Source organism: Cottoperca gobio, chromosome 17 (assembly GCF_900634415.1).
Source record: "Cottoperca gobio chromosome 17, fCotGob3.1, whole genome shotgun sequence".
NCBI classification, from domain to species: domain Eukaryota; kingdom Metazoa; phylum Chordata; class Actinopteri; order Perciformes; family Bovichtidae; genus Cottoperca; species Cottoperca gobio.
The window spans coordinates 15,911,665-16,055,843 of NC_041371.1; the positions used below are offsets into that span (position 1 = coordinate 15,911,665).

A 144,179-nucleotide genomic window follows, 5' to 3' on the forward strand; every position below is an offset into this window, starting at 1 on the left:
CAGTAATCTTGGCAAGTTTCGTAAGCTTCAACATGAGTTTGATGAAGCTGAAGAGAGAGCTGACATCGCTGAGTCACAGGTCAACAAGCTACGTGCCAAGAGTCGTGATGTGGGGTCGAAGGTCGGTTATTGATTATCAGTTATTTTTTTATCCTTTTTTGTGTTACATGTGCCCATTTTGGGCTAATTGGGGTTACATTAAAAACAAAATGAATTCTGCAGCAATCTGGATGATGCATCATGATTAAACTTTATAATCATACATAGTATAAATTACTAGAGATGCATTGATTGCATTTTGTTTGGCCGATTCTGAATCCGATTTTGGCCGTTTCCAATTTTCTTTCTTTCTATGACATATAATTGACAGCTGAGTATTCAAAAAACATTTCTGTAACTTTTCTTTAATCGAAAATTCAATTGTATGATTATAATAAAATATTGAATACTTAATAACTTTTACATTTTCTCCAAAACTGCATCAGGTTAAAGGACCTTCTCTCAAAAAAACAAATCTCTAAGTAAATAAGTGTTTCAGGTGATTGAAATGTGCTGTATATTCCACAATTACATATCAGTAACAGAGAAGAATCAGAGAAAATATTATTCATTACTATGTATGTAGGTCTATTATAGTCAACTATTTATTAGTCTGACTGATAGAATATAGACTCTGCATATAAGCCAAAAACAGAATTCTCCTCCCCTTCCACTATCTGTTACCATTTTTTAAATTCCTGTTTCTAAAGAAACAACAAAAAGCTCCAAGCTAGCAACAGCCATCGTCAGTCGGAGTTGATTTGGCACGCACAACTGACATTGACTTGACCAATGTATCGATCCATTCCAGTTCACACAAGCTTCTGTGATATCAGTTTAATAATGTTCTGCAAGAGCCACATGCAGCTATTAAATCATCTGCGTGTTTTAGAGTGCAGTGAGCTCGTCCAGATCTAAATGATAGGCAAGCTTCACATGATCAAGATTTCGGTCACCGGCTGACTGATCATATCTCCATAATTGAAAGTACATTCTAATATTTTTGTCCCATCAAAAGAATGGGATTGCAGAAAAGACAAAACAAAATAAGGCACTGTTTATGAGCCAGTGATGATATTACTAATAGAATATATTAATGCCACCAAATAAATAGTGTACAGTGTGCACAAAACCTTCTCACTAATATGTAGGACAGTGAATCTACAACATTTAAAAGTTTTGATTGCACCATTGCTTAACAAAATCACGATAATGCGTTTTAAAAATAACCCTTTAAATCACATTGTTTAACTGTTTTTTTTCTTATTTCAGAAAGGACACGATGAGGAGTGAAGCTCATGGAAATAATTCCTGTTTCTGAGGCACCCGTGTCTGAATAAAAGTGTCTCCCTAAGCATGTCAGTTTTTCAGTAGAATAAATAAAATTAATCTGCATCTCAAACTGTGCTTTGGCCTTTTTTTTGTAACCTGGCTTTATATCAGTACATTGGAATACAATCTTAGGATACTGCTGACACCACAGCCTAAGTTAACTGCAGGTTTGCAACATATCTACAAAAACATTTAGTTACGGCTGATGTTTCTAATAACTATTACATCATTAAAATGCATTTCCATATTTAAAATGGTATCTATGTCACAATTATAACCTGTACATATAATGCACTATTGTAGCTTAAAACACATCACTGCACAACATCTCCAATCTCAATCTTTGTCTGTGCAAATGATACATTAACATTTGGATTTGAGTTGTTATATGTATGTAGTGACATATTCAGGCAAATCAAGTAGATTGTTTATATATCATACAAACTGTGCATTAGATCCTGGTTATATCTTCTAAATACAAGTTAATTTCAAGGGAACAAACTGGATTATTTTGTTAATGGTTGCAGGATTTCCTCAAGGCAGCTTCAGAATTTTCATTAGTTGGATGCATTTTATGAACAGTTTTATGTCCAATAAAGCGAATAAATCTAATTTACTATACCATAAATATGTATTGGAATCAATAGTTATTGCTGTATATTAAGGATACAGTGATTTGTTATGGATATATTATGTATCAATATGATGTCATTTTGTGTTGCACCTCTGAGCATACCCAGCAACACCGATTGGGGGGACTAGAGTCCTGCTAAACTTTTATTATCTTTACAAAGCGTGATTTCATTGGATGCTGAGCAGTGGATGGCCCTTTCCTACTAATTCATTTTACGGACACAAATAGCCTGCAGATCATAACTGCAGATCACAGTGAGAAGGGTTACAAGGTTTAAATCAATTCATAATAAACAGTATTTTGCTAAATAGGAGACGCTATGTCATCTGACTGTTCATTATTATAGACAGTAGTTACATCCACCACATAATTCATGTTACCAAATAGTATTATTATCATGTTGCAGTGACATTAACATAACAGATACCATTTACAATACGAAGCAGCAATTCTCTCATAGGCTCACCTGTTACACTGTAGACTGTCCTCTTGCAGAGGGTGTCTCAAGATGTGTGTAGTTACACAATAAAAGCCTATGATATTTTGGAAAAGAAAGGAAAAGAAAAGCAAATGTTAAGGAAATTGTGACCCAAGGCGCTTCTGCCCTCTTTCACGTAAATGCATCAAAATAAACATGAAAGACTATATTTAAGTAAGCTCACTAATATAAAATCGAATATCGAATAATATATTGGCAGTATAGCAGACCTATTTTAGAAGTTATCATTTACTACAATATCACCGCCTGTACACATAACAAGGGTCGCAATGAAAGGAAATCCTTTGTCCAAATTTTCCAAATCTTTCACAACAATATCACTCCAATTACACTTTTATTTCATGAAATTGTAATAGTTAATGTGTCTTAATTGCAGATTGTCATATAAAACATTTCACATAGTACATTATTTTTACAAAATTCATTCAAATATAATATAATGCAAACCCTACCTTTTTGCCATTTTTCTCTGTTATGTGCAATGTTCAGTCTTCATCAGCAGAAAAACTTTTTAATCTATAGGAGTCTTCCAGATCTGAGTGCAAATGCACCAACCACTAACTTCATTGTCCGAATGGAGAAGGTTAAGACAAGAGAAGGACACATGGAGGCAGGGTCCGATACTCAACACCTCCTCAAATGACCTTCAGTAAATAACAAGCAATCTAACAATAGCAACCTCATCTGAAACCACCGATGGCTCAGATTTCAAACTTAAGAGACAAGGTGCCTCACACCAAAGTGATTTCAATAGTCAGAGATACAAGGACTGTGGACAGCTGGGAATGGGACCGTTGACGAAGGACTGAGTGCTCCACTAACGCCTGGAATAGAAAGAGCTAAGTAAAGGACCTCAGAATTCGGGTATGAAGGGAAACACATTGTCAACAGTATTTCCACTGTATGGAGGACACTCTAAATAACTTCATTTTGTTGTTGTCAAGTTCAATGATGAGTTACTGGTATATCAGGGCCTGCCTAGTGTTTGACATCTATCATCATCATCAGGCCATTGAGTTACAAATAATATGTTAGTTCCAGTTTGGTTACCTATTGAAAATGTTTGCTAGAAGTACTAGAATTACTTGTCGAGTCAAGTCAACTGAATTACATAGCCCAATATACGAAATTTGCCTCAATTTGCGGCAGTGGCTCAGTCAGTAGGGGCTTGGACTGTGAGCCGTAGGGTTGCTGGTTCAAGTCAGTGTGACTGCTACTTGGAGAGGTCCCAGTTCACCTCCTGCCCTGCCGTGGTGCCCTTGAGCAAGGCACCAGACATCCCCCCTCACTCCCATTGCTCCCCGGGCGCTGTCCTATGAGCTGCCCACTGCTCCTAGTAGTAGACTCCTGGTACTAGGATGGGTTAAAAGCAGAGCACACATTTCACTGTGTGTGCTGTGTGTTCTGCATGTGTGACCATTAAAAAGAGGGTTTCAACCTCGACTTTCCATTTCACCTAGCTCACACAACCAACAAAGTCTGTCCTCCTATGCAGAGGCCTTAAACCTACCTGTCTCTAGGGCTCATGGTAATGTTCCTGAGCGCAGCTGTGCACATAGCAAAAGCTTGTTTTGTATTCAGAATATGCTTGCATTCATTATGTTCATTCCCAACGTTTAAGATTGGAAGCATACTGTGTTGGGTGTGAATTTCTTAACATGGTTCACTTCATAGTTGGTTGAGCTGGTTTGGGAATATACTGTGTATCGCTATAGAGGGATTTTCTGTAATTCAGTGGAGAAAATGTAATGGACGTATACTTACAGTATCAGGACTGTTAAACTTCAGGTGCACCTAGCTGTGGCAGAAGTGGGAATGGTAATTCTTCATGGTACTAAACTTGCTCCCTGTTCACCTTCCTTCCCAATTGCTGCAAGTAAATCACAAATACAATAGAAGATACAGTGTTTTACCCAACCTCACAGATGTGAATGAGCACAGATATCTACTATTATAATAATATTCTTAAGAGGATGTAATTGGAATATAATATACATTTTCCCTGGATAAAAACTGGACTTAAAGAATTACAGAATACAAAATCGTGTTGCCATGGAAGATGCATTAGCTCTCAAGTACAGTATGTCTAAACAAGTTTCATATAAAACCCATAATAATTATATTCATATTAAAGTTTTCTTAAGGTTTTAGTTTAGCTTCTTGTCTAGTTCTTGTCTAGACTGATTTGAGATGGCTGTACAGTGAATTATATACTATTTATCTCTATTGCTTCAACACCTGTTGCTGCTCACCTGTCACCATACTGTCACCACACTGTCCACGTCATCAATTACTGAAGGCAGGCAGCGGGAATTTCACAGGTTATCTTTGTGCTCAAGGATACACAGCCATGCCAGAAGGCAAGGACAAGGGTAGGAGCAAGGGTACCAACCCATTTTAAACATGGCGCTGTAATCCTGATAATAATTCTTCTCATTTTTTCCAGCAAAAGAAAATATTTATCCAGTAATTAGGTTAAATGTTAATGTATTTGTAATTTTTTTAAAGAAGAAAAGGTTATCCCCATATCTAAAATAAATAAAAATGCAAATACATTGAAAGTGGTAAGAAGAGTCATACCTTGTGGACAAGGCACTGACTTAAATTACGTACACTTTAACGCAACGCTAACTCTTTAACTACATAACGTTACGTGGACAAAAAACAAAATGTTGCACCTCAGAAAGTCTCACGTCCAAATGTTGTCTCCTGAATGTGCTGCCTACAGGCTATTACAATGTGAAATGATACAAACAGGTGGGCTGCCGCTGTGCATTTTAGCACATTTGTGGTTTAATAAAGAGTTTACCGTTAACGTTGTGTCTAATATTTTGCTAGCAAGCTAACGTTAGCTAACAACCAGCTGTGCTTGAATATTTAGAATTTAAGTTGCTTGCTTTACACCTTCACAGTGGTGGAAAGTAACTAAGTACATTTATTACAATTGAGTACAATTTTGAGGTACTTGTACTTCGGTCGCGGCATCAGCCCCACATGAACTCCCGTCCCTCCTGCCCATGGACCTCCCCTCCACCTGCCTGTTGCACACCTGCGTGTCATTACCTAATCAGTCATCGTGCCCATTCGCTAGCATCATGTCATTATAGGTCAGCCTTTGTTCTGGATGTATCAAATATTTTTGCATTGTCATAGGGTTAATTAACTAATCAATAGTAACCTATAATTGAATTATTTAATATATAAAGTACAGTAAGTAAGTATCTGAAATCTTCTCCCATCACTGCACAACCATAGACTGTATATATACACTTTATATTCAGTATGTGCTAAACCAAATGTAATATTCAACAGCTGGTACATCAGCAGAAACGCTCACAGCCAGTGGGCCACCTAAAATGCAGTACAAATGCTGTGGCTGGAAAGCACAGCAGTCCAAATAAAAGTATTCTGGCTCAAGCCAACAGGCATTGCTGGTGTGTATGACTAAAGTAAGTAGACCTACCTTCCTTTACTCTAGTGCAGAGGTCTTCAGCAGTAGGTCCGCGACCACCTAGGGGGGGTGGTAAAATGTTTGGTAGATTAGACAATTTGTAATTTTTTATTTAAAAAAAATATATAAAAAATCCACAAATTTAAATGTCTTTAAATATACATTAACATAAATCCAACATATATTAGCGTACGGATAAATGGAGGCAGAAGACGTTATCTTGCACACATTCAGTATTAATTGAATAGCATAGTATTGAATGCACAATAACAGGGTAGCTATGTTTATACATGACACTAGGCCCAGTTTAATATAAAACACAATTTTATACAACATGGTAGGGGGTCCCTGCTCCATCTCTCCATCAGTTTGGGGGTCCTTGGCCTGAAAAACATTGAAGACCCCTGCGCTAGTACTTAAGCAGTCCTATAACTTTGGGCCTTGTTACGGCCACGGCCAATGCCGTCTGCCTCATTAATCTTCGGGGGTATTCTGTGTATGCATGCCCCTTTGTTTCCCTATTATTTATGGTAATTAGGATGAGTCGTACCGGCCCCTGAGTGGCCGCAGCGCTGTTCACCTCCTCCCACCTAGCAAAGACGGGGATGTTGATTGGAGGGTTCTTGTTCTGGCTCTCCAATCCGAGGCGCACCGTGGGGACGAGGAGCTACAGCTGCCTGGCCAGCTCAACAGTCGAGGCTTGTGTTGTCAGCCACCCATGCACAGCGTTGTTTGGTTCTGAGACTCTAACATATTGTATATTGTATCTTGGACTTGTGATATTCAAAACCCTTAGAGCAGGGGTGGGCAATTAATTTTAGCAGAGGGCCTCATGAGAAACTGGGACTGTTGTGGAGGGCCGGACCAACAGGCTGATTTACTATTAAAAAAAGAAAATGCTTCAGGAACTCCGACAGATTGATTTCTGGAAATTGACTCGCGGGCCGCACAAAGTGAGGTATAAATGGTATGTCCAATCTGATCATTGTGTTATTAAATATCTGTATTCAGTCAACTAAATCAGCTCCTGAGCAAATACCAGGTGTAATAACTACAGCACAGCACACATTAATATTCATACTGCTCTCTCCTGACACGTCAAAACCTTTTCCAGGGTGAGCAGTAAAGATGAGTTAACCACCCACCAAAACCCAAGCAGCATGCACTATATCTTTTTTATATTTTCTCCTAAGCAGCAGGCAGAGAAAGTTTTACTGTGGAAAGTTCTAGAGAAAGACAACTTTGAAGGAAATACAAGCGATTTCCTTGACATCTTATACAACTGTTGCTTTTCTATATTGAGATTATAATAATAATAATATATTTTATTTGTAAAGCGCCTTTCAAAGCTAAAAGCAATCTCAAGGCGCTAAAATGCAGGAACAACAACAACAACAGACGTAAGATTTTACAGAAAGGCTTTTTTTGAAAAGAAAAAGATGTTCCGTGAAACAATGGTCGGGGAAACACTGCACTATATACAGATACAGTTTGGCTGAGCAGGGAGTCCATGGTGGTGCTGCTGCACTTGGATTTGCTACCAAAATACCCTGGTGTCTTCTGATGGTGGGCATCATCTGGGGTGGTCTCCAGAGTGTATATGGGATGCCCATATATCGATTACATGGCCGATCACTGTGTTCAATTTCATAGCAATCCATCCAATAGTTGTCACGACATTTGATTAAAACCCAAAAAACCTCATGGTGGCACTAGGGGTAAATTGATGGTAATCACCAAAGTCCCAACATGTATCATTATCGTGGTCCAAAATACACTCGTAGAAGAAACGACACAACTGTGACACTGCCGGATCTTTTGCTCATCTTTTTATTTCATGATTAATATTCACATCACTGGTTAACAATGAATCACAATGAACATCTCTTTCATACCAAATATTCAGAATTGAAGGGAGAGATGAGCTCTATCTAATAGGACAGATGCCTCTAACAACCAGCAGTTTGTTTGTTGTCTTCTGCATGCTCTTGCTATGGTGTTGTGCCCTACAGAATAATAAAGCACACACTACAGTGGATCCACGCCACAGTACTGAAAAGTAAATTTCTTTTGCCGGTTCCCCTCTCAATTTGTAATGACAGATTTGAACATGTAGCTAACAAGTACAGCAGGTAAAACACAAAAATAATCCTATTTTCAAAGCCTATCTAATACAATAAAATCAATACAATATTTATAGTGATGGTACGGTTCTAGTTTTGTGCTCTCCTTGATAAACAGTTTGAATATTGGTTTTACTTCACTACGTGGTAAAGGACACAAGAAGACAAAGCTACTTTTCAGTGCTGTGACGCTGACAAGCCTCTGTAGGTGGGAGACACAGCTATGGGCTCCAGGTGCATATCTACCAACACTCCCTTTTATTCTCAATAACCTTTATCCCCAGTTACATTTTTAAGCAATTAGCCGTCTCTCTTAGAAGTACAGCTACAGTTCAAACTTACTGTATGTTTGAGCTCAGCATTGATTGATTTATCCTATGATTTTAAGGGCAGATTTTTCCAAAATGTTCTTTCAATTGGTCCAAAACATCTCTTAATTCAATCTTGTGTTGGTAGGTATGTCGAGGTGTCTATATAGGAGCTGTCTAATACAGAACATTACATTCTACCACATGCCAAAAGACTAAGTCTGGTTAGTCTAACGGGAGGGGGGTGGCGGTAGGCGAGAGAAGGGGCTGAGCAGTGTGTGCCAGGTGTTACAGTAGTGCATTTCAAACCAATGTGGAAACCAATCGTTTCTTTTTGTTTTAATAAACGAATGACAATCAATTCTAAAGTGTGTTATTTGTGTTATTTAGTTTTCTGTGATTCCATTTTCTGTCTGTAATGCTGGTTAAGTCGTAATCTCAGACCATACCCAAACACGACACACACTGCCTCCCTTCCTGCCCGTCAATTTGAATCTGGCAAATAGTGTTTCCATATGTGATCCATCTTCCAAAACAGAACAGAGACAAACCTCATACATGTATTCATAATCTTGCATCTTTAATACATTTTAAAAACATTCTTGAAACTTCAGCAGCCCTTTTCTTGGCGGAAAAAAAGGCAGACTCTGAAAAAGGAAAAAGTACACTTTTCCTTTCTTATGCTTTCGATCTTATAATAACACCATTATTAACCTTAACGGTAACAGCTTCATGAACGTGAAAGCTCATCTGTCAACATCCACAACACCCTGTTAAGAAGTACGATTTTTTAAACTTTTTTTTTGTTAGATTTTTTATTTATTTTAGTTACTTCTGGAGTGATAAAAACATGGTGGTAACTATATACAAGGGACAGTGTGAGATACTAGTGGAAAGGGGGTGTTCAAGCGCTATAACTGGGGAATCAAACAGTCGTGAACGGACATCAGAGTGAATCTGGTTATTACCTTTTGTCCAAGCTGCAAAGTTGCAACGTTAACTGTATTCCACAAATCACTATACTGGTTATTACTGAGTACTAAAAGCATGACTCTCGTCTTAAATCTGATCATATCCTCTATGATTATATTAACCCTTAACTTAAAGGGATAAGGTGACCCTTTGGTCTTCTTACCGAATATTTGAAGGGTAGCCTGGAACCATAATACTCTCTTTCACAGGGCTTGCATACTGTGTGTAAAGTATAGCTTGACCCATACTAGATTTTTGAGTCAGATACTATATTATATATATATATATATATATATATATATATATATAATATTGATTTTTTATTATTTATGATAACGTATCGATTTGACTGATATTCACTTTTGAACATAAAGACTTAACATAAACAACAGTTTTTCCTAAGTATCCATTACATTTGGTTATTAAAGAGCTGTGACCAAGAGTTGCACTGAGCAGAACATTTTAGATTTGAAATATACACTTTCTGCTGGATAAACTATGCAACACCTGTCACTGCTTCTAAATGACCTCAAACGCAACTTTGTAATTTATGTACAGCTATGCGTTGTTACTTATCAGCCAACAAATACGCTGATAACAAACGACAGACTTGCTTTAAGCTAACACTGGCCGAAATCGACCAGATTCTAATGTAAAGTCACAATAAATCTTCTTACACAACAAGATTCACTGTTGTCTATGCGTCACCCTGGTGGTTTGGGCCTAGCGGTTTGGATGTTGACAATGCCGAGGGTACTTTGTTACATGTCATAACTTATCTAATTTCCTCTCAGTTCTCTCCTGTCTGTGTATCTAATAAAGACACACATGCCCTTCCAAGGAAAAGGAATAATACAATTTCCAAATTCCACTTTTTGGAGAATTGATAGATAAAGTGTGAAACATTAACTAATCTAAATTGAACATTTAAAATTAATATTTTAAGATGACTTCTCCTTAATCCCACATAAGTACAAACATTTACAAAATGTTTTTTTTTTACTTTATGGCCTGTAGATTTATAACTTGTAAAACAGAATTACAATCTTTAACATTATCTACTATCATTAGTAGCTGGCTGGTGAATATCAATCACTTTCTGGCTAAACAAAACAAGCAACGCTTCAAGTCTTGCATGCAAAGTGCAGCATTTTGACCAAACTGTACGTCTGTTTCACAGGTCGCGGGATAAATCTCACAGGTTTGGATCCTTCCCATATTCCCTGTTTTAGGATAATGATAATCACTTACAATTACTTAACATGCTATATGCTAAAGGTGTGAAGTTCATTCATGATAAAACGTTTAGCCAGAGGTAGCTGTGATGGTAGTCCTCTCAAAACATATTAAATAAGGCTCCTCAAAGCTCAGTATTGTCCTTTAAGTGACTATAAACTGACACCTACCCACTGGGGAAATGTGCTTTTGTAGCTTGGTCTGAAAGTAATAACCAGTGAATGTTGACAGGAACAACATGAGGGCAGACTGGAGAGTAGAGTGTAAAACCATCATAGCCAATAGCACAACACCGATGACCAAAGTTCCACTAAAATCCACTAAGCTGACCAAGATAAAGGGGTCCCGATGTTTCATTCAACATACACCACATCAGGTCATCCCGGGAACATGCTCTTACACTGAGCTTCCAACACACATTAAGACTACAACTTGTTCCTCTGTTATATGCACACACCACTATCTACACCAATCAAAGTGCTTTCATCCCTTTGTTCTTCTGTTCCCGAAGAAAGATTCACATTATCGCGTTCACATATGATCCACACATATGTCATGTTTTACTTTTAGGCAACTTATGGGAATGATTTGGAGGGAACATTACAATATTAAATATGCTTGAATGGTGTTTTTAATTGTATTGTTGACTATTTAATCACTTGTTCTTTGATTATCATAACTTTATCTAACTACCAAGACTGTTTTGCTGCCAAACGCACACACGTACAGTACACAGCTGACAATGTTTTACCAATATACAGTAAAGCAACTTTAATCACTTCAGTGCATCAAGAAATGAGCAAGACTGTGTTGAAAGACTTTTGAGTTTTCAGGGGAGCTGCATATAATTAATATGATTCTGATAGTATTTATTGTCCAGGTACAGTAATATAGTATGTCCATCAAAACTAGTTTGAAGGAGAACAGTAAGTAACTCAAGTGAAGCTTCTCTAACGAGGATGTGAGGTTTCTCAGTCAGCCTTTTTTAAGTCTCAGAGCCAGACTATCAGTGTTCTAGAGGCCAAGCAGCGCTCTCTACAGGATGGATGCAGTAGTAACACTTCACACATCTGACAACTACGGCAACACCCGACAAACACGTCACTAATCCTTCATAGTTTTAGCGGAGACCATCTCAGCCTCTGATGCACAATGCATAGAATTACAGTGAGTAGATAGGGATAACTTTAAGATAACTGTTTCTACTCATTTTTCTGGTGTGACAAATTTCAAATCTACCATTGAAGATTTTCTTTTGAACTGAGTGTACTAGCATTTTAATGAAAACATTGCTTAAATTGTGGATCTCTATTTTAAAACTACAGATTTGTCCACTAGAAAGACAATTTCAAACACCACTGGATGGTCCCAACCACAGTATTTGCAGGCCGTTCTTGGTTCGAGCCTGCTTGAATACTGCTGCATTCATGGCATTTTGGAGCTGGGCAATTCATGATGTCCAGTGTAGTACAAATCATTTATAATAATTATTTTTTAAACATTTGAGGATTTTAATAATGTTTATATAACCAGTAGTGTCCTATACAAAACAAATACAAGAAAATGCTGAACAAAAAAGAAAAAAGAAAATGCATTTAAAAAGCTATTTACTTCCATCTATTTACATTACAGATGTTGAGTGAAATATATGCTGGAGAGGCAACTAGAAACTTGATTATCTCAATCATATGTGCAGCAGTCACCTCAAGTGGCTTGGTAGTAGCTCTCAGTAGGCTCAATCTACGAGACAGTCTCTTGTAAATTAATACAAAATTGCAAAGAAAATGCCAGCTTCAGGCTTGCCATGAATGTAACATTATTCCCTTTAATTGACACCTCCATGCTAACTCCTTTAACTACATGTTAACTTCAGTGGTCGATCTCTGTCTCTATGTGCGCGTAACAGGGGACGTTCCCAACTAAGATCACTGTATTGCTGTCAGAGAGTTGGAGTGAAACACAGGACGAGGAAGTAGACAAAAGGGGGCAGGGTGAGGTGAGCCTATGATGAAAATGTCAGACAATGACTATGATAGGAACAAAACACCGACACAAGCTCATCATTGTTTTAACAATATCAGCATAGACCACCAAAATACAATAAAGAGTTGGTTTCAATAACAGAGAAATGCTTCTATGAACAACATACCGTTTTTATTTCAGGGTGCCTATTTGTGTGTATTATACTGTTTGTGTATATGTGCTGATTTCTGTTTCTGTGTGTGTGTGTGTGTGTGTGTGTGTGTGTGTGTGTGTGTGTGTGTGTGTGTGTGTGTGTGTGTGTGTCTTTGTGAGTGCATGCACACTGACAAGCATGTGTGTGCTTGTCCTTGTGTGTGTGAGGAAAGCTAGCAGGTCTGCAAGAGAGGATTCTAAGACGCACCGGCTAGTGGAAGGACTTAAAAAGAGGGTGTGGCTCCATAGCCCCACCCTCTCTCCACTGGGTTAAACAACATGACCAGGAAGTACCACATGCGCAAGAGAAAGAAGGCATTGTCTGTCTGTCTGTCTGTCTGTCTGTCTGTCAGGTTGACTGCTAGGGTTGCTCACAGGAGAATCTATAAGTGTATGACTGGGACTGAAGGATACATGAGGTTTGCGATCAGACAGAGTGGGAACCAAAGAGTTATAGTGTAGGAGAACAGGGTCACACGAAGACTAGCAAAACTCTTTGTGGAAGCTAAGGGGGATCATAATAAAGATTATTGTGTTATAGTGAATTAAGGCCCAGTCACACAAGAAAGTGGCATGGTGAAATTCATCCGCATGTCTTGCCGAATTATGTAGTTTTAGCAACTTGGTGACGTAGGGACTAATCGTAGGGGCTAGTTCCCCCACTCTCTTTAGCAAACAACGTGAGCGAAATCACTGATCATGCTGATTCAATTGTAATACATTGATTTTGCGTTAGAATCTGGCCATTTCAAGTGCCGGCGTGACCAGGTCTTTACCCAGCAGCCTGTGACATTGTGGTTGACACGGTCTGCATTAAGACAAGTGCTACATGCTGTATACTGTGCATTAATGGAAGAGGTGCAGCTGCTAGTAGATTAATTCCAAGGTCACTTATCATAAAGGGTTAAATACTGATCTCGACTTTGGCTTCAAGATCAAATACCTGTGTTCAGTGCAAAATCTTTTTTGAGCCTAGGCTACCCAGAGAAGCCACAGAGCTCCCTTATCCCTTCACGCCTACATTTCTTAATGATTATCATGCTCTAATAACATCATTAAATGATGTTTCTCACTGTAGTAAAAGTCCTCTGCTTTGTTATAGCCTCTAGATTTCTGTACTCTTCTGTCAATGAATGCATCTTTTCTTGAAACATAACAAAGAAATTGTCTGACATCCTTAACACTTCTGCACTTACGTTCTGCACTGATTTTGAACTCTGTCTTTAGATCTACTTCTATTTCCAAACATCTCCAAATGTATCACATCTACTCTACATAAGCCCCGGTCCTCTGCACCGATCACTGCTAAAGGTAAGCATCATGATATCAATAGTCCAGAGATAAAGAAGCATTATTGTAATAAATTTGTGTGAGACAAACTCATGCAATGATGCCTAAGAGATGTAATGTGAGATAATGTTTTATGATAAGCTGTAGAATTACCTATAGTGGGAAAATGTCCAGTCCTGGATTTGGAAGTAATTGCTGGCTGGCTGGGAGGCTGGAAGGTGCAGATTTAAAGCAGACTTGCCAGAGTTTGCCCTGCTGCTGACTGGTAGAGGGCCCTCAGCTGGTTAGTGTGCTCTGGTGGGGCATATAGTAGCGTTAGCATAGGTACGCTAACAAAGGTGTGAAGATCAAAGTGGTTTTGAACTGTGAAGGCCTGCAGGAGGGACTTAGAAACTAAGTTCTGAGGCAGGTGTTTGCGCTATAAGGACTTGTGTTTAAAAAGTATAAAACTCATGGAAATATTCTAAAACTGCCTACGCTCAGCATACTTTCATACAGCATACAGCATTGACTACAATAGTTGGATTATTGCATTGAATTGCGTTAAATTTGGGGTTTGCGGTTGAAGTCCTCTAAATCACTGCCTACAAGGGAATTTTATCAGTCGAAAAGCCAGTGGAAACCAACAGACGGAAACACAGACAAACAGCAAGTGCTCTTCTCTGTGGTAGCAGGGCCAAAGGTCAACCATCGAGAGGTTAAAGGTCAGGGTTGGTAGCAGGAAGCTGGCAGGAGGACCCCAGAGAAACACTGAGAGGCGATCCGTCAGTTCGGTGCAGCGGTGGGCGAGATGAAGGGCGGGGCCAAAGGGAAGTGACTGCGCCGTGGTAGGTTGGTTGGTCGGTTGATTGGCAGGTCGGCGAGTGCCATGCGTGTCCCACCAAAATCTCAAGGTCACTGGGACTCAATCTGTTGAGCGGGGGAAAAACTGGATTAAGAAACAAGGTGTAACCAAATGAAAGAGTGAAGAAGAGTGAAGAAAGGTGGGAAGAAGGTGAGAAAAGGGATACTGAGACAGAGGTAACATTTCTAGGGTTTACATTTTTCCAGCCAGATGGCGTGTTATTTTACCAGCTAACAGGATGTTACTGTGGGGCAGGTGCATATGAATTATGGGCCAAATTATAAAACATTCCTGTTTTTTTTATTGTGTTAGCACTACAGCCATCCATCAATTAGACCGAGGTTGGCAGCCGCATCGGGTGGCAGAAGTCTGTCCCTGTGAACTCAGGGCGTCTGGAGGCCAGCTGCAGCGCCAGAGATGAATTTATCCACTAAGACTGGCTGATCTTTAGTCTGTAGGTCTCTTCATAATTTCATTTAGCAGTTAAGTGTCTGCTATTTTTACCACCTCACTCCATCAGACACGTATCAGAGAGGTGTATACACACACATACATGCACACACAATTTCTATTTATTGTCAAATGTCTCTGAAATTTGAAGTTTGCTAAAATACTTGTTGAGTACTGGAACTTGTTTGCGTGATGAAAATATAATAATCAAAAAAATAATAAGCACAATTAAGCTAACCTAGTGTTACTTGTCCAACTATCTTTTCCATGGTAAGCAAATCATCCAAAGATTATGTTAGAACAAACGGATTATGTTATTTTCCCCATTAACTATAATATAATACTCGGGCTAACTAGCTCTACCATACAATACGAGAACAATGCTGCTTCTTTGTGTCTTCTAAATGGAGCAGCAGCTGGTGAGCATGCTGACTTTCCTGACAGCAGGATATGTAGCTTTATTCTCAGTCTTTCGGCATCATACATCTAACAATTATGTGCATATTGAGCACATTTTACAGGCTTGTCATTTAAATAAAGTGAGCTGAAAACAATGTTGGAGACAGAGGTTTAGCATAAGCTAGCACTAGCTAGTAACAGCTGATCCGCCAGCAACATTTGTAATTTCAGCCGACCAAACCCACGATTGTCCGCTATATAAATGAGAAGCCTGCTTTGGTTTACTTCTGTCCGAAATCAAAGACCATTGAGAATTTAGAGGTGTAAATCTGCCACCGTTAACATACTAAACTGCGTCTGTGCAAAATGGTCATATGGCTACAATAATAGACGAGCGCTTCAATTAATTATATTATATTATTATTATTATTATTATTATTATTATTATTATTATTGTTGTTGTGTTCAAACCCACTTGTCTCAGTGATGCGTTTGTCTATGCTATGCTCCCTCAGGCCGTCTCCCCCAAAAGGAGTAGGTGCGGTCTCCTTCACCCCATTCTCCTTAGCAACACCTGCTGGTCCTGTTGCCTTAGCAACACTTGCTGGTCCTGTTATCGGAGCGCCACTTGGGGGAGAAGATGTCTTCTCCTGTAGCCAAATATAGACACACACACACACACACACACACACACACACACACACACACACACAACGCACACACACACACACACACACACACATACACACACATACACACACACACACACACACACACACACACACACACACAATGAACACTAAGGTTTAAGTACTATCTCATGCTATCACCATCTCGTGGTGTCAGCCACAATGAGTCAGCAGAACCAGACTCATATCATATCAAACTTTTAGCGAACATATCAAACTTTTATCCGTCTATTAACGGATATCATTTGTGATTTAAAGTTTGACCTTGTGTCCGTTGGTCTGTTCGTTGCCCGGCCCCATGTTGTCCATGGATCCAATCTTAGACTTAGTTTTAATGTTTTGCTTATGGGACTCAATCTTCACATCACCTCCACCTGAGGTAAAAAGAAAAAGGGAAAGGTTAGTATGAGACCACTAAAGAGTTGAATTAAAAATCAAAAATAAATAAAATAGAGGAGAATATAAGTATTACTGTAAATCCGACCTGGCTTATACTTGATGTTGTCCTTTGAGCCACATTTGGACGTCACCTTGCTCAAATCAACCTTCTTATTCAGGATCTGCACCTGGGGAGGAGAGATCATAATGTTGCCTCTTTATATTAACTCATAAAGACGCCACATCCAGCACAATGCAGCCATACTTCAGCGTCCACATCATCCAGTTTAGAAAATCACTGCCATCCATTATTATGCACTTGGTGCATTTATAGAAAGGATGACGTTCTGCACAGTATGTGGGAGAATGGATACAACACAGCCCATACTGGACTACCTACCCATGATTCATTCCCTACTTTGACTGGTTTTGTTGTTATAAATGTGCCTTGATTGTTTTGGTAGGCTGGTAAATGATGCTTCATTTATGCATAAAAATTAGGACAGGCTGTAATCTGAGGATGGGAGAAGGCAGTTATTAGACCGTCGCCACATCATGAGAGCGTGTGTTCTGTATCATAAGCAGTAATCTGACGACAGCTGGCACTGATGGATGTTAAGAGCCGGTGACCTGCGTGACAGTGTGATAAGATAAATCATATTTACATATTTGATGACAGGAAGACAAACAGTCGGCTGACTGTGACCCTCGGTGCTGTTAAAGTTTTATTAGCAAACAAGCCATGATCGGTTCTGATTCACATCAGAGCTCTCCCTCGTTAGAGGCTCGCTCGACTTGATTTTATAATACAACCAGAAATATTTGAATGCTTAACAGCTCATTTAAATACACACCCGTGATTTCAGTAAATTGAGTATCGGTGCAAATCAGCCAACTGCAAAACAACCATGAGATTTGAAATAGTACCCTTCATTTTACTTTTACATGTGTTGTACAACAATGTAAAAAGTTAAGATTTCTATAAACTTAACAGCTTTGTCATGGCTACGCTTTAAATTGGTGAAGTGACCCAGAGTCCATATTTCAGAGTCCTTAAGGAAATGAATTCTATGGATTTGTTATACGAGATCAAAGACTTCTTGAGTATTACAACTGAACAGTTGCTGATATTGTGATCCAGCCTGTGGCTTTATTTGATGTCACTTATTGGACATGAGCCATTTCCAGTATACCTTTTGTATTTTGTTTAATTGATCGGAGACAGCATAGTGGTGATTGTGAGGGCAGCCCAGAGATGGAATATGATAGTGCAGCAGGTGTTTGGAGCAAATGGGAAGAACATCTGGAAGGGTGGGCAGAAGGACTTATGGTCAGTTCACTTTGAGTGAAATCCAAAATGCAAACAGAGGGAGCCATTTGCATTGCATTCATTTAAAGTGACTTTGAAAATGATGTTTCTGGGTAAATACAGCCCATTCAGGTGTAAGATATATAATATGCATTCATCCATGGTGAACCAACTGTACATAATAAGAACAAAACAATCCTGATCAGATCTTTTTTTGCTGGGGTAAAAATTAGATTCTCAATCGATCACAATTTTGAGCAAGAGGCTAAATTAGCATTAAATGTGATATGTATCCACCCTATCCAGAGTCTCCTTCCAGCTCCAGCAGTACTTACATTGCCACCTCCAGGGACATGTTTGATATTGTCCTTGGAGCCACAGCGAGACGTGATATGGCTGAAGTCCAGCTTTTTGTGCACTATCTGAACCTAAAGACAAGCAGGCAGACACACAGACAAGCAGGAAAGTGAGGAGATAGAAGTGAAAAGAAAGAAAGAAAGGAAGGAAGAAAGGAAGAAAGAAAGAAAGGAAGAAAGAACAAAAGGAAGGAAGAAAGAAAGAAAGAAAGGAAGAAAGGAAGAAAGAAAGAAAGAACAAAAGGAAGGAAGAAAGAAAGAAAGAAAGGAAGAAAGGAAGAAAGAAAGAACGAAAGGAAGGAAGAAAGAAAGAAAGGAAGGAAGAAAGAAAGGAAGGAAGAAAGGAAGAAAGAACGAAGGAAGAAAGAAAGGAAGAATGAAAGAAAGAAAGAAAGAAAAGAAGGATGAAAGAAAGAACGAAAGAAAGAAAGGAAGAAAGAAAGGAAGAAAGAAAGGAAGAAAGAACGAACGAAAGGAAGAAAGAAAGAAAAGAAGGATGAAAGAAAGAAAGGTAGAAAGAAGAAAGGTAGAAAGAAAGAAAGAAAAGAAGGATGAAAGAAAGAACGAAAGAAAGAAAGGAAGAAAGAAAGAAAGGAAGGAAGAAAGAAAGGTACGACAGAGGCAGACAGACAAGAGCAGCAGAGAAGAGCAGATCAGCTGGCAGCTTGAGTTAACAGGAAACAGAGTAGCCTTGCTCTGTACGTATGGAAGGGGTTCTGTCATTCAAATCAAAAGATTCCTCCTACACATGAGTTCATGGATTATCTGCATTATGTAATATAACTTTATCAGCACATGTAACTATGTTTTTTTGGAACATTATGCAACAAAAATCAAAGAGGGTGCATCTAATTGGATAGATTCTTACAAGAAAGGTTTGAGAATTCCTACAAAAAGCAATGCTGAAGTATCAAAAGATGAGGATGCTGACTGAATAACAATAGAGCGCTTCCATAAACGGCATTAACCAAAACTGATCAAGCACAGAACAAACACTGGAAGGGGAGACAGAGCACATGCAACATAATATTACACAGGACAGTCAGTGGTTTTGTGTTAAGACATGCTGCAGAGAAGCAACTGCAAGCGACTTATACAGGAGGTTGGAAGACAGTTAGTGGACCACTCTACATAAAACCACCAGCTTGTTGTTCTGCCCTGCAGCCAGATTCACAAGTCTAAGATAAATGACTAAAGCACAAACTCTTAGTACATGTTGCAAGGTTGGTTTGGCCAGGATTTCTGGATTTCCTTAAAGCAATACTTGGAGATTTAGAGAGTTCGGCCCGTTGGTCAACCTAAATATTAAGTGATGGCCATGTGGTGCGTGTTGAATGCCATCTCTTTGTCTACAAGCGAGGTGAATCATTACGCAGCAAAGGTTATATCACGAAGACAACAAAAAGAGCCAGTAAAAAAAGGATAAACACAACACAACATAAATGAGTAAGAAAATAAAGTAATCTTGGGTTTCAAAGAGACCCCATAATACAACAAATAGAAAAAATGCAAATCAAGTGACCAGTAGGAGGAAAATGGCATGCAGTTCAGAGATCTGAAGCGTGAATCCGAAAGTTTAATACTTGTATCCCGATCCAAATCTCTCTCAATGCCAAGGCGAGTGTCATAATGTTAGTAGGTACAAGCTTGCAGTTCATCAGTTTTATTGAGAGACTGGGAATAAGTCAGACTAACAGAAGACAGAGGTTGACACCTACTTCCCCCTTTTACTCTCCTTTTACATTTGTTTGATGCAGAGCTCTTTTCAGCCAAAACTAGAGAGTAAACCACAAGATCTGGAAGCGTCAAGGTCTTTAAGAGGTTGAGAAGAAGTCTCAGCTATACTGCGAGATTGGATTCTATGGAGTTGAACCATTTTCAGGTAAAAACATGACAAACGCATCATCATTCATCTCACTTTTGAGATGATGCTAGTTGCAGGATTAAACCAAGGGACGTGGATGATATTAATCTAGTAATTAAGTATTTTAATGTTAATATTAACTGCTTGATGTATTGCTTCAATCCAGCAATCTCACATGTATGTGTCAGGACAGATAACTCCTTCCCATCGTGTTGCGATATCAGTTTTATTGCCTCTGTGGTTGTATTGCAAAATGCTCTGCAGCAGACTTCAGACGCCTTCTTACATTCTCTCCGTCTCTGTCTTAGTCTCTTTCTCCAGAATGAAAGCGGCATGATGACGCAGGTGGCACCAGCAAAGGATGACTCACTGAGCAGTTAGCACGTACACATGTGCTTAACGCAGGAGCGCACACACACAGACACACACATACGCATGCACACGCACACGCACACGCACAGAGAGCAGAAGTTTTCCTATTTCTATTTCAGTACACCTGTAGTAGCTGCTAGGTTATCGTTATTATGTCTCCTCAATGTCGTTGAGGAATGTTGCTAATGCAAAAAAAGGGACACAGCAGGGCTCTGAAAATGTTTCCCCATATTAAGAAAAGGAACAAAGTTAAACTAAACCAGGGTAAGGTGACCATATCTCATGGAGTGCTACAACAATGAAGGCTAGACACAGACATTTCACAGATGAGGACCTTCTCAGGATACCCTTTGTGCCCATGAGCACTCTTCCTCTGTCTACAACCATTGATATAATCATCATCCTAGCAATGTCCTACTGTATATAGTTGGTGCAGTGAGAAGTAAACAAAACCAGTAATTTGTATATACACTGGATTTGCAGCTTATTGTTATTTTATATTTATATTTGCACTCTTTCTGCAACTGCTGCACACAGTTCCCTCAGGATGAATAAGGTACAATATTATCTCATCATAGCTATCCCTTTTAAGTATTAATCTTGTAAAATGGGTCATTAGTGTCCTGTAGAAAGTGTTATGATATATCCATCATGATGATATTGATGAAGTTAGAAAATTGTTCAACAGTATATGAAGCTCAATGGATGTAAACTTCTTATGGACATTAAAATATATACGAGAAGAAATTGTGGAGTTTAGATTTAGTCAGTGAGAGAAAAGCTCTCCGCTGCAGAAAATTAGGCTAAACTGTAAAAACCCATCAGTTTGAGTTGATAGTACCATCATTTGTTTTTGAACAGCAATATATTGTTTTGTTCCCAATATATTTTTCACTTTTTGTTCCATGTTGGGTGACATGATTCCAGCCATAGTACCTAGCGCAGCAACAAGGTCATGATCCACCAACTTACGCAGTGAAAGAAGCGTGGTATTAGGAGCTCCCAGAACCCCTAACTACTCCTCATGACATGCTATAAAGTCCTGGTTCACTTTCATTTAAAAAGAACCTAGTATTAGTGTTAGTATTAGGACTATCCTGAGTTGTGGTGTGTTTGATATGCTTAGATGTTCAAGATAGACACTGATGCATGAAGGTGCATGTATTGTATGTTTTAATTTTACTGCCATGGTCAGCTACAAAACATATATTCCTACAGACTGGCTTCCATACAAAAGGGAACTTCTTCTGATTTTTTCACTTCCAAAAAACGAATCAAAGAATCCAACCAGAGGCTAATGTGAGATAATAGTAGCTACGTTTGGCTAGATGTTGTTGTGTAACTGACATTACTGGCACAGTTGGGTTACTTTGAATCTATAATTCCTGCTTCTCTTACCCAACATGTAACAGATTAACATTTAAATTATTATCACAAGGTAAAAAAAGAGTTAACACACAGTAACTTGCCCATGAATGTATAATAAGAGCTAAATACCAGACTCTAAGATGGCGCCCAATCATTACCATGAATATTGCTCACTGTGTTTCTATCATCCTGGTCTGCTTCAGCTTGCACATTATTATCTCTTTCCCTGCCCTGCTGGGTGTTCCCAAAGACTTAACCCTAACCCTACAAATATTGAACCTTGGTTTTAGAAATGTATAATACAAAGAGCAATAATTGACTTTGTTTACAGTTTGAGATGTCCCGTCGACAGTTTATCTCTTTGGCGGGCAACTGTGGTACTCCAAACAAAGATATATTGGCTGTCTACCGGTAAAATAATGTGTGTTGCAGTACCACAGTTGCCCACTGGGACAACTACCTGTCTACCTCTCAATCAGGTCACCTAATGAATCTTGTCTAGGAATCTATCTATCTAATCTGGGGAATATTGGGGAAAGGTAGGGGAATTCAAAATGCCAGTATTCTGGTATTACTACTTGTGGCCGCTATTAAGCAAACGTTATATCCGCAAAAATCTTGTTTTTAGAAAAGTCGTTTAGATATATTTGGACATATGATATGAACAGAGATGCTCGAGATGTTCCTTTCAGTCTGCTTTTATGAAAGCTGTTGTTCGATAACAATAGTCATAATGAGCGTGGACTGGTATGTACTTCGTTCTTCATGTAGCGTTAACAAGTATAAACAGCAAGAGTGTGACCTGGGTGGATGTAGAATCGGCGGTGTGTGTGGTGAATGCAGAGAAAAGGTGGGAGCATGTATTTGTGTGTGAGGGTGTCGATGGTAGGGACTCACTCTGGCCTTGGCGGTGGGAGTGGATGGGTCTGATGCCTTGTTGTTCTGGGAGGAGACCTGGGGAGACAACCAACAACTGGTCAATACAACCCGCGGCAAACCACACGCCACAACACAACAGAGGTAAATGAGCAGGTGGAGGGGTGGGGACACGATGGGTTAGCAGTTGGACCGATCAGATGAGTATGGGTTATTACAGCCAATCAAAAGTGAAGCATATGATTGTATCAAAAATAACATTACGGATCAAAAAGAAGCAAACCGGACTTTAGAGAGCTCAATAATGACTATCCTTATAAAAAGAGTTTTAAGCATGGAACTAAGCCAATCAACAATGATATGAATCGTGACCTTAACAAATTGGAAAAGGAAAAAAAGACGAAGGTACAAGACACAGGTGACTGGATGAACTACCCAGTCACCATAAAACCAGGGGTCTTCAACGTTTTTCGGGCCAAGGACCCCCAAACTGGTGTAGAGTGGTGCAGGGACCACCCACTGTATATATTGTACACTAGAGGCTGGAGGAGGTCTGTGCGACAATTTTCGCGACCCCCCTGCAGTACCTCCGCGGACCCCCTGGGGTCAGTAATATAAGATAACATTTCCAAACGAGCCGCCACCTTGGTTTGGTTTGAAATCCGGAAGCAGACCATGGAGCAGACACCGTGGACACGCCCTCACTAGCTGTTTCCATGGTAACAGCGAGCTCAACCAATCAGAGACGTTGCTGTTACACTTTATGATTGAGGTCATGACGTTGAACAAGGTTGATATCATACAGGACTTGTGGCCCCTACAGAAGCATACATCATTGTGGTAAGTATAAAATCTTCTACTCAGAATATGAATGGAATTTTCACTTTTGGAACCTCACTGTTAAGCTCTATAATCAAATACACTGTATGCATCAATTATAAAAGCTGTTACTAGTAGCACCAATTAGATTTATGGTGTCATTATGGGCCGATCAAACGGGAAGATAAAAAACAAACATGTGTACATATGTCTGCCAGTTAGAATAACTGTATCAGATGGATATCGGAAAATGAAGCAGATAGAGCACTTTTCAAAACATGACAATGAATTACAGCAGGTTAGTAGCAAAGAAATACGGCTTGTCAGTTAGTGCCAAGAGTCGATGAAAAATCAGCACAAAAAATAATAATTACACAACCAGAAAACAACAGAGAATCAAATTTCACATTATTGTTTTTGTTTAGACAAACAACACCAGTCAAATTCTTAAATACTGAGAATAGAAAGGTTGTTAGACCAATAAGCTGAGTGGAAAATATTAAAATACATATTAGACAAACCAATCACACTGATTGACCACTTGTTGTGATGCAGGGCAGCGATGTATCTGTGTGTATAAAGTGCCTTTACTCTGACAGACTGACAGAGTCGGAGTAAAACATCAGTACATCTGCCTGAAAGAGCGAATAGTGCCCAAAGATTACAGTTGGATGCTGACAACCACAGACTCTGCATCATCTCCCTGTCAACCGCTCTTTTGTTGTGTACAGGAAAATATCAGGTTAGGCCAATTTCACAGAGCTATTTGGAGAGACAGCAGCTTCTTCTCTACACTGATCTAACTTTAATTGGACCATGTGATCATGGCTTAATGATACAGGTTGAGGCAGGGAGGAATCACTGTGAATGTGAAGCAGGGTGATGCTAAAAAAAGGAGCATGCATGCTGTTTCCTGGATAAATAGGTGGAGGGGGCGTCTGTGCTGGGTCTGTATAATCTTAAATGGTTTGCAAAGTCTGTCTACCCAAGCAGCTACTGCTATATGTACTGCTATATGTACTGCTATATGTACTGCTATATGCCCGTTGAAGATGTATAATGGAATAGGACAGGGGTCACTAACAGGCGCACCACGGTCCGAGTCCGGAACCAGGCGCCGACCTATCCGGACCCGGACCTATAATCATAAATTATTAAGGGTTTCGCAATTTTGACGGGGCGCTTCTATTTTAACCGTCGCAGCTATTCTCGTTTTTAAGGCACTCGTTTTTAAGGCACTGGTTTAGCGGTTCAGGAAACTCACAGACCAATTACATGCTAGTTAAGCCATCCCACGTGATGCTACGCAGCCAATCAAATCTGTGCATTCCAGGCGGCAAACATTGCGACTCTGAATACAGACAGATGAGAGGCGAGAGACGAGAAACAGACGGAAAGATGAGTTAGCGATACAGGGAGAGAAGACAGAGAAAGGGAGAGAAACACTGACGAAGAGACGAGTGAGCGGCAGACAGGGAGAGAAAAGCATCTACTCATGGTGCTCTCCAAGAAGAGAGAAGTCAACAGAGCTTTCAACCCAGAATGGACAGACTCATTCATGTTCATCCTTCCTACTGGGAGCACAACATCTGTGTCTCATATGCTCAGAGACCGTGGTGCTCATTAACAGTGGTGATGTGAAACGCCACTATGAGACAAAGCACAACGTTTTTGACCAAACATACTCACTCAAGTCTGAACTGAGGGCACAGAAAATAAGCACTCAGCCCAATGTGATTTTGATTTGTGACTAAATAAAGCAAATAGGCCACCTGTCAGCATTATCAGCCACAGAGAACAGTTTAACTCAGGATGTGCTAGCCTGGGTTAAACTGTTCCATTAAGATGTGTTGAGACTGATTTATTCTAACATTGGTTGAGAGTTAAATCAAGATGTGAAACCGTTACAGAAAAAGGGAAACTCAAGCTGCTGCTACTTTATTTTATTTCTCTAAGATTAAGCACTTTATTCTAAGATGCACAATTTTTTTAAATTTTATTTATTTTCTCAATTTAATTTTTTAAATGCAGCCCGAGAAGAACACAAACATATCTACAGTATTATATATATCTGTATAGTTCAATGTTAAGTCACAATAAATATTGTCTAAATGTTTTTAAATTGCACTTTGTAATTTGACAGTCAGTTGTTGATGACGTGCAGACGTTGATCCAGCTACTAGGCTACTTCATTATATATCACACTAATTCATAACGCAAGTTAGACATTATGATGCTCCGGACCTTTGCTTGCGGATATTTTAGTTGAATACCCCTGGAATAGGATATAGATAAGAAAATGCACCTATTTTAAAAAATAAAATTTGTGTTAGCTAGCTAGCTAGCTAGCTTGTTATCTTATGGTGACTGGATTAATGGAGGATGAAAAGCTGATGCTAATAGATGTCTGCAAGGCTCGAATGTTAGACTACAGGAAGGATGCATTTTGCATTCACCTCAAAAAGAAAAAAAACGTCAAACATCCTCATGAAAACTAATGTCATGATTTGCATCAATGATGCTATCTGCTGCACAACACTGAAATACAATAACCTTCACCTTGTTTTCTCTGTTATGATTTGATTTCAATACGGAATGGAAAAATCATGCCGCAATAAAAACAATTCATTCAGTTTATAAAGACAAAGTAGCAGTGTAGTTGAATAACTGTCCTTTTAACATGTGGTTGTTGCATATACTGTATAATAGGGAAATACATAAACCAATGCATTTTGTATTTCACTTCTTCACTTTGATTTGTTTTAATTTAGACATTTTAAACCTTCCACAGATGTGTTTGTGGCCTATGGGCAGCTCTACCCCTCTCTGTGATCCTTCATTTATATGTGATTATAGCCAATCATGCAGTATAGCTGCTGTCATTAAACTGCATTTATGATTACTTTAGCAGATAATGTTATGATTATAAAATAGTCATTTGATTAATAGTGCAGAGGCAATAAAAAAAAAAAAGAAAACTAGCTAATATTCCTTAAACAAGTTGAGATTCAACCCAGTGTAAGCTTTTCAAGGAGTGATTCATTAGTATTTGTTCCAACAGCAAGTCTGGTCCCAGTGTAGAGGGTTAAACATGTTATTATTATGCTATTTTAATAACAAACCAAAGTGCCAAATCATTTGCTGATACACCATTTCAGAAATCTTGACAGATATATCCCTGTGCTGAATCATTCCTTTCTCGTACTGTCCTACCTTTCCTCCACCTGGCTGGTACTTGATGTTGTCGATGGATCCGATCTTGGAGCGGATGTTCTTCAGGTCAGGTGTTGGAGCGTTGATTGGGCGGGGGGTTCGAGGAGCACGGGGCACCGGCGGCTTCTTCTCCATTGGGGTCTGCTTGGGCACGGGGGGTTTGGTGAGGACACGGCGGCGGTGAGCGGCTTCACCGTTAGTGGAGGCAGCAGGAGTAGTGATGGGGGCCGGGCGAGGACGGGCTACAGAGTAAGGACAAAGGGGTAACATAAAAAAAGTATTGTTCATTTTTGTGAAAATTGAAAAGTAAAGACCAGCCAAAAGAACTTCTGTACCGCATGTAGAGTCAGTATTAACACCAAAGAAATGTAGACATAATGGAGTTTATATATACAACTATGTTTGCACACATAAACAAGTAAACTCGCAATGTCTAGTAAAGAGAAAAGAAGAGGAGCTTGTGGTCTTAGTATTCATCACTGAGGTACTGGTATTAATCAACACATATTGCTTTAATGTAATGTAACACATCAATGATCAATGATATGGTCATTTTGTATAACGGGCAGAAAGAAATTACTCATTGTTCCCTAAAGCCGGGCAGATAGTATACCGATTAAGCCCCATTTAACCGTGAATTAGTAGCATCTGGCTAATATAAGTATCAGGCCAAATTAAATTTGATATGCAGTTTGAGGGGGGACCCAACGCCTGATTAATCGCCTGAGCAATTAACACTGCTGTCTGCAGGTTGAGCAGTTCGATGATCAACATGGCTGCTGTCAAAAGATCTGTTACAAGCTGTAGCTTGTTGCACAAGGGAGGCTAACGTTGCCTTTCTCTCTTTTTCACCTTTTTTTCATCGTAATCGGTCAGCATTAGAGGAGCTTAAAGCAGCTTTTACTGTACCATGTATAGATTTCTATCAATAACTTTTGTTTTATTCTAGAGACAATTAGATTTCCATGAGAATAATATTGAAACAAATTAACTTTTCTTCCGTCTTTTTCTCTTATTTTGTTACCTGTAGTCTTGGGTTTCTTGGCCTCTCCCGTCTTGTTCTCAGTCTTCTCATTCTTGTTCGCTGTAAGCAGGAAATATAGCGCACACGCTTAAAAACACATGAGTGACACATAACACCGGTAGCCTTAATAACTCAAAACTCATGCCACACTGTAGTTTGTTGGTCTATGAATCAGGATGCAAAGTAGTTCTCAGGTAGCTGCACTGCTGGTGTTTGGACAAGTAGCTGGGTTCACCGTATGGGCACAAAGATCTGTTTTACAGTCTGACATACAGTGCAAGCATACTTTGTTGCCATGTGTAGATGTAAACAAAGCAGTGGATGGGTCGCACTATTCTGCCAAATGATAATCTCAGATTTTTAAAATCACATCTACAGTATGAAGCAGTGTGCAGCATGTATTTTACTGCTCTGTCATTGCTTTTGTAAACTTTACTAGTAATTTAACTAAACAATGTTTTCTTTTTAACAATGAATCAGGTTTTTGTAGCTTTTGAGGTCTTTCAGCTCATGGTTTTGGTTTAACAGCACATTAACTGCTTGGTTCATTCTTAGTGCTCTCATCAGCTCTGAGGCTGTTAGCTGTTTTTAGCAAAAGCTCTAAACTGGCAACGCTAGATATTAACTGGTGAAGAGACGAACATTAAGCAGTGAAAGAGCCAGATATTTAACACTTAATCCATAACAACTTTATAAGGTGATAACACATCATAGCTGTGGGGTCGTCAGCTTGTAGAGTTGTTGTGCCCCCATGTGGCTCAACAATTGATGCAACTATTCACCAAACACCGAAATGTTTCATTATTTGATTTTTCATATAAACGCTGTAGAAAACTTTGAACAGCTGGAACTTGTTGTCTCTTTTTCTATTGACACCCATCGCTGTGAACTGGCTGAATGAATCATATTCTCGGAGGGTGCTGAGCTGAAGTGAAACACAAGGCAGAACGCGTGTTTGACTAATATAGCTGTGACTGAGTCATAGCTTCCACTTTTGGAGAGGTGAGATGCTGTTTGTGATGCCAAATAAGAATACCAGTCTCGTGTCTTCAAAAGACAGCTCTTGAATGCAACAAAGTGTAACATATGGTAGGAATTCAGTGAGCTACTGTGCAGAGTTCAGGTCTTGTTTTAGATGTTGCACTTTCAACACTATAAACTAGCCAAAGCAGAGTGCAGATACTGTCTGTGACAACAGCTTTCATATCACACAATCATACACAGATGGCAGGCAGACACTGGAGATGTATTAGAGATGATGTTACTGTGTGTGTTTGCACTTACCAGGAGTTTTACTTGCAGTGGTCGCACGGGGTGTGGGCGTGGCCTTTGAGACAGGTGGCCGCTTCTCATTTTCTGGAGTCTGGAAATCACAACAGACGACAGATGAGGTGTGGGGGTGCTTTTTTTTTTTTGTAAGGATGACAGTTTATCTGTATGTCTTCATGTACTGTTGCCCCTGTGTGCATGAAGGCGACGTTATCCTGTTTTCCAGTTTTGTAAGAGGTCAATTGTGCAACCATGACATAAGCAGAGAATGAGAGCAAACAGAGGGAAGAAGGTGACATACAGGAGGGAGGACGTATTGAGATAGTCATTGCAGTGAAGACATCTGGAACAGTGGCCTGGTCACTGATCTCAAAGGTCTTACACGACTATGCAGGGTTAACAGCTTATAAAGCCACAGTAGGGAAGAGATTTATGAAAACATATTTACATCTTATGGGTCAAAAGTCTAAATCATTGGGAACTAAATGCCTTTCTCAGTATGCCACTTTCCAACTAATGTCCTTGGGAGATAATACGTCACGTCAAGTTCAACCAGGCGGCCACATCCGTTTCTGAAAAGTGAAGCCAATGCATAAGTGCCTTAGACTTGAATTCTTTCTAATGGCCTCCTCTGGTTGCAAAAGGAAGTCCGATTGTATAGAAATCTATGAGAAAATGAACTTGACTGAACCGTATTTTAATAAAATAACAGCATGTTGATAAGTAAAATACCAAAATGATGATTTGGTGACAGAGTAACAGTTGACCAGATGAAAATAAAAACTCATCAGATTGATTCGCATTCTCCAGTGTTGCCTTTGGTTGATTTGACTACTAGGCATTTCAACTAAGCTAAATGCGACTTTGAATTGTGATGATGTTTCACATGTCCACAAGAACACAAGTACAGACAAGAACGCAGACTGAGAAATGCCAATCTTCACTAAAAAGGAACATATTACATTCATCCAATTTGCACAGAAGAAATGTGTATTCTATCCATATGTATTACACTCACCTTGGCAGCCTTGGCGGAGCCAGTTGGCGGCCGCTTGGCAGCGGTGGGTGTGGTCGCCTTGGGTACAGGGCTTTTTTTATTGGCTGAGGCTGTGGTGGGGGAGGGGCGTTTGGCCACGGTGGCCTCGCCATTGGTGGAGAGGGTGGATGGGCGGGATTTGGCTGAGTTTGGTTTAGTTGAACCCGCGTCAGGCTGGTGATAATGGAATTACAAGAAGCCACAATACAGTAAAAAGGGAGAGGAGGGAGGGAAAAAAAGAAAAAGGATGACAGATAGAGATAGAGAGAGAAAAAGCAAAGATGAAATCAGTGATTGCAATGGCAGCGTGATATGGCAGAGAGCCAGCAACCATATGACAATCATAAAACAAAATCTAAAATAAAATGAGCAATTTACAGCCACTTTTGAGAGATAATGAGAAGTAAATTATCAAATAATTTACTCAAATCTGATGAAAGGAGCAGCAGTCCAAAAGTAGCATATGATACCGAACTCATGTCTCAGACGTTGGAGAATCAGCAAACACACAATACACATCCAAAGTGACTAAATGATGGACATAATATATCTAGCACTTCTGAACATGTACTTAAGGCACAGAAATGAATATGCACCTTCACCAAACAGAGGCTGCTGGACGCTTGGTGATCAGTGACAACACACAGGGCTGGCTGGTGAACTTCTGTATCTGGCAAGCTACCAGCTGGGAACATACTAGTGCCAGTGAGTCACAACAACTCTCTGAGCTTCAATCAGTGTATTTTCTCTGTACACAATTTTTACTATTTTCTGGCATGTTATAGAATAATCAAACTTATTTTTTGCAGATGGTTCCATTGGGAAAACTGTGGTTAATTGCAGCCCTAAATTAAAGTGGATGGTGCAACACATTAGCTATATTTTGGACACTCTGGCTTTACATTTCTTCTATATCAGGGGTGTCAAACATGCGGCCCTTGGGCCAAAACCGGCTCGCCAGAGGGTCCAATCCGGCCCGCGGGATGACTTTGCAAAGTGTAAAAATTAGTTGTTTTGATCATAAAGTAAAAGCCTTTGTAGATACACTGTGATCTGTAAGTTGTAACGCACATGTGTAAATGATCTTTTAGGAAGTTTTTCCTTGTGCGATGCGAGGGTCTAAGGACAGAGGGTGTCGTATCCTGTACAGTCTGTAAAGCCCATTGAGTCAAATGTGTCATTTGTGATATTGGGCTATATGAATACATTTGAAATGATAAACTAATACTATTGCTGAAATTGTACCTTTTTTTCTTAAGAAATTTCAGGTTGTTCATAATGTTTTGTAAAAAGATTAAGTTTGAACATTTTCAGAATGCACTTGTACTTTTTTGCACTAAAACGAAGGGAAACATGTGGAGTTGTCATATAGGTTATTATGCTATGATTTTACCCACTTGAGATCAAATTGTGTTGTATGTGGCCCCTGAACTAAAATGAGTTTGACACCCCTGTTTTAGATGGTTAGCTATCGGTCATTGGATTAGAAATTGCATGTTTGCAAAATTAAACTTAACATTAAAGAATTACAAAGATTTAATTCATACCCACTAGCAAATCCTAAGATTGCGGTGATTCCATTTAAAAAATGTAATTACTAGTTTGAACTGGACACGCACACACGCACACACGCACACACACACACACACACCGGTAGATCAGCAGAAGCAGTGCAGTGACTGAAGTGGAAGATGTCTGTGTTATTTCTGCTATCAGCTTGAGCATTGATGTGTGTCTGTTGTGTGTAAACAGGCAGGGGTTTGTGTGTCGTTGGACACACCGGCTGTGGCAGAGGTCAAAGCTGTGACCTTTGGGTGATAGGGCTGTTTCTGTAACCACTGGACACCCCTTTGAGTGTGTGAATCAGTATGCAGGAAATGGGTGTGGACAGCAGTACTCTGTGTCTGTGTGTCTGTGTGTCTGTGTGTGTGTGTGTGTGTGTGTTGTGACCCACCTTGTTCTTGTTGTCAGGGCTTGGCAGGGTCTTGCTGCCATTGCCTGTGGGAGACTTGGCTGTCCCTCCCTTCTCTTCCTTCTTCTCGGCCAGCCTCTTCTCCTCTTCCTTCTTCTCGTCTTTATTGGTCTTCTCAGGCTTGTCCCCCTTCTCTGCCTTCTCCTTGTTTTTCTCCGCGTTCATCTTCTCCATCTTTTCCTCTTCTTTGATGATCTTCTCAGACTTCTGGTTCTTTTCTGGGCCAGCGTCCTTCTTCTGCTGCTCTTCTTTCTCTTTCTTGTCAAAGGTATCTGTCTTTTCCTGCGTGTCCTTGTTGTCAGATTTCACTGTGAGAGAAAGAATATCATTGTCAGCATCAAACTTATTTAAACAAAAATCTGCGGGGAAAAACAGAGCAAAAATTATAACTTGATTCTAATAAATGTCTTCTAAGTCATCACCATACTTCAACATTTGTGACGGTATAAATGAACACAACTCTAGTTGTAAAACTCGTTAACAGCAGGATCTTTGGAAGGCGCTGGAGGCTGTTGTATGAGGAGAAAAAAGGCTCTGAATGCACAATGTGACTTGGTTAAGTAAACCACGTTTATGTAGGTGCAAAATAAGTTATTTTCAAGCAAATAAGCCAATAACTGAAAACAGATATTCTAACCCTCTATAAAAAAACACAAGTTTCACTTTGATTTCAAAAGTATGACGATACATCTGACTTTCTTCTCATCTGCAACAGCCAGGTGTTGTTAGTTTAGGTGCAAACTCTTTATGGCTCAGATTTGGGAAAGATATGTTCATGGTTAAAAGAAAACAGCTTTGCATGTTGGTAGGAGATGGGATGCCAACAGCTTTGTGGACCCAATCCATCCACCCTGACCTTCTCCATTAGAGTTATTTTTTGGTATTATAACAACATTACACTACTTCTGCCACAAAGGTCGTTTTTAGGCATTTTACCAAATTACATCTGTCGACGTTTTAAATCCTGTACATGCTGTTAAACATATAAAGTGACATACAACAGCATGTTTGATTACCTGACAAACAATGAAGCAGACACTTATGAGGCACTGCCTGACACTTCTGAAGACACAGTAGACATATCTCTGAAGTGTAAGAACGTTTTCACGGACAAAATCTATCACATCAAATAAACATTGCTAAATAGAACTGCATTAGAGTTATTTATAGATTTGAATGTCCATGTGGGCGACTTTATGTGGGTCGCACCAGCAGATGATTCTGGGTCTGGTTGGTAAACAAGTTGCCAAGCACAGTTATTCCATTGCTCTGCATTATGCAAGTGCCCGCAATGGTGACGCTGTATCTTTAAAATATCCAACACTGATAGGAGGTGAACTGACCGTTTTATAAGTTGTTGTTTATCCTTTCTCTTTCCTAGGCCGTCTGTAAATTCAGACTTTGAACTATACATTAACATATAGCTCAATACCTATTTATGTCTGGTGTCTTATTACAAGTCAACTTAATTCGGCTAAGCCTGAAAGGGCTTTACAATTTGTTAAACACACGATACCCTTTATCCTTAGACCCCCTATAACAACAGTGGTGCATACTCTCACGTGTGTGTATATAAAAAATAACTTTAGCCTAATGTGCCATTTTGTTTCACTACATTATTACATTGTGCTCATGTTAGCCTTTTTTCTGTTTGGAGGGCATTGTTATCTTGTCCTAGTCAATCAGTAGTGACTGACATCCCCACCATCCCATCCCCCCGCAGAGTCAAAGGACACCATTCCCTCATAACATTCTCAGTCTACACAGAAGCGACAGTGGTTACAGTTAATTTGATGTTTTTCACAAGAACTAATCAATTTAGTAGGATACTTGCACAGCTGAGTCTGTCTATTCTACTCTTCTTGTGGTTTTTGTAGGAGTTTTTCTGTCGCACAGAGAGATGACATACCTATTCCTAATCGTAAAATTACTTTTATTATCATGAGGAAAGCTGGGGTTTGGTCAATAACACACCTTCTGATGATTAAGTACATTGAATATCATACTTCTTAAAGGGGTACTCCAGTGATTTAATTGGTGAACTTGTGGAGAAAGATTAAAAAAGGAGCGGTCAAAAAGGTTGATGCAGCAGATGCTGAGCTATTAAGTCCCTAGTATGGGTCAAATATGCTGATTCTACTATTCCCCTAATGCATCTCAATAGCATATTTCCCTAAGACCCTCTCTGCATGTCCCAGTATTTCAAACCCCTCATTCCCAGTGTGCATACAGGCTTTCTGTTACAAATCTGTACACTTCAAGCCTAATCCATAACCATGATGACATAAAGCTCTTCCAGCACCAAAGAAAACATTATACAACTGTTTCCAAAGGGTCAGTAGTTCTCCTCATGATCAGTAAACTCAACTTCATGGGACGTATATGTGGAGTTCCCCTTTTAGATGCTTTCTGTATTCCCATGATGTGTATAGTAAGTCCATTATAGTTATGTTAAGTTATCATTTTATTTAACTTATGTATGCAACTGAGAATTATTATTATTATTATTTATTTATAAACTATATAAAAGTTTTCTTTTAATTTGATAAATAAAAACTGACTTAAAGTGCATGTCCTTGGATCTGTTTGCCAGGATTACGTAAACACCATACAGCGACATCTATTCTACTCAGACGAAGCACAAGGTCAACTAGGATGCAGCACAAATGTTGCAAACAGCTGATTCATGGGGTGAGCACAGCATGAGAGAATATAATTGAAAGCAAGAGCGAACGTATGAGAGGGAAACGTGAGCCAAGGGAGACAGACACAGAAGGAGTTTGGGGAGGTTGATGGGGTTAAGGACAGACAGCCGGCGGGGCTGAGGGATGGGGGACGGAAAGAGACAGGGGCTCTTTGTAGCCAACAAGACATCTCTTGCATAACAGTGACACCGGACAGGCCTATGTTGTGCCCTAATGTACCCTCATTACCCCCTGTGCTGACGTTTGCTGTGTTATATCTGCTCCACCTCCTCTGAAACGCCGCCAATTTGCTGCTGTTGCATTTTCTCCAGCAATCAAGCCGGCGACATTGAGTGTGTCCCTCTAGAACAGGGGTCGGCAACCTTTACTATCAAAGTCAGGTGCGGCTTATAGTCCGAAAATTACGGTAGTTATACTATACTTGTTGCATTTATGAAGTTACAGAATGACAATAAAGGAAACTGTTGAGATCGTATCGCTATTTTTACCTGTTTCAACAAAGGAAAACACCAAACTCTTTAGAAGAGAAGGAAAGAATACACTGGCATGTTTAGGCCGACTTTGAAAATAATTAAACACAGAACTATGCAGACGTATTTGAGTCCTCCACATATTTGTTGAATCAAATAAAAAATTAATTAATATAATGTGAAAATACACAAAACAATAAGAAACACAATATAAAAATGAAATGAATACAAAAAAGTATCCCACTTTGAAATAAAAAAAACATATAGTTGCAGCCTAATAGCTTAGAAGGAGTGAACGTGGAAAGAAATAGGCCAGTTTGTATATAATTATATCCGTTTCAGTGTGTTTTCATCCACATGGTGGTGGTGTTCATTTCTTTGGCTTTTAAACAATTCACAACAACCTCACAAATGCCCCCCCCCCCCCCCCCATATCACAATATCACCTTTGAAAGATTGTCCACGGTGCAACAAAAAATACATAAAAATAAATATTTAGTTCCATGTTTGCTTTTGTCTAAGCCACAGGGAGCCACTACAGAGGGGTTAAATAGCGTACAGAGTTAAAGAGCCACAAGATACATTTTGTTAAGTTACTTTAAACTGTGGTTGCAAACTAACTCAGCCCGGAGCCCAAAATCAGAAACAGGCTATGACTCTGAGAGAATTCTCTTAAGAAGGGCTCATGTGTGGTCATGCAAGCAATTGAAAAAGCTAAAGTATGTTAAGAGTCTCTCTCATTTGGGGTTTGGTTATCCTCCTGCATTCCTGTTCTCACTATTCGTCTAACACTAGTGTTTTGTCGTGCTTCATCAAGCTAGACTGAAGTTAGTTCTTGCCTTGCAATGTCCCGCTGATGTTAATGTGAACTCATCACTTGCTGCAGCTGCTTCACAAAGCCTCTCAGTGACACCGACTTGTTTCATGCATTTTAATGCGATTGATTCCAAGTTTCCTTGCTGTGTTTTGGTCCTGGTGTTTGACAGAGACAATATGCATCATTATTATCTGTTTCATTTTCAGGAAGGAATTCAAAAAAGGTCTGTAGTTTATAATGCTCAATACAACTGTAGTTCTCTGCCTTTTTCTGAAGAAAACTAAGGCGCTCTGTCCTTAATCTACTCTGGGTGGTGTGGCAATTACTACGTTATTTCTTCCACAGACAATGAAAATGCAGGTAATAAAAGAACACCACTGATTTAGCATAGCACTCCTTACATTGTAAGTACAGTGTATCTACATTGTCGGACTCACGAATGACAGTTTTAAAAAAACACATCAAAATTGGTGCAGGGATATTGTCAGACAGAGATATGGCAAGACAAAACAACCTGTTTGTTTTCTGGTTGCTCATGCTTCTTGCCCCGCCAGACTTTACTCTAGTGATGTTGTCATATTCCCAAATCTCAGCAAAAACACTGTTGCTATAATCGATAGAAACAATGGCTGCAATGTAAAAAAAAAAGATGTCCAATAAACTAAATCATCCTTAAACTTTGCAAGTATTTGAATTGCACATTGAGCATAGAAAGATGGTATATTAGTACCTTTCTGTCTGGGAAATCAAACTCAATGAAACCTTTGGAAACTGACCAACAATAGTGTTCAACAACATGGGACAAGGAAGAATGAAGGGCTGAAAGCACTCACAACAGATCTATATATACAGTAGGGGCTTTAATATTCGAATAGACTTTATCCATCTTTAGGCTTTATCGCTCATGCTACAGTAGTTTACATCACTGTATTGCTGCAGCCTGCGACACCAGCAATATGACTCATCCAATATGAAACTGCTGGCTGTGAACACAGAGGTCTTCTAATACCATGCAACAATACACAGCTGCCGGCAACCAGCTGTGTCTGTGTGTGTCTGTGTGTGTGTGTGTGTGTTTGTGAATGACAGAAATAGAGATAGAGTTGACTGCCGCGTAAATCAGAGCATGACTAACCTACACAGACATGGAACTGGTGCAAGGATATTTTACTGCAGGCGGCCTTCTACACACACACACACACACACACACACACACACACACACACACACACACACACTAATTTGAGTATTGACCGCTATAGCTCCTGCTTGCTAGCATGTTAGCTATCAAGCTACCACACTGACAAACATGACAATCAATAGATAGTCTGACAGACACAGTAATAATCCACATGACTTTGCACTGACTGTGTACACACAAACTGATTGTATGCTCAGTGACATTGCTATAGTGTATGAGAAAAAACATGTTTAGGTTTTATATAGCCGTCTTTATGCAATAATAATGAATGTTAGTATTATTAACAAGGAGTTTATGTTCTCGGCTCGGTTTGTCCGTCTGTTTGTCTGTCAACAGGATTACAGAAAACCTACTGGCCTGATTTTCCTGACACTGGGTGGAAGGGTGTAGCAACAGCTATTTGCACTGTAAACAGATACACCTGTTGCTATTCTGTCATATTTCTGTGTAGTGGCCTAAGGAGTTGCTCTGGTTTTAGAGCACACTTATCACAAGCAACCACGGTAGCCAAATCACAGAGGAGGGACATCTTGAGGATTATAAAGTCAGCTTTTTTGAACTGAATGCAAAACCTCACAGGGTACAATGGGTAATATATTGTCAGTAATTCAGCCCACATGCAGCTGGTGCACCTGTTTGCCTCCCCTCTCCTGCAACCACTCATTCATGATCTACAAGCTGAAAGTTAATGTTATAAATCCAGAGTTCATTTTTTAATCTTTTAATTTTTCCCTCTGGATTTGCGGTCTCCTCACCACTGTCCCCAAGCCCCCAGAGACAACATTACAGGAAGGATTTTTGATTGCCCATGACTGCAGGTAACGGAGCCCATCTGTTTAATGATTGGTTGTGAAATCACTGATTGTGTTCCCTGTTAGCTCAAGCTTCAAGACTCACACTTGCCTACATCCCCCTCCCCATACAGCTGTGTACTTCTTTGTGCATGTATGTGTATTGGTGTGCAGCTGTTATTGATTTTTCTATCTATTTGTGCTAAATGAACATGCTGTCTACTGTCATTGTGTCTGTGGGGGCGTGTGATTTTTAAATCTGTAAGATTCACGTCAGTGGAAGCTGTTCACCTACACACGTACCCATGCGCGTATGCTCACACGCACACAATGCTGGAAATAGCTGCTCTATATTTGAATGAGTACAGCAGAGTCAATGTCTAATCAATGTCCCAGCTTTTCTCTGCCAACTGCAGTCTGAAAAACAGGACACATGGCTAGATGGATGGGTATATTATTACATCGGCAGAGAAACATACACTGTAAAAGAAGGTAAAATGGATAGAAGATATCCGTATGAGGGGAATAGGGAGTGACTGCATATATGCATGGTTCCATTCTTATCAACTTTGTTGAAAGACATCCATAATCCAAACCAGCGTTCATTTTTTGTTGAAGTTTTAAGCCCTGGGTTGGTCCTCCCATAATCTTCTGCCAGCTCCCTTTACACATTTTCCCTGTATTTTTTCTTTTACATCACAAGTAACCACAATTTGAACAAATCTCCTTTGCATTTGAATTCATCAAAGGGTAATTTCATAGAATGCAATAGAATGTGAGGATATGATAATATATGTATGATATTCATAAAATGAAATAATCTAATATGGCGTGAAACCTGGCAGAATCTATTTTCTCATGTGGATTTACCTAATTAAAATCCCTATTATAGGAGGCGATGACAATTAAAAGAGGTTTAACCTTTGACATAATGGAAATGAAGAAGGCAGCAGTAGCTCAGTCTGTAGGCTCAGGAGGGTGGCCCTGTGCGGACCAAGTACGACGTGTAGACCGGTAGCTAGAGAGTCTACTTCACCTCCTAGGCACTTACAAGGTGCCCCTGAGAAGGGCACTAAACCCAAACTGCTTAGAGCGCCGACTATGTGGCAGCCCCCTCTGACAACAAAGTGTAAAAACTGAATTTAACCAATGATTGCTTTTTTTGCATATTGGGTGTGTATCTATTGTTGTTTTTAGCTTAGATGAGAGTAGAATGCACCTACAGAAGCCTATAAGTAAACAGGCCCATTTACACCCAGTGTTAGCTGCTATTACATGTACTGACATACATCCCTAATCAAATGAACTTTCATCAAATTTAAAGAACTTCAGATGGTGGATGTGACCTGAAGATATTGTAAAGATGCACCTCATATACCTTCATTACTGACCCCCATACAACACCCATACACTCCTTTTAACTCAGCTCATCAACTATCTTAAATTAGCATGGCATGTCAACCAGTTGATTTGCTATCAAACTGTGGCTGAAAAACTTCACAGAGAGTAGAAAACATGAAATAGATAAATAACTATAAATAGATGGTATTTTGACAGCAAGGCTTTCCCTGTAAGTGAAATGTAAAGCTTGTAAAATTGAGAGGAGGGAGAATCAATGCAACTCTGCCAAAGAGAAAGACAAAGAAGCTGAATGGATATCCACAGGTGGATAATGATGCTGGGCAGCAGTGGATGTTGTCTCATCATGACTTAAAGGATGCAGGTAAAGAATATTCAGTTCCACTAACTGCCACAGCATGTTGCATGCATAGTGCATGTGCTTTCTATTGAAGTGGCAACCAGCAGTGTGGCAGCCTCCTATTGATATTCTAAAATACACCTATTTCAGGCATAGCTTATGTTGGAAAAGAAGGCACAGCGAACATCCTATACTTAGCTAAATGCAACTGAGCTGTAATGCCATGGTTGTGCTCAAGTGAAGTGCAGCGGCAGGATAGACAAAGAAAGAGCTGCAGGAACTCATAAGCTGAGCTCTATAATCAAGACATTCACCTGATGCACACCCCCTTACAAAGATGAAGGCAGCGCAACATAACAGCTGGAAAAGTCCAATGGTCCAATCTGTTGGAGCTGTGACTTTTCTGTATCATCGTAACTCCGTATGAATTACAAAAATACAAGTCACTGCAGGTACTTTAAGTTTGTCGGTTTGGTCGGTTGCGTGCAAGAGCCTGGAATTTAAAGCTTGATTTACAGTTGCAAGTAACGGGGAACGGCATAGCAGCAGAGCCTAGGCACATCACTTGGCTAAACTGTGGCTAATGTACATCCTTCTCAAAAATACACTTCTGGGCTACGTTGGATACAGAGAAACCACTTTAAGAGACCGGAAGAACTTTGACTGGTTGGCTTAAGTTGCTCCTACAAGTTTCTGATGCTGGTGGAGATTGTTGATGGTGATGACAACATCTAGCAAGCTTAAGTAAAAGTCTATATCCTTCCCTTTTCGGGAGTCCATCCAACAGCCATTTTGACTGCAAACCCTCTGCTTCTCATGATCAATGCTCCATACCACATTAAATGGAAGAACATAAACCGGATCACTGTCATTCACGATAACATGGCAGGTAGCTTAATGTTTGATCGAGTAAATAATGTCAATGTTAGAGTTTTTATTTCTGCAACTTGGACTTACAAACCAGACCTTAATGAATCTCTGAACAAATCAAAGATCTGCAAGGTGGATTGGGAAACATTACCTGGAAATATCTAATTTCTCATATCCATCCCAACAGACAGTACGCACACAAGGAGAAACTCTTACCCTTTATGTCCAGTTTACTATCTTGGGTGCTGTTAATAGACATTCCTGCAGGCAGTGGAACAGGAAGTAAGAAATTGGTCTCGCAGCTCCCATGATGTCTCTTAGGAGGTGGGGATGATGGCAATACAGCTGACGTCATTAATGGGGGAGACATCATTGTCGCCATTGCAGCTGCAGCTTCTGTGCCATATGAGACAGTGAGCGAGCGTCTTACAGCCACGTGTGGGTAGGGAGACCTTGGTAGGCATGCTGTTCCCATCAGGGCAAAATTTGTTACGTTGGGTATCATCAATGGCGAGCCTCCCATACACTTTGGGTATGCGCCGGCCATGACCATGGGAACAGACAGATGTGAACAGTCAGACATTGCCCGTCTCACTGCAGTCCGCTGTGGCAGTTCCCTGCTTTGGCTAGGTTTTGTCTCTCTACCTACGATAGCACATGATCCCATTTTCCCAGCCTCAACGCAACTTAAATCCTGTGTTGACAGGCCAGTTACGCCTCTTGTAGGAGGATCACATGACCCCATCCTCCCTTTTTCAGTATGACTTAAACTTTCTCTTTCCAACGTACTCTCTCCTACACCACCTACCGCAACACCAATGTTGGCTGAGGGTGGAGGTAGGCCTGCACTAGGCCGTGCAGTGGCAGCATCTTTACTTCCTGTTAGGTCAACAGGAGCAGTACCAGTAGGTTGTGGATCAACACTTTGCTTTCCTAAAGATGGCTTGAGCATTTGAGTAGTTAGAACTGCAACTGAATTTTCTTTCAAACTTCCGAGTAGCCCTTTAGATGTAGAGGACGTATCAGATTTCCTCTCATCCTCTTTATTTCCAGGACTTGATATTGAACTTCCAGTGAAGCAAAGGTTCAATGTGTTTCCCTGCCCAAGCCCTGAGGCCTGTTTTGGAGGAGGAAGCAAGCCCTGGTCTTGGGTAGACACTTGAGATCCCTGGATGTAAAATCCATCTTTGCTGCCAGTATAGTTTTGTTGCAGAATATTTTGTCCAAAGTTAGAGTTTGGTGTGAGTTTATAGTCTAGCGCAGAATTCGGGAAGGATCTCCCAGGTGAGACAGAAGGGGAAGGTAATGAAGAGGAAGGAGAAGAGTGGGAAGACAGGGGGCTGCTGGGGCTTTGTCCTGTACTCCCTAATGATACCCCTTCCCCTCCCACCCTATGTTCGTCCTCCCTTGGCCTCTCCCCTCTGGACCCCTCATCCACTATCTTCAGCGCTGGCATCTTGAAGCTCTGCATTCCTGGTGCTTCGGCCACCATCCCAGACAACGTCCCCTCGGTCCTGCCCCGCCCTAATTTTGCCTCGTCTTCCATCAAAGTTATTTTAGACCCCCCTTGTGTAGCAGCCTGACCCCCCGGTGCCAGCTGGCCTTGGCAGTGCCAGTCACTGCGCCGGTCAGAGTCCAGGCTGGAGGGTGACAGTGGAGAGGAGGCCAGGACCACAGGGATGTTGGCACCAGGAGGTTTGTGTTGCTGCTGATGCTGCTGTTGATGCCCACTGGAAGGTTGTGCGTACCCGCTGCTACCACTAATAATGCCAGGCTGCTGCCAGGGCGAGCCAGACAGGAAGGACATTCTCCCGCTTTGTTGTCAGGTTTAATTGTCTTGCTCTTTTTCTGGATAGGTCTCTTGTCAATCTCTTCTTTTCTCTCCTCTTTACTCCTTCTTTGTCTTTGTTTGTATTTCTTGTTCTTCTTTCTCTCTGTCTTCAGTTTTTCCTCCCGTCTTTATCTCCAGTAAGTGTCCTTTTACTCTTGTCCAGGAGGCAGAAATGTCCTCAGTATCCAAAGTGCTATGAGCTTGGAAAGTAGAGGAAGCAATGCATCTTTTCTTTTCTTAAGGTGATGCCTCAGAGTTGTCTGCGTGTACTACTGTGCTAATGTGTGTGAAGTGCATGTGTGTACGTGTGTTTATAGGCAAGGCAAAAAAGAGTGTGTGAGAGTGAGAGTGTGTGCGTCTGGTCGTCTCGGCTTCTCTCTCAGCACTGCACGGTTCAGCTGTGAGGCTAAATTGCACCTTGCTCTCTCTCTCGCTCTGTATCTCTGTTTTCTTTCTCTCTCTCTGACATCACACAGTCACATGACAGCCCGGAATATTTCCTCATTCGCTGGAGCAAAATTTCAGCATCCAGCCCCTAGTGACAAACGTGCACAGGCATACACACATGATCACACACAAACGCAATTATAGTTACAAACATGCACGCAGACAGATCAATGGCTGTCACAGTTTCTCAGCTACCATATGACAGCCAGTGTTCACATGTTGACACAGACTGAGAGACACAAGCGAGATTAGCGAGACATCACTGAAGACTGTAATCATCCTGACTAGATGATGCTGATTTTGATTGGAGTCCTTGTATCAGCCCATCACTGGCTACAGAAATAAAGGAAACAAAAAAAATAAATATATATATATATATATACTGTATATAATTTAGCACATGTTGTGCTCTCCTCTTGATTAATTTGTGCCTTCCCTGAAATTATTTTGTGCGTTCCATATTTCAACTTTGCAAACTTCCTATTTCCCCCTGCTTACCATAAATACCTTCACTGGTTTAGTTGATAACAATGATTAATTTGATTAAATAAAGATATATTCCATTGGACAAATCTAACTTCATTGTAACATTTTCAAACGTGTCAAAGATGGGTGCAGAATGGAAACATTAACACTGACTGCTGGCTATGTAAGCTCTTGAACTGAGATAAACATCCTCCATCTGGGATTTGTTCATCTTTTAGTGAAAAACTGGGTGAAGCTTAGTCTGCTAAAAAGATACAGAGGCCTACAGTGCAAGGTGTTGATAAAGACAATGAGAACTAATGAATGCTCTCAAATTCAAATTTGAGCTATAGTTTATAATGAATTACATCGACTGAACTTTTTAAAACCAAATTTAAAACCAAATCTCAACTACATTAGCATGTTAGCTAACATGTAGCACAAAGTTAGTTTTTGCTAGCTCACTTTACATTTGTTCTCAGGACTAAAGGACCGAACCAGGTATAAAACCCAAGCGATCACTAGATTTCTAGTGAATTGTCAGGAGGCAAAGAAGATGGCAAAGAGATGAACTGTTTGATACCCAGCAGGCACCCATAACAATTTAATAAGCTAATAGCCAATAATACATTTGATGCGTTTAGTTTGTTTTAGAGACGTTCTGCCACATAGTAGTCAGAGATCACTCATTCAAAACCACTGCTCATCATTACCTTCATCAAGTTTATGTGGCTAAATTGTTAGCAAACTGTTGCTTATTTACATATGCAGTAGACACAGAGCAACTATATGTTTCTGCCCACCTGATGAATCCAAGTCCAAAAGTCCCTCTCTTTTAGCTCTATTTCTGGTCTCTACGGTCATTTGATACATTGCTCTTATTATGGAAATTGTAGCATGTTTTAATTATAGCTGCTCTAAAAAAAATTCTAAGAATATACCAAACATAGACAAACTGCAAAGAACTGGCATAAGTTGAAGCTCACCAGCAGGAGAAAGAACCATTTTAATTTTTGGTCATAGTGGGAAAAGCACAGGTGTAGCTATAACATTAATAATGGTTGCATCCCTGTTGCGTGTGCAAGTTCTAGGGCTCTTGTATTGTATGTGTTGTCTCATGGGCATGGCTACTGGGACAATCAAATAGAACGGTTTCATCATTAATTGTATCTATTGCCTGTTGTGTCCTTCCACAGAAGTACAGCCTTGAAAATGAGCACAGTCTAAAACTGGTTATTAAAGCACTGCTGCCATTTGTAAAACATCTGAATCAAAAGCTGGGGCAGAGCAATGCATGCAAGCTGCACCTGTTAGCTGTGAAATAAAGAAATATTAACATTGACTCTCTTTCTTATATCCTCTGGCCTTCAACTGACTATGTGCATTGCACACTGTTACACATGGTCTGCGATGGTATGAAGAGTCATCTGTTGCGATTCATTAGGTTTGATTACTCTGTATTATTGTCAAGGCATAAAGCAATGGCGCCCCCATTGTAATGATGCCCCTATATCACACGACTAATTAAATTAGGTCAAAGTCTAACCGCTTGCCTAGGCCCCCTAGTTCAATATATAGAACATGACTATAGAAAGCTATGGTGAGCTGAGTGTAGAGTTCTACCTCCTCCATCCTGAGAAGAAATGGAGCCTTAAAGAATGCTGCAATATCTCACTCCTCTCAGGATTTGCACTACAGCTTTGCAGGGAGGATTAAAACCTTTCTGACGGCAAAGAGTCTCTAGTCCGCCCAGCCTCATCTATCTCCACATTTTTGCCTAGCATTGACTTTCTAGACTTTACTGAGAAATTGTGTGTGGGAGCAAAATAATACTGATAGTTTTGTGTACTTTACCTCTACCTAAAAGTGTAGGCCTACGCAGTACAAGATACAATGTTTAGCTACATTTAACTGATGATATTTTCCAGGGTGACCTAATGATGTTATGTGCAGCACTCGTATCATCAACTCCATGCTCGATGCAGAGCTAAAATTGCTTAAAGCATTGAGCAACCTTTCTCAAAGACCAAGGTCATGTTGAAAATGGGATACTGCTCTCCAAATATGGTGCATATTTACGTATAGTGAAATAAAGGGTGAGTAACACTACCTGTCTCTATCTCAAACATGTATTTACAATCAAACATTATCTCTATTGTGTGTATTTTAGAAAAACAAATAAGAAATGGATTTGTGTGGAATTCATTTGTTTAAACTTAAAGCCAAATCACATACAGAAGTGAACCCAGTGTTTCCCAACGGAGCCCTGCTCCCCTCCTGAAATTCAAGGCTTGTTTTTTTTCTCGAGTAAAAATAATAATATATATTTTTATTCACAACTCACTTTTCAAACATTACCAATACAATGGAATAGTTGTTGTATCATGTTAGTACTTGTGTTAGAACATATGTCAATCATTTTGTAACAGGTTCCAATCTTGTGTTTTGAATTTATTTGTAATTAGATTATGCCTTATAAAATCTATACATAGTGTGCCCTCTCACAATTTATAGTCTACATGTCTCTCTAACACCTGCTTCTTTCTTATCGTCCTTCATCTGATCAGTAGATCTTGAGTCAGTTGCACTTTCTTTAGTTCCTTCATGTTTCTGTCTCCATTGTTCAAAAACAAAGAAAGAGGGAGCACAGATCTAGCACACTAACAGGTGAAAAGAGATGTGAAGTGTGCGTAAATGCTTTTTACAGAATTTGTGAGGTAGGTAAAACGATGCCTGTACGCAACTCTATAGTTGTGTTTCCATTCAATTTTGCATCAACTGGTTTGAAGTGATTAAACTAAGCTAAGTAAAGCGTAGTTTCCGTCAGAAGTTGGACACATTGCAGACAATGGAAACAGCTGATCATTCATGTGTGTGAAATGCTTGCTACGTCAGAACTTATTCGGCAGAAAAACACCTTAAGCAAGCTCAAATCTTGTTTGTGCAATTGAGGAAGTTTTTTTCTATTTTTTTAGTTTCCATCCAGCTTTTCTAATGCGATACCTAAAATGCGAATAAAAATATGTTTATGGAAAAATGTATGGTAGTACCGTGAGAGTGGTAGTAATCTGTTCTCAAAGTCAAAAGCATCGCAAGTTAATGACCCAAAATTGGTATCTTGGAGCCCTAACAATGTTAGAAGTGACGCTACAACAGAAAGTGTTCGGTGCTTCCTGAAGACAAAAGGTAGAAAGATAGCTAGTGTAGACAGCGGTGAATATATCTAAATTAATTTGGACACCTCTGGGACTCAACTGTCAGGGACCAGTTTACAGTCTCGACCCTGCCTTTGAAGTACAATTTTAAACAAATGCCTGATGACGAACCCTGACATCTATTTAAAGTTTTTCACTGCACATAACAGCTCACTGTCTCCCACCAATCCCAATTTACCACCAACACACCCCGGGGCCTGTGCCAAAATAACAAGAGCAGCTTGTCAAGCATGAGTGAAAATGAATGAGTGTTATTACATAATCCTCCATAAACAATTTGTCTACTGTAAGCACAGAGGGTGAGACAGCCAGATAGAGGAAGAGGAAGACATTAGGGTGTTGTTCAGTTTCAATTGACTCAGAAAGGGTGGGCATTATGCAAGAAATCCAGGCGATGCTTCTGTTAAAGTTTGTGTCGGGCTCTGTCTTTTGGTAACATTAAAACGGGTCTCAGGTTAAAGCAGAGAAACTTGTAGATTTGACAGCTGAGCTTTTGGCATTTCAAAGAAATTGACCCCTCTGTATTCAATTATCTCCTCCACAAACTGTATTCACTTCCATGTGATAATGATCAAATCAGATAGAAAGAATGTAGTCTAGAATTTGTAGTTTGTTCATTGTCTTTGTTGAACCGTCATGTCTGAAAGCCTGTGGTAGTGACTTGTAGCTGATACCAGTGCGTTGAGATATGTCATCATTTCTCTTTGCAGTTCACACTGCTGTGGAAATGTTTGCTCAGCTAGCACAAGTTTCAGTTCAGCAGAAAAAAAACTATGAAAATATCATTTTGAAATGATAAAAACAAAAAAATGTAAAATCCACTTTTCCGTCAGTATAATCTTAACACTCATCTTCCAAATAAAGTATGCAATGTTTCCCCTAGGTGTATTGCTTTGGGAGGACGGGGTGCGAGTGGCGAGGTTTTATTTTTAGTTCGCTCCTCTCCTTTCCTCCGCTCTGTCTCTGACTAGTTGTGTGCGCACGTGTGTGTGTGTGTGTGTGTGTCGGGAGCACAAAACAGAGCGGAGGAGAGAATGTGAATGCGCAAAGTAGAGACTACACACTGAAACGTGCACATACATAACATAAGTGTTTAGTTTATTTAATAGAAGAGCATCTGTTCAATGTGAAAAGTGAGTTGTGAATATAAAAAATATAAAAATCCAGAAAAAAATAAAACATCTTGAATTTCAGAGGGGGCGTTTGTATGGCAAAAAAGATTTTTCAGTGTGAAAACGGATGTAATAATATGTCTAATATTGCTTTTATTTCTTCCTCTTCATTGGTATTTTTTTCCATTATGTTTTGATTTTATCCCCTAATTTAACTCTATGTTTTTCTATTGTCAACTAATCCTATGTGCAAGTGCAAAAAAACAATGAATGTTTCCAACTAACAAGTATTGTGAGATCAAAACCGGATATATCTTGTGCCTCTGTCCGAAAAACAAATCACTGAGCCACACTGTTGTACTGTGTGATATGTTCCTTCATTACCATGAACACACACACACACACACACACACACACACACACACACACACACACACACACACACACACACACACACACACACAGTATATGCGTGCAAGCACAGTCAGAACCCAATAGTTCAACAGTACAATAGTTAATTTTGACTAAACCCCACATACACAGTCATGCTGCCCCAACTACTGACTGTAACACCAAATGTGGATTAATCTGCAGATGAAAATAGTCCCCAAAAAATTATCTATTTCTTCCTGCTTGAGTAATGTATGATAACAACTCTAGTGGCCACCTGTTTTAGGAAAATGTTGAGTTTTTTGTAAAAATGTGCATCTTCAGTAGGAACCAATGGGATTGGGTAAGAGTGCAACCGACAAGTGGATGGACCAACATATTGTTGTTTTTGTGTCCAATCAAGGAATTTGTTGATAATACAAATATATATAATATACATTTTTATATTACCATTTGTATTTGAGCTATTTTGTCATATTATATAAGATAGTTATATTTAAAATGTACTTTGGATAAGAAAATGTTTCCAAAATAGGCTGTAATATAGAAGTAGAAATGTTAGCCCTTTTCCTAATTCCCTTACTCCAGCTTTTTCCCTTTTCAGATGCAGTACTTCTTTTCATTAGTATGCTAATGATAGATGACTGTACTTTGCCTATGAAAGGATCACTATAGCTTTAAAAAGTCTGGTGTAGATCATATCTGAAAACTTTAATGATTATAAATGTGAGGTAGTTAAATATGGCTCAGGTGAAACTGTAGAAATCCATAAAACTAAAACTTTCGCAACCTTGCAACGAGACCACACAGACACTCTGGGATACAAATAGAGAAGGACAAATAAAGTTCAAAAGCAGGAGAGCAAAATAACATGTCATATATTTAGAAAAAGCGTCGATTGGTCAAATTAAATGTGAAACTCTTGTGGCTTTCTGCTCAGGCAAAAAGCGACAGAGGTCACTGTTAGTCTTCCTTTCGAAGGTCACAGATTGTTGAACATCAGCTGAAGATGGAGGAAACAGAGAGATAGGATGCTACAGCTGGTTGCCCATGGCGCTGGGCAGAGAGAGAGCGAGAGAGAGTGAGAGAGAAGGGTGGGGGAGAGGGGGAGGGGAGGAAGAGAAGGAGGGTTGGAGTATCTTGTCAGAGCGTTTCTATTTTTACTCTTCGACCTCACTGACTGTCACACCCAGTCCACCCCTTCTCGATCCCTCGATCCCTCACTCGCTGAGTCTCTTTGTTTCCACGGCAACCGCCTCCCATGTCACCCTGACAACGCGCACCCCCCCCCCCACCAAACCCACCAATCTCCATTGCAGTGATTATTACGGTGCCGCAGCGACACAGAGAGTCTGAGCAGGAGAGGGGAAGACGTGACGTGGATAAAGGAGACAGAAAGGGCAAAGAGATGGAGGGAGAGGAAAAAGAGAGGGATGGAGGGGGGGAGAAAAGGGCAAAGAGAGAGGGGAAGAACGAGTAAGATGGAGGAGGGCGGACAGAGGTGCTGAGAAAGGCAGAGGAATCCGGGAATAGATAAAGATGAGATATGATGAAGGGCAACAGATGAAGGAAGAAGGGGAGGAAAGGGGAAAGCAAGGTGGAAGTAGGGAAGTGGGGGCAAAGGGAGATTATAATGAAGTGAATACAGAGATGAAGGAGTCTAAAGCGGAATGGGAGTGGAGATAAAGATAGAGATTGGGGGGGGGGGAAAGGAGGGAGAAAAGGAGGACAAGTAGAAATAAATAATTTCTAAAAAAAACTTTCCACTAGCCCATTTATTACTTCCATCACTTTAATCTGGTCTGAAATTGGTTAAAAAGGCACACGTATAGTATCCAACTAGAGGAGTTAGGATTAAAGAAAAGGTGTAGTGACCTAATGTTGCTAAATTCACGAAAACATCAGTTATAAGAGCTACATAACTACTTCAAACTAAAAAAGAGAAGATTGGCAGCTTCTCCTAGCTTCTCTAATATGCTACGTGTCAATAATTCAGATTTGGCAGGAAAGCAGGAGGAATGCAGAAGAACTTTAAGGCATTCTGGGAACAGCAGATGGGAAGCAGCAAAAGACAAAATAATCACTATAAAAATACAGTAAAGAGGAAAGACAAGGAATAGGGCAAAAGATGTGATGAAGAAAATAAAATAGATAGATACAGGTGCCCTGTATGAGATCCTGCTGTGTGCAGTGCTCGAGTTGGGCTCACTCATGAAGAAAATTACGCTTTAAAAGAGATCGTAAAGCAGGATTCCATTAACCCAGCAGACACCGGCCTCATGCAGGGAGAAGATACCGTACAGAGCCATTACAAGCAGTACAATTAAATGAGCCCTCATCACGAATGCTCAGTCTAGTATCTAAGGAGAGAATAACGTGATGACAGACAGAACTGACTCGTGGGGTTTTTCATTATCCTGCTAAGGCTATGATGATGAATACTCCTATAGACCTGTTACAGATGTCATGCACCTTAAAGGAACACATCTCCTACAATCCTGTCATTATTTATTTATTCCTCTAAGACATTTTAAGACATCACCTTTTTTCACTATTTTCTGACATTTTATAGACCAAACGATTAAGCAATTAATAATGAATGAATGACAATGATCGTAAATGTCTGCCCTAATATTGATAATTGGAATGTTACAAAGATAACAATATACCAACAGAGAGCAATTTATTTGAACATAAACATATAACATTAACAAACAATGTTGTTTCTTGATGTTATATATGTTGTATTCTCTGTTACACACAGTTGTGACACTATTTCTAAGTGACCTCAAATCTAGTTTGGTTTCTCTGTATTGAAATGTCTTTGTACTTATCTGCCAACATATACTGATACCAATATATCTGCAATAAGCTAGTGTCTGTATGATTCATGCTGTATGTACAACATTCAGCAGAAGGGCAGCAACTAATGCTAATTTTTTATTATTGATGGTAACTCTTGATCATTTCTTCGATTTATGCAAAGTCAAGCTGACGTCTGAGAAATGTGTCAGAGAAATGTGATTTTTAATTTACCACACTACCATTTCCTCGCAGGAACAAGCTCAAGCAGAAATAAAGAATCTTTACATGAAACTCATCACTGTAACCAAATACTCGATTAGGATTTGGAGACATTCCTAATCCTGTCTCATGCTCCACAGTTACTTTCCTTAGCCACCAGATGCCATTTGTTTCTGCTCAGCTTTAGCTACAGTAGTTTGTGTTCAGAGCTGCAGTTCTCCCAGCAGACACCTGATGGAGCCAACGGTCAGGGCTGAGACTCAACAACACCCAAATGCTTTACAACCGACACACACTGCAACACAATTATTTCTGCAACGTTAGACAGCCGACCACAACACACGTTCGTCCCCAGTGATTATCTCAATTTGAAGTATCACTTTGATTCAATCTCACTGGGTCGCTCTCAAAGACAAAACCAGGTTATTGCGTCGTGTGTGTGTGTGTGTGTGTGTGTGTGTGTGTGTGTGTGTGTGTGTGTGTGTGTGTGTGTGTGTGTGTGTGTATTCCAGATTTCACTCACAGGAAAACTCCTTTGCTACTCCTTTGCTTTGATTACATGAATGTTTTCTCTCTCTCTCTCACACACATGTGCACAGTTTATCTGGCTGATTGCTGACCATGCAGCAGGACACCCACACACACCCACACACATCCACACTCACACCCACAGACACGGAAGCTTCTAAATATACATAGACACAGGCATGACAGCCCATTTTACAGGCCACACACGCCTGCATGGTAAAAAGTGAGGGTGCCCTTGCCTTATGTAAGGGTGAAATAACCCCAGACATCAATATTGTATGTGAGAGAAGATAGGGAGATGTGAAGGCAGAAAGCAAGTTTATAAATAGAGACACAGCCGGAAGAAAGAAATAGACGCAGGTAGAAAAGCAGAGGGGCCGAGCAGATGTATACCAGACATGACACCAAGGAAGCAGTCAGCTGTCAATACCTCTATTACAGTCCAGCCACTGATTCCCAGTCTCACTGGGCAACAAAAGCACTACATCTGCACTGTTGACTCCACATGTGTGCCTTATGATGCTTGAAGTCTCACTAACTGCTGGTTTATATGGTACAACATTTTAGCGCAAATGGCTGCCATCACTGTGCAGGAGTTATTATGTGGATTTTGCTATTGAACTAATAGATCAGACTAAGTGTATGGCTGCATATCCAAAAGCCAAAAGACAATGATTTCATTAGATATCAATAAATGTCTACGTTACAAGAGAATAAAATCTCTTTTTAAAAGTGGTGCAACACATCTGCTACAACTTCCATAGAAAATATTTTAATGTTTGTGGTTTATGTGCAATTAACACAGTTATTCAAACTTAATCAACAATGTTTGGGAATTGGGCTGCAGAAACGCTACAGCAATGAGCAGCAAGTTTAAAAGAGTATGAGTATTAGAAAGATCCACAAACTTAGTGATTCCAACTTCATGGGCTAATGAATATTAAAAGCTCAATGTGTGCTAGTACGGTTTGAAAAATAGCACACTGGACTGTGTTAATAAGCTCCATTTGTCAAATCCCGTGAAGTTTGGGTGACTGTGCTGTAGCAGCACCATCTGAGTCAAGTCCAGCACTGAGGGAGGACCGGCTATAGAGCAACATATTCACCCTGGGACAACTTAGTGCCTGACTGAATACACAGAGTAGACAGCCAGGGTGGTGCTGTCCTCTGCAACAGAAAAAGCATTTCAACAAACACAAAGACGCACAGACTGAAAGCTCTGAGGTGAATGAAGAGCCGCAGAGTTTCTCTCGGAGTTTCTCTTATTGCGACAGTTAAATATAAATCTATTTGTTAAAACTGCATTTGCCAATGCCTCACATATCCCTGAACTGAGAATAGTCCAACACCATTTCATGTGGTGTGAAGTATATCGTCATACTTTTCCAAACAAGGCCATCTGGTCGACACTGGAAGGCATGTTGTGTTGAAAACAGCTTACTAACATAATGGCAATGATATTAGTCTCATTTATTTGCAGCTTTCACTGGGTGTAAAGCGATAGTAATAAAATGACAATTCCTTAACCGTAACTGACTGATAGTGTCGGAAATGCTGACCCATAAAAACCATAACGAGAGACTGTGATGAAATATTCACATATTCCTTACATAGCTGCACCAGATGTGCATGGCATCTGGGATAGCTGCAGCAGTATAGCGCCATGCCCTTTTCCATTTATAAAATGGTTTTCACAACATTATGTATGCAAAACCAGCATTGGCAAAGTAGTCTCAAGATTTTCATCTAAGAAAAACAAACCAGGGGTCAAACCCGTTCATGGAAGATAAATGTTAACAGTTAGAAAAGTGTTATTTTTGCAACAAAAAAAAACTTGACCTCAATGGAACATAGACAAGTTTGACTGGTCAAAGCAGGAAAAGCACAAGTGTAAATAATGATATTAACAATGGCTCCATTCAATTAAGTGTCCCAGTAAGCCATGGGCTAGTGAGGACCATCAGGACCATGGAGCCACCATTAATAGAATTAATTCTAAATTTGCTTTTCCTGCTTTGACAAGTCAAAATGTCTTCCAAAAAATATAACTGAAAAACATTTGCCGTTTTATATAAATAATTCCCATTTGTTTAACTGTCATCACATTTGGAATGCAATTCCAGAGTCCTCAAATAGTGTCACAAAAGTTGGTGCAAAATCAACTTTAGAGGGTGACATACTTTTGATATGAATAATTGATGATAATATTTCAGCTCCAGGTCACTAATACATTATAGTGACCTTCAGTATGTCCTTATGCACAGCATAACTTGCTGACATCCCGGGTGGCCCCTAACGGGCGGCTTGTGAATGGAAGTTTATATATAATAAAATAAATATTACATTAGTATTACATGTGTTATAAAGAAGTTCAGAAATAGTAGTTTTGAAGAATTTTACAGTTTTTCTCACTTTCCCAGAGTCAGAAACTAATAAAGGCCTACAGTTTGACAAACCTGCAGTTTTGTCAAACAGCAATATTACAGTATCTTGGCTCAATTGTTCATTCTACGGGATCCACTAACATAATCATGAAGCTTTGTCCCAGGGGAGGCCCACAGTCTCGTACTTTATAAAACCCTAACTCTAAAGTGTAATTACATGGCCTTACAAGGGTTAGTTCCAAAACGACATCCTTGGGTTAATACAGCTTCGCTCCAAGTAACATCAGGTGCCACGACCCCAGTACACCGGCTGACAAGTCCAGGTCATTTTCTAATGCAAGCACATTTCACCTACTGAGACTTACATTTAGGATGTAGGTTGTACCAGAATAAGATAATATGATGATTTATGTTCTGCTATCAACTTAAATGAAGACACAAAATGCATTTCAACATTAAAGCCACATTAGACAGTTCCAAAAACTCAATTGACTCTATTATTTATATGCAAATCCTTCACTGCCTTATTTGTTGAAAACACACAGGAATGTGTAAATATATGAAATATCTATTCACCACACAATCACAGTACTATCACCGTGGGGTCAGGGATATCAATCCCCAACAAAGTTCAAATATGAGAATAAAATATGCAAACTGTAAAAAGAGAAAACTTGTCTTACCTGTTGTTTAAGGTCACATGATTGGCGGCATTATGAAACAGAAAAAAAGGAAGGGGTAGAGAAAGAAAAAGATCATGTTCAGCCAGTTCAGAATCAGCTTCAATGCATTAAAGACATCAAGTCAAACAATACCTCAGCGTTAGAACTTATAATACAATATGTAAATCATGAATGTGCTTCAAAACACCAGTTACAATTTCTGAAAGTTACAGGACGTTTTAAAGACTACAGGATATTTTAGAGATGCTACTATGTCAAAATAAAAGCCTACTATGGTGTTGAGTATTTGGGCGGGTTTTAGTGGTGAGAAAAGGCTGAGGAGAAGCATAGAGAGAGAATCACACTGGAAAATAAAGCTTCATTCAGAAGCCTGTGGGATGTCGACATTATTCAGGATTGAAACCCAGCATTATCAGGAGGAAGAAGCATTAGACTGACCCCAGTGTACAAGAGGTCAGGCAGGCCGAGAGGGCAGACATCAGACTGCTGGTTACTACATGGTTGCTACACTCATGGGGGAAGTTATGTCATACACATGATTCTTTTAGTCTGCAGTTCTGTCTGTTGTAATAACGACTGGGGGAAACCCTGATTTAAGGTGATTTAATTTGTTTGATTTAGGATAACATATCAGACAAGCACACTAATTGAGGACTATGTTTTAAACAGGCACAAAACACAGATTATTATTTTTTTTACTTATAAACTGCTCTGTATCTTAGCTTGAAGGTTTTGTTCTTAACCTTGAACATACACTCAGTGGCCACTACTTTAGGTACAATGATGATGTTGCAAAGGGCTGCATTATATTCAGAGATATTTCTAATCCTCTGCCCCTCTCATGTACACGTGTAAATGGGGAGGACAAACAATTAGAAACACAAGATAATCAAGTCAAGATAATGTAGTTCACTCCGAACACCACTTTTAACTTTGACCTCAATAATAAACATATAATTGAATTTACACATTTCCGTCAAGGTCACCACAAACTGATCAACATAAAGTCATGTCAGAGCTGTTGTGGCACAATATTGTACAGGCTCACCAAATAAAATGGCCACTGAGTGTAATAGTTTGACAAAACATATCTTAACTCAAAGCCCTCTAATAAGGGGGCTTTGAGTTAAGATATTTTTTTGCCACATCTTGCAGCCTTAACCTTTGCATAGGGTTTAGTTAGTTTCATGGAGTTTTCTTCACGTGGCTTATGCAAGGAACTACGGTCCCTGACAGGTGGTTGTATATTGGTGGGGGAAGATATCTTGCAAAGGGAAAATTGAGTTAAGAGATATATTTAAACTGTAACTATTATCTAAGGGGTTCAAATACAGCTAACTACTTAAGAATTCACATAACAGCTGACTGGAGTGTTTGGGAAATATTATCTTACTGTAATCTGGTCTTTAGTGGGTAGCATGTGTCAGATTTGCTGCCTAAATCTGAATGTCCTACAATCTCTTACAATGAGAATCAATCAAACTCTAACTGTGGTCACATACATTGTAACAGTTGCAAAAGAAACACAAAATATAGACACAATAAACCCGAAAAGCATCAAGATAATTGCAGGTTGCACCATGTTTTACATTATTGGTAAACCAATCCACTTTTCTTATTCACAGCCATGTCTACTTTTAAGTTATCTACTACTACACTCATTTTTCTCAATGCAGTTGATAAACTACAACAACTATAGCGTTGACTTTATAAAGCTAAAAGGCATTAGCAAACTAGCTTTGCCATGCAAGGACCCAGGTCATGTGTGTCTTTCTATAGACAGAGAGGAGACAGTGTAGGAGATTACACAGGCAGCTGACAATCAGATGAAACAGTAGACAAGTGGAGCAAGCAAAGATAGTAGAGCTATCAGAAGCAGGTCAGTTGATACAATTGTTATGATCATGGTAACAGATACACAGAGGCAGGCAGAGGGAAATCAAATCAGACAACTTATCGGTTTACCCTCGCAGTTTTGTTAATATAGGGCCCGAGCAGCAAAGTACATTTGTGTCCCATAGTCATGCCAACAGTCAACAGTTAGTAAGAGTGATATATCTGGACACAAATGTTTCTCTGGTACATTTTTGAGATTTCTTAGGGGTTTAGAATGGTGATAAAGAGCAGATTTGTGAGTATGAATATCTTAAAAACAGATTCAAACTTGAGCTGCTGTATATTTATGTCCTGGTTATTACAAATACATAGAGGAAAGGATCAAGCACCAAGCAGGCCTGGTGCTCAATCCACAAACAGAGAGCCATGCATACAGGAAGACAGACAGTAGCTACTTCCTGCTATCCAAGCCTACAATAATTGTTCAAATTTGCCCCATGTTATTCATAATCTTCCCTGTAGTTCACCAACCTTCCAGTGGGGGGAGCTGTGGCGACGAGGACTCCTGGTGCTCTGAGTGTGCAGGGAGAGAAGGAGGGGCTGCGGGGGTGATGGGTGGAGGGGGAGTGGCTGCTGCTGAGCTAAAGGGCGTGGCTACACTTTTAGGGGGAGTGTTTGATGATGGTGTGGGAGTGGCATCGTTCTTACAGGGGGAAGCTGGGGATCTAAGGGGTGTGGCTGAGGTGGTAGCGGACGCAGTAGCTGCGCTTCCCGTGGAGGCTGCTGCTGCTGTACTAACAACAGGAGTGGCTGCAATTGTGCTGGGTGTGGCTGTAGAGGACATGAGTGTGGCTGAGGGGACGAAAGGCTTGGCGTCAACGTTGAGGGCTGATCTGACTGCAATTGTTGGAGCAAGCGTGTCTGCGGCAGCTAACGGTGATGGGCTGGTGGACAGAGCGGAAGTATGAGGAAGGTCTGAAGTAATCTTGGAGGGGTTGAAAACAGAAGTGGCTTGTGAAGCAGGGATGCCGATATCTGATGGGATGGACTTATTCAGGGGAGCCGTAGCAAGGGAGGGGGTGTTGGTGATAGGGGTGGTGGTCTGTGAGTCAGGAGTGGAGCCTGGAGGGGTCTGCAGGACTGAATCCAGGAATGAGAAGGTCTGGGAGACTGGGCTCAAATTGTCCCCTGTCATCAATGCTAGACTAGCACTAACATCCCCAACTAAACTACTCTTGCTAGGAACACTAGTCGCTGCGCTTATGTTAGGTTCAGGTTTGCTAATCGGAACTTTCTCTTCGTTTGTCTTTTGACCATCTTTAGCAGATGAAGGGAAATCGTCTACACACATCGGCTCGTAAGAGCGTGGAGATGAATCAGTTACAAGGCTAACATTGGAAAGGTTGATGAAACTTGTGGGTAATTGTGAAGGGGCAGAGGCCAAAACAGGGCTGGGGTTGGAGTCGGCAGTAGCCCAGGTAGGAGCGACCGTAGCCAGCGCGGGAGAGACGGGCTGCTGGGGCACTCCCCACTGCTCAGGAAGTTTTGCCCGACTCTTATTCTTCTTGCCTTTCACTCTACCTCCTCCTCCACTCTCTCTGATTCCCCACTCCCAGTTCTCCTCCTCGTCCTCGTCCTCCTCTGCCTCCAGTCCGCCTTTATCCTGCATCCCATGCTTGAGTGATTGGCCAAAGTTATTCTCCTGGCCATCCAAGAAGTCGTAGACCTGGTCGTGGCCCTTCCTCTTCTTCTTCCGCCGCCTCTGCTGTTGCTTGTCAGCCTCCCCCCCCGGCCCCACTCTCTTAGGGCTGAGGGGTTCGGAGGCGGAGGAAGTGGGACTGCTGTCTTCCATTGAGCCGGTGGGAGAGAGGACGGGAGCTGCTGAGGGGGGAGGGTTTTATAAGAGGAGGAACCAATCACATACTGTGTCAGAGCCAAAAAGCCATCAGATTGTGGTTACCATAGGTGGTTTTCACTACTTTTTGTCTAAATTGTTTACTAAATTGTTTCATGGCAGTAAATGAGTGCAATGACAGATCTCATCGGAAGTGTAATGTCCATACCAGTTGAAGTGATATGTTGAAGGAGGGGAGCTTGTAGAATCACTAATAACTGAAGGTGTAATATTGTTTTTTGTAGATATGGGCTACCGCAAAATTAGCCGATTCTTCTTACACGGAGTCAGACAAACTTATGGATACAATTTGTTTTTCTTTTGCGTGTAGTTCGATGGTATGTTGAGGCTAAGGACGAGGGTGGGGATCAGGGTTCTTGAAATGTCTATAAACAGATATATGCATATAAAAGCAGAATCTGCAGGCAACGGGACAAGATTTTGGTATCGGTTAGAGGAACACAATGCTAAAATCGGTGGAGTACTCTTTTAAGGGAGCTACTTCGGCCCTGTAGAGGACCATTAATTGAGCGAATGTAGGGTAAAGTCTCACTCAAGCTACCATGGCCTTGCTTGCAGAGATAAACGGCTTCTATGAGTTTGCCTGACTCTGGGTAACATTCCGTCATGTCATGAATACAATAACGCAAAGGAAAGCTCTGTGCTTAAAATATACAAAAAACATGCCAATTACCTGACTACCTAGAGCCCTGATTGAGAAATGACTACAGTATATCACTCATCCTCAAGGATGAAGCAATGTGCAAGAAAAGTCACGCATTGTCTTCCCTGGGTGTTCCCAGCCATAGTAACCATAGTCTGACTGCTTTAAGGCTCATTTTGGCACAACCCTTTGAACATTTTCATAAAATACGATGCATGTGATGGTGCCTGCTTTTATAAATATATTCAACCTGTAATTTACTCACCTGTTACAGACTTTCTATGTTTCAGTAAAAGCTACATTGGATTGAATGTGCATAATCAATTTATATTAAGACAGATATTTACAGGTGCTGTTTTACAGCAACATAATGGTTTAGCACTGAGCATCGGGTGAGAAGAATAAGCTTTCATTTATCTGCTTGGTTGTGTCCCACTTCTCGAATTTACCAAATGTTTATAGTAGCTTTGTAGGAGCAAAGCTCACTGTGACTGGAGGCTATATATATATATATATTACTGTTTACAATGGGATTTTTATATATATATAAAAATTCCAATGAAAACAGTAAAATGAGAGGGAAAACAAGTCAAAAGGTCCATTGGGCTCGTCAGATCATGTTGTGTACATTTTCAATTCTGAAAATTCTAAAATCGACTCTGGATTGGTGTTTTAAGAGAGCATTTTTCAGTAAAACAATGAATATATTGTGTGACTTTCTTTGTGGAAAAACTTGATTCACCTCTTTTAAACATTACCATCATCATCATGACCCAGGGGGCAGAGGTGGTCTTGTGTAGGGAGCAGGCACACACAAAGAGCAAAACAAACACACTGAGGGCAATGGTGCTCTGAAGCAACTTAACAAGGTAAATGAATCAAGCACATTTCAAATAGAATTGAGCATGCATGATTAAAATAAATGCATGCATGTCTGGAGAATCCTGATAAAAAATGTATCATTGTCCCACATGCACATGCACATGGCACATTGAACATATGGAATGTGTTACAAAATCACAACACAATGACACACTTTGCACGTGCAAGCTTTAACAAATCGCTAAAGAAATTCAGCTTGCACTGAAATGATCCCTTCATTTGTCTGTTCCCACTATCGTTTCTTGTTTGGGGATGAAGTCTTCACAGTTGGGTATGGTTTTTATTTCTCAATTATTTCTGACAAGCACTTCATCAGCTCAGAGAGAATGAGAGAGAGAAAGAAGAGCAGGCAGATAGAAACAGACAGATAGAGAGATGGACTGTATAAATAAAACTCTGACCTATACACCCCTCTCAGTCTTTCTCATCATGTCCTCTTCCTGTCTGAATGATTATTCATCTATCTCAGTTTTCATCCTCCTATCTCCTCAATCTGTTTTACATCACTGGATATTAATGTGAATCCAGAAAAAAGGTGCATTCCCCTTTAAATCTGGCACATTTGCCTGTATTTCTAAATTGATTGATTTAATTTAATTGTAGCCATGTGGCCTCTAATGCTTGCCCAGCTATAAACAGCACGAGGACGAGATGAAGCTGGGGCATTACCATCTTTATTTAATGTGATGAAGTTATTAAATGAGAGTACATCTTAATCTGCAGTCTGGAAAACTGCCAAGAGAAACATTAATGTCGGAGCGTTGGCTGCCTCAAATAAATTGCCTATGAAAAAGTGCTGTGTGTGAGAGTTGATCTGAAATGTTGTGCTAAGAGGTTTCATGTCACTGAATCCCACTGGCTCTCGCACAGAGACAGGAGCAAGTGTGAAGAGGACTTTAAGTCCAAGCACAGAAATATAGTTGGAGAAGAGCGGAAGGCTGCTCGGTAAATATATCGTCAGTGTCCTGCAGAAGTCTTTTCCTCTACACTGTAAGTCTTAAGACATACAACGCACCGGGGTAACACAAAGTGGTGAATTAGGTGGGTGACATAATGGGTTATTAATAACATTTATTAAGATTTATAAAGCAGGTCACTGGTGGTACTTGTGTTTTTCATATTCCTACTGTCAAAGGAAAATCCCTGATTTTAGATACAACCCCATCAAACAGCAAAACATATTTTGAATCTTTTGGCCCAACAGAGCATTAACTAAGCCAATTGGACTACAAACTCCCTTTGTGAAACAAATACCTTTTTATAAAAGGTTTTGTGTTTTTGTTTTTTGCTTCATTAGATACCCAGTGATGTGAGACAGGAAGAAGAAGAAAGACACGACGTGCCAGGACTCCGAATGGTTCTCTCTGCCTGCCAACAGGAACAAACTACTCATACTCAACTACCCTCACAAAAGCTTAAGAGGAAGACATTTTAGAGAAATTACTGTTTCATTCATTTCTTAACACGAACCATTAAATGCCAAATGTCCTCATCGGTAATGTAGATGTCAGAAGACTTTACCTGAGATTGCTCATATAAAGCAACTGTTTCAATAGCAAATGACTTCAATATCAGTGGCATTAAATCACTGGGATGAGTAATAATAGGCCTTTTTTATTGGATGTGGATTCAACTCGACCGGATTTTTAGACGGATTTCTGTGCTTAAAGGTTGCATATTTTTAATATTTAAACAATAACAAAAAATCTGCAATAGTAAGATAAAATATTAGTTTTGCTTATCTAAAGCTTACATTTTATTCTTCATTGTTGTCACCCAAATTACGTAACAGGATTGGCACATTTACAGAATGACTGCAGGTATTTTGTGTGATGGAGCGGTTAGCTAAGCACAGACTTTTATAACAGCAGCAGCATCTAGTTACATCACTATCCTCTTCCCTGAAATTTGAATGGGTTTTCATTCTGAAAACTGAGCGAGATGTGTGGCAGGCATTACAGCAGCTGCTGTTGGGTAACAGACAATCTCTCCTCAATAGAAGACTTCTGTGTAGAGTTCCTGTAATGAACTAGGATATTGACTGTTACATAACAATATGTACTATATTTAGTACACCAACAAGACAGAAGGGAGAGAGATACAAAGTAAGAGCCAGAATAAGAGCATGCTGAATGATTAATATGTTCTACACTATCGCAACTCAGATGCTGAGTCATTTCAAAAGTTCAGTTGAGGGTCCTGTTGTTAAAATCATTTAATGCTGAGAGGAGAGATTGTAAAATTATGTTCAGATGATGAAATTATTAAAAGTATGTGCAGCACTGCATGCATGTCTCTATTACAGAATCTGAAATATGGACACAATTACACAGGAAGACTGCAAAGAGCATGGTGTGTGCTGCTTCATCTCTGTCGTTAAATCCTGTGGGATTTGTGTTTTTGTTGCTCGGCAACCACAAATTCAGTTAACGTTCAGCTGTTGTTCACTCAAGCATGATAAACATTAACAATTCATGATGAAAGGCAAATATATATATATCATTGGGGGCACTAAGTTGCCTATAGGTTTCTTATCAGACTGCAGTAAAGACAAAAAAAGATGGGTTGTCCCGTGTCTCAGGTGTTTGGTCGAGAAAGGCCATGAGTCGACCAGTGACGTCAAAGCAGAGCTGCAACTGTTCCACCTGCAGTGGAAACAACTGGGAGAGGCTGCCCTCTGCTGCTGAAAGCATGTCCTGTGTGATCACGCTCTTACTTTCCTATCACCACCCGCCCCTGCTGCCCTGCTACTGAAACCCAGGGCACATAACATGTGAGATTTTATTTAAGCAGATTTAAGATATGACCAGGATTTAGATTTTCTCAATTTCGTCCAAGGCTCTAACACCCTCCCTGACACATACATGAAAACACCTGCTCGGTATTTTAGTTCTGCGAGTGTCAGGTAAACCTTCTTCAGCTGAGATTTTGTCTAGAAAAGTTAATGAACCCCAGAAACACACTACATATACCGCAAGTTCCTCCTCTCTCCTCCTGACTCCACCCTCCCCTGCTACTACCAGCATACAGCAACACATGCAACCAACCCTCTTTCTGATACCTGCAGAGTGATCCATAGAGTGGATTCCTGGGCCCCCAGAGGAAAACAGATCACTGGTTTTAAAGGGGCTGCTTCCACTGGTGCTTTTGTTTTCCGCACCAAACATGCCCGAACTCTTCTGGGTGTCCATAGCTGACCCCATCCCAGTCTGGCCGAGAGCAGAGCCCATACTGGTCTGGAAGGGTGGCAGGCTGGATCCCATGGTCCCTCCCATCCCAGACTGAGAAAAGCCTGATGGAGGACAGAACACAGAAATATGTCACCATATGCTATACACACTATATACTGTACATACTGTACATACTGGTTGCTGCTTCTTTTTTATGTATATATTGAAAGTCAGTGATTCTCAATGTTTTTTCATGTCCCATGAAATATAGTTGTAGTTGTAGTACTTCTTAGTTATTGAAAGAACCACACAAGAGAAATGTATTAGAAAGATATGTATTAAATACATTTGCAGAATATCATAGTTATAGATTTGTTAGATTAGAACTAAATATATATACTATTATAGTTTTATATATATATATATAAAATTGTGCCACGGACCCCACTTTGAGAATCACTGCTGTAAGAATGTTGTGTTTATAGAATCTTTTTACCCCTAATGCTTTTTCAAGCACATCAACACGACAATAAAACACCCTTAAGTTTGTAGTTGGAGGTAAAAAGGACACAGAAGTTGAAAAAGCATAGTGGACCTAGCAATGAGTCAGGCATGCTGTTGTCCTTTGTCTTGTTCATGCTCCATTGATCTGTCCTCCCACCCATCATAGGACCTGAGCGAGAGAAAGCGAGAGAGAGAGAGAGAGAGAGAGAGAGAGAGAGAGAGAGAGAGGACATTGGCAAATCAGAGAGGACAGTGGGGACAAAGAGCCAGATGGAGAGAGAAAATTAGTGGGAGAAGTTAAAAAAAGAAAGAAGAAGAGGTGAATGATCGGGGGCAGAATGAAATGAACCAGTTGGATGAAACACAAAAACATATGCTAATGTGAGACTTTGGAAATATTCAAATGTGTGCAAGATGTACACAGCATAAGTCTCTCCATGTTTTGTCTCAGTAGGAAAATCACAGGTGTAAATAATAAAATGAGTGATGACTAAATTCCATTTAGCCGCTTCAGTTTCAGGTCCCTGATACACCGTCATGTCTTATTGGGACTGAATAGAACGGAGCCATAATGAATTGGTGACATCTGTGACTACTTTGACTATACTATGTATACTATGAGTTTTTGAATAAAGGTAGATGGTGACATGCGTCTTCTTCCTCTTCTTTAATGTCTAACAATATAGACACGACTGTGACAATGTTGTTGTATATATTGATGTAATAGTTGTAGATGGAAATAAGGCTGGGAAATATATACATTATTATATCATATCGATATATTGCTATAGACTATATATACCCACTTAGTCATTAAATCCCCATTACTGATGATTATTAATTCAAAAAGGTCCCTGTGAACATTTTAAGCTTGTGAATATACATTACTTTAATGTAATACAAAAATGTCCCAATTGTTATTTTCAAAATAAACTACAACTCCCATTGGCCTATGCAACAAAAAAACTATTCTGTGCAAACGTCTTCTATACTAAAGTGGGACAACCCGTGTGATATATAACCTCCCCCCTCACCAGACAGGTAGTCAGAGCTGAAGGCAGGCTGTCCTTGCGGGTCTTGGCGTCCCCCTGATGACATCATTGATGACATCATGCCTGGACCTAAAGGAGATACGGACCATAATCAGCATCAAACAAACAGAAACATCACTGACGTGCTCATTATTGTTCCAAATAAATTAAAGATTGAAACCCACACCTCGCATGAATGACCGATAAGTTTCCGAAACGTCTCTTTTAACATACTCCACGTGGTGAGGCTGAAAACTGCACCTGAATCTGTCACTCTGCTTCTGTCAGTTGTTTAACCATCAAACAGGTCTCGCTTCACAAAACCGGCCTCTCCAGCCCGTCTGTGTGTGTCTGTGTGTGTCTGTGTGTGTCTGTGTGTGTTTTGTACTCTCTTTGACATTGAGGCAAGCAGACACAACACGTCGCTGAAGGGACTATCACCATGGTTACGCAAGGAGAGGACGACAGTATCTGCGTCTCTCTAGGCAACGCCTGTTGTCAGTGGACGTGTCTTAAAGGATCGATGCACATGTGCCACCCAGCTGAGGCACACTCACACGCATGCACACACATACGCTATTGATAAATGTTTGATGTTACTGTTAGAGGTGAGGGAAGCAGGAGGAGGACGGGAGTGCTGCTGTTTAACACAACAAATCAAAAGGGTGATGCAACCCATTGACTAAGTAAAGATGTGTACTGCTGGCTCCATTAAATCCCATTAAGCAGTACAAATATAAAACTTGCTATTTATATAACTACAAAAGTATCTTATCAACTAAATAATTAAAATATTTACTGCATGTCTACTTACTTCAGCAGGGGCTACCACCTGATCAAATGAAGCTAACCACTGATGTCCACTATACATCCATATTCAGGTAAAACATGACTTCAGTAAAACTAAACCTCATGAGCTTTACAAATGTGCTTTTCAATAAAAAAAAAGCTTTTGTTATGTATTTCATGAGATGTGCGAGTGTTGGTTTCATTCTGTGCAGTCTGTACCAACAGTGGTGGAAGAAGCATTGACTCTACTTAAGGCTAGGGTGGGTAATGTATTTTAGAATACTTTGCTTGTTACTTTTGGATATGCATCTGTCCATGGTCCTTAAAAAACCAGTGTGAAATATAGACAGTAAGGCCTACAACAGAGACATATCAGGTATCACTAACTCCTGCAACATGATTGTTCAAGTTGTCACTGTTCTAAAGTAAAGCACAGTGAAGGAGTTTACACTCAAACTGAAAACATGTTTTCCACCAAATGTTTCAGGGGGAATAAGGACACACATTTTTGGCGCAGGGCCAACATCAGTGTAATGGTGGATATCATGAATAATTAACAAGTGCTCATTAACTGAGTTTGAGCACACTGGATCAAGTGCAAGTGTGTTGTGAGAGCAAGTATTCCTCTATGGCTGTATACATGTTCAACTCCAGAAAGGTAAGGCATGCATGGATTGCTGACAGGGTTTCTGCCAGTTTCAACAAGTTACATTCATGACTTTTGAAGACCCTTTTAAGACGACATAGAATGATTAATACCTATTTGGATTTTGTGGTCATACGAGCAGAAGTATGAAGTATTTACATGTTTCAACATAGGCCTACAATAGTAATATATAGCAGCAATGAATATATTAGGGTTAGACTGATATGTTAGTTGTTCCAGGTATTGCTGGCGAACAATATTGAGAGAAGGCCGGCAGCTGTTGCAGACTTTTCATTGCGGCTTGATGTTTTTTTTAAATTGTGTGATTTTAACGCTTTGATTCCAAATGGTCCTATTTTTATTGCTTCATACAAAGGCAGCACATATTTAACGTAGTATTCACCATCCATGTCTGATTGAATTTGCAGAATCTAAGTCTAAATCAAGCTAAATCTAAAATCTAAATCATGACAGCACCATGGAGAGAGTAACGCTTTATGGATGTGCTCGAGTAAATTCTGACCTGAATTTAAGACTTTTTAAAGGTTCAATGTGTAATTCTGAGCCACCTGCTCCAAAGAAATAGGGGGCAGTATTTCACCCCTAAACAGGGTCCATACTATCTCTAATGTTCATATTTAAAATGTTGTAATTTGGCATATTTATTGTATTCTAATGTATTCATTATATTGTGTATTGCATTTACTCCTGTGTGATTCCTGTCAGTCACTCAGTCAGTGGACAAGAACACCAAAATTCGACCAAACTGTTGAAACTCTGAGAGCCGATCAGAAAACATCTGCCGTTTTATAATCTTCACGTGGAGCTGATCATCTGTGTTTACTGAGGCACTAATGTTAACCGGGGGCTGTAGTCCGTGTAAAGTTACGTTTGTTTATTAGACTTAATCCAAAGTGGCAGAAACTAGAAAACGACCCGCATATTTGTCTCATCTTCCCGGTGGCGGCACAGCAAGGAGAGCAGCCCGACGGAGCCCCAGTCAGCAGGCGAAGAGACTTGAGCTCAGCCAGAACAAGCTCCAGCGCCGGCAGTCACAGCGGGCTGCTGGACCTGTGTAACGGCAGCAACAGGGAGTCTGCTGTTCCCCGGTGCTGTGGCTGAACTCAAGCTAACTGCTAACTGAAGTTTCTGATACTGGCTGTAATATTTACAAACGAGTCACGCAGCTGTACTTTGTCTCCCTCCGTACTGAGGGCAGACTGGCTCTACAGTGACTCACTATCGCCTCTAGAGGAACAAGTGGTATTACAAGACTGGACGGAACGCAGCTACTCAGTTGGCATGCTAACTTCAGTAGATATCTCTGCAACACAACACATAATGTAGATGTAACGTCAACACTGTTAGCTCTTCACATTCTGTTGATAATGTTAGTTCATTGTTTTAATGTTCTAAGGACGCAGGACAAACAGCAGACCAAATAACTGCAGGGTTGTTCCTGACAGTTTTCCTCCTCATCGATCACTCTTCAGATGCCAGTCACTCTTTCTGTCTGTTTCCCCTCATCATTGTCGTACTTTCACTCAACATCTCTTTGTGTTTTTTGTTATCCATCTTCTACTTTTTGCATGCAAGATGTTACAGCATCTTATAAAGGCATGGATAGATGCAAAAAGTTTGCTACCTTTACTTTTTGCTCTTGCTCTCTCTCAGACAGACACACACAACACACACACACACACACACACACACACACACACACACACACAGACTGTATGTGCGTGCAGGCACAGTCAGAACCCAGACAGTCCTCTGAGGACAGCAGGCAGTACCGAGCCTCAAGGTCAAACACCTTTTGTTTTTTACATTATTTTTATGGCATTTCTGCTTCACTGGACTGGTAGCTCTTTCGAACAAACTGCCAGGAGAAACAAGTCAATATAATACAAAAGGGGAACCACCACAAAAATAGCTTTTATTGCGTAGTTTGATGAGTGCTTGGTAAGATGACATCTTTAGATTGGTATAGGAAGAAATAATAATAATAAAAATAAATAAGTATGATCCTTGAGACATGTTGTATGCTTTACAAAAGGTGAAGATCGAAGTCTCAAGTTCATATGAAAAGTACAAGGCAGTTTAGCACACATGCAAAATATTTTGCAACGGATGCTATTTTCTACTAAGCTTGAAACACCATATTTATCAATAGAGCATGTGCTCTGAGTCTCACATTGGTAAATGTATTTTCTTATGCTTAAAAGTGTCCCTCTGAGTCATTAACTATTAGTTTAAGGTGATGATTTATTTCAGCGTAACCACATTCTAATTTCTCATTTATATTGATTAATTTCCTTTAAAACCCAGAACGTTGTCCTACTTGTGAGCTGCCTGTGGGACCTTTCTCTTACACACACTCAGCAGGAGGGAAAACGTGACGAGACTGCACATTGAGCGTCCGTACTGTTGATGATGTTAATGAAACATCGAAGAATGGTCCGCGCAATACTACATTGTTGGAGTGTCCCTTTCAGGATGCTGACATAGTCTCTAACACACACATTTCTCCTCAGAGGTTAGAGCGCATGGCTGTGTGCTGTGCAGTGCCTCTGAAGTAGTTTGGAGCTTGCTGAAGCGCACTTTGCGATGATGGACTGAACTGTTGGGTTACCAAGGCTGAACCCAGCTGCACTTCAGCTCACAGCAAGAGAACAGCTTTCTAGATGATGGCAGTCCGCCTTTAGGCAAACCTGATGCCTCAGTACGTTTAGATAAACATCTTATGGGTCATTACAGATGGGCAACAAGGTCAAGGCTAAATATATATTCAGCCTACTTTAAAAGGAATCATATTAGTATTAGGGGTGCATCTCTGCTTTAGTTCAACTCTTGGTGGGTTTTGATTGGCCAGTTAGCGAAGTTATCGTACTCTGGTGCGGACAACAACAACAACAACAACCGGTCTGGGACCGCCAGGAAGAGGTGGTCTCGGACCGTTTCCAAGTGAACCCAAGATTGGTTCGATTGGAGTGAGAACTTAAATCAGACCCAATAGCAGGAAGTGAACCCAAACACAGGGATTATGGGCGCGATATTTGTTTGCGATGGAGACAGGTAAACAATAACGTGATAACTATCAAAAACGTGCAGAGATCATGGCTGTAATATTGACAAGCCCTGAGTCTGACTGAGTCAGGCAGCTGTACTTCTTCTTTCTCTGGTCTGAGGGCAGACTGGAGCTACATCCACTCACTATCTCATTTAGAGGAACAAGTTGTACTACACGACTGGACGGAGCGGAACTAGTCAGTTACACTGCGTATTTCAGAACAACACATAGAAGTAACGTCAACACTGTTACCTCTTCACATTCTGTTGATAATGTTAGTTTATTGTTAATTGTGTTAAGTTTCAATTCTGGCATTTCATACACATTTAATCTTTAAACACTGAACAATTGAAAACATTCTCCTTCGTATCATTTTTAGACATTTATCCCCAAAATATGTAAAAAAAAGAAATTAAAAACCATGATGAAATCCTGTCGTTATCCATCATAATCTCCTGATGTTAGGAGGCCTGTCCCCGCCCCGTTTCATGCAGCTAATATTGACGTGTGTATGTTGCTTGTGCTTAAGTCTTTTTCTCCAAGCCAAGGACAGGGGAGGTTAATGTCAAACTACAGCATCCCATCCTCAGTCACAGCTGTCACTATCTCTGTAAAAAGATAAGCACTTAGACTGAGGGAGAGAGTGGAGGGGTGAAAGGTAAGGGAGGGAGGAGGAAGGCCGTGGGTAGCAAAGGGATGGAAACATGTTTTTCAATTAAGAGACCTATGAGATATATTCTAAACATCCATACAGTATATAATTGTCACATTAGTTGTTGATGCTGGTGTAACTGTTGTAAATAAATACAATCATAGTGGAGATGACTGGTAGCCTCAATAAACAGTGTTATTGTTGTTGCTAAAAGAAATATATATGTACTGTATATTTATTTATAATAAACCCCCAATGCTTCTTGCTGCAAAGACGATGATGGGAGGTAGGAAGCGATAAAGCAGGGGGTGCAGAGAAGGATGGAAGATACATTGGATGCGTTTGTTTAAATGATGGATGGTGGGATACACAGAAAGTGAGCACCTTTTACCAGAAATGAATGACGCAGAGCAAAATAATGATCTAATAGAGAAAGTAAGAGAGATGCATGACATCAGAGCATGAGTAATCGAAGGGGAAATAAACACATGAAAACAGAAGCATAGGGAGGCAGAGGAACAGGAAATTATTCTCTCCTATGGGTAGAGATGTAGCTGTGGTCCTGAAAGCCATTAATAGCATAACAACACACTCCAGATGCTGTGCAATAATGGTGCAATCCCATGGTCATTGAATATGTGATGAAAATCCTGTTACTGTGACTGACAGAGTGTGGAACTGGTGGTACCTCTGTGGTTACTGCCTCAAAACTATCAAACAAGACAGGTTCTCGTCTGAATGTAAATCATTTAAACTTGAACTCTACACAGCTCAGATCCTCAGTCAGTGTTCCAGAAGTGCTGTAAAAGCTTCAGTTACATCATATTAACTTCAACATATCTGCTGAACTCAGCACACTCACACACCCTAATTATTGGCAGTGACAGCCAAGGTGTGCGTGTGTGTGTGCGCGTGTGTGTGTGTGTGTGTGTGTGTGTGTGTGTATGATGACCTCACCAGAACTGCATGTGTGTGGAGTTGCTGGTATTGATTCCAATGTGCTGCAGTCACATGTGCATGTGACTGCAGTGTCTTTTACTGTAACACACACACACACACACACACACACACACACACACTTGCACTCATGCACTCAGAAATGCAAAAAATACTGACCCACGCACACACACGCACACACAGAGTGGTCCCTCTCCCCTTCTCTCTTTCTCCCTTGTACCTCAAACCCGCATACGTGCAGTGAAAGTACACACACTGCAGGGATGTGTTCTCATGCCTCAGCAAACACAGCTCCTTCCCAGCTTGATAGAAACACTAGCAGACTGCAGTATTACTTTAACTGTATTGTGCTGCTGCATAAACCCAGTCAACTAAATTTCAATCTGATTTAATTTAAACCTGGATGATTTTAAATCCAAGGTCAACTAAAGTAAAAACAATATATAATAAATGACAAACAGTTTTCTAATTTAAGTACCCTAAGTGCTACCCAATGACACATTTGTAGTTGTAGTAAAAACATCTCACGTAAGAAATGTACAAATGTTTCATAAAACACGATTTACACCTGTCAAAGTTATGTGAATCTAAAATGATGGTCAAATATTTTTTTACCACAAATTCCACACAGTAATTACAGCTTGTTTTGCACAACACTAAAGTAGCCTATTAAAAACACATACTGAAATATATGGGTTAAAATATTTTTTGTAGAAATTAAAAATAAAGCTGGTAGCTGCACTAGAATCAAGGAAAATGATGTTCAAGTTGAATATTCTTACCACAGTTGCAGATACTTTCACTTTTTTAAAGTAAGAAAACTTTATTGACTCAATTACAGACAAGAACTTCTTGATAAGGAGCTCTCTTGGCTCTGTCGGCCCTCAACCACAGACCAAATCTCAACACAAAGTAAGTTTAGAAATCTCAGAACTCTGCCAACGTATGTCATCCATACCACCCTATCTAGCTTACTTCTTTATATTATATGCAATGGCAATTTGCAAAAAGACAATACACACACACACTTTGCCAATAACTCCTTGAACTGTCCCTGTTTGCTTCAATTGTCTGCAATAGGGACCTTCCCCTGTTTGTGCTCACACCAGCATAACATATCAAAGTATATTGCGTTTGCTACAACACACACATGTATTATTCATTTAAGTTGGACAGTAGGCTGTGAATAACACATCCTTGAGTTTACCAATTTTAGATCTGAGCATGATTTTATCGGATGTAAACTGTCAGGGTTACAGGATGGCGGTATCTCGCAATAGCTGAACAGTTGACCACATTTTTGTGACTCACTTTCCACAGATGGGAGACGAACCACTTGTGGGCTCATTGGGCTTGTGCCTACATTGCCCACAATTCAATCCAGACTTTTTAATTTTTTTAACTTGTAGTTTTCAGCCCTAACCGACACTGACTCAAGTGACCTCAATTTAAAACTTTATGACCAGGACAGACACAGCTAACTCAACAGGGACCATTAAGAAAATCCCAGTGGGACTGTTATGTCACTGGGCTGTCTGAACAACTAGCTAGGTCCTTTAAGTAACAGAGACTCAGCATTTTTCACAAACCAATCACCACCTTCAGATCTATGGTGGTACACTCTAAATACAAAACTTGAGCTGTGTATGAAATCACATAAGACATCTGTGGGGAACCCTACATTGGTAAACTGGACACCAGAACAAACTGGTGACAGCATCCAACAGAAAGTGTTCAAAGATCATCAACTAGGAGTCCGTAGACTGCAGGAGAAACGACATCACTGAACATCTTTAAACAGAGACCCAATGGGCTTAGAATTGATCCTTGAAGGGTCCCACATTGGTCCCAGGGTTAATATCTTATCACATGTGAGTCTGTGATGCAAAGTGAATTTGATTGAGGGTCTGTGATATTAAAAACCCTGTGGTAAAACATCTGCTGTCAGCACACAGTCTCTTTCTCAGTATACAGGAACACTCATATGGCACATATAGAATGTAGCCTAAAGGCCTACATAGTCACCAGTATTTTAAATAGCCGCACATGTACATGCACAAATAGCCTGCTTATGGTGATCATTATCAAACCAGCTGTGCATGGGCATGCCATATGTCGCATGACTATGTGAGAAGATATGAAGCACGCAACTCTGTTTAATGTGCCATATGTGTGTTTAGCACCAAACATATCAAACTAACCAACAACCTTAATGTCATCTAATTAGCATGATGAATCTGGAATTGGTAATGTACAGTATATGTCAAATTGTGATTAGCTGTAAATTAACATTTTTGGTCACACCATGTAAGGCTATTTTAAAAACACTTAATAAACTGATCCATACATGTCATATTAATGTGGCAGTTAATAATAATAATTTCCACATAAACATGGACACTACTTGATTATTACAGTGACACAGCACTCTGCATCAAATAAATGTTTTGGTTTTCAATACTTACTGCATGACAACAGAGTATACTGTATTATTGCCACGTCACCTGCCAACTTATATAACAAAATGCTAAAATGTACATCATTTATAATTGCAGTGTCAAACACAACTGCTTCTTCAGAGACTTTACAGACCAGGCTGAATCACAATTAAATGAACAATTCATATTATTTCTGGACATCAATAAGTGTAATAAACTAATAATACATATCAGGGAGTTTGTAGATAATTCCATTAACTTCTTTGCCTATTTAGATGAACAATGTATGAATGGCATGGATGGGCCTCAAACATTACATTCACTTTTTGTACTGACGCATTAAAAAACTGTTAATGTGAATGTGCTGTTTCTGAGTTTTTTTGTGCTATAAAAACCATCCGCTGATGAAGACCATGAGATCCAGTTAAACACTTTGGAAAAAGCTAGTAAGTGAGCCTTTACTCAAGAAGTTCAGTTCACTTGTCCTGAGGAGTACTACTTAGCCTGTAAAAAAGGTTGTAATGTGGCTTTGGATGGAACTAAACTCTAAAATAACCCTGATGGTGTCATGATGTCTTAATAAAAATGCTATTGAGATGCATCATGGGAAATGTAGGGTTCAGCATTTTTGGATCCTGACCCATACTAGGGACTAAAAGTCAGGATATCTCTGCCCCTGCTGCTTCGATTTTGACCACTTTTTTTTTTATCTGTTTCTTGAGAGTCCCACAACTCCAAACATGGCGATCTGCAAGTGCCATCAAACACTGGTTCCCTACAGCTCTGAACTGTTGCGAGTCAAACACTGACAGCTAGACAGGTTAACATTTAACTGGACCCGACTGTGCCACTGGCTGGGTGCCAAATGTGCGTGTGTGCGTGCGTGTTGATGGTAATGATGCAAATACAGCACTGTCTCCAGGCTGACACAGCATAACAATGGCAGGAAGATAGAAAGATCAAGAGGACGGGTGGAATAGAGACCAAAGGAAAAAAAGGGAAAATAAGATGAGGAAAAATAAAGAGAACTAGCCTGAGCGATAACAACAGAGAAAGACAGTCCGTTAATTTAAGTCTAGACAGGGTTGGCCAAAGTGTCGAGGCAATTACACTTAATCTTCCAAAATCACACACATACACACACACACGCACACGCAGACACATATACACAGACACACTCTCTCAGGAGGATCCCTGCTGGCCCTGATACATAGAGTAGTCTGAGGATCTTGTAACGTCTGTATTATATGCAGTGATAATAACAAGAAAAATGTAAGTCCATGATCATTATTTGCCTGCTGTTGACTAGAACTAATATTGAAATTACATGATCTCTTAATTTCAACCAGCCAAAGGCTGAAACATGTTTCAATATGCAGTTGTTGAAAACAACATGAATTATTAGGACATCATGTCTCTGTAAGAACCGGGGGAAAGGCCTTATTGAAACAGTGTATGTTAAATTTAACATCAATAAATTATGAATGCAATATAATAATTGTTAACAAAAAGAACTGACATTCTCTGATAGTAAAACTGTACGGAGCTAAATCCGGGCCAAAGGTTTTGATCATTTGAAGAAAAAAAATTGAACGTTGAAAGTTTAAGGTTTGATCTTTGAAAAATACAATAATATATTCAAACTAAAAATAAGTGCATGAAAGGTTTTTACAGGTTGAATATCATTTTTGATTCAGTTCTGAAATCTTTTGAAGTTATTTATTTAAATTTTTCACTTTCATATACTGTATATTTTGACATTTGAGTTCTTGTTATTTTCATTTTCAGATTTTATGTTTTCAGAATCAGATCTTGTTTTTTCGCTTTCAGACATTTGTCCCTGATCTAGCGTGGGAGGCGTGGTGTCCACTGAGAGGGGTGTTGAAATGTGAGTGACAGTGCAGCTGAGAATACAATCTGAATCTGAAAACATAAAATCTGCAAAATATATAATTTATTCCAAATTATTAGAGTAACTACATGTGGACAATCTCTCAATAGGATAGAAACGACTGTTGTCCCTTGTTAGCACAAATTACCCCCCCCTCCCCCCCTTCTATATATTAATCCATGTCTATGTGTGTCTACAGGGCTTTTGTGTCTGCTCTATTTATCTCCGGCCTGGACGTCTCTCTGGACTGCTCTCCTTTCCTCGAATCCTCCAGTAGTCTCTTTTCTATATTATTTCTCTTTTAATCTCCCTGCTCTGCACTTTCCTTTGCCTATCATCCATCTATTGTTCACTTCATCTGTGTAAAGGTAGGAATGTTATTCTATCTCTATCTATGTTTCTGAACTCTATAGCCACTATGAAATACTTAAAATTATAATATTTTCTCTCTCCCTCTCTCTGCCTCTCCCTCTCTCTCTCTCTCTCTCTCCTCTCTCCCTCTCTCTCTCTCCCTCTCTCTCCCTCTCTCTCCTCTCTCTCCCTCCCTCTCTCTCTCCCTCTCCTCTCTCTCTCCCTCTCTCTCTCCCTCTCCTCTCTCTCTCTCTCCCTCCCTCTCTCTCCCTCCTCTCTCCCTCCTCTCTCTCCCTCCCTCTCCCTCCCTCTCCTCCCTCTCTCTCTCCTCTCCTCTCTCTTCCCTCTCTCTCTCCCTCCCTCCTCTCCCTCTCCTCTCCCTCTCTCTCCTCCCTCTCTCTCCCTCCCTCTCCTCTCTCTCCCTCTCCCTCCTCTCTCTCCCTCTCTCTCTCCCTCTCTCCTCTCCCTCTCTCTCCCTCTCTCTCCCTCTCCTCTCTCTCTCTCCCTCTCCCTCTCTCTCTCCCTCTCCTCTCTCTCCCTCTCTCTCTCCCTCCTCCCTCTCCCTCCCTCCTCTCCTCCCTCTCCTCTCTCTCCCTCTCTCCTCTCTCTCCCTCCCTCTCCCTCTCTCTCCCTCTCCCTCCCTCTCCCCTCCCTCCCTCTCTCTCCCTCCCTCTCCCTCTCTCCTCCTCTCTCCCTCCCTCTCCCTCTCTCCTCCCTCTCCCTCCTCCTCCCTCTCTCCTCTCCCTCCCTCTCCCTCCCTCTCTCCTCTCCTCCCTCCCTCTCTCTCCCTCCCTCTCCCTCCCACCCTCTCCCTCTCTCTCCCTCTACCTCTCGCTCCCTCTCTCTCTCCTCTCTCCCTTCCCTCTCTCCTCTCCCTCTCCCTCTCCCTCCTCAATTGCTTCTATTGCTTCTCAATCAGCTGTCGATGGGAGTTCACTCTTTCAAGTTAAACCAATCAGATTTTGCCACGATCTCCCCCAAGCCAATCATATTGCTGCTGTCAAACTGTTCCTTTCTTTGCCTCGGTCAGTTGTTATTACAGTGCAGAATCGATGCATCCCTCCTCCACCCCATTCACCTCCATCATATCCAGTGTCCGGGGTTTCTTCCAAAAATCATTAGAAATCCTGCTCCATATCCCATCTATCCAGATCTTCAGCCAACTCTCTTCATCTCTTCACACAGAAAATGGAGTCTGAAGAGGTGGGGCTCATTAATTGAGCTGCGTGGGCTATCCAAGCTACTGATATCATGAACCTCCTCACAGTGAAACAGAACAGTTCAACACTTAGAGCCATCAGCCTCCAGACAAACAGCTATTTAACTACAGCTGCTGACAGAAATCTGACGGGAAACATCAATCTAATTTGACAAAATTAATCAAGTTAGTATTTTAAAGGAGCATCTTGCCAATGTTATACATAAAGGTCTGTTAACTCGGGCGCCCCGGTAGCGCGGGCGACCAATTTACAAAGGCTGAGTCCTTGCCACAGCGGCCCGTGGTTCGAGTCCGAACCGTGGCCGTTTGCTGTATGTCGTCTCCTTTCTATCTCCCCCTTTCCTAATCTACATCTCACTGTCATTAAAGGCATACAAGCCCCAAAAATATGTATGTTAACTCGTCATAAGGGAAAGAGTGTGGAAACAGTTCATGTCATGTCATCATGTCATCTCATTTCTGAAGTCTGAGAAATACCTACATGACGTCATAGTGATGTCATAGTGATGTCATCAGGTTTATCTCAGCTTGGATTTGGAGGTCACAACATGTTTACAGAATACCTGCAATGGAAACTCTTGGTGTGATGTTTGAATGTGGATTTGGAGCTTGATCCATTCCAGGAACTAAAAGTCAGGATATCTTTGACTCTGCTGCTTCAATTTTGACCATTGACAAAAACTTGCAAAAACTACAATTACACTGACGGAGGATTTAAGGAGAGTGTGGTTATTTGGCTTAAAAATCACTAGTATGGTCCTTTAAGAGTGCAGTGAACACACACAAACTGCAATGAAATTGTCCATTCGAGCCAGTTTACCAGCTTGAAACTGGAATCCAATTTCATCCAGACGACTTAAATCCAGTGATACTTCTAAATGCCTCCCAGCCAACTCAACTCTCACCTCCTCCTGAAAAGAGAACTTCCCTACAGGGATCAACATCACATTCGGGAAAAAGCATCACTCCCTCTTCACATCTTTGCTTAAACGCTCACGGCGACTTACCGCTCTTAGTGTCCTTTCCATCCAGTAAGGGTCGGTAGTCGCTCTTGCTGACCGTCTCTCCCACCTTGTCATCATAGCTCTCTTTCTCCAGCGAGGCCACAAAGTCTCTCTTCAGCAGGGCCTCAGCAGGGGCCCCACCTGGGACCCCACCTGCACCCCCACCCAGAGCATCTCGCAGGCTCAGGTCCATAGTCCTGTTACTGGAGAGAAAAAGGAGAGGTGTGATTACATTTATTATTCTTTGCTTATTATTGCCATTTGTTTCTCCTTTACCCACTGCACAGGTCGTCTTAACAGTCATATTGCCTGTGTGTCGTAAATAAAACTGTAACTTCTTCCTTCCCGTAATCACTATATGTGTTATTTGTATAAGAGTGACCTCTTCACACCTTTTACAAGCCTGTCAGTTCAGGTGAGAAGTGGTGTGACAGCCCAGTTCACACAATTTGTAGACAGATCGCAGATGTGGCCTGATAATAAAAATCTTCCAAGAACACAGACTGGACTATGTGACTCTGCTTTCACTGTTCTACATATCTATCTCTCTTAATTCACTTTAGTGGGACATGCTTGCTTATAAGACAATATATATCGACAAAAATGTTGTTTAAATCATAAGATATTCATTTGTTCTGTATTATTTCAATTGAAATATATATATATATATATATATATATATATTTCAAGATTTTGCCCAGCCCTACAATATTTGCCTGTGGAATAAGTAAATTAATGTTAGTAATTACAATTCTTTGCTAAAGATACTAAGGTATGCCTGGAGGACATAATGAGTGTGTTGTGTCTTGGCACTCATGCTGATACTACAGCAGCTGTTAAACATCGATGAGGCACTTCTCCTGATGCAGTGGTCAATACAAAAGATGAATAAACAATGACCTCTAAATAAGTAATGCCATGAAGCCAATAGAAATAAATTAAGTATCCAGAAAACTATTTATTTTTGTTTTTTTTACATTAAGGTTTTGTAGAAATAAATGACTTTTATATTCAACCAAAACATTTTGTTTTTTAGCCACGATGTGCCGATCGGAGAAGACGATGTGATAAAGCTGCTGCTTTTCGGGAGTGTTGGCGCTTGGCAACAGGATGGTAATGTATCCTCACGTATTGACTCGCCGCTGTCAGGCGTCAAGATGCCACCAGTGTGTGGACTGACACAGAACATAATGGGTGCCAGTGTTCTGATGTGCGTCATACACTGCAAGTGTGCGTCGCCATTATTTTTAGTTGTTTCTGCTAATAAAGCTAGAGAGAAATATATATTATTATATATAAAAGATAGTCTCATAGGCAACAATCCCAGATGCTTAGGACCAGTTAATTTAGGACTGGAGGGTAATTGGAACATATGACTATGAAATTACTTTCATACCTGCCTGAATTACAGCGAGGCTCCATTATTAGGCTGAACACCATCTTTCGCTTCATCTCTCTGACATTGAATTATCACAGGAAGGAAATTGATTTTGTTGTACTGCCCTCCTTTTCTCCTCACTTCATTCAAAGCTCAGTGCTTTTGTCAAAGTCAGAATCTTGTTGGAATGATGACTCATTTTTTCCAGGGATCTGATTGGTTGTATTTTTGACTGGTTTTGATCCAGTACTCCTAACTGATCCTGCTTCAGAGCAGGTTCCCTGTGCAGTAAAAGTTACCATGGTGATCGACACCAGTTTAAAGAAAAGCTGAGTTAAGTCCAAAGATAGCCAGCTAACCCACTGATGAGGAAAACCTTTTCCAAAGTAAGTGGACTGCATAGTATTTAAGAATGAAACTCTTCAAATATAAATGATTTTCCTCCCTGTCACTGAAGCTGGAAGACTAGTGAATAGACCTTCACACATTGTATTACATTCTGAAGGAGTGATGCGTTTCATGTTTCAAAGACAGAAATTAAAACAACGGTGTAGCTAAACCAACATAAACTAAATACAAACTTAAATCAATGTTGTTAATGTATTTCAAAACAAAAATAAACCTCAACCTAAAAGATGTAGTATGGTACACTTTTCACTACACTTTCAAAAATGTAAAAGTGTCCCAACAAATAGACAGCATGACCCCTGGACAAACTCCTCTTTCTCTCTTTCTGTTGGTCCCTCAATACTCTCCCAGCAAACAAGCTGTCATTGTCTTGCAACTTTAACACACACACACACACACACACACACACACACACACACACACACACACACACACACACACACACACACACACACACACACACACACACACACACACACACACACACACACACACACACACAGTAGAGTGTTAGCAGGCCTTGAGTGGAACTGTAGGCCATTGTTTGGGGGGAGTAGAGAGTACAGTGGACACCCCACTGTACACACACACACACACACACACACACACACACACACACACACACACACACACACACACTTTGGGTTTCTGTTGCTTTAACATTCTTGTTTTCACTCGTCCCTTCTCCCTATTACTCTATTGCAGTGGATGACTGTCTATTATACTGTTATATTACATCTTTCTCTCAAATACATTTCCCTACACATTCTAGTGACTGCTTTATCACACACATTTTGTGTTATAATCACACAGCACTCTCTCTCTCACACACACACACACACATACTGACTCACGAAGCACTCAATAATTCCATGACTTCAGTACAAAAATGAACCAATCCCAAATAGAGGCTTCCCAACCTCTATTACCCTCTTAGCGTATTATTCTGCAATGTTTATCGCTCCACTGGAGAAGTTTCATAAACCAGAATATTCAGTGGCCTGGAGCTGGTGTTCTTTGTTTTCTCTCACCCATTATGCCTCTCATTACTCACAAATAGCAATTTCTTTTGGTTTTAATTATTATTAATGCATATTTTGACTTATCCTTGAGTGTGACGGACAAAGACAATTCGTTTTTAACTGATGCTGAACCTTTGTATGACCTTGAATTTAGATATTTTTGGATGATTCTTCCAGTCTCTGCAGACAGCTTGGTGCACTTGATCGAAAGGAAAGAAAAGCACTGCAGAAATATGGGATAATACTGCTGTTTTTGTCTATTCATTATTTTGGCCCAGTTAAAAATAAACATTAGGCCACATTCCCGGGAAAAATCACAAGAGGGGATCTCTGTGAAGTGTGATCAGAAAACACACCTTCAATTACAGTTTATTACCATAGGTGCCGCCGAAGAGAACAAAATGTAGATCTTAAAGATTGTAAAATGCATTATGATATAAAGTGGTGATGTGTGTGTGTGCGAAAGAGAGGGAGAAAGAGAAAGGGAGAGAGATGATGATGGGTTGTTGGGTGAGACAGCTGTTGCACTCTGAGGGATTACTCCAATCTCCGCACCCACAATCCCCTGCTCCAGCACCCACCACCTATCTCTCTGAACCCAGCCGGCCTTCTGCTACATAATCATCTCATCCTCCAAAACACTGACAGCTCTCACGCAAGCATACACTCACACACAAATGCAACGGCCACAGTTTGGCAAGAAATCAAACACATATCTGTACCATGACAACAGTAGAGATTTAGTGGATGATATTTTTGTGTGAAAATGAAACATCAACTAAATTAAGCCCCACCCCCCCTGTCACTGTGCTGTACAGATATCAGCACTAGTGGGAATGTTATGTGATTATTTTGTCCAAAACTGTATTTTTGTGACATTTGTCAGTTGTAAATTCAAACAACTCACTCCCTGCCCTGTTAGCACTTACGGTGAAGACGCTAGAGAAGAGAAAACATCATTGGCAGTATCAAAATAATTTATAGGGACGTCAGGATACCAGAAATTCAGTAGTCAATACTAATACCAGTGAACTTCTACGACCTTCGATGCCACGGTAAAAAACAAAACAATAAATCCCACATAGCCTACTTCAATATGCACTCCTTTGTTATATTTGCTTTTTGTTTTTTGTTAGGAAGTATATAAGTATAAGGTCATAATTCCTTCTATAATATCTATTTTATATTGCTTTTAAATCATCTCCTTCCAACAACTGTACTTATTGAAGTTTCTCACCAAAAACTGAATTTTACAAGACTGCATTTGATCACATCATAATAATGTTGTAATCTATTTATGCCCAATTCTCATTTTTACTGAATGGAGCTTGAACACATCATAATGCAAGTCAATAGCAACTCTGTTACCAGCAGCTAACAGCTAACGTTAACTTGCTCTACTCCTGTTGATTTCAACAGAGATTTGTGTTGTCAACAGTGTAGGTCTTCAACAGGGGGGGTACCGCGGAGGTACTGCAAGGGGGGTCGCAAATTCTTTTGTAGATAAAACAAAAAAATACATATAACCCCCTTTAATTATGGGGTTTCTTTTAGGAAGTTTTTCCTTGTGCGATGCAAGGGTCTGAGGACAGAGGGTGTCGTAACCTGTACAGTCTGTAAAGCACACTGAGACAAATGTATAATTTGTGATATTGGGGCTATATAAATACATTTGATTTGATATACATTTTAATATTTATTTTTTGCACATTCACATCCTTCCCAGCCCCCTCCTCGCACAGAACTTTGACAGCACCCCCCCCCCCCCTTCGTTTGAAGCAGGTCCTTGGTCTGAAAAACGTTGAAGACCCCTGCTCTAGACCTTATGTTTTCAGAATTTTGGCATTGACTTTGTACCAAATTATCGGTTCTTGTGACGTCCCTAGTAAAATAAAATTGCATTTCTTCACTTCAAATATTCCAAAACAACAAAAATAATAATTAGAAAAAATTGAAAACTTTTCCTCCAAGTTTGCTTGTGAAAGGAGCGAAAGAAAAAACACTCCAGTCATCAAATGCTCTCTTAGGTGCTTATTTTTGATGAGTGGACAAATGAGACGGACAGGATGGGCAGCTGTTGCCTGGGAACCAGACGACTCTGCGAGCTCATGTTTTTTTTTGCTCTGGCAGATGCGTCTGGACCCCCTCCCCTTTAGACAGATTTCCAGCGGCCAATACCAACCGTTTATCTACTCTGTGTACGAATGTATGGGGCGTGTTTGAAACAAAGAGTCATTTTCAAAAATAACCAATGTGGCTGCAGCTGATGTGGAACTTTCTGTTGGAGCCTCTATCGCATCAGTATTGAACAAACTGGATGGTATATTTTCGCTTAAAGGATAACAATCAGAATCCTTGAGAAGAATGATGTGTTTGCTGTACTTTCGACAGGATTTGGCAAAAGTTTGATAACTAATAATATACCAGTTTATGTCTGCATGGTGCAGTCTTTTCACATCTTCTTTGCACCAAGTTTGATATTGGTCATCTTGACCTGGTCACTGGTTATCTTTAACTGCTGATACTAATTCCCCTTAATAAGATTCTAAATGTTTCAGTGTTTTATTCGTGTATGTTCCAAGCATTGTCATTTATGCATTAACAATGTAACTTTTGTGTTGAGCCACACTTCGCTGCTACCTGTGTTCTGGTGGTTATGGTATATGGTGACTTTGCTAAGGCAAACATTATTCAAATCCACATTATCATAACAAGTATAACTGAGTTTTCAGTAAGCAGGTAGTTAATATTAATGATATTTGGTCATTTACGTGAGGACGTTACTAACTGTAGTTAAGTTTTAGTTTTCTTGCTGTGGAGAGAGGAAAACTAATCTGTACAACAACTCGTGAATTTCGCTAGTTCGTAAGAGAAGTTTCTAAGTATTAAATCGCTCTTACGTACGAGTGGTTCTTGCATGAATCCCAATATGATGATGTGATTGCTGTCTGTACACCACAGGCTTATGGATAATAGAAGAAGTGAATGCTTACAGTCTAGAGAAATGAGCTTATGACCAGAACACTGACTCCACTATGACCTACGGTCAATGCGCAATTTAGCAACACAGTAGACCTTTACTGACACTGACGGATCTGTCTGAAGATGGACATTTATGAATTACTGAAGAGTTATACAACAACAAAAAAGTCAGGGTTCAGGCTGTTTTGCTGTACTGTATGATACAAGTTGGCGTTTACAGATGAGCCACAGGTCAGCTGAGCTCAGTGACGAGTCACAGTAGAATATGTAAGTCTGTGCCAATGATGTAACAACAGTGATTGGAGAGGTTGGTGGCCGCGGGGAGCAGGAGACAGAATCAAACCAAAGAAAATCAAACATTGTTGACTACATTTCTAACTACTTTGCCCATTCATGTATATTTTGCTCTTTAGTGTTGGACAACATAGCATATTTGTTTATTGCTAGATTTTATGGGGCTTGTTTTATGTAAAGTGGCAGTGACCTTTTCCAGCTCAGTATAATCATGATAAATTAATGAAGCACATCACTGCTTGTGCAGCACTTTCAGTTTATCAGCAGCTCTGAATTCAGTGAAGGACAGCAAGTGACCAACACTGCAGCTGTCAGAGTTGTTGTCCAGTCTACTGGAGGGTTTAGAGCGAGAGCGAGAGCGAGAGCGAGAGAAATTGAGTGGGTGGGAGAGAATTTGGTTTGGATCACCAGTGACACAGTGACAAAATAAAGATGGCACTAAATCAACTGTATTTTCACAATCTGCCACTTTTTCTTCTCGGTATCAGGAAGGTTGTCTCTTCAGATAGTTAACTGTACATCAGACGTCTCAGTCTCTGAGTAGTATTAAGATAATCGGCCTAAAGATGAAGGTAAACTCTATTTTGTGTAGGTGCATATCGTAATATCGCATAAGTGTCTTTTCCTTGTTTTAAAGGATAGTCAGCACCAATAGTCAACCATACACTATTGTCGCAATACCGATACCGAGGTATTTTGTAAGTGTGATATTTGATTTTTCTCCATATCGTCCAGACCTACCACCAACTGCCTCTTGGTACTTCACAGTATTTGTTATTGCCTCTCCTGTTATCGCTTAAATGCAGGGACTCTCAGCACTATCTGTACAGCATTGTAACACAGCTGTAAGATTATATGCAGAAAATGACTCATTGACCTCTAAAACCAGCTGCACTGCAACTTTAAAGAGTGAGTGCTGAGCTATTCTATGTGAAAGTGCTGATACTGGACATGTATCAGATGAGGCACATAATGTGTGTGCACTGTAATAAGGTCAGAGGTGATGACAAAATCGATGAAAAACAAATGGAAATGTAACGACACATATGGTGCTCACCATTGCTTAAAGTCTTAATTTCATGTACTTGTTAATATTCTGACTGGAGAGGACATTAGCGCTGCTAAGACATCTTAAAGCTGCTCTTTTTATTTTAACAATATATCTAAATACTATGTCTAAGGTATAAGGGTTCACCCTCAATGATGAGCCCACCAAGAATTATCTTCCCGACTCTGCAGTTCACCTCCTCTCGCTACGGAACATTTTGGCATCTTTCAGCGGTTTGTTTTGGCTCGTTGTTAATTCTGATTTTAGTGAAAGTAGCTCTTATTTAGCTGCTGAATGTACGTAATGAACGGCAGCTGCAAACATGTCACTTTATATGATTTCTAAAGAATGTAGTCTTTCTAATTAAAGTTAATGTTGCGCAGTGCAGCTTTACGGGAATAATCCAAGATATTAGGAACTCTTCTTGTTTGTTTTAGCTACACTCAGATGTGAAGATCGGCTCCTTTAAGTGTCAATGTGTTTGAAGTTTACGATAACAAGGCCAGCAGACGCAGAGGATGAATGAGTAGCCTAATTTAGTAAGGAGTTTACAGTCTAGACAGTTGAAATGCGTCTGAGAGTCCATTGGCGAGCTCAGTACTGTCGACAGACAGATGCAGTCTGGTTAGTTAAATCATGGCTAAAGGTATCCTGGAGAAGATCCCTTTTACTTTATGATACTGATGTCAGGAGGAAGTACATCATTTATATGGATGGTGACGTGAAAAAATAATCCTAAAAAGGAAAATAAAAGGAAATGCACCACCAAGGCTGTGACTTAAGAGATGGTTCCCATTTCTCAGACTCATGGCATCTGACGTGTTAACAAAATCCTGTCATGGCTTCCTAGCCAGTCGCCATGGTGACTCAGCAGCTCCTCGCTGTCTCCTTCTTGATGGGCACAAGCTCCGACACACACACACAGACACACAGACACAGACACACACACACACACACACACACACACACTGTCTCTGATGAGCAGCGGTTTAGATTACTGCTGACAACACACTGTGTCGACCTATACACACAGACACACACACACACACACACACACACACACACACGAAACAGTCATACACACACTCACAAATGGCGTCAGTACATGAGAGAAAGGTGCAGACAGTCAGTTTATTCAACAAACTGATGACTAACTGTGCAAATCTGTCAAAGTTGGCTCGGTGCTCTGTTTTGTGAGAGTGTGAGAGATGATCAAGGGAAGGAGATGAAACTCTTAAGAGCCCCTGAAGGAGACCAAACAACGGATGAGAACAAAACAGGATCTGCAGTGAATGATACTGCATCTTTTCATCTCTCTACTTCCTCTGACTGTGTTTACACTTCCAAGAGTGATTTTGTGTTTTTTGGAGTGTGGTTAAAGGACAAGTTGTTGTTTTTCTCTGAGTTTGGTAACACATCAATGTGTGGTTCTACTTCTGATATACATCAATATGTTGTGACCATAATCCAAACTAGGGCAGCACCAGCCATCTGACTGTCTTTCCCCATTTCATTTCCAATACCTAAACTTAAGGTATTTGCTGATTGTCAATGTATAAATCATAATTTAAAACAGGATTTATACTTCTGTGTAAGCAACAGAGACGCCACGTGGAGCTAACTATGAAGGCTGCTCGTGTTTTCCCAACAACAACAAACAATATACTTCTAGGAAAAGTATTTATATATGTTTGTATGTAAATCTACGCATCTATAAAAGTAAACTAACCGTTAATGACATTGTTACCACTTCCAGTTTCACAGTAAAGGCCTACCACTGCAATACATGTATTGTGAAGCACATGCAGGAAGTAGTAGCACCCCCTCATTGTGCTGCACTTTGCTAAACAATGTATAGAGTTCTCACACTGTACTTTCTGTCTTCTCTGCAGTGTAATGTCCTGGATGGATGGATCAGACAAGTGATGGAGTTGATTTATTTTAAGATACTAACATTTTACTGTTTTTCAGAGGATGACAGCTTTGACCTCCTTTTTGTTCTAGAGCTGAAAGATTAATACAGTAATCAAATAGTCAGTTGACAGATAATCTGCAACTATTTTGGTAATGGATTAATTGTTTCATAACGAGCACTGTTATTTTTAGTACTTATTTTGATGCTAATACTTTTGTACTTTTAGTAAAGTAATATCATGAGTGCAGGATTTTTAACAGCGTATTTCTACAATGTGGTATTGCTACTGTTACTGAAAAAGCTCTGAGTACTTCAACCTGCACTGTACATATACGTATATACACGTATATTTGCACCAACAAAACAAAAAAAGGCCATCCTTCCCTGTCTCTCCCAGTTCCCCACACGCAGAAGTCTCAGGGCAAAAGCACTTGTGTGGTTTATTTATGTAAAGGAGAGTGAGGGAGGAGACAGCATGAACAAAGGACACAGGAAAGGTTGCAAGAAGAAGCAGATGGAAGCAGCTAAAGGCTGTATGTGTCCTTTGGAAAGGAAATGTAATAAGTCAACGTCTTTTGCTCAATGTTTCCTAGGTACTAGGTTAAAAAGGTACGCATGTATATTTGTATACTTACTGGAGCTCAGGACACCTTGAATAAAGGGACTTAACAGGCCCACGCATATTAAGTTCAGATATTTATCTTTATAGAGGCACATTTAGCTGACGCTGAGCCTTGACAACTGTTGGAACTCTGTGATTTGTGGGACTTGATACTGCGTTGGAGTTAATTATTTGATGTACAATAGTTACTATTAAGAAGCACATGCCACACGTTTGCAATGCACTGCCCTCAGTCTAGTCAAGCTTATGTATACTATACTGTATAAAGCCTGTACTATACTATTCTACTTTATAAAACGGACATGTCAAATCAAGCAATCTGATTGGTTCTTAGCCGTGGTATAATGAGCGTATATCACGGGTAGAATTGTAGTTACTTTTCACAACAAGTCAGTATCCCTCCGCGTCTGAGAAAAAGCTACAACCGCTACAGCTGTTAAATTACGTCCGTTAAGAAACAAAGTTATAAAGCTTTACTCTGGAGGAGTGGATCGATCAGTGCCTATCTCCAGAGAAGAAAGCCCCTAAAAGACGACATGCAGAGCTACGTGAAGAGCAGAGCTGTTAGTGTTGTTGCATAGCAACCACCTCGCACTATGTTTTGTGCAGAAGGCAACAGAGGGACTATTTTATTTTGAACATCATTATTTAATAATAAAAACTATTTAAATTGGAGTGTGTATTTTTCTTTCATATTGCCACACTTGGTAACCGTTTTATAAAAGCAATAGCTCACTTCAGACCGTGATATATGGTCATTATATCACAGTTAAGGGGGTTGTACCACGCCCCTTAACTGTGATATAATGACCATATACCACGGCCTGTCGTCAGCGATTGCTTAAGTATACTATACATATACCGTAACCCTTTCCCCAGTGCATGTATTCATATAACATACAATAAAAAATAATTTATGAACTACATATTTAGAAACATGAATTATGTTTTGCCATACGTACAGTAACCTACCACAACGTTTGTACCTACAAAGTGTGCTATGTTGTCTTGATAGCTCTAAATCTATCATGTTTTCTCAACATTTCTTTCCCCTCCAATAAATACATTATTTGTAAAAATGGGCAAGTAATGTGGTTATAATTTTCAGTCAAACTTTCCAGGAAAATTACACCTGGGATGCCAGTATAGACTGACTATAGAAATATCTGAAACCACTCTTTCCAGTAGATTCAAACTGTTTCAGTGCTCAGAATCCCGTCGCTAAGTGTCAGTGAACTACACACAGCACACGCTGGCTGTTAATGTACATACCAACAGCAGAATGGAAATTTGGAAAAACATGATGAGAGTAAAAGTTTACCAAACTCTACTCAAGAATAGGAACAAGATGAACTGTGATTTGTTACTTCTATTCTGAACCCCGAGCTTAAATCATGATCTCTCCATGTTTTAAGGCATTAAGGACAGTCGATGGGAGGGGACATTTTGTACTCATCCTCACTCTACTGTGCTGTTTGAAGTCAGGTCTGGTCTTAATCTCAGCCTTCGCTATCAGCAGGATAGAAAATACCTTTTCTTGTTTCGAATCACAAACGCACACTGATGGAAGTTCGCTGAAAGAGGATGATATGAAAAGACACACAGCCATCCCGTCCTCCCTAGCTCTGATGTGCCATATGATGTCAGGTCTGATCTGAATCTCAGCCTCTTTCCTCAGCAGGAGAGAACGACCTTTGTTGTTTCCTCTGAACTCTCTGTTTGATCCTTTCACTGCATCTCTAACAGTACAGTAAGGTTAAGGGCTACTTTAAAAGTAACTGTAGTACTGCACTGTCTTTGTTTGGTATTTATTGGATTAATTGCTTGAACATGCATATCAGTAATAAATGCTACAATTTACTTATAGTTACTCCTTCCAATCATGCAAGGGGTATAGAAAGCAAACCTTATGTTCAAAAATCACCTTTGTAACAATGCAATTGATCTAGAACAATACGGTGATGGATAATGAAGAATCAGTTCTCATAATGTATACTACAAGCTCTTTTTAAAAATCACTCGTTGGCAGAACTGGTGACAACCGGTAGATATATACAACCTGTGACAAAGGGTAACATTCCTTTGTTTTAAGGGGTCACCAGCCAAAAAGGTCAAATAAATACCTAATAAATAAGTAATAAATAAAAATGTGTCAACGAGACATTGCATGCAGTTAGAGTAGCTTGTGGAAGAGCTTCTGTTAGCCTGCTTATGACCTTAGAACTTTATCACTGTATGCTAGTCTCTCCTTGCTTTTTACGATTATCAAAAGAAAATATAAAAGCTAAACAAAGCAAAAAATAAAAAACATATTCTAAACCATTTCTTACATATTCTTAGCAAGTTATGATGGCATATATTAATTGCTTTTTACTTACAGTGAGTATCTGGCCCATCCAACATCAATGACTGAAGTCCCAGGAGTAGTTCTGGGTAATGTGCATACTTAAAGTTCCAATGAAACAGCTAGCAGAGCGCTATTTGATTACACAGAAGCACGTTTCCTGTAAAAACAGTAAGCTATGGAGGGTCTTGTCGTGGATATTGATTGGCGTTTACAGTAGCCAAAAGCGCTGAATGTGCGTTACGCATGGAGAACAATTGTAAGGAAAAGCCCGCTCTCTGTTGTCGAGGACTTTTATCCACCACCATCGCCTACGCCAGCAGATTTTACCAACAAGGATGAAATGGAGACCATAAAAAAGTTGTTTTTGGAGTGAGCCATACATGTATGAGCCAAGATCTGAAGCCAGCAGTGCTGCTGGTGAAGGAGAGACGCAGGCTTGGTAGGCTTGCATTTATATTAAAACATTTTCATTTCCATTTCATTGTCGGTCCAGATATTGCCGTATAGGTGACGACCAGAGCAATATAATAAAAAAACTTGGCTTAAACATCTATTTAGATTTCATGATATGCTGTCCCAAAAAACAGATTTGTTGCTTGGACTGAGTCAGTGAAGAGGTTCCTGGTAAAGCGAAAGTAAATCTCGCCAAGCAAGATTAGTGAACTTTGTGAAAGGCCTTTCATTTTCACAAAGTTCATTTCCTTTTAAGCAGGCAAGTTCACCATGGTAACCACAACTGAAGGAAGAGTGTGTTCAAGTTCAAACTGTATAACATAGCCCACCTCCTCACCAATTAGCTCTCTGAAGAAAAAGACACACGTTCAACAAGAGTACTGTCTAAAAATACATTTAGGAACGAGTACAGACTGCACTATGGACAGAATCTGCTTTTCTTTTTGTTAGCCTATAAACATGATGGTCTGTTTGCTGTACGGTGCATCTACAAAGTGTTAGAATGATGCTCACAGGGATTTAAGGCCCATAAATCCCACTGTGGCAATACAAATGGCTTCTAACAGATACCCCATAGCTTACATGATTCTCTAAGGTCATCAATAATGAATACAAATTACTACTGCACATTCAATCTCGCAACAGATTGCACCCATATTCTCGTCAGCACAGTGTGAGGCCAGCTACACGATGTTCACAGACTCAAAGGGAAAAGACAATGTCGTATCAATGAAACTTCATTACCAGATAGGGGTGATACTTTTAACTGGCATCGATACTACAACATACTAACAACCCTAACCCTCTCCAACACTCACTAATATATTGAAATTGTCACCATGTGAGCATCACAATACAGTAAATGTCATTTCGAATGCATCTTGGCCTTGCAATGCATATTTACATTGACAATAGAAAAGATAATGGACCCAGTAGTAAAACAATGAAAGGTTCAAGCTAAAAGGTTTTTATGCTCCATGTCTGCGTAACACTTAACAAACATCTGTTGAGTAAGATATCAAAAATGCATAAACATATGGTGCATCAATTTTCAGCTTGAGGACTCAAAGCTGCATTGATTTCTTTAACCACCAGAGGAGAAACTGAGAACACAACATCTTACATATAATCACCTTACAAACGTTATGAAGGTGAATATGTAAGCAAGCAATCGCTTATACACATCCAGTATATGCGGTGCAACATAAGAACAAACTTGTGTACAATATTCACTCTCCAACGAAATATCTGGATCTTTAGCAGCTAAATGCTCAACTAAATTCGCCAGCTAGTTGCTAACTGTGTCCGTCTGTTGTATGGTGCTTAGCAGGTAGAAACAGTGGCTTTATCAGAGCTTTTTTGTTGAAAATAGATGCCTGCTGCGGCTTGAAACAAGGTTAATGAGAGCTGTGGGATGAAACAGTAAATTTGCAGGCAGGAAAACCAAAACAATTCAAACTGTAGAAAGAGAAACATTTGACCTGCGGCCTAAAATTAACCATTTGGATGGATTTCATGTAAATCTTCTTAGGTTATTATAGAATACTTTGTTGATTTTGATCAATACTTTGATTAGATTGTGGCATATTTTTGTCTGCGGAAAAAAAGAGTTAGTTTCTGTGACAATTGATGCAGTCTAGGTGCTGCTTTCATCCTATTGACGTCACATTTTCAAAGTACTTTATCAGTTACAAATCATTGTCTTTTTCACTCCCATCTGTCCCGTTCCTCCTCCCTGTAGGTTAGAGCCAAAGCAGTTTGATTCACTATAACAAGAATATCTCCTTATAGCGGGAGGGTGCTATCCGAGTCATTTAGCTCCGTCATATAGGCAGGGTTGATATTGGGCAAAAACACTGAGAGATAACTTAATGTTTTGACCCCAAGGTGTTACGTAATATTATATCTTACAAACCACTATTATGGCTTAAATAATTGCCTGAGGGGACTACACCACTATTAGATCACATCGCTACTGCGCTGACTCTGCCTGGCTGACTTGTTGACTTACTGAATGGCTGGAGAGCCTACACATTCCTGTAAAAGTAGCTGATTATAACTGACATTGTTGTGTTGTAAAATTACAGTGAATGTTTGACCAGTTGGATGACCGGTTGACTGTCTGTTTCATTGGAAACCTAAGTGACTCTGAATGGCGGACTGCCTGGCAAATGGACTGAACACGTTGAGTATACAGTACCTGGTAGGGTGACCACTAGCCTGACTTCCTGCCTGCTTGGCTGGTAATCTGGGAGGGATTGCATGTAATCCCACCAATCTCTAAACCAGAAATCATGGCATCATCATCACAACAGCCACGCATTAGAACATCTCTGATAATCCATCTAGCTTTCCTCTTGTAGTCTTTGGCATCATCAGATGGTTCTACGGTTCAAAACTCAAGGATAGCGGATGCATGATCCATGGTTACCTCCCAGTTCCTCAAAATGTGTATTTAACTACAAACAGGAGAGCAGACATTGCTGTCATGATTAGCCTCTGGAATGGAAAATGCCATGTGTGATGGATGTTCCAGTGCAGCTGCTCCCACTAACCAGTACATTGGTCACTTTACAACATCTCAGACTCAGTTGCCCGGATGACCGCTACAAAACCAGATTTGGTCAGCTTCATCTTCTGAGTTGATCTCCAAATTTACCAGGATCTTCACTTCTTTCTTTTAATTTTCTCAAGACATCTTTTTGTGTTGTCTCCATAAAGTGGAGTCGAGTCATACGGCCACAGGAAAAGAGCATATTTCAGATCAATTAAAGGTTTACAGTCACCAAAAACCCAATATGATATCTACTGTAGTCTCCTATTATGATAACCAAATTGAAGAAATGTGCAGTACTATTTAACTATGACATCCACTCTGCTCATTTCCTATCACACAATCAATTAGTACTTTAGAAGAAACAAATGCCAAACTCTGGTTCAAGCTTCTCCGATGTGAGGCTCTGCTGCGCATCTCTTAGCTACAGTATATTGTGGGGAATTGAATATTCATTGGATTTTGGAGTGTTTGTTTGGAAATTATAAGCAATTTAGAGATGATGGGCATTTGATGATGTTTTATAGACTAAATAAAAAAATAACTTTCCCATATACATTGAGAAAGTAATTTCCAACCCTCTCATACCAATTATGACTAGTCTAATTGGTATGTCAAAAAATACATCATTGATTAAATACAGTGTGACACATGGAAAAACTGACAGTAAAAAAGTGCAGGCAGAGCTGGAGAGGCAAAAGATTTTTAACAACCACAAATAAACACACAAAAAAAACCTGCTAGGAAAATGGCTGATGACCTCTTCATTCCTCTGGGAGCAACCAGCAGATCTATCAACATTAAGCATTGTCCCATAGACAATGTTTTCAACATTCCTGTCTAGACCTGTCTAGAACTTATTGTCCATTTTGTGTAATGGCGCAACCATGTGTCTTGGGTTTATACTGTACATCACGTAGTGTTTAGTTAAGTGCTGCTTTAAGCAATTACAGAACAGACACTATGATGTTTACTTTAAAGCCACTTCTACTTTACTTTTTTACAGTAAAATAATCAAAATTATTTTGATGCTACACTGAATTGTAAAAGTCCCACTCTGTTCTCGCACTGATGTAATTTTGGTGAGCGGGTTGTACAATGTCCCGTGAGAAGTGTGTAAAGCTGCTTTCACATGATCAGCGGTAAGGCTGCTCTGCGGAAACTGTGCCGTTGTTTTCCTATGGAGAGAGCAATGGCGCTCAAAGTTACATTTATTTCAACCTTGACCTTGATTGTCGCTGACCTTTCAAAGTGCAACCAATGAGAGAACAGCTGTATGAAGCGGCACAGGCAAGTAGGAGAGGTAACCATAGAAACTAAACTAACTAGCTTCCTTCACCGCAACTCCGCGCCCGACCTCGCATTGAGCGCATAGAACATTTTCTATCATATGAAGGCAGTTGTAGGCTTTACGGCACTAATTTGATTTTGATGAAATTGAATCATGTGTTATGCAGAAAATGTTTTCTGGTCTTCAGCTGCTCTGACTAGACTCTACGTGATTTACGGAGTTTTCTGATTGACAGCTAGCTTAACTTGCAGAAGTCGCTAAAGTAATGCTTACCGCTAACTACTGCTAACAGTAGTTGCTGTTAGCTAGTTAGCTGTTAGCTCAGTTAGCCGTGCTGCCAGGACTGGGAGCTTGGAGCACCGGGGAATGTTGGTGTTTGCACCGCTAGCACAGTAGCTTTGGACCGCTGGGAGGACGGGTTAACACACGGGGAGAATGCTGGCAGGGAGCAGGACTGGGTTAGAAATATTAGCTAGCTGGCATGCTATGTCTTGTGTTGTTGCACTTTCTTGATGTTTGGCTGTGTTAGCAAAGTTATCAACTTGCAGTTTTTTACGATAGGTACTGTAATCAATACAAATGTATGTGTAACGTTACTGCTGCCCATATTTACAACAGCAGTGTATAAGTGAATTGTATGGAAAATGTATTGCAGCTAAATCACAAGAATACCGATTACTACATCATGTTGCTTTAAGGGAAATTTAGGATGAGAATAAGGATGTTCCTACTCCAATAATATTACTACAGCGTATTAGTGCTGTGGTACCCATTTATGAATTACTTTACGAGGCATTGTTTTCCTCAAATACCACACGTAAAATGTCAAACTGAAGACCAAAAACAGAAAGAGCCATAGAGAGAAAGACATGAGCATAGATAGAACAATGCGTACTAATCCACTCAGAGACAGAGGATGCAGTGTGTGTGTGTTTGTAGCTGTGTATGTGTGTGTAGAGTGGGGAGGATGGGGAGGATGGGTAGGCCTATTATTGTATAACGATAGGCTTAGGTCCTATAGAACATCACAGACTCTTCCTAAAACTGTTTTTTAGGCTCTGTAACATCAGGGGGAAAAAAGCCTTTATATAACAAGGCCTTGACTGCTCCGGGGCTGCACCTGCTGCCTTTGAGAAAACCATATTCCTGTAGTAAATCAGTAAAGACACTTATCAGCATAAATCATAGTCTATAGGTTACTGTAGTCCCATATGGGCGATTAAATAGGCAAAGTCCTAAAATGACATCGGATGCAATGAGGCTACTATACACTCATTAATGATTACTGAGCAGTAGCCTTACGATGAGCTAATGTGGCGTTCTATAGGAATATTTTGGATTAGCCGACTATAGTCTGGTGATTTTTTAGCAGGAGGGGTGTACCATCCCGACTGCGGCACCACCATAACAAAGAGACACGAATTCTCGGAGCTCTGCATGAGAGACAGAGATCCCCCTCACACGCCCACTATCTTCTGCCATTGTGATGGGAAACACCGTGCACCACAATGTCGAATTTCCTATCCGACATACAATAAGCTAAATATAGGCCCATATCCATGCCACTGCAGCGCGAGACCTAAATAACGCTATAAATATGACATTCATCCTTCATTCACCAATGCACGAGAGGATGGCGCAGGGCAAGGATACAGACGATAAACAACGATAATCACGCGATGACACATCATAATTCAGATATATAAATTGCAAAATAATCTACTCACTGTTTCGATGTGTTCCGTTTCTGTCACAGAGCGTATGCGTGTGTGACAGTCGAAGGTGAAAATCTCTCCACCTTTCTCTGTTTGCAGACCAGACTAGTGCCAGGAATCAGATACAAGCCCCGCCCCCTTCTCAGTCAGCTCAGCCAATCAGTAGCCCGGAGCAAAAAAGAGCCTTTTCATCCGAATCTGCAGGAATCAGGGCTGCTGCTGCCTTCACGTACTGCCGTAAATATGAAGCTTTCAACTGATTTGTTCATGGATTTGTAAATCACGTTGCAATAAATCTAAGAAATAATACATTCTTTCTAACAATAAACAAAATAACAAACATTTAATAGTTAATAACTTAATAGTTTCACCATAGATAAGCTATTACCTGACTAAATGCATGATATCATGATATCTAATGTGTCTATTAGACACTTGGTGTTTATGCCAGGCAGAGTATTGACCATGGTTATCTGTGAGCAAAAGTATTCTGGAGCATATTTCAAAACATGTTTATAAAGTTGGTTCAAGTCTCCTATTTTCATGTCATACTAAATCTAAATTGTTCTCAGTGGACTAATATTGATAGATCAGATCAAATGTAACTGTATTGTCATTACACACAGTGAGAATGAGGGCAATGAAAAGATATTTAGCATCTGCCTATACAAAATGCAAACTGTGGCAAGGTGTAGTAGGTATAGATAAAGATTAATACATGTACAATAAACCAACAGGGTAGTAATAACACGGGATATAACTGTGGTATGTTCAAAATGAAGAATATGCAATATGCAAAATGAACAAAGTGAATGGTGTGCAATTAATATAACTATGATATGTACAGTGCCTTATATGATATGTTAACTGCCTACACTACTACTAGTTAAGATAACGTAAAGTGCATTAACAAGAATTGACTCTCAAGTACAGCAGTGGTAGGGCAAAAAGCTAGATGGAGTGAAACGTCCTGAGTCCTTAGGAGGTGCTATGTTTAGAACAGAAAATGATACAAGACATAAACCAATATGTCATCCAAACTGCAACTTCATGTTTCTACCACCAAATAAAAAATGGATTACTCAACAAATAAGTATACACATAAGTAGCCTATGCATATTGGCATTTACTTGAGGTAGCTCTTTGTTTCTAGGATAATTGTAGCCTACTATATAGGCTAATCAAAAACATGACTTGAATTATTCAATGTTTCACAGACTTTCATTAAAGCTAGGGGTGGTGATCTTAAGAAGCTAGCAAGAGTATGGTACACACAGCTGTTAAGATAGCAGCTTGTGGAAGACTCCGGTGATGCCCTATGAGAGCACGGGCAGAGTGCGTACAGGTAGGCAGGCAGGTCGGGATGAATGAAATGATTGGACAGCCACAGATACCACATTTCTCTCTCTTTCTTTTGTCATTTAATTTATTTAATGCTGTCGGAATGTAAAGAGAATTTCAACAAATATAACACAAATGTTTATGAAGAAGATTACTTACCCAAATACTGAATGGAAACAAGCTGAAAATTGGGTCTGCATGCATTCTTATTAAATAAAAAAGAATCAAAAGTTAGGATTTAAAGGACAGGTGTCCACTTCCTGTTAATGTAGGTGCATCTTCAGTCTGTAGACTCCACTGCCTTCCAATAGATATATATTGTTTATTGTATTATCTATTTGTATAGGGACAAGCACATTGCATGAACCAATGCCACAAACAACATGTACAGTATAGCGCATTTGCAATTCCCATCCCTAAATGGGCCTTTACAATACATAAACTCAACTTTAAAATACATACAGAACAGCATATAACACAAACAACCTAAAGATCGGACTTTCTGTGGATTCTGTCTATTTTGTATTAAAACCCATAGGTACAAACAGTTGTACCCCTTCTAGTGGCCAGTTTGTTGCTTCAAAACGTGTTAAAGGAACAAACTGAATGTCCAGCTGGTTAGTTGACTGTCAGAGTTGCAGGCTGATGAAGCTAGCTATCCAGATGACTGACTGTCTGTTGGTAAAGCAGAGGTTTCTATAGGATTATCGGGGATTAATGCTCCCATTTGATTTGGTGGGTTTGTTTGTAATCTCTCAAATATTGCATATCGTCTACAATACATGAGCACAAAATCAGACTGAAACAGTTATTCACAGAACATTCATCTTCTCCATGCAGCAGCTGATTACATTTTTTATATTATCATAAATATCACTGCCCACAGTAATGATTAACTTCAATCTTATTGGGGATTTCAACGTTCACCTTCACAACAGTTCTTATCCTCTTACCCAGGTTTGTCAGCACCTAAAGTCTCTGGTCTTCAAGCGGAGATTATGGTACCAAACGTAAATTGCAACTCTGGACTTCTAACTTCGCACAGTACAAACCAATAGGTGACATCACACCTCTCTACGTCCATCTTTATATACAAACTATGGCTCCATTATCTTCACCAGATAGTTGCTAACTTGGCCTGTCTGTCGTTTGGTGCTGAGTAGGTAGGGTATGCAGGCTATTATAACTTATTTAGTTGGACTCTGCTGCCAGCTGCTAAGGGTTGATGAGAGTGAACCAGAGCAGTAAAGTTATGACTTCCAACAATCAGACAAAATACGATCAAATGCTGTGAAGAGAGACTGTCCTCGTCCAAAAGAAACAACAACTCTATAGATTGTTTGTACAAGCAGCTTATTATAGCTCACGGCGGTAATCTGTATTTGTCATTAAAAAAGGGAAACCGGAAAACATAGAGTTGTTCATATGCAAGCCGTTGTTATGATAGATTAGTCATTTAATTAATTGGTAATATTACAAATATATATATATATTTGTGCAGCTTTAAAATATATTTCCATCATCTATTTAGATGGAGCGTTGATCACATGTTTCAGCGTATTTATTGTAATGAAGTGTTGCTTGTTATTTCAATTTACTAAGGAATTGTTAAGGTCCCCATTGATAAAGTTATATATATCTCAGGTGACTTAATCCTAGGCTTGTTGTAAACTGCATTTTCATTCATCTGAGTTGTTCTTTAAATTGAGTTGTGTCTAACTTCCTATCTAGATGTCTGCTGCAGCAGCAGCAGCAGCAGCAGCAGCAGCAGCAGCAGCAGCAGCAGCAGCAGCAGCAGCAGCAGCTCTGGATGGCTCAAACCAGAGGGTGTGGCCGTGAGTCAGTCATCTTCATCAGGTTCATGCAGAGGAGGAGTCAGGTTTCTCTTCATTCACAGACTGCGTCACTGCCTGTCCTCTCCTCCATTTATCATCCGATCAACCCTTCTTCTGTTCCCTCCCTTCTTCTCTGCTGGTCCGACAGAGTGTTATGTAATATCCTGCCTGCCTGCACCATCTCTCTCTCCCTCTCGCTCTTTCTATCATCAGCATCCTTGTTACCTGTCCTACCCAAACCCAATCTGTCACAGCATCTATCCTCTCTCCTCTTTCTCGCTCCTCTTATGCTGTATCATTCCTCCTTCTCACTCTATTCCACTCCTCTAATCGCTATACGCCTTTTCCTTAAAAAGTGAAAGCAACGGTAGAGAATTTAAACAAAGTTAGTCTATGTTCTATCACACTGTGTGGCCAGTAATTCATTTATTCACTACCACACTGTCATAACATCACTGTGTGAAATCTTATAAATGTCCCCAAGTCACTTGAGTCAGCGTCTGCTGGGGCTGAAGAAAATGAAAAAAATCTGAGGCTGTGGAGTTAGAAAGTAGTGAGTTTACCAGACCTCTGTAGCACACTCCACATCTCTGCTGCAGGCTAGCTCGAGGCTACGTCAGGCACTACTAGCATAATACACTTTTTGACTAAAGAGTTGGCAGTCAAGTTGCACTGTGGGTAACTTAGGCGCCAGCTTTTGGCAAGTATGAAGAATGCGTAAAATAAAATAATCGCTGCATGAAATTTTGACACTTTTTAATATAGTATATATATATATATATATATATATATATATATATATATATATATATATATATATATATATAATAGAATGTCCATTGTGAGTTCAAAAATGTTCTAGAAATACTATACTGAATAAGATCAAGAGATCACCAGAGTTATTACAAGTCATCCTGAGGGAACTAATGAATGTTTTTACCAAAGTTCATGACAATCCATCCAAAAGTTGTTGTGATATTTCACTCAAAACCATAAATGTCTGGAGGAAAAGTCAGGGGAGTCTGCAGAACACACCCTCTGGGAATCATGATGATCTGCGTATAATTTCTTTCCCATTTATCATATAGTTATTTTAATCAGGATCAAAGCGGTGGAACAACAGACTGACACCGTCATTCACAAACCATGACCCCAGCATGGTTAAAAACAAAAAAACATTTGTTATCCATTTAACATTTTGTTTGTTTTCATATTTGTGCTCTATGTACAGTAATTATATTGGGTCAAAAAGTTGTCATAACACTGCTGGTGTTTGGTGGCTTTCTGGTATATTGTTAAATGACTCGCTGTTTGTTTGTGCTTGAATCATCAAAGTGTTTTATCACTTTGTCTCTCTGCTCCATATAGAGTACATGCATATAACAAACTCTCTTACTGTTCAATAGTCTCTTCACCCTGTTAATGGAAACTCTCATCAAATATTGGATTTATATGGTTCATATAGTTCATAGTTAATACTCTCAGAAGACCAATAGTATCACAATGTCATCACAGTTAGAGGAACTCAGCTTGTCCACACTTTACAGTCGATGCTATTCTCTATAAGTTATGTTATTCTGTTCACACCAGAATCTTAAGTATAAATGGTTCTTGGAAATGGAAACTTTACTTAAGAAGGATCAGGAATCAGACATGTGTGATGCAACAGTGCTACTCAAGCTGAAATCTTGGTCTTCTGCAATCACAAGCGTAAAAGAAATAGTGATTGAGAAGTCACGACATCATTTTACTTTTATTTTGTTGCTTGGGTTGAGGTTTTATTCTTCTTACGACAGATTCAATCATTCAATAGTGCAATTCAAAGTGCCTTACAGATGAGTGACAATCTAATACAGACAGTACAAATATAGTATAAAAACTAATGCACACAAAAAGTAGAAATAAAAGCATAGACTGTCACTAATTATGCATCATTTTAAGCCTTAATATAATTTCAACGGGTGAGTCATTCACCCCTTGTACAGTTGTCATGAACGGGGAAATCAGCTACAGAGAGCAGTTTGTTTTTTGTTGGACAGTTCAACATGCGGGTTTGATTCACTCAAGTGGCCGTTTGAGCTTCATTGTTCGGTGCTGGAGGTTACTTCTTGAAAAAAAGTGATTCGGCAATATGGCAATTCTGTCATAAATCCCAGCTGTGTAATGCTCTTGACATGTGTTGTTGTGACTGTTTCCTTTCCAAAAGTGCATTTATACATTCTGTATGATGTCACGATCTTTGTTTCCCACTTTAAAACTATAAACCAGCTTAGTTTGTTTGGAAACAAATTGTGAACTCAACACCTTTTTAGTTAATATGGCAAACTTGTTAGCAAAACAGTTGCTTTTTTACAAATCCAGCAGTTACAGACTGTGGAGGAAGAAGTAGTCCGATCCTTTACTCCATTACAAGTAAAAGTCATGCATTTAAAATCCTACTTATGTAAGTACATACATAAAATGTACTTTAAACTATCAGAGTAAATTACTCATTATGCAGAAATGGCCCCTTTTACTGATTTATTATTATTATTATTATTATTATTATGATCATTATTATTATTATTATTGTTGTTATTATTATGACATTATTGTATTGTTAATACTGATGCATCACTGCTTAAGAAACATTTGTTGTAGCTGCTCGAGATGGAGCTTTAGTTTAGTTACCGATCTATGGGTTCAGAGATGACTCTAAGGGGTCGTGAAATAATAATTGGGAGATAAAAGAAGAAAAATCTCAATCTTATCACACATTTATATACATTTCTGCTTCAATATGGTGAAATATTGGATAATTTGACCTCTTTGGGCTTCAAACAGATATTGAGATGAAACCATTTGAGAAGTTTAGAGGGGAAATCTCTCTTTGGATGGAACTGTGTAATATAGAGTAATATATATTTATATGGTCCTGCCAACATTTGTATACACCCCAACCACAATAAACAGTGTGGTTATTATGGGCACCACCTCTGTATGTGAGTGTTGTGCAGGATTTAGGCCACACAGGCCGGTTGTTGGAGTTGAAACCTTCCTTTTATTAGTCTGGACCAATCGAAAGGAGTTTAACTCTTTTACCATCTGATGACCTAAATAATGAGTGAACCCCTGCAGAGCCGAAGCTTAGCTGAGGGATAGACACACTGATACACTGGATATATCATGTTAACCCTGTACACACACACACACACACACACACACACACACACACACACACACACACACACACACACACACACACACAACACACACACACACGTTCATAATGGGTACATTAAGCAATCACACATCTCTATCGATCACTAACCAAAATCATATGAAAATATTGTGCTGTTCTTTAAGTGTTAACAGCTATCATGCATTTAGAACATGTAAAAGTTAATGGTGGAGGCTGAGTTTTTTAGGGGCAGCATTGAAGGGTTTGGGGGCGGGGAGGGAGACCGCTCCGAGAAAGGAGATTTGGAAGAGAGAGTTTTAAGGTTGTAGGGGGATTTGGGCCGAGGCTGTACAGGGGGTGTCTGGGTTAGAGTGGTAGGGGGTTGGGGCAAATGAAGACAGCAAGACATGCTCTGGTGATGGAGTTAGAGGGAAGAAGGAGTAATGTTGTCAGTCTTAAAACCTAAATATAATGCCTCAGTATAGTTGCACTGTGTCTAATCCTTGACATACTGTAGCACTGCGATGCATGAAGCAATCACAACATAACCTCTAAGCTGCTCATGTGTTTGCTTATCTCGTAAAAGAACAAAAGGTCATGTCAGCTTTGGATGCTCTTTACAATTATTCCCTATAAAGAAGAGAGGGTTTTGTTGTTTCTGCTTTTCATCCCCATAATTATCCTTCCCTATATCTGCATTTTATCATTTTAAATTCATGTTATTCTGGTTATTTTTGTTTATTCTTGAATATTTCAAAAAAAGTGGGAATATATCATGTGCAGCTAATGTTATTTATGTGGCTTGTGATTCACTATAACGTGATCTTTGTTGTGTTCACGCTGCTTTTTATGACTGTGAATGTTATTTCAACAGCATTGTAGAGATGTTACATCCACCATACATGTTTTATTCACAGTCTCAATGAAGTTGACTAATTGTGTGAAGGATAATGCATTTCACGGCTTTATGGCAGCTTAGTAGTGTTTTACATGACATCTCAATAAAACAAATGATGAGAGATTACGAAAAGGTGAGAAAAGAGGAAAGAATAACAGAAGAGGAATATGTCTCCTATACTGTAGTTTTGAGGGGTTTTTTTACGTTGAGCCTGTTTTTTTTAATTTATTTTTTAGGGTTTTCTAATGCATTGAATGATGCAACATACTGTAAACCAGCAGCATATATACAATTTGTTTTTACATTATATTAATGACTCATGAATTTGTGTTAAAATTGTATTCAAAACAATTTGACACGAGCCACTGCTTCAAACACTATCAATTTACCTCATGAGGGTCAATGCTGACCTAGAAAGGTTGTAAGCTATTTCTGTTCTTCAGGTAGAGAATGAGTGTACAATCTAATTTCCCCATTCAATAGAAAAGGTGTTTTTTTCACTGTTGAGTTTCCCACTAGTTCTGTGATATTACAGATCAAACAATAAAATCTGGTTCATGCTGCTGCTGTAAAAACAAAAACAGGAAACATGGATCCTAACAGGGCGGACACAGCATGGACATACAGCACCACTCGGTGGCCAAAAGACTTTTATGCAACTTTCAATCAAAAATCACTCATCACCCAATCGTTTTAACACATTTTCTGAAACTATAGCTCAATTTCTAAAATTAAAAACGAAAAGATTCAACTTTTTTCTTTTTTTTGAACCTCCACAAATCTATTGCAAAATGAAAACACTACACTGAAGCCCACGTTCTCTCTTGTCAAAACTGATTATTTCCACCAAAATGATACACACAGCTATCATATGATTAGGTCTTACAGAGCATCAATTAAACACTGGTGTGATACATTTAAAATGTTACCATCAAAACACTGTACATACATATTTGGCCATGTTACATGCAACATTTGTTTTTTTCAGCTTAGGGTTTTATAGGTTGAAATTGTATTTAAAAATGTTAAATATTGGATTGACACAATCACTGTATCAGCATAGGATACAATGCGCATTTGTCTATCCAATGAGCTCCAATTTGGCTAAACTCAAAACCCAGCTTCCCAGAGTCAGACTCTATACGTATACACCTTCAACACAAATGATACTAAGTTCGGCAAAACTCACAATAATTGCATTAATAAGTAAAATGAGAAGCACATCAGTAAGCAAATGTTTAGCCTGTCACTGTAATGATGAAATGAGTGCACAAATACACCTCCTCCTCATTTCTCCACCCCCCCTTTTAAAAACTATAAAAGTTTATCAATGGTACAAAAGTGGAACATAAGACTTCCGTATAGGGAAGCAACAAATGTCAAAAAGTACCAGCGCCCTATATACCTGTGTAATTATGGAAAGACATGGAAAGGCAATTGCACTTCCTTAAAAACTCCTCCACCAATAAAATATCCAAATAGATTAGTTTAAGTTTCACAGTGACATTAATTTAACAATCTGCTCATCACATCTGTCACTCTGCTCTTCCAACACACCTGCCTGCTATCAGCTCATTATGGCAACTACTGTGGTAGTCTCGCGCTCCAGGCCTGGAGACTTCGGAGAACTATTCCTTGTGTTGATTTATCGCTCGGAGACTGACTGCTTTTCCCCTTGTGCCTCAGGATCATCTGCCTACCTGCTAACCCTCGTGCAACCTCAGCCTTAACACCCCCCACCCCACCACCTGTGTAGACCGGTCTGCCATCCCCCATGGCTGCCTCTTACTGTTGTATCTGCTTGTGGGGGAGAAAGTTTCAACAGCTTTCAGTCATGTCAAATATACAAAGTAGTAGTAAAAAGTACATTTCCCTCTCAGTGTCAGTGGAGTAGAGACACCTCAAAATCATATTTAAGTACATTACTTAAGTAAATGTACTTAGTTACTCTCTAAACATTGCTTAGAGCTAAAAGGTCAGTTATGAGACTGCCCATTCAGTTTATTTTCAAAGCATGGCTGCACAATAATGGGACCACTTACATCACTGCACTAACTTGTTTTCCAAAGTCCTGCAACCAATGGATACTGTGGTTATCTCACTGTTGACATAAACAATGCACAGAGAGAGTAGTTCTATTACTTACAAATAAAGCTGTTTAAATGAAAAGGTTATGACTGGAAAGTGTTTTACAGGCTGTCCGTTATTGTTCTGTCCGTTATTGTATATTTATATAGTATAAATGGGTCATATAAGTGTAAGACTTCTGGCGAACACACAGGGCTCAGTAACTCACACATTCCTTCCCTCACAGCCTCTTACTCTCTCTTCCTTTCATCATTCCATTCATTCTGGTTTCCTCTCCCACTTCCATATTTGTATGAGTAAGCCTCTGGGTGATGCATGCTTCATTGTTGTTGCTCCTGGCTTTTCAGCACCTCTCTACTTTTTACATTACTTTATGCAAGTAGAGAGCAAATGTTCCCAAAGGCCACACACATTTACATGTACACAGACAGACAGCCATGAGTGTGACAAATGTAAAATTTCCTCCTAGATGGTGCATGGAAATGTACGAGTGTGTCTGTCATTGTATGACCAACAATGCGATTCGTAGACAAAGAGAACATGACCATTGGCTTCAAAGGGTGTCACTCACTTCATGTAAGAAAAACACCGACACAGGAAATTATGCTTTTGTTTTTGGTATGTGAAGTTTGATAAAGAAGTCTTTCAGCCTTTTACACAAATAATAACTATTCTGAATTGTATGCAAGTCCTGCCAAACCCGCTAATTTAACCCATGACCTCACTCAGCACCATCTAGTGGACTGGATAGGCAATTCTTACTAAAAAGTTACAATATTATTTGCAATATTAATAATACTAATAATTAACAGGTTATGGAGGCTTTGTATGTCATTAGGAGGATTTTGTACAGGATTCTCTGGAGGATGGGGAGCCAGTGGTCAGTTGGCTTGTGTCTATCGATACATTATCGCCACGTAAAATATCGCGATACTACACTGAATCGATTTTACCCCCTCCCTACTATCTATTGATGCTAAGAAAATAAATACATACATATAATACACAGCCCAGACTTGCAATAATCAGTAAAAACACTTGCACACTGAGGTGAAGTGGTTTGAGACTTGAATTGTGCGGGGGTAGTGAGAGTGTCAATCATGAGAATGTGTTGCAGATAATTTAGTGCACAAAAACTAAAAGGCAGATTTTCAAAGTGCAGAATAAACCCGCGGGAACATGCCATCCTCCCATGTTCTCTCGTTTCCCTCTGCTCATTTCATCACTCCTCTCTTTCATATGATCTCTAGCACACTATTTTAATACTCAAATACACACGCAAAACACTTACTCAGACACTTCATGGAGCAAAGAACAGGGCAAGACCACAGAGAGGAGTGCACACACACACACACACACACACACACAGCTCAGTTTCACCACATAGAGAGGCAGACATATGGCCGCATACATAAATACATATGGCTGAAGCAGCGCACACACACGCACACACACACACACACACACACACACACACACACACACACACACACACACACACACACACACACACACACACGCACGCTTGGAGGCAGTGCTGCTGAAAGGTGATCTGTGCTGGATCACCACAGAATGTGTGTGTGTGTGTGTAAGATCTATTAGTATAGTGCAGCCACAGGAACTAATGCTATTTCCTGTGTTTTACATCTGACTGTATTTACTTATTACACTGGAAATGTTTCAACAGTGAAGATTAAAGGAACACGGATTTTGAGATTTTCCTGTTGTTCAATTTTGCTGAAAGTGGTGAGACAAACCAACATCCTCCACATGTCCACAGTAGATGATTGAAACTCCACATAATATATCCTACAGTTGTAGAGAGTAACAGAGTGAATCATCTAATCTTGACATACTTTGTAATTTAATTATGGCAACAGGCTTTAAATGTGCTAAATTGTTTCAGACACAAAAGGATTTTTCACAATAAAATGGTAAGGAAAAACTAAAATAGTTAAAAGTTTGTAATATGTCACAATTTGATAAATAGGTTGTATGGACGAATCGAATAAAAGAAAGCATGTCAAAATGTCAATCAGACAAGTATATAAAATATTTTATTTGTTAAACCCCAAATAGCAAATTAATAATAGCTTGCACTAGCTTATTTTAGTATAAGCTTCTTTAACTCCCTAGTTTTCTTAATTGTCTTAGCACTCAATTAATCATTTCAATCAGTTCTAATTCTCCCACATAGCTCCATGTTTTCTAAACTGACTGGAGTTAAGATAAATAAATATCATGGACAAAATAGAAAATAAATAATAATATATATATTTTAAACTGTGCATGTTGCTTGCGAGCTACAGTAAACGTCTGTAATGTTGGTTCATTGTGTGTAGCCAAAAAACACAGACTGCAAAAAAGCAAGCAAGCAGTCACATTTGTCCAAATAGGATGTGTTGAATATTTGCTTCACATTCAGAATGAACACTTTGATCCTTTCTGTTTTATTGTCATCAGGATCTGACTGCAGCTTAGCTTATTGACTTCAGTTTGATCCAACAAAGGGTTTTGACCCTTGGCATAATCACACACACACACACACACACACACACACACACACACACACACACACACACACACACACACACACACACACACACACACACACACACACACACACACACACACACACACACACACACACACACACACACACACACACACACACACACACACACACACACACACACACACACACACACACACACACACACACACAGAGAGGTCTTTAATGATTTCATCATGTAGCAGGATATCCTACCGCCACTATATAAACACTCAAAGAGGGTCCAGAGGTCTCTCCTTACTTCCCTGCTCTCCCTCTCCACTCTGTCTCTGAACCCAGGATATGTTTGGTTGTTTAAAGACAGCAGCAGTAGCCATCTTTCTTTGTCTGACAACCTGACAGGTTAGTCTACATCAAACCTAGATCATGGAATAAAAGAAGAAATTTCAGTGAACATGAATGAGTTAAACAGAGTGCTATCAATATTAAAATAATACATTTGTATGTTGACATGGTAAGAAGACATGGGTGCTACGTTGGTGGGGTTGTGTTGCGTCAGTTACTGGTGAGATGATAAATACAGTCCAGGACGGCCAGTTGAAAGAGCAATTTAACACCTGCAGAAAATCTTGCCTTTGCTGACCTCCAGTGGCTTACCTTACCTTGCTACCCAGGACACTGTTGGGTGGGGCTACAGGTGCAACAGCTCACACCCAACCCCACCCACCTGTAATGCTGGTCAGAGATAAAACAGGCTTGAATTGTTCAAACAGAGCAGTCAGCTAAACACTGTTTTTCCGTCTGCTTTAATTCCCTCTATAATAGTTTGAAGGTTTATCAGATACTTAAACACACAGAGCAATTTGTAATACCGCAGTTTATATTATACTTCTTGGCAAGTTATTTAAAAGGTGATCACACATACTTGTTGCATGTCTGGATCAGACAGTGTAATGTTAGGAGTTGGTTTGTTTTGGCCAACAATGTGAATAAATTACTGAGTCCAGAGAATAGTTTTCCACTCTGCCAGACGGACAGGGCCTCCCATACATCCTCTCTCTCTCTTTCTGTGTGTGTGTGTGCGCATTTGTACACGTGTGTGTGTTTCCCACTTGGCCTAACACCTCCAGACAGAGACAGGATATTGATGTCAGTTTTATTTTTAAGGAGATAGATTGACAGTATCAATTTTAACTCTATTTTTGTTTGTGTCTAATTTTGTGACAGATGCTAATACTTTTGTACTTTGACTTAAGTTACATTTTGAATGCTGGACTTTTACTTGTAACAGAGTATTTCTACTCTGTGCTATTACTGCTTTTACTCAAGTAAAAACATACTAGTACTTCTTCCACCACTGGTGTGGAGTTAAGAAATAGTGAGTTTACCAGACCTCTGTATCCCACTCCTCGTTTCTGCTTGAGGCTAAGAGCATAACACACCCAGATCTCTGACCAAACTGTTCTCTTGTGGGTAATGAAGGCGCAAGATGACGTGGAGGAAGGATGCATGGAATAAAAACTATGATATCTCTGGTTCTGCTGCATCAATTCTTGTTCTTCTTTAAAAACTGTCCATCGTGGGTCAAAGTAAAAGTGTAATGCTAAATTGGTGGACTTAATTGAATTGAGAACATGATTACTCCTATATGTTTCTCTGTATATGTAACCGGCTGGTTAAAAGTGCACGCCCCTAAGTGTTTGGTAGCCATTGACCTTGTTTTCTTCACTATGTGCCTAGGATAAATAACACTCAGTTGCTTACCCCTTTTTTTTGTCCGCTGATGCTCCGGTTCTCCGTGTGAGTGCACCTGGTCTGCATTTAGAGTTAGCAGACGCTCTATCGGTGTTGAGTGCAGAGATATTTCTGATAGTTACGCTGGTTGTGGTTGTGTATGGACAGGCAAGACTATAAGTGCCACTGCTGCCTTGCTTTGCTGTGTGTCTGCCTTTAGTTGTTTAGTATTTAGTTAGTCTGCCTTTAACTGCTGCTTTGCTTTTGTTTTGCCCTTATCTGCTATTATTTAGTTTCAGTTTTGCTTATCTCTTTTCAGTTTGTTTTTTCGCTATGTTGCTATCTTTTCAGGCTGTTTTCCTGCTCAGGTTGTTGGTTTGTTTTCACAGCAATCACTAAAATTAGGTGCTCTGCTCCACGCTGGTCAATAAGCATTATTTGATAGCGTGCATTTTAAGCATTATAGCAGTTGCAGCGGGGTGTGTATTGGTCAAGTGGTAGTCTTTTCTGTAAACTCTTGTGCATCCCTTCTCCTAGTTTGCACATGCACGCACTGTCAAGGAACTTGAAGTGTCGAATGGGTGTGCCTGAAGGATCGGTGTTAGGCCCCCTATTATTTAGCCTATGTACAGTATTAATGATCTTCGTCAACAGCAGCACCAGATAGACTTGCAAGTGTATGCCGATGACGCTGTTGTATGCACACGTGAAAAAACAGCTGAGCTAGCAGTTGAGAAGCTAACAGCTATGGAAAGGATCACACGGTGGCTGATCAATCATGTCTTAGTTTGAACATTGGCAAGACAAAAAGCGTATTTCTAGCCTCCTGACATTCTCATCATGGAAGAACACCTTGACATAGTTACTGAATTTAGATATCTTTGTGTAATAATGGATCCAAATCTTAAGTTTAAGAAACATGTCGAAAATGTGGAATTATGTAGCTGCAGACCACTCCAGTAAAGCAAATTGTCAGATTGGAGTCAGAACAAAGCAAGCCATCAACAATAGACACAGATCGATAGACATAATAATAGAGACAAGCTTCATGTCATTTGGGTGAGCCAGCAGCAGTTCTGACTGTGTCGCTGCTCAGCCAGAACCTCCTGGCCTATTGTTTTGTGTACCAGCCAGCCAACTGACCGGACGTTTACCTCAATTACCTCGCTATGTTTACCTCCACAGGCAGCCCAGAATAACCTGTCACTCAGCAGCCACTATTAGCCCATTTCCTCCAATAGCGTGACTTTTCCGTACAAGAAGGCGGGAACTGGATTAAAGCAGGATAGAATGAGGAAAACAAGATGTGACAGAGAGGAGGGTTTCACAAAGGACAGGAAACACAGAGACATGTCAAAGAGAACAGGAGGGAGAGATGGAGGGAGAGATAAAGTGAAGTAAAGTGAAGTGGTAAATGGGGCTAGGGAAGAATGAGAGCCAAAGAGAGAGAGGGAGAATGAAAGAGTAGGAAGGAAGGAAAGAAAGAAGGTGTAATGAAGATGTACAGATGGTGTTGCCTAATGAAGAAAGAAAGAAAGAAAAAATAGAAAATGTATGAAGAGAGCCAAAAATATTCAGCTTTGAAGTCCACTTTTAGATACAAAGTGGTCTGTGGTGATTCTGATATCATTTGTTAAACAGTGGTGACTTCCTGTGAGTGCCCTGGCAGATGAAGCGATGAAAGTTTTCTAATAACAGAAGTAAGTCAAAGCTTTTGGTTTTTAACAGCGTTAGTCAGCAGACTGACAGATGCAGCTTTGATCTCTAACTTTGATTCCCAACATCCAGACCTGAGGACAAACTAAGAATATTACATTAATTCAAACAAACGAGGAGCACAACAAATAAATAGCTCTGCATGTGTGGCTCCTTATTACAATATGGCTAGAGAATCTGTGCGCAGAGAGAGCTTTAGGATTTACTTTAAAAGAGAGAGAAGCTAGTGTGGAAACAGTGTCTTCCACTTTGACCCAGAGACCAGCCCATCAGCAGCCTGCAGGCGGAGAACAATCAGTTAAAAAACAAAAATATGAAATTGAATGTTCTTCTTGCTCAAGGAATTAGCTACACTGCACCAGGGCCGGCGCAGATTTCCAGGATTATCTGCTGTGATAACCGAGACACCGGACCAGCTCAGCAACAAGCTAGGGAGTCCCTGAGAAGAACCGAGATATGAGAGTTGTCTTCGACATGACGTAGAGACTCTGCGGCCACAACATCACATTTGATATTTGTATTACTTCTCACAAGCTGGGACAGGAGCTCCTCAAGAGAAAGTTCACAAACCCTACACTGAACACTATGAAAAACAAGCCAGACTCTCACTGCTCTCATCAACCTCGTTTCCAGCAGAAGCCGGAAGCTGTTTTCAGCGAATACTCTAAAAAGTACTGTGCAATGTCTGGCCAGACAAAAACAGCAGACACACACCGCTCGACACTCGCTGGTGATGAATAGTGGAGCTTTTAGCAGCTAATGAACCAGGTATCTTTCTCTGGAGTTGGTAGAGAGCAAACACAGAGGTAAAAAGGAGAGTGAATACATCTGCTGAACACAAACTGAACTCCACAATAGTAATGTTGTTCTGTGCCTGATGGATGTGTAAACAGGCAACAGTTTGGCTGTGATCAACTTTATAATGTTTTAATATAGTTGATATGGTTAATGGACTGTGACATTTTTTTTCTTCTGTGAGAGATCATCATTCATGTCAACCTGTGACAAGATGCTGCAGTAAACGGTAAACTTCCATAGGTTGTTTAATGTTTGCCTGATTTGGGAAATTATTCTTCAAAATGTTGGTATATTTGCAGGCTGTGCAAATGTAAATGTGCTTTACAGGCTACAAACATTTCAGACTCACAGATGGAGGTATAGAGAGAATATTATCATGTGAAAGTAACCTAAAGCTAAAAGGGAATGTTTTCCAAATACTATAATAGTCTTTAAGGTTTACCGTCTGGATACTCAGGAAGACACAGTATGGTATATTAACATACTGAAGAAGTACTTTCTATGGCGTGTTTGAAATACACTATGTTTTGTAACACAAGTGTTGCTGAGGTTGGTATATTGATGGGTATTATACATGCTAGCCAATATACACAGACATTTTGTGGAATTCTTGCCTATAGCTCTCAGATTTATAGTAACTTATCTGCGCGTGCCAGTGGAGGAATACAGAAATGGGATCAAAGTGGTCTGTCAACACCAACAACAGGCTTTCAGTTTGGAGTCTGATTTTTAGTTGTGTAGGCCAGAACTGACAGACAGAGCTTTGAAGCTGTGGCTTCAGCACTCAGCACCACAGTAAGACCTCAGGACTTATTTGGAAAGAGAGTTGAGAAAAACTCTGTTGCTTGGAGTTTTACTAGAACAAAAGAATGTTAGGAAAAATAATGTCTTGAAACATAAGTAAGGTTAACAACTTAGATGTAAAACTTATTTTGCTGTCACATATTATTAGCATCTGCATTTACACGCGAGTCAATGATGGAAAAATTAAGTACAGTATCAAATTATGGACAAATCCTGAGGCAAATAAATTTCAACACGGGGTGCACGAACAATGGAGTATTGTGTAAGAGCAGATTGTTTTCAACTGCAAACACTCTTAAGTGCAACAGACTGCTGCGTTGCCGGCCGTACAGACAGAAAATGTAGCCATGTGATAAAACTGCTGCATTTCTGGAGATTTGGTGCGTTTGACAAAGAATCAAGATTGAAGATATTTTAGTCATATGCACAGTGAAACAGTTAGATTGTACAATCCTCCGCTGGTGTGAGTTGCTCTTGATAAGCAGTTATCAATAAATCTACTAGTTGATAACTGCATTGATTTGTTTAGGGTCAGTGATTTTGAAGAAAGACCAAAGCATATTTGGTAAGGTTGTTGCAAATTCTATAAGGAATTAAACTTCCTTCTGGTGTTCATGAAAACAAACTCAAATTTCTTGGGGCAAAAACAGCAATTAGCAATTACATGCGGGGCATATTTTAGTTTGACCACAAAGCATGCAGTTAATGGCCTGGACAACAGCATCAGCATCCCGCCACTGTGTGTCGTTATCAGCGGTGTTAACTGCGCTAACAGCGGCAACAGCGCTGACAGAGCTAACGGCTGTTTATCGGGATCCAAACATTAACACCAAAGAATTCACATTCAATAATAGCATAAAATAAGGACTATTGCAACATGACGATTAAAATGTTCGTAATGACCATGGATCACAAACAAGCATAGGTTTGCCTCTGTCTCACATTTTCAGTGTGAAATGCATATTACCCTGTGGAAGTTCTAACCTCAAAAACCTTTAGCTTGCAGGTTCAGTTTTGAGGATATTGTAAAAAATAAAATGAAATCTTATTATTTTACGTTTCAACAAACAAATGACAGCACCATCCATAATTCATGATGTGAATATTTGAGTGCTTTCATCATAGAGACGTGCCACTTGTGTTGCAATAAAACCACTGAAATCCAGAAGCTTCCACTGACCACAGTAATCTCAGTAGAGCACTAGCACGCTAGCTAGCCTCTGTGGAGAAAATACTGTTTCCTGTGGTGTAGTAAAGTGAGCTTTGACAAATCCACTGACTGAAACAGAGATCCAGTGAGTTTTGAATGCAGATGACGAGTAAAGAAAACACAACTTAGGAACTACTAAGCACTGTGCAAATTGGCTGTAGTGGGTAAACTGTTTTTTTCACATTTTATTTTTATATTATTGCTCATTGATTGACGCTCTTGTTGTCTGTGTGAGTGTGAGTGTGAGTGTGTGTCTATATTTGGCTACAGGATAAGACATCTTCTCCCCCAAGTGGCGCTCCGACAACAGGACCAGCAGGTGTTGGTAAGGCAACAGGACCAGCAGGTTTATTATACTGCTTGCTTTTCGGTCATAATTCAATTTTCCCCTCATTGTAGCAATGCACAGACTGAAGGTAAACGACAGGGAAGTAAATGTACAGACAACAAGTCAGAGAGTGTGAGAGCTGTTTAGATGCCTCCCCCTGCTGATTTGACCGAGAATTGTTTATAAATTTAAAATATATTTTTTCGCTTTGTGCTACGTTCTTATGCGAGTTCTCTGATTAATAAATGTATTCTTTGATTTTAAAAAAGTAGCCTTATGTTGTTGTTATTTAGCCTTTTTGAGGTTATTGCCAAGATGCTGCTCTGATGGTTACGCAAATTTGGACAGTGCAACTTAGTCTACACAGTGATTTATTCATGCTTATGACAACCCACACTGAATGCCCAGAAAACAGGAGAACACACACTTAGAAATACACTTTAACCTTCATAACCTCACTAAGATCGTTTGGACGGCCGTCACTACCGTATCAGTTAATGGCAATCCTAATAAAAATCAACTAAACTAAATCCCACCAGGTCCAGAAATGGCTCCCTGAGACCCGGGAAACATCAGCTTCCCTTGATGATGTCATTTCCCTCTGTCAGAGTAGACCACCATCCAGCCTAACGTTGTGTCGCCGGGCAGAATACAAGTCATCTGTCATTGGCCTGTGATGCTAATGAAACCCAGATGTGACACTCCTCTGGTTCCACCCGGCCCCACCCCCTTACCCTTTGTTGTCACGGCAATACAGTACCCAGAATCCCGCTGTTTATTTTGGCTGTCCTGGTGATGGTGTACTGTAGCTGAAGATGAAAGCGGAGCTGGAGATGATGGGGAGAACAGAGACGGACAAACAAACTCACATGTATGTGCAGATACACACTTAACCTTAATTGCTGGCGGTCAGTTACAGTCCAGTTGGATGTAGTGATTACAAAGGTTTGTGTGATTACAAAAGTACATTTACTATTTTTTAAAGATTCTCTGCAGTTCACGTGAAAGAGAGAGAGAGTGGGCCTCACATCACCAAAACTTAAAATGTGTGAATATGTGTTAATAAGGGCCAAAATTCACTCCCCATCCATTTCATTGAAGAAGGGGACGAGACGTATTTCCTACTGGTCGCAAATTAACCATGTGTCTTTCACTTTCCTTCATGTTGAATCTGATTGAACTTTGACATGTGAAATCGCAAGGCTCTCTGATGTCCAGTCACATTGAGAGAGGGGGTGGGATTGACCTCTCGCTCAGGAAGTGATTGCTTATAACTGCATTATGAAATAATACAAGCATTAAACAAGGAGAGAAAAAGGGAACGTGCAAAGACAAGGATAAAGGTAGAGACAATAAAGTGTGAGAAAGTATGTATCCCCTTAATAAGGCTGTCTAACTAGCTGGACAGGGTTGTGAGCTTAGTTTATTACTCAGCATCTTAAGTCAGTGAGGAGCCAGAGTTAACAGCTGCTAACGCCAGCCGGTGAATTTAGAGTTACCTCCACTGCCTTTTGTTTCTAAAGACGTTCCTCAGAGAAAGACAGAACTTTGTGAAGACGCCTGCCATGTTAATGAAAGTGCTGTTTAAATACATTACAAATTTACAGTAATATATTGTGGAGAAATGCTGTATGTATAATCTAGTCTTTTAAATACAAGGGTCAGAATCTACAGATACTGTGCCATGTGATAGGGTCCAGCGCTGGATTTGTCAAGTAAAAAGTTTAAATAAGGATTTTATATACATTTGCACCCCACACACACACTCGTCTGTATAGTTTCCAATGGGCTGAGTGAAAGGACCACCATCTTCCAGTCATGTCCTTCCATCCATACCTGTCACAACTAGAGTCAGGTACCCAATGCAAACATGGCAGTTGGCAAGGAAAGTGGTCTCTCTCTCTCTCACACACACTGCACAGACACTAAACACACAGTCCCATCCAATTCACCAGTGACTTTCCCTGACATCGAGCTACACACACACACACACACACACACACACACACACACACACACACACACACACACACACACACACACACACACACACACACACACACACACACACACACACACACACACACACACACACACACACACACACACACACACACACACACACACACACACACACACACACACACACACACACTACTTCTTTTAAAGCGAAAACAACTGCGTGTTTGTAGGATGTTGGGATGTTTTTGGCTGAGGAGGGAAACCAAGCCCACTGACAAACACTGCAAGGCTCACGAACCCTGACGCCATGCAGCTCAGCAGGTAGAAGAGGTCACTGACGTTTTATTACTTGATATTATGCGATCTGATTTTTACAGTGGCATTGCTCTTTAGATAAATGAATGCATCAAGGCAGACAAAGAATTCTTGTATAATTTCATCAAAACTAAAATTTCCATAAATCCCTGCTAACCTCATTTGTTTTACACGTAATCCTCCTTGAGACCAAATAACCGCTGCTTATACTGCAGGTTTGACAGCTAAATTATCCACCCGCTGGTGGAGCAGGTGTCTGCAGTGTGTGTGTTGTCCAGAGCTTCTTAACTCATGGACGTAACTCAAGCAGCCATGAAACATCCTTAATCTTGTGTAATTGTGCCAGGTAAGGGATTACAGTTCTCAATTGAGGCCGGCAGATTTATGAATTTAGCAGAAGTGTTCACTGCCTGTTACAGTCTCGAGGAGCAGATTGTACTGTGCCAATTATCTGAGGAAAAACTGACTAGTCTAAACAAAAGGCCAAAGTCATGAGAGCTAATTCTCCCACCCCTAACAACTCCTCTCTCCTGTCTTTTAATAAATCAGCAGATGCTGTCTGCAGGAGTGTTGTCCTGAATCCTCCCATCCTGTGAGAAGGGCTGGATTAGTAGCCTCTCACAGTACAGTGGAAGGTTCTGCTACAATTAGGAAGTATTTTATTTCCGGTATTAATTGAAACAGTTGGCTTCCTGGTAGAACGAGGAAACACCTCCCCCCCACCCCCCCTCTTTTTAATATTTTAACAAAATGTTATATTGCATTTATTTTTACAGGAATGTGTGACCTAACGTATAAATAAATGTGAGCTACAACTCAACAATGCCAATTTATCCTTCCTTCAAATGGAGTTGTGTTCGCCATGTTCACGAGAAGAGTCCATATGAGCGCCCCCCTGATGTGGTACTCACAACCTCGGAAATGGTCTAAAAGCTCAGAGTCGTTGAGTTGTGACGGGGTCAAAAATGGCAGAGGCCATGTAAGTTCATTTTTCGGTGCATAATAAAGTTAACATATTGTAATTTTAGTCGTGTAGAGTTTAGTATACAGTACACAGCAGCAAATGAACACTGACAAGATTCATTACACATCACACACAGTCAGGTTGATTTCAGTGACCACCTCCCACCAACCTGATGACACCTTCCCAAACCCAGAACTAACAATCAGATCCACACTGAACAGAGCGGCGGTACACATGGAGCCCATGGATCTTTCTTGCTGTAAGAGGACAGTGATGTCAAGCTCGGACAAAACAAAGGTTTCACTATATTTACAGATGACAGAAGAATGTCTGGTTTCTGATTTAATTCTCTCAAAAAATAAAAGACACATTTGTAAGCTTAACAAACATGTTGGTGACTGAGACACATTGTTATCGTTGGAGATATGTTGTACTATCTGGTGGAGAGTTTCAAAGATTTGACATCCCAGAAACTGTTCTGCAGATGTTTCATTTGAACATATTACCTGCGAACTACAGAAGACGAACTATAATCCAAAAGAAGAGTCAGATCGATCTTGAGGTATATCATTGAAAGATCAGGATTTGTTTGTGGGCTTGATTTATAATTGAGACCATTGTTGAGTTGCTGATACTTTCAGTTTTCAGATTAGTTTTAATAGTCTGTTTTACTCTTTTCTATTAGAGGTGAGTCTTTCCTACAAATCCATGCCATTCACTTTTATCCCAAAGACCCAGTTTAGAGGGCTGGGGGACTGAAGTATTGGGTTGCAGACATATATGCACAGCTCAGATAAGACCCAAAGGGATTCTTGACCCAGTCTCTTGCCTCGCCATTCACAAAGTGCCCTCTGAGAATGTTTTCATTCATGCCTTTTTGACCCCAGTCTTTGGTTAGCCATCACCTTCACTTAAAGTCTGACAAGGTACTCATGGAGGAGGAGGTACCCTGTAGAATCAAGAGGGGGAGACCACTTGGCACTAACAGTCCCCCCCCCCTTTTCTTAAAGCTTAAAAGATTGAAATAGCAAATCCTTAATAGATATAAACATCTATCATTATTACTACTAACCTGGTTTTTCTTAATTCTTTATCTTTTTATGCTAAGAAAACAACTATTCCACAGTTTTAGCATACATTGTACATCCTAGACTTACTATAAGGGTTTCTTACCTCTCCTGCACAATCTACGTATGTGTGTGTTGTTTTGCTTTTATCACTTTCCTTGTGCTACTAAACTAAGCTAGAAACTATCCAAAAGTCTTATGGGTTATGGAAATTATACAATATATTATATGTTGTAAAAATGATTGCATTTATTTATAGTTATGGAGGTACAGATTGAGTGTTAATACAGTGTTACATATCACCCTCAGGTCATTTAAGCCATGAAACTGTGTTGCTCTAATTTACTCTGATAGGTTAGAGGAATTAAGGCACACATGTTGTGCCAGTGTTGCTGAGCTGCCATGAGAGTGCTGCTGCTCAGACGGTGTAGATGTCTAAATAAACAGAATTCAGTCCCCAAACTCGACCTGTGCTGTGTTCATAATGTCCCTGATGGCAAAAAAGGAAAAGATGAGAAATACTGATAATGTCAGACTGGCCTAAGTGAATCTAAATGCCTCTCACAGGAAAAGATCTTTGAATGTGGACATTTAAAGATTTCTTAAAGCACTTCAGTCTTACTTGGCTGGGGAGAATATAATAATACACACACAAATCCTGTTAAGTAGTTTGTTTAGATCTGTAGATTGTCTTCTGATGCATGAGCCTGAATTGAAGTTCCTTGAGAACAATGAAAAGACTTTGGCTTTTTTTCTACTGCTTAAAACAAAGTCAGCAACTTTCATATATTTCCCCTTTACAAAAAAGAAAGAAAGGAATGAAAAAAAAAAGAGAAAGAAAAACTAAGGCTCATCTGATCCGCACATAAAAATCCGAACTTTGCATTGATGTTGTAGCGGGCGGGTCCGATCACAGTGGGAGGTGCACTGGGCTGCTTAAAATTACAAGAAAAAAAATTGTGTCTCTCACAAATGGTGAGTGAACAAAGTACCCAGAAGAACAAGAAGCAAGGCTGAAGGGAAAAGGGTTGACAAGCGGGAGTAGAGTGGACTAATACCGGGGTGAGGCTCCCTGGCTGCTGCCGTGGAATACTACCAACATCTGGCTGAACGGGGATGTACCGGAGGAGCCGGCAGATGCTCCGTGAAAATGTTTAACTGCGTGGTGAGTAACGAGACATTATCAACAGTTCTACTTTACAAAGCTACAACTTCCAAAAAATTGGACTACAATATGGGTTTCATTAATTAACATTAATGATCACATCTAAACTAAAAAGGTCTTACCTCACTTGATGGATTCTAAATTGTTTCTCATCTCAAATATATTGTGTTCATTTATTTCACAAAACTATGGTTATTTTTGTCTAAATATATATAACATATAAAACACACATTATGTTTTTATTTTGGGAAGATCATATAGGTTTATTTATAAAGTTATGGGCAAATAAAGAGATGGAAATATAAGTTAAATGGCCGAAAATAATAGGTACAACCTAGTAAAACCATGTAGGCCTAATTCATAAAAGTGACATTAACAATGCCGAGGTTATAGTATACACTATTATTGTATTTCGCAGACAGAATCTGAAATTAATTTAGACTCATATTGCAAACGTCCAAACAAAAGTTTTTTTTAGGAATACAGGACCAATGACCAGGTCCAAGATTTATTATTTTATTCATTATTTGGTTAACGCATTATATTCCTTTCTCTCTTAATGAGAGATTATTCAAAAGGTGCCTTAGCACTGTACCTGCATTAACATATTCATTTCCATCCAACAACCAACAAAAGCAGCTGCAACATTGCAATAAAAAACAGTTATTCTAACAATCTCCAAAATGTAATGTCAAGGATGTCAGCATAAAGTTGTGATTTTATTAAAATGCTTACTTTTTCGGTTATTATACAGATTTGAGAAAAAGGCCATTTAGATTAATTAATAGTCTAATAATAACAATACTAGACTAATGACACTAACAACAACAATACTAATAATACTAATAATAACAATAATAATAATAAACATATATAGTTAGAAAAGGCAGAATTGCCAGATAGGTGACCAGAGTTTACCTTTTACTGCAGGCATTTTGACTCGTCATAGTAGGAAAAGCACGGGTGAAAATAATTTCGTTAAAATAAATAAAATATATTTCGGTAAATACTGTAAGTGAAGAACACACCGGGGCGTCACTAAAATATCCGGAGGTAAACTCACCTGCGCCCGGCGGAGAGCTCGTTATCATGTGCACGTGCACAATTAACATAATTAGTCAGAATCACGTTCAGCTGTGAGGTGTACCGGCAGTGTCCCAAAGTAGGATTTGTAGGCTTCACGTGGAGAAATTCAGTTTGTAAAGTGCATATGTGAACATACAGTCCACGAATATTCCGACATATGACGGCACATAAATAAAAAGAAGGCACACAAATGCCTGTAAAAAGTTTGAGCAAATATTTCGTTTCGGTATCGCCTTTATTAGTGTGTGGGTAATGACTGTGGTTGTCATGGAAATATGAAGGCCTGCTAGGTCATTGTGTCGCGCGCGTCACACTGGACTCGCTGACAGCATGTCGGAGGAAGAAAGCAGACACACGGAGGCTGTTTTCACTCAGCTACATCAAGGACATATTTATGTCGACACAGTAGGTGTTTTCAATATCAAACCAATAACTTGTTTTTGAAGTCTCTCAGCTTTTAGACGTTGTGTAAAGTGTCTAGAGGCAGAGTGTGAACAGTTCAGATGAAATGCATAGCTCGCGTGACTATGTGCACTATAACATGCCGCTAAATAAACATAGGTTTTCTCTTTTATCAGCCTAGTTTGAAAGTCGTTTTTAGTTAGGAAAGTTGTATACGCTGTTGTTAACATTTTCAGACTGTTGTTCCTGACAGGGTTCCTCTGGGCCTGATGATATTTTCGAGGAGGACTCGAACTCTCCGTCCTCCCTCTCCTCGTCCTCCTCTGCCTCCGTCCTCAATGTGGCCTCCGTGCAGGGGAACACCCTGTGCGCCTCTTGCGGACAGGAGATAGTGGACCGATATCTCCTCAAGGTCAGACTGACAAATATGTATAGCTTGTCATATTATATATACAATATAATACTATGGCAAGAGACTTGACGACATTACAGAATTAGGCCTAGGTTATTTAGAACACGTCAGACAGAAAAACTCCCATTATATTTCTATGTTTCTTCCCATGGCTTGAGACCATTTCGGTTAAGTGTCACTTGTCTTTAGGCTGCTTATATATATTTAGATAGACACTTCTTTCTGCTAAGTGTTATTATTCCACCATACTTAGAGCTTTTAATTTTTTTTTACATTTTTTTTTAACTAATGACATTTACAACTAATGTAGCCTGTTTGAGTATTAGTGTTATGTTTTATGTCATTAAGGACATTTTACAGTTACAGTCTGTAATACTCAAAACATGCAGTCAAATTATTGTTTGATTATAGGACTATGCACTCATATTTTAATTTCTTAATAACATAATGTAGGCTATAGCTCATAAGGACATTGTGGTGAATCTAAAATCTAAAATACCTGTCATTCCAGTAACATAAATGTTTATGTATTATGTTATAAGGATAATATTAAATATACTCTCAAGGGATGTGTAAAATGGCAGTTGTAAGCATATCTTCTCGTCTTTTTTCCCCTTCTCAGGTGAACAACTTTTGCTGGCACGTGCGCTGCCTCTCGTGCAGTGTATGCAACACATCACTGGGGCGACACGTGAGCTGCTACATCAAAGATGAACAAGTTTTCTGCAAACTCGACTACTTCAGGTAAGTCGGCCAAACACAATTGCATCTCCATTGACCTTCTTTTATAAATAAGGATAATATATAAGGAAAAGAAAATAGAGGTTTGGTGGGTTTCTTGGTTATTTCGCAGGTCTTTCTGAATTTTGTTTGCGTAGCCTCCTTCACAAAACAATATAATACCTAACTATACAATTGATGAAAATAACAGTGACATGGTGCCACATGGTCCATCTAAAAATGAATATTTCATATAGTCTGTGATATAGCAACATTATTATTATTTTTTCTTCCATATAGTCTGTCTTTTGCTTTAAGTTACGATCAGGGAAGAAAATGTAACCAACAAACACTGGACACTTGAATGCTGCATCAAGCAGGCTCTGCACATTTAGCTAAATCTGAAAGACATCCCCAACTTAAATACTGTCAGCAGTCCTGCCGCTTTTTTTCTTGTACGTTGCAGACTGTTTTGAAAATGTATTTTATTTGGGTTTTTTCTTTTACTTTGAACAGTGAACGATTGATAAATCACAAGAAAGCCCAACTGGAAGTCGAGTACAGCTTGTACATAGAATGAGCTCTGAGGTGATATTGGAAAGCATGAGTGTGACTTGGTCAGAGCTTCTCCTTAAAGACTGATTGGCTAGATTTTAATTACTGATCAATCTCCTAATCGCAGCTCTTCCCTAATAAACATTGTGCCTAACTTAATGATTTCCTCAGTGGACAAAAATGTCTGTCTCAAAAACTGCCATAAAATTATAAATGTAACATTATTTTCCACTTTCACTGAGTTAAATCTTATAATCAACTTGAGTCCCGATCATAAGTACCACATATACATTTTCAGAATAGTAACCTTTTAAATTTGGAAAAAAGGCCCAAAATGTTCCTAGTGAGGCCCAAGGGTTGAGGGACTATTCCACCTCTCATCCTGTTCCACATCTTTCTTCAGGAGGTATGGGACCCGCTGTGCTCGCTGTGGCCGTAACATCCACTCTAGTGACTGGGTGCGTCGGGCACGAGGCAGCACCTTCCACCTGGCCTGTTTTTCCTGCACCTCTTGTAAGCGCCAGCTGTCTACTGGGGAGGAATGTGGACTACTAGAGAACAGGGTCTTCTGTCGGCCACACTATAACATCATGATGGAGAATATCCAACGTGCTAAGGAAAATGGTGAGTCTAGATGTGATGAATTGCAGGGAAAATGGATGAGTTACAAGGGTTAGGTTGTAAAGTTGTAGGTAAATTGATTATAAAAGCAACACAAGACTATATGTAAAGAATTTGAAGTGAAATAAAAAACTAAAACATAAATTCACTTCACATGCAGGAAGTTATAGTTGCTACTAGCCAAGTGGGAGTCTGTAGTGTTTAGCAATATAGAAGAGGTCATGAGTGTAGCCAGTCATAGAGATGATGCTCCTCTTATATACGTAATGTTTGAACAGCATAATAAGAAAAACAAACTACAGTATTTAAGGTTCTATGAAAACATCTCAGATCTTGAGGAGGAGGTTTTTGAGATGGCTTCCTCCGGTCTCTACTGCCACTCCATTACAATGGAGGTGCAGCGAGTCTTGCCTGAAACTCTGCCCACGATTAATCAGAATTATTCACAGACTTTGTTATCAATCCACTTTATTATACTGTGGTTGCACATGGGTGGCAATTTATATTTTTGATGCCAAATACTTGAGGCATGTGCCAATGACTTGGAGGATGCCCACACACCTCATCTGAAACGAAGCCTATATTTCATAATGTCTCATGACCCTTGTAACATGCTCCGTGTCTTGGCTTAAAGAACAACCACTAGAAGAGGAAGAGGTGGCAGAGAAAGATGAGTCCAGCACCATGCCCAGACCTGCTAAGAGGGCCAGGACCAGCTTCACTGTTGACCAGATACAGGTACCAGTCTATGTGTGGTTACTGCTGATGTGATTATTTGGAGTTTTTTTTCTTCTGACTGTAGTCAATTTGATTTACTTCCTCATAGATGTGAGGCCACCTGCTGCCACCTGCATGACAGATAATTAAAGATTACATCCATTCTAACATTTCTAATAGACGGAACACTTTTCCTGAGCATCCACATTCTGACACACAGGATGTAGACTGTGGATATAAGCCTGCCATTGGCTGCATATTTTACGCGTGTTCCTCCTCCCCTTCCGCTCTTTCCACAATCTATTTTGCGAGGGCACTGTCACTGCATCCTGCGCTTAGCACCACCCAAGAGGATTGTGATTGGTTTAAAGAAATACAAACAAGCCAGAGCGTTTGAGACTGGTAGCTGGACTTTTCTTCCCAGCACTGTGGAGATAGATCTGGCTATGTGAGACTATGCCGGTGATAATCTGATTTAGCACATACCTGTTTTCCTTAGCTTGCTGTTATACTGCTCAATTCCCTGTTTGTCAATTTGATAAGCTACGATGTCTCTGCTGAGCTGGGAAGCAACAACGTTTCTTCTCTGTAAGAGCAACAGTTAGCCAAGCCCTAATGTGTTCTGCCCTCTAGTGTTCGTTGTATTTGAACATGACTGAGCACTCTCGGTGCAGTCGTCTATTCTAATCATTTATACTTAAACATTTCCCCTCTGTCATCTCTGCATGTGTAGGTGATGCAAACTCAGTTTGCTAAAGATAATAACCCAGATGCCCAGACTCTCCAGAAACTGGCAGAGAGGACTGGTCTCAGCCGCAGGGTTATTCAGGTAAAGCAACTGTTACTGCCTGGAGGAGAGTGTGCTGGTGAACGCTTGTTTCTTTTTCTCCAAAGATTTGATTGAGAGATTGACTTAAGCAATTGGGATACATTCTCACAATAGAGAGATTGATGCTTAGCTATAGGACTCAAAGTCAAATCCTGTAATTACGCTCTCTAAATCCAGTTATTAATGAATTCTCTCCACATTCAGGTTTGGTTTCAGAACTGTCGCGCTCGTCAAAAGAAATACATCAACCCAAATTCTGCCTCCTCAACCTTGATGGCATCATTTGCTCCTGGTCAGCTGACGCCACCTTTGATGGAGGATCTGCAATACACAACCTATATTTCCCCAGATGCACCCCTCCTCACTACACTCACATATATGGATGGTGAGAAACATGTACACGCATCACTATTACTGACCAAGATTAAAATACACAGCTATCTCAGTGCTAACAATAGACATCATCAATAGAAAAGCTGTGTATAGTCAAAGTGTTTATTACATTCTGAGTCTGAGATTAGTTTTTGTGAAAACATGTAGTTATTGTAAGTTTTTACAGAAATAATTTGCTGATTTTATTATTTATTTATGGTCTCTTGATTAATTGATCATTTTTCATTCTTTTAACTTCCTTGGTACAAAATCCAGACCCACTTCTGCTTCAGCCACTCCTATCCCATTCGATTACACAGCTGCCAGTCAGCCATGCCTGAGCTACAGCCCGCCTCTTGAAAACTGAAGACAATGACTGGCTGATGAGAAGATGAAGAGCAAATCGTAACTCTTTAATTAGAAGGTCCTGAGGATTGGAGGTCTAAATAACAGCAATTAAGTTAAACAATTAGTTTAATTTTCAGTTGTGAGCAGACGCCTCAAAATCAACATGCTAAGCCACTGAATTACTTTCATCGAATCACAGAGATTCACAGGTGAGAATAAGTTCTGACAGTCGAAGACATCAAGTAAAATATGGTAATATGTGAGATTTTGTGTTAATATGTATATGCTGTGCATTTCTTTGCATTTAATTTATTTGGAGAATATGATAAGGCACTTTGTTAGAAAAATATGTAAAACTGAGTGGATTTTGTTTTCAGTTAGATGTTTATTTATGGATGTGTTTGATAATACAATTGTCAGCTGGGCACTTACATGAGAGAGACAATCAGGGGGTTTCTCTTCTCTCTTAAAGACTACTTTAGAAAATTCAGGATTGGTTTATACTGTAAATGGAAACCACTGGGGATCACACAGATTCTCCTTTTCCTTGTCATTGACTTTAATGAGTAGAAACGCCTCATGCAGACCGCTCTCCAGTGTCCAAGTGTGTTATTTTCAAAACATCCACATGTATAATTTTGGATAAACAACATTACTTAAGATGCTTTTCAGTAGAGCATGTGTTAAGCACAGAAAAGCAATGCAATGTGTAAATGTTTCCTTAGATTGGGAATGTTCGATAGAAGCCATGTATGAACTGCTCACTGGGGATGGAGAGACCTTCACACTACATGTTAAAGATGCTGGAAATTAAAGTTTGTGGCTGCAACAAAAAGCTTTGTTTATTGCTTGTTCAAATTTACTTTATCCATCCATCCATCCATCCATCGTCTACCGCTTATCCGGGATCGGGTCGCGGGGGCAGCAGCTCCAGTAAGGAACCCCAATCTTCCCTTCTCCGGGCCACATCCTCCAGCTCCGACTGGGGGATCCTGAGGCGTTCCCAGGCCAGTGAGGAGATATAATCTCTCCACCGAGTCCTGGGTCTTCCCCGGGGTCTCCTCCCAGCTGGACGTGCCTGGAACACCTCCCTAGGGAGGCGCCCAGGTGGCATCCTTACTAGATGCCCGAACCACTGGCTCCTTTCAACGTAAAGGAGCAGCGGCTCTACTCCGAGTCTCTCACGGATGGCTGAGCTTCTCACCCTATCTCTAAGGGAGACGCCAGCCACTCGTCTGAGAAAACCCATTTCGGCCGCTTGTACCCGTGATCTCGTTCTTTCGGTCATGACCCAGCCTTCATGACCATAGGTGAGGGTAGGAGCGAAGATCGACCGGTATATTGAGAGCTTTGCCTTCTGGCTCAGCTCTCTTTTCGTCACAACGGTGCGGTAAAGTGACTGTAATACCGCCCCCGCTGCTCCGATTCTCCGGCCAATCTCTTGCTCCATTGTCCCCTCACTCGCGAACAAGACCCCGAGGTACTTGAACTCCTTCACTTGGGGTAATGGCTCATTCCCTACCCGGAGTAGGCAATCCACTGGTTTCCTGCTGAGAGCCATGGCCTCAGATTTGGAGGTGCTGATCCTCATCCCAACCGCTGCACACTCGGCTGCGAACGGATCCAGTGACTGTTGAAGGTCACAGACCGATGATGCCATAAGGACCACATCATCTGCAAAGAGCAGCGATGAGATCCTCAGGTCACCAAACTGCAACCCCTCTCCTCCACGACTACGCCTCGATATCCTATCCATGAAAATCACGAACAGGATTGGTGATAAAGCGCAGCCCTGTCGGAGGCCAACATTCACGGGAAACGAGTCCGACTTACTGCCGAGTATCCGGACACAACTCTCGCTTTGGACGTACAGGGATTGGATGGCCTTCAAAAGTGACCCCCTCACCCCATACTCCCGCAGCACCTCCCACAGTATCACCCGGGGGACCCGGTCATACGCCTTCTCCAGATCCACAAAACACATGTAGACCGGATGGGCGTACTCCCAGGCCCCCTCTAGGATCCTTGCAAGAGTAAAGAGTTGGTCTGTTGTTCCACGACCAGGACGGAATCCGCATTGTTCCTCTTCAATCAGAGGTTCGACTACTGGCCGAACCCTCCTTTTCAGTACCTTGGAGTAGACTTTACCAGGGAGGCTGAGAAGTGTGATACCCCTGTAGTTGGCACACACTCTCTGGTCCCCCTTTTTAAATAGGGGAACCACCACCCCGGTCTGCCAACCCCTAGGCACTGTCCCAGACTTCCACGCAATGTTGACGAGGCATGTCAACCAAGACAGCCCCTCAACACTCAAAGCCTTCAGCATTTCTGGACGGATCTCATCAACCCCTGCGGCTTTGCCACTGTGGAGTTGTTTGACTACCTCAGTGACTTCCATCAGGGAAATTGACGATGATCCCCCATCAGCTTCCAGCTCTGCCTCAACCATAGAGGGCGTGTTAGTCGGATTCAGGAGTTCCTCAAAGTGCTCCTTCCAGCGGCCGATAACCTTCTCAGTTGAAGTCAGCAGGGTCCCACCCTTGCTGTACACAGCTTGGATGGTTCCTCGCTTCCCCCTCCTGAGGTGCCGGATGGTTTTCCAGAAGCACCTTGGTGCCGACCGAAAGTCCTTCTCCATAGCTTCTCCGAACTTCTCCCACACCCGCTGCTTTGCCTCTGACACGGCAGAAGCTGCCGCCCGTTCTAGTCCTTCGATACCCTGCAACTGTTTCCGGAATCCTCCCGGATAACATAACCCGGAAGGACTCCTTCTTCAGTCGGACAGCTTCCCTGACCACCGGGGTCCACCACGGTGTTCGAGGGTTACCGCCCCTTGAGGCACCTAAGACCTTGAGACCACAGCTCATCACCGCAGCTTCAGCAATAGAGGTTTTGAACATCGCCCACTCAGGTTCAATGCCCCCAACCTCCACAGGGATAGCTGAAAAGCTCCGCCGGAGGTGTGAGTTAAAGATCCCCAGGACAGGGGCTTCCTCCAGACGTTCCCAGTTCACCCGCACTACCCGTTTGGGTTTACCAGGTCTGTCCAGAGTCTTCCCCCACCCCTTGATCCAACTCACCACCAGATGGTGATCAGTCGACAGCTCCGCCCCTCTCTTCACTCGAGTGTCCAAAACATGCGGCCTCAGATCAGATGATACGATTACAAAATTTACCTTTTGGCCTAGGGTGCTCTGGTACCACGTGCACTTATGAGCATCCTTATGTTCGAACATGGTGTTATGGCCATTCCATGACTAGCACAGAAGTCCAACAACAAACAACCGTTCGGGTTTAGATCAGGGAGGCCCTTCCTCCCAATCACGCATCTCCAGGTCTCTCCATCGTTTCCCACGTGTGCGTTGAAGTCTCCCAGCAAGACTACGGAGTCCCCTACTGGAGCCCCCTGCAGGGCTCCATTCAGAGTCTCCAAGAAGGCCGAATACTCCCCAGAGCCAGCCTCTGCTGCCCGGGTCTGGTCCGTCGAGGTCCCTGACCATCACTGCCACCCGTGTGACAGCGCACCCGACCCCAGCGGTTTTTCCCATGAGTGGTGGGCCCACAGGATGGATGGATGGATGGGAGGCACCACGTAGCTTCTTCGGGCTGTGCCCGACCGGGCTCCGTGGCAAACCCGGCCACCAGGCGCTCGCTGTCGGGCCCTCCCTCTGGGCCTGGCTCCAGATGGGGGCCCCGGGCTTCCTCCGGGCAGGGTCTCTCCTTTCCTTTCCCTTTCTTTCATGAAGTCGTTTTTGAACCATTCTTAGTCTGGCCCCTCACCTGAGACCAATTTGCCTAGACCCTACCAGGAGCACTAGGCTCCAGACAACACAGCTCTCAGGTTCATAGGGACACACAAACCTCTCCACCACGATAAGGTGATGGTTCCCAGAGAGGAAATTTACTTTATTTCCTGGAATTAATTTTGTCCTTCAAAGATGGAGTGATGGTATGTACTTCTACTCAAGTATTTAAAGTTATGCAGTGCTTGTACTTTGCTTGAGTATTTAATTTTCTGCACCACTACTTTTCAGGAGGATCTGTTCTTTTACTCCACTGCATTAATCTGACAGTTATAGTCACTAGTTAATTTGCAGATTAGGACTTTATATATGATCAGTTGATGAATAATGATTAATTGTTACAGATTTAACTATCAGAACAATATGAAGCTGTTAAATTAGCTAATTTTACAAGTTCTTCAAAAACATATATGTCTTTTATACAGTGTATATTTATAGATGTACATATAATACCATAACCTATCATTTATAATAATAACTTGTCTGACAGCAACTTTTCTGTTAATTAATTTGAATTGAGTGTGGTATTGTTACTTTTGCTTTTGTAAAGTGTGTGTGTGTGTGTGTGTGTACACATATATTATATACATGGATTTAAAAGTATATGTGTGTTATATCTTTCTGTTAAGTTTCAGTGGCGTCCGATAAAGACAAAGCAAACCTTTCCTTCTCAGTACAGTTCAGTGTACAGTAAACTCCATTTTTAGTGTATTTCAACTTCAACAAGAAAGAAAACACTATCTCGGGAACTTTAAGTATTTAATTGTATTAACACTTTTTATTTTATTACTTTTTAAGTTGATATGTCATTTAAAAAAGGGGGTTTGTCCACTTTTGAGTTCAAAGTCGCAACTCTTGCAGTTGTGTTTGCTATAAATTTTAAGTTATCATGTTTGGAGAAACCAGTGACAAGTCCAAACTAATTCTATGGTTAAGTTTTATTGTGTTGGTATATGTCTTTCAAACATGGACACTACTGAGCACCAGTTCTCTTCTATCTAAAAATGGGATCAAATAGTTTTTCTAACAGCTATAGATTGTATATTCAGGACATGTGTCCTGAATATACTACAGGAGGTGAGGTAATGTATAGTAATGTAAATATTACTATACTTGGACTTAATTAACACGTAATACATGTCAACAACATGGCAGTGTGTTTTAAAGCATTTACTTGTTTGTATACTGTTTAAATGCTAAATAGAATGTCCTATGTACCTACCTTTATTTTAAGCTCTTCTCATTATTTTAAATTCTGTCAATAATCCTGGTTCAGTCCCAGGAATCAGTACAAATGGACCTAATGGCAGAGTACCCGGGCTGTACCCTGCTCCAGGCCACCCGAGCCCTGATGTTCATTCAGCTCCAGTTAGTCGAGCTGTCCAGGGATTGTGACAACACCATCCAGCATGGTCTGGTAAACTGCTACTACTTTGTGGAACTGCACAATAACCTGGAGAAGGTTCTCCACGAGGTAGACGTTTCTCATCTTTAGGCATTTCTTCCCCAGCCATTTCACTTGTCTATACATAGTTAAAAGTTCAGTTACCAAACAGGAAAACTCCGACAAGCATTAATCGGATCAGACAGAATATTTTACAAAATGGAATATACTTAAATCTTATTAACAATGCACTATGATGACGACTTAGCCTACCTTTGTAGTATGTGATGTATAAAAAGAGGTCTTGTCTTTGTTATTTGTAACCTGTCTCTCCAAATAACACAAATTAAAAACCACTGTCAATGAAATGATGTTCTATCGATAGTGCAGAAAGTCCAGTCAAAGCAGGACAGAACCAACTATGTACTGTACAATTATTTTGTCCTTGCATTAAGATTTTGTCTATGACTGTAAACCTTGTTTGCCACAAAGAGACAGGTCAAACCTTTGCCATGAAACTGATCAAACAGCAGGACATGGCCCAAAAGTTGCAGGTCCAGGTCGAGCGAGACATACTCACGTTTACTGACAACCCTTTTGTTGTTTCAGTGTTTTGTTCATTTGACACAAAGAGGGGCCTGTGCATGGTGATGGAGTATGTAGGAGGTAAAGTGGTTGCCTTGGATTGGTCTACCCAGCCGCTGTACACATCTGACACACACACTAAGGAGACCTAAACATAGCATCTGACATGACACTGTCACTGTCACCGTCATTGTGCCACCCTGCTGCAACACCATAAGCGTCTTCCTGTGGACATGGCCCGCATGTATTTCGCAGAGGCTGTCTTAGCTTTGGAGTAAATCCACAGCTACGGCATCTTACACAGAGACTTCAAACCCAGCAAGTGAGTCACCAACCAAGGACAGCATCTAGCTCAAACATTTTCTTTTATATGTCTGGTTTTAGACCCTACTTAGTTACTGCTGTATACTGGAATACAGGAATACTGCTTGTATTGCAGCATACAGCTAGTCAACCATAATATTATGACTGATAAAACAATATATAAGATGATGATTTAATTCTTATATAGCAGTTTAGCTTATATAGTAATAGCTTACTAATTAGCAAGACATGCTAACGACGTCTGTTGATCAGTTCCACGGGCCACATTAAGGTGGCTCGTTTTGGACTGTCACAGATTGGTCCAGTGAACATGGCACCAGACCTGAATGAAGGATGCATTGTGAAAACTGTCAGAGAGTTCACTGACACAGAGGTTATTCTCTTATTCTCTCATACTTACAATATGTTCAATCTGTGTTTAATGTATTGTTGTTCTTACTAATCCTTTTTGATTTCCTCCCTTCTTTAATTACAGGTATGGGGTACGCCAGAGTTCATTGTCCCAGAAGGAATCTTGAAAAAAGGCTATGGGAAGCCTATAGACTGGTGGGCAATAGGCATAATTCTCTACAATTTCCTGGTGGGCTCAACCCCTGTCTCTGGTAGCTCTCAAGAAGAGATATTTTATCATGCGGTTAAAGGTAGGAATCTTAAGTCAAATCATTATCTCCTCATTATATGCAACCTTTGTACTCATTTGTCAGCTGGCCACATGATGGAGATTCCCTGCCAAGATCTCATCACCGTTCTCCTAAAAAATAACTTTGTGAGGCATCTGGGTACAGGTTAGTAACAGCTTTACTAATGATGAACAGGAGAATAAATACAGTATGACAAACAGATAAACTGAAATATGGACACCTGAGCAGTTTAATCAGGCCATGGCGACAGATAGTTGTAGTGCCAATTATCATCTCCATTTTTATTAGAAGACTAACTGGTGTCATGGTTGGAGATGCACTACGTATAGAGGGAATGATACCCCTTATTGAAAATGTTGTCCATAGAGAGCATATGCCCTGATAACTGCAGTGAGAGATCCAGAGACATTTGGAAGGCAGTGTTTGGGTCAGGTATCAACATGTGCAGATGTACAAACTAAATGTTTGATTGTCTCACTTCTTCTCCAGGAGCAGCCAGTGAGGTGAAGGCCCAGCCATTCTTCCAGGTTCTGGACCTGAACAACCTCCTCAGTCAAAAGGCTCTTTGTCCCTCAACTGGAGAATGAGGAGGACACCAACTTCTTTAAAAGTAGGTGCCAACACGGACAAATAAAAAACCCAGACTACTGTCTGGCAGGAGCACAGGATACTTTCTTATTTTGATAACAGGCTGTTAGAATACATTTCATTTAAGCAATATGGGTAGGTGCAGTTTGCTGCGTCTCAGGCATTATAATGGTAGTGAGAACGGCCATTTATTGGGCTGATAACATTCAAAACGAGTGTTTTTTGGTTAGAGACTTATATTTCAATTAGGATAAATACGTCATCCTTTTTTATGACCATGTTTAATGCATGTTGGTTGTTGCCTTGTTCCCGATAGCTTCGTCTGACACGTCCTTTTAATCTAGTGACAACGATGAATCTAGTGTTGATGATCAATCCGCTGATGGATCCAGTGATATGGATGCATCCTGTAATGATGATGAATCCAGTGATGATGAGGAATTCCCTGTGGAGCTCCTAGACTTCTGTTCTGTTGCCTTTCGCTTCAAGAAGGTACCGTTTCTATCCAGCTCCTCAACCCCCACTGCTGTTTGAGATTCCAAAGGGCCAAAACAATTGGCATTCGTTCCCGGGACAAATGACTCAGCTGTAGTCGCAGGTATTTATCAGCTCCAGCGCTGATCGGCAGTGATGGAAACATGACACCTGAGTGGACATGCTAAGTAATGACAGAAAGTAATTTTACCTCACTGATGATGATACAACATACTGTACTTAAAACTTTAAAAACATTAAAACTCACAATTGTCTCAAACACTGGCTTTGAAAGAAAGATTGATAAGCAACAGATATAAAGAAAGAATTGCTTTCCGGTGCGTCCGTAAAGTCGGACGTGACACACTAGAAAAAAAAACAAATCGGAAAAGGAGTCTATCACATATTTGTATGTGGTTTTCCCATGTGTATATACATGCTAATTTGGTGAGAAATGGGTGTAGTTTAGTGTATACAACTGACGACAGTTGATCGATTACAACATTGGTGAATTCCTAGTAAAGGTTCTCCGGTCCTGTATAATATATATAGAAATAATGTGTACCTCTCATCTGTTTTCTCTTAAAACTACAGGTGCAGCAGCCTAATGCCCCTGTGCCCCTTCACACTGATCAAGCAGATCCTGCTGTCAACAAAGCCAGGACCCAGGAAGGTGGAGGAGGAGCAGGAGAAAGAGCAGGAGGAGGAGCAGGTGCAGGAGGTTATGAGCTAGATAAAGGTTATGAGGAGGAGAACTTAGAGGACCTCTGTGATGAAGCGGAAGCCAGCAGAGCTGGGACGTCATGAGGCTGCTCACCAGCAACAACTTGACTGACCAGAGCCAAGCCACTCTTAAGAGAGGGAAGAGGAGTAAGAATAGAAGGAGGGGAAAGAGGAGAAGAAAGGAGAGGAGGAGGAGAAGGAAAAAGAGAAGTTGGAAGAGGAGGAAAGGAGGAAGACGAAGAGGACAGGGAAAAGACGAGATGGGGGCGGCCATCTCAGTGCACAGAGACCTCGGAGAAAGCTGGACCCTCTGCTGGACGGAAAGTTGTGAAGTCCACATTATGTTGGGACAGGTGGAGGAGACCTTCTCTGCCGTCACTCCTCTGAATTGGAGGCCAAAACCAACAGTAGTCTTTTTCTGTTTTGTAGATTATTTTATTTAGTTCGCACTGATAAATATAAACAAAATATAAACCATGTGGATATAATGAAGCTAACTAATGAAGAGGGATTGTATATTGATGATGACCACGTTGATTGTTGTGATAATGAGCTACATGTTACAAATGGTATTCAATCTCTCCATATTTCAGTGTTGGACAGTAAGAATGGAACAATTTGCAATGTAACAAACTCTTACTTAACATGTAATTATTGTACAAAACGGCAACTGTTTTAAAAACTGATTTTTTTTTTAACACTACAGTGAATGTGAACTGCGACCTTGGGTATCATGAAAGCCACATGCACATCCCAAAATGACTGGGCATGTGCAGTTCAAGTGTCATCACTCTAGCATGTTTCTGATTGGAGGAATTAGGCAGCAAAATGGTTTGTTCCTGTATTTTAGTATTTTGTTGCATTTTAATATACAATGATTGTTATCAAATCAACCAGAAGAACAATTAGGCAATGGTCATTTTATGACATTGTTATTTTCCAGATACAAGTGGCTAAATGTTAATTACACTTTTTCTGTGTATTTTGTCCCCCATTGCATGCTATGATTAATTATTTTGATATTCTGAATTTACAGTTTAAGTTTGAGATATAAAGGGAGATACTTTCAGGAGCAATGACGTTAAGGTCAACCATTAAATGACCTTGAAGATACTAACTTGTATCTGTGCAAAGTTTTTCACTAGAGAGGTGTTTTTACCTCCCCCAACTGAGCCAATCGCTGTCTAATACTAATACACAAATGCTTGCATAATCCTTGATATAAATGCAATTATTTCATAAATTGCAGATTTGTGCAAATATTATAATATTGTTTAACTTGCTTGCATAGTCCAAAATTATATCGAGGACTATTGCCTATTGCAATGACGTAATCCTATAGTTTTATTTTGAAAAACACAATGTCCGGAAGTGGCGCTTGGAATTTGGCATGCGCATAATACAGAGGAAGAAAAACACCAGTGTTTAGCCAACGGCATTCAATTGTAAACATTAGCAACCTGGGCAACTTCTTCCTGTCGTTGGGATGGAAATATAAGGTAAACACTTGTCTTAAATGTCTCTACTTTTTGTCCTGATAGTTGTCACTGCTAACAATTTTAATAGATGCTGTTTTGGAAGCGTTGACGTTAACTTGTTTAACGTTAGCATTACAGTTTATAACAGATAACCTAAACATGTCAGTCTACTGTGGAATTTCTTCATATGTTGTTGCATTTTCTTTTCTTTGGTTGTATCAATTAACTTTAACGTTACGTTTGTATTTAGTTAGGATTCGCCTGTGGATTCCCTCCCACAGTGCTAGCGATAGCACATAGCGTTATCCGACATCCTCGGAAAGTGACCTAACTAAGTCGTTAGCTACGCTATCTCGTTGCTTTTTATAGTGCTGCGCAAATAACATTTGACTCAGGAAGCACGAATTCCTTCTCTTTAGTAAATTATTTTTTGTCACAACTGTCGATAAACCTCACTAGAGCCCGTTTCTTGCCATACCATTGGAAATTGTGATTAACGTTTGCTAGCAAGCTAGGTGAACTGTCTTCGCTTTCGGATCTGTCTATCTGCTGAAACTGCTAACAACAAACAGTTAGCTAGCTTATCTTAACTACTCGTTAATCGTGCGAAGAATTTATCTTAAAACAAACTACCTACAGGAAGCGATCTGAATTAACCCACATTCATGTTATATGAAATGATAGGAGGGACAGTGGGGATATTTTGACATGAAGCTGATGCCATTAGTAAGTGAGCATCCTGAGCCGCTGTCTTGCTGATCCCGTGCAACACTAATCGTTTTGCCTTCCTGTTCTCACACTAATCAATCCTGATAAGGTTAACGACGTTAGTGTAATGTTATCTGAAAACAGTGCTCCACCTAGCAGCTGCATTCTGTGACAGCTGATTCCCAAACTGACTGTTGTCAGTATCAAATGTACAATTAATTAAACAACAAATCAAGATGCCAAAGGGTGATATAATAAAACGGAGACAACATTACTGTAATTAACCAATACACCCACAATGCAGCTACATTGCGTATTCCCTTCATTCTCTTAACCTCACGGAATACAACCACCACGGATAAAGTGTTATTTACAATTACAAGAATCCCATCACTCAAATGTCACAACAAAGTGTAACTAGCACACACAAAGTTACCCGTGCAATAGTTGCATTTGTAAAATGTATTGCAGCTCCATACTATTACTTTGCAAGAAATAATAGCCTACATATGTGAAGATTGTATTGTATATTGAGTTTTACTGTCAAAGAAGTGTAGATGCAACTTTATGGACATTTCCGAGGCTGTAGTTAGTGGTGGTGTTGTATAGGACTGTATTACATTGAAAGCTCTCTCCAACCCCATTTACGAATGTGTTTTGATAACAAATACAGGAATGGTCACCACATACTTATAGTCTCCACATATATTTAAACACCTGTATGACACAGTGTCAATAAAAACGATTCATATTCTTTACAAAGTCAGGGTTTATTGCATGGTATGTGATTGTACAGATGTGTATGTCTCAATCTGGTCTTGTTTAGAGATATGGCTACAGATCAAATTCAGAAGGCAGCAGGACAGGATGTGTGGCACAAACTACAATGATAAACAGAAAAAGCCATCAGTGTGCAAGGGGATGTAGTAGCTTTCTCGTCAGCAGTCCAAGCACAATTTCCAAATGGAAACGTAAAACTAGATCCCAAACTAAATGTTCAACAGGGGAATTGTGAAAGGGCTCTCTGGCAAACAGCGCTACGTTGACTTTCAATTTCTTTACATTTGTGGTGAGGACAAACTGACTACAGAAAAAGTGTGATTTCTGTTGTTGTCTTTGTAGGTCAACCCCAAGGTGTGGGACCAAACATTGTTCTTCAGTGCATGGACGCAAAGCCAATGCGCAGGTAGGGGTGGTATGCATTTCTTTGCAAATTGAAAATGATGTTGGCATTATTTCCAGACTAGAGCTCTAGATTAGACAATAACCTTTTTTAATCAAAGCTTAGATTAAATGTCACCACCATGGCTGAAAGAATTTTTTACTCACAGAAAATGTTTTGTATTCGAGGGGGAAGAGTGTACAACTATCCACTGTAGTAATGACAATTCTTCAGACTCTGGTTCTCATTCAGAGATCTTGTGTAACACCGTGCCACCCATCTTGTTATGTGACAAACATAAGCTTGTATACAAGGCAGACTTATACCTACCATACATAATTTACTCTTAAGTCTCCCCCCCCCCCCCCCCCCCCCCCCCCCCCACCTCCCAACCTCTGAGAACTGAGTGGATCAGACCCCGGTCCTTTTGCATTGCTAATGCCTTTATTATAGTATCGCTAAAGATACACAGGAAAGGCTGCTGCGGTAAGCCTTAGTACCTGAGCGCCCGCTCTACCAGGTGAGCTACCAGAGTCATTTGTGATCTACAGCATCCTACACAGATGTTTCCAAACACTGCATCATTATATGTTAACTCCTGATTATACATTTAAAAACAAATCTGACTTTGTATTAAGGCTGAACAAGACGAGTTGTTGAGATGTTAAGTGAGTAAATATATCCTTGCTTTTCACTTAATTGTTATTATCTGGTTCATGTTTAGGGTCACCAGCGCACGCCAAGACGCCACTGGAATGGACATCACCAGCCGCTGTACTCTGGGGGACCCCAACAAGCTCCCTGAAGGGGTCCCCCAGCCTGCGCGCATGCCCTATGTCTCGGACAAACACCCACGGCAGACCCTGGAGGTGATCAACCTGTTGAGAAAACACCGTGAGCTCTGTGACGTGGTGCTGGTGGTGGGTGCCAAGAAGATTTACGCTCACCGTGTGATCCTGTCTGCCTGCAGCCCATACTTCAGGTACAAACAGATGGACATTGAATTCAACGCACATCTGGGGAAGGAAAATATATCTGGAAATAAATCCACGACCCAATGAATTCACATCGAAGTGAATACGGAGAACTTTGAGTGCCGGCTGTAACAATAATCTCTCTTCAGGGCGATGTTCACAGGAGAGCTGGCAGAGAGCAGGCAGACTGAAGTGGTTATCCGCGACATCGATGAGAGAGCCATGGAGCTGCTCATTGATTTTGCCTACACGTCACAGGTAACAGCGACACTAAACCGTGTTTATATTTGGCATTGGGGATTGGTGGTGCGTTGTTTGCACACATTGCCACGTTCCACGATTGATGAGAATGTGAAACCGTATTGAACATATTTTATGGTTAATGTGCACATATTTAAAAAGAAAGGTCAGATGGAGAAAAAGATAATGGAGATAAGTTACATGTAGGCTGCTATAGACCATACGCATGCAGGTGGGCACCATAGCTAAAAATCTGTGTCGTCTCCAGATGGTCACGCATGATTTGAGAAACTCTCTTAAGATGTTTAAGGTTAAGCACTGACCTTGAATGGCGATGGTAAGGATAGAGTTTTCCCAAATGTAGGAGTCAGGTCCTCCTCACCAACATCGTAACTTCCGTACAATTGAAGCGCTATTGTAGTAGATTAAAAGTAAAACAGGTTCAAAAGGAATTCACTGGAGATGAACAGAGCTTGATGCAATACAGTTTATTCTTCAAAAGACAGAGATGAACTGAGTATGATACGGTCATCAGACCGGGTTGTGCTCCTGCTTTTATCCCCAACATAACCTGAGAGTGGCGAAATGTGTCCCTCTACCCTCGTTTTCTTACAAACAATAAAGGTATCACCTTTTGGATGATCTTACCCCTTTTTTTGTTAGACTTGTTGTGACACAAAAAGCTTTGGGGCTCTTTTGAGGTTTTCTCCATATTTGGACATGTTTACATGTGTTTTGGGTGTTTGGGGGGCCCGCGCTGTTACATGTGCTCATCTCTGTCTGGGACTTGTCAAGTTACTTTTTACAAAAACATGTGTTGAATCCTGATCCTGAAGCATGTACTACAACCCAGCTCATAGGCACACTGTCTCCTTCTAACATTAGATAGATAGTGATTACCCATTATTATACTGTATTACATTATTTATATATTACTTACTGGAAGAGATTTGCTACACCACATGACTAAACATCAGGAAAACGCACCAATCACAACAACATTGGCAAGAAACTCCTTCACAGTAAGGCCTGTCATCAGAGTTTCAAAGAATAAAGGTGCACCTGACTGGAGCTGGTCTTCTTAAAACAACTGTCTGTGAGGAGGAGCTGCAGGGTTCCACAGCTGAGTTGGGAGACTCTCTGCAGACAAGTCTTGCTCAGGTGCTTTACCAATTGCAGCAAGATTCTCTGACGTCCTGTCCTCCCTGCTCCTAGGTGACAGTCGAGGAGGGAAACGTCCAGACGCTGCTCCCTGCAGCCTGCCTCCTCCAGCTGGCTGAGATCCAGGAGGCCTGCTGCGAGTTCCTCAAGAGGCAGCTGGATCCCTCCAACTGCCTGGGCATCAGGGCCTTCGCAGACACACACTCCTGCCGCGAGCTGCTCCGCATTGCAGACAAGTTCACCCAGCACAATTTTCAGGAGGTAAGAACATGGATACATAGAAGAAACTGTGCACAGATTTCTCATTTCAGTTTCAGTCGGACTGCAAGTTATTCTTGATATAACGACACGCAGCACAACTATGAGTTATTATAGTTCCTTTCATCTGCCACACTACTGTCGGAACGACTCTTTGTTAAAAACTGTTAACATCTGGTAACTGCAGGATAATTGGCAATTACAATGGATACTTTGCATGTAAACAACTAACTGCTTCTTTTGAAAAGCATGAAGTCAAGCATGTGTTAGTGTTTACATACTCCATAATGTCCTCAGCAGGAACTCGTGTCACACGCTCATAGTTCGGTTGGTTTGTTTACAGCGTCTTTCTCCAGTTCTGTTTACCGACTGTTCCAATTCTCAGGATGTGTGCGCACAGTCACTAATACCGTTGGTGGCATAGTTTCACAGCGGATTGAAAACATGGAAAAAGTCTAAACAGTCAATATCTGGTTTGCAGTTTGAGTCAATGGAAGGGGAAATCTGAAACACAGGCTGTCTTGTTTGTCTTGCATCTGTCTTTGCTGCCTCGTGTGACACTTGAGAAGTCTGGGACATTTGTGACGAACCTTAGATAATGTGACAAACAAGTTGGCTGCCTGACAGACGGAGAAACAGACGCATAGAATGACTGTCTTGTATTTTCCATTGTTATTTTTAACATGTCTTGTCTTTCACTTAACAACACACAGGATTTGTAGAACGTAATTCTCACATGACGTGTGTCTTGATGAACTAATATTGGTCAACAAGAGCTCTGCAGTGATGGTGTGGATGTGAAAATAGATGGATTTACTGATCAAGGAGAATTCCTCTTTATTGTTTTCTCTTGGTTTCACAGCAGCTGACTGTTCTACTCTGTTGTCTTAGGTAATGGAAAGTGAAGAGTTCATGCTGCTGCCTGCCAACCAGTTGATTGACATCATTTCCAGCGATGAGCTCAATGTGCGGAGCGAGGAGCAGGTTTTCAACGCTGTAATGGCCTGGGTGAAATACAGCATCCAGGAACGCAGACCACAGCTTCCCCAGGTTCGTGGCCGAACATGTATCTTACCACGACAGTTACTGGTTCATCTGGCCGTATGGTTATTGGTGTACATTTTGGTGATTTTTCCCTCAGCACTACTTCAGATTTCTGTTGTAGCAGAAGAGTGATTGGACTGATTTCCTGTGTTCTGTAGGTCCTGCAGCATGTCCGTCTGCCGCTGCTCAGCCCCAAGTTCCTGGTTGGCACTGTTGGGTCAGACCCTCTCATTAAGAGTGACGAAGAGTGCAGGTGAGGGTTGTTTGTTTGTCAACTATTTCAAAGTCTTTGGTGGGAAATGCTGCTGGTGCAGATCTGGATCCAGAATTTGGGTTTGAACTTAACGAGGAGGAGAAACTTTTGATGCAGTAATGATGCGTAACCTTGATTTATGATCATGTACATTTTTTCAGAGACCTGGTTGATGAGGCTAAGAACTACCTGCTGCTACCGCAGGAGAGGCCGCTGATGCAGGGCCCCAGAACCCGACCGAGAAAACCCATCCGCTGTGGAGAAGTACTCTTTGCAGGTCAGTACCTTTTTTGACAAAGGTTTTCGTTATCAGGTAACTACCGGGTTTTATTTTATACCAGGAACATCTGTCCTGACATATTCAAATCTCTCAGGTCATAATATATAATAAAAAAATAATTCTCTCCAAGCACAATTTGAATTATAAAATAGTAAAATAGTCCAAAGTTAAATTTGCTCACATCCTTTTATTAAAAAAATGAATCTTCTTTGACACATTGGTTGTATAGAGCAGGGGTTCCCAAACCTTCTGTGGCCAAGGCACACCAGAGACCAAGCACATAGTATCACTGTTATCACTGAACATTTATTTATTTAGTCCTTGTAAGAAGCTATTCTCCTTCACACTAGCAGAGAGCCTTTGATGTGTCACACTCTAATATTTCCCACCATGCACAAATTCCTAAAATGGGTTCACTTTGACAGATTTCTTTTTTTAATGATTGTTTTATTTATATTTAGGCCAAAGCATATAAGACCTATTGTTTCTATATTGTGAAATAAGTGTGTAGGACAAAGTACCGATAAAGTAAAGGGTTTCCTTGCGCTGCGTCCCCAGGCAGCACCCCGCAGAGCAGTAAACCTAGGGGAAACGCTGAAGTAAATAAAAAATCATTCATAACCTTGTGTACAGTTAAATGCAAAAGGCCTAATTGTTTCAAAATCCCACGGCACACCGGGAGTTGTCTCACGGCACACCATTTGGGAACCACTGGCATAGAGCATGGTCAACAAGACGGGGTCCGTGTTTCAAGACGTGCTGGGTTAATATCGTCTCCTTGTCTTGTAGTTGGTGGTTGGTGCAGCGGTGACGCCATTTCCAGCGTGGAGCGTTATGATCCCCAGACCAACGAGTGGCGGATGGTAGCGTCGATGAGTAAACGGCGATGTGGAGTCGGCGTCAGTGTTCTGGATGACTTGCTGTATGCGGTGGGAGGTCACGATGGCTCGTCGTACCTGAACTCCGTGGAGAGGTCTGGCATGATCACGGCATGGAGATTAAGATCTAGAATTAAAATGATAAAATATAATTATAAATAATCTTTATTCCATCTCTCCTGTCCAGATACGATCCTAAGACCAATCAGTGGAGCAGTGATGTGGCCCCCACTAGCACTTGTCGCACCAGCGTGGGAGTGGCTGTCCTCGGTGGTTATCTGTATGCTGTCGGGGGACAGGATGGGGTTTCCTGTCTCAACATTGTAGAAAGGTATCTATATCATTGTATCTGGCTCAGTCTTGAATCCCCACTCAGCCCAACTAGTCCTCTGTACGTTCCTGGCACCTGGATATGCCCACATGGACTTACCTACATTCACATGGACCCAAGAAAAGTTGTGAACATTACAGAAAAGCTCATGTCGTGGCATCCTTCTTTTGCTTTAGGTATGATCCTAAGGAGAACAAATGGACTCGTGTAGCCTCCATGAGCACCAGGCGACTGGGTGTAGCTGTCGCTGTGCTAGGGGGCTTCCTGTACGCAGTAGGAGGTTCTGATGGGACGTCACCGTTAAATACAGGTATGGTACTGAGTCATGTGAAGTATAACCTTGATTTAAAGCTAGGGGAGGCAATTTGTTTTGGTGTTATTTGGCAAAAAATCCATAATAAATATATCCTCCTCTTTTCTTTCTATCTCTCCTCCTCAGTGGAGCGCTACAACCCTCAAGAGAACCGCTGGCACACGGTGTCTCCGATGGGAACCAGGAGGAAGCACCTTGGCTGTGCGGTCTACCAGGACATGATTTACTCTGTGGGAGGCAGAGACGACACCACGGAGCTGAGCAGTGCAGAGCGATACAACCCCCGGACAAATCAGTGGTCTCCTGTAGTGGCCATGACGTCCAGACGGAGCGGGGTGAGCGTGTGTGTGCGTGTGTGTGTGTGTGTGTGTGTGTGTGTGTGTGTGTGTTTTAGTTGCTGCCTCAGTTATATGTGAATAACTAGATGGACTTCATTTAATCTTTTTAATGTTTTAATCTGTGTAGTAGGCTGAAGTATAAGTGTGTGTGTGTGTGTGTGTGTGTGTAGGTTGGCTTGGCTGTGGTAAATGGTCAGCTGATGGCAGTAGGAGGCTTCGATGGGACGACGTATCTCAAAACTATAGAAGTCTACGACCCTGATGCTAACACATGGAGGTAAGAGGCACCATGTGAAATAATAACAAAATGCAAAAAAAACTCTT

The 144,179-nt window shown here is 40.4% G+C and overlaps 3 protein-coding genes and 1 pseudogene across 6 annotated transcripts in view; 3 read left to right on the forward strand and 1 right to left on the reverse strand.

The window, feature by feature from the left end:
• Positions 1-1,370, forward strand: part of LOC115022750 (myosin-7-like) — a 13,980-nt pseudogene extending 12,610 nt beyond the window's left edge.
• Positions 1,371-7,767: 6,397 nt separating this feature from the next.
• LOC115022203 (microtubule-associated protein 4-like) lies at positions 7,768-96,102 on the reverse strand. Of its 4 annotated transcripts, none has more exons than XM_029453143.1 (17): positions 95,969-96,102; positions 77,931-78,130; positions 64,914-65,000; positions 63,971-64,048; positions 63,267-63,497; positions 57,297-58,643; positions 32,280-32,605; positions 30,308-30,499; positions 29,305-29,383; positions 28,021-28,080; positions 26,997-27,238; positions 22,986-23,042; positions 18,464-18,556; positions 16,926-17,007; positions 16,706-16,815; positions 16,228-16,402; positions 7,768-14,968 (listed from the first exon to the last, which is right to left on the reverse strand). In XM_029453143.1, the coding sequence occupies exons 2-17, from the start codon at positions 78,118-78,120 to the stop codon at positions 14,964-14,966; spliced, it is 3,354 nt and encodes a 1,117-aa protein (XP_029309003.1). In that variant the 5' UTR covers positions 78,121-78,130; positions 95,969-96,102; the 3' UTR covers positions 7,768-14,963. The 4 variants fall into 4 exon arrangements, with proteins under 4 accessions (XP_029309003.1, XP_029309002.1, XP_029309005.1 ...); XM_029453142.1 differs by having other exon boundaries at positions 57,297-58,646; XM_029453145.1 differs by lacking the exon at positions 30,308-30,499 and having other exon boundaries at positions 57,297-58,646.
• Positions 96,103-121,014: 24,912 nt separating this feature from the next.
• On the forward strand, positions 121,015-126,744 carry LOC115022644 (LIM/homeobox protein Lhx8-like). The gene is made up of 8 exons (XM_029453697.1): positions 121,015-121,344; positions 121,595-121,753; positions 122,376-122,497; positions 123,432-123,652; positions 124,284-124,387; positions 125,100-125,195; positions 125,400-125,580; positions 125,844-126,744. The coding sequence occupies exons 1-8, from the start codon at positions 121,270-121,272 to the stop codon at positions 125,906-125,908; spliced, it is 1,023 nt and encodes a 340-aa protein (XP_029309557.1). The 5' UTR covers positions 121,015-121,269; the 3' UTR covers positions 125,909-126,744.
• A 9,070-nt stretch (positions 126,745-135,814) lies between these two features.
• klhl20 (kelch-like family member 20) overlaps positions 135,815-144,179 on the forward strand; it is a 9,103-nt gene continuing 738 nt past the window's right edge. The window contains exons 1-13 of the mRNA XM_029453541.1: positions 135,815-135,936; positions 137,746-137,809; positions 138,510-138,767; positions 138,909-139,017; positions 140,215-140,421; positions 141,310-141,468; positions 141,621-141,715; positions 141,877-141,992; positions 142,785-142,968; positions 143,061-143,204; positions 143,381-143,514; positions 143,644-143,852; positions 144,026-144,132. Coding sequence (XP_029309401.1) covers positions 137,787-137,809; positions 138,510-138,767; positions 138,909-139,017; positions 140,215-140,421; positions 141,310-141,468; positions 141,621-141,715; positions 141,877-141,992; positions 142,785-142,968; positions 143,061-143,204; positions 143,381-143,514; positions 143,644-143,852; positions 144,026-144,132 — 1,745 coding nt within the window. The 5' untranslated portion in view covers positions 135,815-135,936; positions 137,746-137,786. The remainder of the gene's footprint in view (positions 135,937-137,745; positions 137,810-138,509; positions 138,768-138,908; positions 139,018-140,214; positions 140,422-141,309; positions 141,469-141,620; positions 141,716-141,876; positions 141,993-142,784; positions 142,969-143,060; positions 143,205-143,380; positions 143,515-143,643; positions 143,853-144,025; positions 144,133-144,179) is intronic.

Excerpts from the sequence above, each read along its gene's own strand:
- LOC115022203 (XM_029453142.1), bottom strand. The coding sequence starts at position 78,120 with ATGGACCTGAGCCTGCGAGATGCTCTGGGTGGGGGTGCAGGTGGGGTC. Across the intron at positions 63,498-63,970 it reads CATGCCTGACTCATTGCTAG|GCTTTTCTCAGTCTGGGATG; the intron begins GTCCACTATGCT and ends GTCCTCCATCAG. Across the intron at positions 23,043-26,996 it reads ACCAGCCAGGTGGAGGAAAG|GTCTCCTCCCAGAACAACAA; the intron begins GTAGGACAGTAC and ends TTGTCTCCCCAG.
- LOC115022644 (XM_029453697.1), top strand. The coding sequence starts at position 121,270 with ATGTCGGAGGAAGAAAGCAGACACACGGAGGCTGTTTTCACTCAGCTA. Across the intron at positions 123,653-124,283 it reads CCAACGTGCTAAGGAAAATG|AACAACCACTAGAAGAGGAA; the intron begins GTGAGTCTAGAT and ends CTTGGCTTAAAG. Across the intron at positions 125,196-125,399 it reads TCAGCCGCAGGGTTATTCAG|GTTTGGTTTCAGAACTGTCG; the intron begins GTAAAGCAACTG and ends CTCCACATTCAG.